At 47.5% G+C, this 144,179-nt stretch overlaps 2 protein-coding genes and 1 non-coding gene across 3 annotated transcripts; 1 reads left to right on the forward strand and 2 right to left on the reverse strand.

The window, feature by feature from the left end:
* Positions 1-5,425: 5,425 nt before the first annotated feature.
* Positions 5,426-84,632, forward strand: LOC119457682 (uncharacterized). The gene is made up of 29 exons (XM_049670938.1): positions 5,426-5,500; positions 6,256-6,418; positions 8,493-8,565; positions 9,916-10,096; positions 10,612-10,714; positions 12,653-12,852; positions 15,329-15,389; positions 19,889-20,049; positions 26,054-26,105; positions 28,349-28,483; positions 30,466-30,538; positions 31,308-31,416; positions 31,498-31,660; positions 38,033-38,326; positions 44,077-44,295; positions 44,935-45,007; positions 46,063-46,171; positions 46,802-46,964; positions 48,558-48,630; positions 48,966-49,146; positions 51,470-51,614; positions 53,158-53,300; positions 55,226-55,349; positions 58,047-58,172; positions 61,099-61,290; positions 62,034-62,230; positions 65,172-65,232; positions 65,718-65,890; positions 84,274-84,632. The coding sequence occupies exons 1-29, from the start codon at positions 5,426-5,428 to the stop codon at positions 84,547-84,549; spliced, it is 4,098 nt and encodes a 1,365-aa protein (XP_049526895.1). The 3' UTR covers positions 84,550-84,632.
* Positions 84,633-100,396: 15,764 nt separating this feature from the next.
* Positions 100,397-118,400, reverse strand: LOC119458709 (AF4/FMR2 family member lilli). The gene is made up of 6 exons (XM_037720567.2): positions 118,175-118,400; positions 114,835-115,108; positions 108,125-108,347; positions 105,878-106,275; positions 103,731-103,979; positions 100,397-102,525 (listed from the first exon to the last, which is right to left on the reverse strand). The coding sequence occupies exons 1-6, from the start codon at positions 118,398-118,400 to the stop codon at positions 102,021-102,023; spliced, it is 1,875 nt and encodes a 624-aa protein (XP_037576495.1). The 3' UTR covers positions 100,397-102,020.
* A 6,145-nt stretch (positions 118,401-124,545) lies between these two features.
* On the reverse strand, positions 124,546-124,668 carry LOC119459816 (U6atac minor spliceosomal RNA). The gene has a single exon (XR_005193817.1). It is a non-coding gene; the product is annotated as a U6atac minor spliceosomal RNA (small nuclear RNA).
* Between the last annotated feature and the right edge of the window lie 19,511 nt (positions 124,669-144,179).

Consider the following 144,179-nt stretch of genomic DNA (forward strand, 5'->3'; position numbering starts at 1 on the left):
ATGTATATGTAGGTCCTCTCCAAATTTGTGTTAGCATTTAGCTACCTAATGCTTCACTTTGAATATTTGCCTTTACCCCTTTTGGTATTTTGTTGGGTGCACTTTTCAATCAACCTAGTATGGCCAATCCCCCCTGTGGGTATGAGCCATGTTTTGAGGCAACAACAACAACAACGGCCACTGCCATGGCTGTCCTGACACCGATGATCCTACTTCTCGGCGTCTTCGCACGCGTTTGTCGAGGTAGGTGGGTCACCTTCTTTCATGCGACGTTCGCAGCATATTGTCACACCGTCTCGATAGTGCGGTCGATTCGCAACGACCCCGTTGGCTTCTTGATTCGTGTTGCCGGCGCAAAGTTAGACAGGACTCAGAGAGGAGACGCAGACTCCCCAAACGTGTCTGCGTCTCCCTCTCTGTGTCCAGTCTAATTTTGAATTGAATCCGTGGTTCATTATCAAAACCACGATTTGATTTCGAGACACGCCGTAGTGGAGGACTCCGGATTCATTTTAACCACCAGGGGATCTTTAACGTGCCCCCAATGCATGGGACACGGGCGTTCTTGCATTTCGCCCCCATCGAAATGCGGCCGCCGTGGCCGGGATTTTAACCCCCCGACCTCTTACTTATAGCAGCGCAAAACCATAGCCGCTAAGCCACCACGGCGGGTACAACCTAATTTAAATCGAGAATAAAACAACCGACTAGCCCTTCTAAGAGAAGTATACTTACGGTACCGTCGGCCCATTATTGCGATTGTAATCGTACGGAAGTTCGAGGAGCACTCGCACCGTTGCCGTTCGAGCCGCCATATATATAGCGTTGTCGAGCCGTCCAGCCATCGACGGCGCATGCGCCGCTCAAAGCGCAAAGGGGTCTTCAGAGAGGAGGAGTGCGTTTGGCTGCAAAAACGACGAAGCAAAGCGGACAGCGCTCCGCTCGGTCGGCTCGGTGGCGGCGGACTCCGTGATCGACGTGATCCCCACGTAATCCTGGATCACGTGACCCCACGTGATCCCGGACAGCGTTCTGCCTTACGCTGCTGGCATAGGCGTTAAGCGCGCACGGACGCTGTACCTATCAGCATACTGTAGCGTTCCTTCTGAGCTGCTTTGTGTGTGCAGTGGTCCGAGGGGAATGGACAGTATACTAAGCATGAAGCCGACGTTAGACAGTTTTAGAATAGCATTTGCAACCAAACGTAAACGCATTACCTACGTAAAGAAATAGCGTTGTCATCACTGCGCATGCTCCAAACGTTACTGGGTTTCTGTCGTTTACGTGCGCTATGATAACGTACGCTATTTGTCCAGTTTAACTTGCGTAATGTTAATGCACGCTAAGGAATACCGTTGTCCAACATAGCGGCAACCATGGCTCCCGTTTCAGCGTGAATTCTCGTCATGGTTACGCTCTCGCTGATCGCCTGTATAACTATTGAAATGAGCTTTCGCTTCCTCTAAACACACCTGAAACGTTAGTTACGCGTGCATATCGCGTCCAATTTCTGAGATCATTCGGCGATTCCGGTGTCCGTATGCCTAAACGAGACTCGTCCACATGTAGGAAGAAAAAAGAGCCTTGAGCGGCCAGTCGCGCGGCAATCTTGCGTGCATTCGCGGGCTTCTTTCACGCTCGGAAAGGCACTTTTATGTAGCACGTACGTATTGAGCAACAGAAAGCTGTGTCGGGAGATTTTCATGTTTCTCTACAATTTTCTCACTGACACTTTTAATCTAATTATAATATTTAAGAAGTTGATTAATTAATTAAAACTAATGATGTAATTAGGTGGTATGCAAAATATAAGCTGAGTATCTCCAAGCGACGGCAAACATCATTACCTTGGTTCTTTCCAGCTACGTGGTATATGCATATTTTTAAACTTTGGAGCATGATAGCTGGGACTCCCTGTATAGATTGTGTTAAGTTTTGATTAACCTCTCGTCAGTCGCAGCGTATCAAAGTACGCGTAAAGCCGGTAGTGACGTCAGGTGTACCACAAGGGCTGCTTCACTGCGTGCCGCTGCATACAGGCGTCGGATCCTATAGACGCTTATTGGAACACACCCAGTTTATCAGTACACTAAATAGCCAGAGGAGGGCACATAATATGTGGCCGGCCCAGCCACCCACTTCCCGTCCTAGCCCACCCCGTCCTCGATGAAGGGCGTGGGTCCTCGCGGAAAAGAAAAAAAAAAAAAAATCTGGCAACGCCACTGCATGCACACGATAGTTCCTCACTCAAGCTCTGGCAACTCTCGCCTGCATTTTTATTTTTGTCTCGCGGTTCGCACCCAGCAGCTGCACACAGCGCTAATCTTCAGCCGTTGGATGTTTGGTACCTGGGCAACCTGGACTCCTGCTTGCACGGCATTCGAGGGACGGTCTACGCTGCCTCTGCGGATACTCTGGTACTGCGGGGATTCAGCTACGACGGACGAGCGCCGGGTACGGGCCGAAAAACGTGTCGACCAAGTCTCGAATATCTCTTGCATGTCTAGACGCACATCCAACTGCAGGAGGGGAAGCGGTGTACGTGGAATCCTTGACAGTTTACTGAGCGTATTGGTTCCACAACCACGTGGCTCGCTGCGATTAATGCAGCCAGCTATTTGCACGAAATTGCACTGATGACACACTCATTGATGTAAGTCGCCCTGCAGGACCATTCAGTCAACACGCCGGCGTTGAAAGTTATTCAGGAAACTGGCCCTTTATCGAAAAAAAAAGACACCAACACGATATTGGTTGTAGAAGACAGGTGTATATTATACGCATACGGCAGATATTGTGGTGATGTACTAGGACAACTGCGATTATGGATGGGGCCAATTACACTTCAGAGACGTGCTTTTCGAAAAAAAATATGAAAGCAGATATGGGGCATTCGGTAATTCCGCTTCGTCAGTTACGCCTTTCTTCGCAGGTCGTTTTCACGCGAAAATTGATAATTGTCTTCTTGATACTTGTCTTCTTGTCGTGTTTTTTCGCGCTGTTTCCCTCTCGGATAATTTCTGTATATACACATTGTTCGAATTTCGCACACGTTACAGGAAAGCAGTGCCGCTTCACGTACGTTTCACGTGAGAATACGAATAGACTATGTTTTACACACGCCGTTTCTAATCCGTGGCCGCATTTTTTGAAAAGAATTAAAGAAGAGGCAAGCGCGCGGCAAACGTACACTGAGCGCTTACTTCTAAGCGGGTTTATAGATGGCTTGCACTGACGTCATCGCTGGTGGTGTCGTCGCTGACGTCATCCTGACGTCATCGCTATGCTGGTGCACCGGCACGGTGCTAAGCAGGGTCCATGACGTCACGTGAAAGCTATCAATTGACACCAGGTGACCGGTTTTTAAAACCTGCTCAACCAACAGTTCAACCGATGCAGCGCACACGTACAGTTCAATGTATTGCTTCTGCTATCTATATTTGTTTCCTTCGTACCAGTCGAGATGACAGCTCTAGCTGGGCTGTTTTAATCAAAACAGGAAGGCTTTCGAATAAATCTGGAAATTGTAAAAAAAAAACAGCAACAGATACAAAGAAAAAAAATATAACTGAAGCGGTAGATCGGATTATACACGGGAGCAGTGGATGAAATGTGCACAGCACAGGCGTTTGTGCTGTGCACATTTAACGATGCAGAGCAGAAGGGCGAATGTCAGCAGTATTGAAAAAAAAATGTCACAGTTTCGCCCTAAGGGCGAATCAATGAATGCGATAGCAACACAGCAATGTGACACGAAGTAAGGTGAGCGGCTTTGGTAGCAATATGAATTGTAGTAAACATGAGCTGATTAAGTAAGCAGGTGTGCTGCGGCGTAAGTAGACCGACATGAAGAGAGACTCGATGACCACGAGAAGGCGCGTGTGAAACGGTGGTGTTGATGAGAAGCGCTTCCCGTGGGCAGCGCGTGCGAAGGGACACACCTGTAGCGCTGCACTGCCGATCCGGGCAGCATTGCATGTGTAGCGTGCGTTGGAAAATGTGGCCAGACTATTACTAACTGAATGAACAAGCGTGGTGTGAGCGCGCACAAGCAAACATAAATAGATCACACTGAATGACCGCAGACAACGACTGTCAAAACGCTGGCAGCAAGCGCATATACGTCGCAGCGGGCGAAGGTACGTGCGGTCTATCGCTTCAACGGAAACTGAGCGGCGAATGCACAGCGCATAGAAAAGGTCAGAGCCGTGTGGAGATAAGAGACAGTGCGGCCGGTGAGCGACGAGCGCGGTTGTTGGCAGAGTAGAAATGCGCCCCCCACCCCCCCGCTCCCTCCGGCGCTGCCGTCCCGCTTCCTTGCTTGCGCGTGGGAGATTGAGTGGGAAGTTCCCCTTGCGCCCGGTTGCAAGATAGGCCTTTGGTGCCGGAGCGCAGCGTCGCCCCGCCTCCCTCCCTCCCAAAACCCCACGCGCGACGGTCGCGTTTGCTTTCCGCCGTGCGTTCGCTCTCCGTGATAGCGCGCGTCCCCCGTACGCTACCGCTCGGGCATACGGCGCGCGGCGATGATGTTATCTATACGGAACCTCACGGCGACGGCGACGGCGACGCCGACGGCAGAAATCCAGTTTAAGTGTTCATATAATTGCTATCGCAATAAAACGGCTCGGAGTTTATTGAAGGCAAGTCAAAGCCAACGAGACGAAGTTATTCGCAGCCAGTGGAAGCGGGTGTCTCGCACACCGAAGAACGCGAGGCCATATAGTGCGTGAACGTCTCGGAACGCCTTTGACCTAACCATTCCCAAAGTGCGTTGGTGCAAGACATCCGCGGTTGTTTTTGTTTGATTTCGCTTCATAAATTGTTTTAAATATTTCGTTCCTTGTATGTTTGCTATGTTTGCTTGCTGCTGTATCCCCCCCTCTCATATCTGGTTTTAAGATTCGGGCGTCGCTAGATAAGCTTATTGTATCCTTGGAAGTCGTGACGTCTGTGCTCTTGTTTCATGTCGGAATAACGGTATGCTGATATTACATGAACGAAAGAAGTCTGCTGTCGCTTTTCACACACGCTAACCTGTATCGACTTCATTTGCGTGAGCTCAACATTTCGCTGTCCACTTAGCTGAGGATGACCGAACGACAAAGTAAAAACAAAGCACTTGCCAGGTAACCCCCCTCCCCCCCCCATTCTTCTATTCGTTCTTCGTTTTCAGCGTTTACTCTGCTCTACATTTCAGGCGTCCGCTTCATCGTTGGTGGAGGGGACAAGCCTGACGGGAACGGCATCGTCGTGAATGATGAATTGGGCAGGTAAACGCCGCGTTCCGTTTTCTTGTGCGACGTGCAGAGGTTTTCCATGCTTACACGATGAGCATACTTCGAAACCTCTACCGGCGTGTCATCTCTCCGAAATGGCTTTCGTTCACTCAAGGTCTACAGCACTCAAGGCATACAGCAGCCGGACGATGTTACTCAAGCTGCCAGCTGGTAATAAGATCACCGACTTCAAGTGGTTCAGCGTGTACGACCTAAATGCCAAGGTAACGCGTGCAAGTCCATTGTGGCAGCTGTCACGACCAAATGCTCTCGAAAAGGAAAAAAAAAAAAACAGTATTGAAAAGGTGACTGCAGGGCGTTTCAGCTAACTCGTGCCAAGTCTTGAAAAAAGCTACGTGTGCGTTACAATACTGCAACCAACTTAGTATTTTTCATTGTCCTCTGGACAACACCCATTATTTTTTGCTATGGACCTAAGCAATTATTTAAGAATGATTGATTGACCAGCATTTAAAGTTTTGCTTTAAACGCATAATCTTCATTGAAGAGGTCGTAGTGGCCTGTTCACAAGTATCCAAGTAATTTATTTCCGTTATGATGGCTGCTGTGCTTGTAATGATTCCAAGTTGCAAAGAAATTGAGCGCGCGAGGTTTGAAAACGTACTATGTGTTTAGGTACTTGCGCGCAGTGACAGTGGTGCCCTCAAACATGATACCAACGAATGATCGATGCATTCGCGCTGTCCTGTCCGGCTCTTCTTCGCGTCCTGTTTTTTGACGCTGTTCCTAGGGTGCACTAATTATATCACTATTGAAATTTGCCTATAATGTATTTTTATGAACTAATAATTCGCCCTAAGGTATCTTGGTCGGTCTCGCAAGCAGTGAAATTCGCTGGCTCCGACCACAAAGACAGGGATCACACGCAGAGAGAGTCGACACAACTGTATGCGAATAAATGCTACGTATTTGAGAATTCTCAAAGGTAGGCTGCTGTGAATGCCATCTTTGCACGTAGAAGAGCTTCGCGCACGTGGACATTCCAGCCGACTTGCACCTTCCAAGGCCGATGACGGTGGCGAAGTACCTCGTTGGCGACCACGCCAACGCTTCTGCCGTCGTCATCGAAGACCAGAAGACACTGCTGCTGAAGAACTTCTACTACGATGGCTCGGTACCAGGTGCGCCGCGCTTTGTGGACGTGAACTAGAAACTTCGAATCGCAACGCTGTCAGGATATCACGTGACCAATAGAATCGATGGACCACGTGGAAACACGACAAAATTGCACTTGGAGTTAGAGAACGTGCTAGAACTTGCAAGGCCACAGTAGATATAAGACGGTTGTTCCGGAGCACATGCACTCGCGCTTATAATTGTAGTTATACCGTTGATGATAGTGACGGGCGCGTTGGTGATATTGGACTACTACTCATATGTTCACGCACTACAGCCTCGATGCTGCCGTAGCTTGTTCGTCCAGTATATAGGGTGTCCCAAGCAACGTGAGCCAACCTTTAAAAATGTGCAAATGCCACGTAGCTGGACAGAACCAAGGTAATGTTGTTTGCCGTCGCTTGGAGGTACACAATATTTTTTGCATTCCACCTAATTGCATAATTAGTCTTAATTATTGAATCAACTTCTCGAATATTATAATTAGATGAAAAGAGTCAGGGAGAAAATTGTATAGCACCATGAAAATAACTCTGATACAGCTTGATACGTGCTATATAAAAGCTTTTCCAAGCATGAAAATGTCGCAATTTCGCCCGAAAGGCGAAGCATCCGATGATTACGATAGCAAATTTGTAGACAACTATTCGAACTAAGGATAGTAGTTTTATCGGCCGTGTAAACTTGTAAACATTTCTCTTACTAACTACATTAAGAAGAATGGTGTCACGCGTGCACAGGTAAACATGAACACGTATCACTCGATGGCCGCAGGAAACTCGCTGTCAAAACGCTGGAGTGAGGAGGCGCGGCAGCAGCAGCGAGCAAATTGACCTTCGTGCCGTCTCTCGCTTCAACGCGAACTAAACGTCGAAAGCGCAGCACATACAAAGCTACCGACACTAGTTGCACTGTATCCACACGCACATCACTGTGAAGATGAGGCCCGCGCGGGCCCGCACATTTTCCATATCGCATATCGCTTTCACGATACGGCGCCGCAAGCAGCCGCCGACGGAGTAGAACGCCCTCCTTCCGCCCGCCGTCCCTCCCCTACCCCCCTCCCCCCGTGCCTCAAGCTGCGATAGAAGAAGCGCCTTTCCCCGCCTTTCTCCCTCGCGGGCGCGAGATTGAGCCGCAATCGTCGGCTGACCCTCGCAGGCTTTCACTCGGACATACAGCGTGCGGTGCGCGGCGACGATGTTACCGTGTTTGGACTTTATACGGAACCTCACGGCGACGTCTACGACCACGGCGACGGCAGAAATCCGCTAGGAGTGTCCGTTATATTGCAGTCGCAATAAAACAAGCCCGCGATTACGCGACAAATTGCCACGCGATGGGCGCTCGAGGAACTTCTCGTGTATGTGCGGGCTTTTAGGTCCCAATACAGACTGACTATGGCACCTCCTTTTGTATTTCATATCTATCAAAACTTGTAACCACGCTAAAGCAATAAACTTGCTTACTTTAGACATACCTCCGTGCATACATACATACATACATACATACATACATACATACATACATACATACATACATACATACATACATACATACATACATACATACATACATACATACATACATACATACATACATACAAGGAAAGAGACACACACAAACAAGCAAGCAAACAAACACCTTTATGCGAGCTTAGTTACCATTTAGTCCGTTGAGAACTGCGATTCCCTACAGTACCCGCGACAGTTGAAACTGATGGTGAAATCGGCCTCTTAAAACAGCTCAGCCAGGCGTTGCTGTAATAAACGACGTCACGGTTGGGTAGCCGCCTCATAAGTTCGAACGGTGTGCTGCTGTTCTGGTCTCTTTCTTTCATTGTCTTATTAAATGTCAAGCTTTCTCTCTCCTCGTGAAAGGAACCTTGCGCTGTCAATGCTGTTGTAGAGGGAGTGTGGCAGCGCCAACTGGCGGGACAAACGGAAAAGAGCACAAAGTGTGCATGTGATTGGTGCAATGCTTTCTACTTAAAGGTCATATAGCTATTTGCGATTTATGAAGCGTAATCTATCAGTCTAACTTAAAATTATTCTTTATTTTTTTCCTCTGTCGCTGCAGGTACATACTTCCTTGTCGGAAAGGGCCACAAGCCGGGACCCAAAGGAACCAAGGTTCTGGACGAAAAAGGAAGGTGCGTTTTAGAGGCTTTTGTCACTGGGCAGATTGAGCGCGCGATTTCCCGCACGCTATCACATTCTTTTTCTCACTGGTCTCATATCCTTGGCTTACAGGCCTGAGACGTGTCTCTAGAATGTTTTTTTTTTAATGACCGACGAGATCAACAAAAATCAGTTTTCAGAAAGACGTCAATAGGTGGGAACATTTATACTAACCTTTCTCTACAGCACCCGAAGGAGTGAATTCGACGTGCCATAGCAGCAAGCCGAACATGAGGACACGGCGTATACGAACGTTACTGGCTTATGCGCGGTAGTATGCTGAAAACACATAATACAAATTGCAGAAGTATCTGCAACACTTCTGTAAATGTCTCACTTACATTACTTTATATATGGTGCGCAGTAATCAACGATCGATTGTTTAGACATAATAAAGGATGTGCATGAACTATGCGTATGAAAGGAATGCGCTTTGAAGCACACTGCCGGTTGCTTCGCCGTCTATATGCCTTCCGACCGTGTGCGCTTTGGCGTTACCGCGAACTATTTAGTATACTGTGAATATGACTATTATACCTGGGCGTACGGGGAATACAACAGGTTCAATGCTATAGGCCTGCCCGAAAAGTGACAACGCATAAGGTCACAGTAGCGTAGTCTACTTAATTACACTAGAAGCTGAACATAGCGAAGCCAGATAAAGGAAGATATCCTCTATATCGAACACGTGAAATTCGCAGACCGATAATGATGTAAAATAACTCCCTAATAACGAACTGGACATTGTAGATATCGTACTCGAAGCGCCCGCTTGGGGTATCGAAGCGTCGTCCTATGCATCAGGGCAACTTTCTGCTGTACATGTGGCACGCCAGTACTACGCTGATACTTAATGAAGAGGGATTGTTGCTGGTATACACAGTGTAGCCCACCGAGAATGCCATTCTTAGTGACGCCGAAAAAAAAAGTTGAGGGTTCGGGCGAAAATGACTGCCTACTTCGCATAAGTTACGTTTTAAACGATTTCTTCGTTGTTTATTCTCCACCTAGAGATAGAAAATTCGCATGTAACGAAGGCATCACGAGAGTTCGCCTAAATTCGTTATAGCCGAGTTTGGGTATTTCGAAAACTCGATATATCGAAAATTTTTCAGCGCGATTCTATACATTATTATGACTGACTTAGAAAAAGAGCAAAATAGTTCTCAGTATGCACGCTGAAGAACTGGCGACATTTTATTAATAGAACAAACAACTGCTGAACATTTTAGATAGTGTCTCAGTATGCATTTTCCAGTTAAGGTTACCGGCATAACCGGGCTTGACTGCTCTACACGGCTTCTCTTCTGCTGAACGCACAGGATCCGCGCGCTCAGAAGACACGCAGGCGCAAACCTGCGATTCACGCTTCCCGGCAACCTGACCGTGGGCGACATCGACTGGTTCGCGGTCTACTGCACCAGATGCTCCAAGTCCCTGGTTCAGGGCTCCATTCCGAAGCGCCCGAACGTGCCCCACGATGTAAGGAGGACCAAGACAGTGGTGAGCGCTGCTTTTGCGTTACGTATGATGCCGTTCTTGTCCACCTGTATAGGCGAAGGCGAATGACAGCTGAATTTGAGAGCACCTTTCACCTGAGCAACGTCCGTCTTGCTCGTCTCATACGTCACGCCAGCCTGTATCCTATCAACCTATCAGTGCTTTCACTCACACTCCACGGTAGCTCTGTGGCTATGGAGCGCTGCTGAGTGCTAACAGCTGCTGAACCGAGGCGGCCGCACTCCGATTGGGGTGGAATGCACTCGTGTAAAACCGTGCATTGCGCGCACGTTAAACAACCCCAGGTGATCAAAATTGATCCGCAGTCCCTTGCTATATACGGTGTGCCTCATACTCAAGTCGTTGTTTCGTCACCACGTAAAAGCCCATCGCTTTCGAAGTGCCGTCACCGATGGCCACGCTGTCGCCGCAGCCACCGTTTCTCTGCAGTTGGACCGGCAACCCCGAACGCAAGTGTCCGCCGATGAAAACACGCAATGTCACCAATGGTTGGCAAGAAAAACGACCCAGTGTTCGGAGGCCGCGACATCCACGGCGTCAAGGAGTTCACCGCCACCATTGGACCCACAGCGGGCGATCACGGCTACGAGAAGATCACAGGTGCGAGTGCGGCGGGCTTCGCGTCGGACAGTTTCACATGCGTGCATAAGCTTTGTGCGTGCAAATGCGAGAATTATAAGTATACGTTATGCATCGCACGCCTCGGAATAACGCTTAACCCGCAGGCACACCTTTGTGCGCGGAGGTCTCAGAATTAGACGGTGGTTGCTTCCGCTTAAGTCCGTCGATGTGCTTGCTTTCTTTGACAAGTCTTCCCTCTGCATTGCGCCTCCTTCTTCACACAGCCAGTATCGTCTGCCATGTTCTTCCTTACTTGCTCGCTTGGAAGATGCGGAGCACACACCTCCTGGCTGTCCGTGGCCGTCGCCACATCACGATAGCCGTTTGTAATTGTAAAGAGGAGAGCAGAATAGAAAAAAAAAAAAATCTTCGCTCATGAATGCCAGTCTGGGAAACTTAAGCACCAAAGGCAGTATATCTGAATAAACGAGCTCGCACACCCTTCGTCGGAATTCGTGCTTAGGGTTCTGTTTGCTAAATTGCAGCTTACCGGATAAATGAATCTGCGCATTGAAGTTGTCGTCGTTTCTAGTGTCTATTAGAAATTCCTACAAGGGGTCTGTTTGCTAGATTAGAGCTTACCGCGGCTTAAGGAAACTTGCACATAGAAATTGTAAGAAATTGTAAGATAGGGTAAGATATACGCAATCGTTTACAATTACGCTTGCAATTACGCTAGATAATCGTTTACAATTACGCTTCAAACAAAACAAAAAAGTTGACATTCTGACGCAAGGTTTGGTCTCTGGCTATTCTTTTGATTTACATTTGACGCCGAGCACGTTGCCGCAAGCCATCGCAGTACGAAAAAAAAAAAAAAAAGATTGTGGTAGTCTCCTTGGCAGCTTCGCTGATAACGGAAGCCGAAATATAATCCGAAGATAAAGCTAAAGAAGCGCAGCGTTGTGCCCCTAAGCGCTAAAACCGATGTCTGTCTTGTGCGGGGGATAGCGAAGTGCACGGTTCCTGTATAGGGTTGCCAACCATTCCGAATTTAGCGGGACAGTCTCGACTTTCGAGTAAATATCCGGCCACGATGATATTCGCCTATAGTAGAGATGGTCTTTTTTAGTACAGTGATGGAATTGCGTGCCAGAAACTTACCCGCTGTCAATGCAGAGCGCGTAGGGGGATTATCGTGGGGCGCCCCTCTTCCGACAAATTTGGTCGAACGCAGCGCACACGATCTTTCAGACTATTCAGGACCTCCAAGTAGACAGCTGCATTGATAGTTTGACCTTCAAGTAACAATTCTTGGTGCATTCCATGGTAACCAAAAAACGCCTTCAACATGACCTTGAGTTGAGCTTTCTTCTTCTCTTTCTTCCTCCCGCAAACGCTGGACCCTCTTGAACACAGCAAATGCGATCTCAATTTAGCAAAAGAAAAAAAAAAATGCGCACACAAAAAGTGCACGCATTGAATTTGTGCTGTGTGACACAGCAGTACGGCTCGCGCGAAAGGTAAACCGGGTCTTTCCAGAGGAGATGAGTGGCACCCCTACACCATCTTTCAATTTTTGTTGACTCGTTGCTCGAAATTTTGGGATAGACGTCGTGCAAAGGGTTTAAACCTCTTCGCGATAACACCAAACAATAGGCGCGCATATAAGGCGTGCCTATTGTTAGTGCATGGCCCGCTTACTATTAACAAACCGCTGAAGACCTGTTAGTGCATGCGAAAGTCAAACATACAGTGAATCCGCAGCAAAAAAAAAAAAAAAAAAAGGATCAGAAGAAAATGCACCAAATGTAATTGCGAGGAAACCCGGATGACGAGTCTCATTTTGAGTGAGCCCTAAAAAAAATATGTTTCAGTGAATCTGAGTTTTCTTTACTTTGCTGACATGTATGCGTGACAGCTCTGGAGACTTAGGCCAGCGCCTGCGCAATAACTGAAGCCGTTATGTGTGCCCAGGCCGGGTTGGCTGGGGAATCTCGTGGTGGATCAACGGGGAGCTCATTCCCGTGCTACACGTGAAACGCGGTGAGACATACACGTTCATCGTCGAAGGCGGCAACGACAAAAGTGTAGGCGCCCGGTACCACCCTTTCTACATCACCAGTAGCCAGTCCGGCGGCGGCTCCAAGGTGGATCGCAAGGTGCTCGGTCAAAAGGTACGCCCTCGCCCTTTGAGTTAGTCTACAAATATGAAATAACCCACTGACAACTTCCTAAACCTTCCGCGTCGGTACAGGACAACTGAGTGCTCGCAGCGACTGCTCCGGTTACATTTCACTCCGTCTCTTGACATGAGCCAGATAGAGTCAGGCCGAGTCAGCGGTTCGGGTCAAAATCAGACCGTTAGATTCCTGTAAACGCTAGCGGGGTGGGTTGAGCGAACGTCAAGGGGGTCATACTAGCGAACGTCAACCCACCTTCAAAGGGGGGTATAACTTGCCCAACCTTCTTGACAATATGCGTGTAAAACGCGGTTGGGTCGGGCTGGGTCAGCTCGACTTCAGACTCAACTCACTTGCCTCGACTCTAATGTGAACGAAGTTTGTAAGGCAGGCCTCTGCCTCGGCAGAGCACATGTTGTATCAACGAAACAAAAGGTGACCTCCTGCGTTTTCGGGCATTCACAAAAGGGCTGACGGTTTCGTTTGACATAGAGCATTGTTTCGTGTAACTTTTGTCGTCCGTTGGGAGAGCGTGACGTTCGCAACAAAGCCGACAGCTGAATTCGTGGCATATACGTTCCCCGTTATGGACCACCGGTAACAGACAGTGACACGCTCATTTCGGCCTTCCACCGTACTTGCGCGATTTATTTCCTAAATTAGGAGAGCGACACTGATGTCATCAATGTCATTGAGTGGTAAAAGGGTCGCGTAGCTTTTCTAATAGCACGAGCCAGTTGAGGAGCCTTCGTCATCCTGGACCCGCTGCGGTGGCTTAGCGGCTATGGTGTTGCGCTGCTAAGCACGATCTTGCGCGATCAAATCCCGGCCGCGGCGGCCACATTTCGATGGATTCGAAATGCAAGAACGCCCGTATCTCGTGCATTGGGGGACACGTTAAAGGTCAAAATTAATCCGGAGTCCCCCACTACGGTGCGCCTCATAATCAAATCGTGGTTTTGGCGCGTAAAACACGCAGTATTCAAACCAATTCAACTCTTTCGTTATCCTGGCGTCGCGCTCCTTTTTGGCAAAGCACGGTGCCCGTCAAATGAACATGTTCACGCGCCAACGGCCTTTTCCGAGTTCCCATGCAATCCACGTCGCCGCCTTCACAGGCCTTGCACGCGGTATTGTGAATATCCTAACGGTCGTGCCACAAACGGTGTCTGTCAGCGTGGTCATGGCCTCTGAGTTGTGCGCTCCGACGGGAATCAGCCGGCACGCGCTAATCTCTGAGGCCATGGCGCGGCGTTTCTTGCATGCTTGTGGATGCGCATGCGGCCAGAGTGACAAGGGGCCAACGTTCGCTCGAGCGTATTTTTTTTTTTCGATCTATTCATTTTTAGCGTTCTGCCGCAACTTGCCTGACGCATGGGGCCGTCTTCGCCGGGAACAGCGACCCATAGTATAAATGAAGGAAATGGATGGCAGTTATATGACATATACATGAATGACAGTATTGCATTCAGACATGATACTTAGCAAAAAGTGGAGGACGCATAAGCTTCGCCTTTAAGAGTGGAACGCGATAGCGTTATCGGGCCCCGTTCGCATCGCATATTTCTTTATGAGTAGGCTTCACTGCAACACACAACGTGGGAAAGCCAGCTTACGAAGACCAAGCTTACACTGATCCCCTTAAAGTCGGCTTTACTTTTGAACGCAAACGCATTGCTGGGAAGACATTTTTACATGAGCAATTTAGGTCCTCTTATATCAAAATGGGAAGGCCCTAGGACACTTTTTTATTATTTTATGGGTTGTTTGTTGTTGCCCCGAGGCGCGCGCGTGTCCAAAATTTAGAAAGGCTTGGTTTTCAACATTCCCTCAATGTTGCCTAGAACCAAAGTACAGTCAAACACCATCAGAATTGGAGGATTCTTAAGCTTCGCCTTTAAGAGTGTAACCCGATAGCATTCAAAGATACCTGGCTGCTTGTAAGGCTTGTTTCTAGTATATTCAAATTACAATCCGACGCTAGCACGCTTGTAGGTTGTGGTTAAGTCGTACTTTACCATTTTTCTGACGGATTTTACTTTGAGAAATTCAATTTTGTTCACTAACGCCTTGCGCCACGCGGCGGGCCTATGTGGTCGGGGTGGTTCGGGATGATGTGGTTCGGCATTATTATTTCCGCCAGATGCCGATGCTTACCGCCGACGCCGACACCAGATTTTCTGCGACACAAGGCCCTTAACGCTATCGCGTTAATACACACCACGAAGTCGAACGAGTCGGAGGTTTAGCTGGAGCAATAATTTATACCGGGGCTCACTTATCAACGCAACATGATGAATTAGATCGTGTTCAATACAGGAAAGCTTGAAATCGAATACGTCATGTATAATTAGCGCTGCACTTATAAGCGGGACGCACATTTTAGTGCTGTAATAGTACCCATTACATGCTTAACTCAGTTGTGGGAATGGCAGCATTTTTTTTCTCATGAACTAATGCTGTCTTGCAGAACCATACCCTGTTGGCTGGGGTAGTTCTCGACGCTCAGGGCAACGTTGACGTGTCGAAAGGTGAGCACAGCAACGTATTGAGTGCAGCTGAGGCGTCGTGACTGCTCGCACTTCTCCTGATATCGGCCACATACTTGCGGCTATTTGGTATCTGCGATAGAGCTTCTTTGTAACGTTTCTTAGATCTTCGTTTAACTATTGTATTCCCTTTCAACGCTAAATACTTTGGTGTCGTCTGGCAGGTATACATCAAATCACTTTCACTGCTCTGTGTAGGCCTTAACAGCATAGTGTTATGGAGAAATACTTAGACTGGAGTTCACATACAAGCGAATTTACAAACAGATGCAGTGCACCGTCCAAAAGGCAACAGCTCAATATCGTCGGCATCCTTTAATAACGACTGCCATCTTCGTCCTGAATGGTGCTTGCCCGTATAGCACTACATTCGGCAGGAGAAGCACCGTCCTGGAGCTCGGGGGCAGAAACAGAGTGTTTGACCGTATAATATTGACGTGAACGACGCTGCTGCACGCCAATGCAGAGGGCGAGGTAGTATTGATGAGAGAAATCTCGTACGCCACTGACGTCACATGGGGCGTCACGTGTCGGTGCCTTGTGTATCCGGAAAGAAGCTTCTACAAAATCATCAAACGACGGGTGGATCCAGAGAAGCGCGAGCACACCAGGCGATAGCTGTGCATCGTGGTATCAGATATCGTAGAGATGCCTCTGGGTGTTTTTCGATGAAGTCAGCCGCATATGGGCAACGCCTCCTAGATAGCACAAGGCCGGTGCACTTCGATCCGTGACGTCTCGCTACCTTGCCCGACTGCAATAGAATCTAACGGTGATGCTCCCGAGTAAGCCGCGGTGATTGTGACGTCACCGCTTTCGTCACGCCGGGCTTGGCAATAGAAATTTCGGTTCAAGCAGCATGATGTCATAAAGCAGAGTGCACGGGCCTGCTATATAGGAGGCGCTGGTACGGGCAAACTAGAGCGTGAGGGCGATGTCGTTTTGCGCGTGCTCGCGCGTTCAGGTGGCTGCGGCAGGAAGGACAGTGTCAAGAGGTGAGGTAGGTTCGCGACTATACGGTTGACAAACGGGAGAATATTTGACTGTAGCGTGACGAGAATAATTTATACGCAAACGCGACATAAAAGGAGGACGACCTCCCAATAGTCCTTCGAAACGCACGTGGAAAGCACCTATGTGAGTACATGGTTCAACCGTTCCGTCAGCGCATCGGTTTGAGTATGGTGGGAGGTGGTGAGCTTGTGTGTAGTTGAGCAAGAACGCAGGATGTCGGCGATAACTATGGACAAAAAGTTGCTACAATGGTCAGTGAGCAGTTCTCGAGGAGCGCCATGAGGATAACATAATGTGTTGAAAGAGAAGGTCGGCGGCATCATGCGCCGTAGCAATTGGTCGGGAGAGCCCGCGTAATGGTGTACACTGTCGAACTCTCATGGATCGCATTAGTGGGTTCGCCGAACCACCCAACAGACTTCGACAATTCCGCCTGCAAGGTGGCGTACTACACCGCTACGTTTATCACCCAACAGGTCACCGGTGGGTCCCAGTTCTACCTCGCTGCCTTCGCCTGCGAGTATATTAGAGGCACTTCACGACGGCGCATCGGCTGGCCACTTAGGCTTCCACAAGGCTTACGACCGCATCAAGACCCGCTGCTTCTGGCCTGGCCTATCCACAACGGTGGCCAAATACATTGCCTCTTGTGCGTCATGTCAGCACCGAAAACGCTCGACATCCCCTCCTGCCGGTTTACTACAACCTCTCCCTTGCCCGGACGCACCTTTTGAATTTGTTGGCATTGATTTATATGGTCCCTTGCCTTTGACACCCTCCGGTCACCGTTGAATTGTCACTTCGGTCGACCATTTAACAAGATATGCCGAGACTGCCCCTCTGCGATCCGGTACCGCGTCTGAGGTCGCTGACTTTTTCTTGCGCTCCATCGTCTTGCGCCACGGGGCTCCTCGCGTTCTTCTGAGTGACCGTGGCAAGGCGTTTATTTCCCAAGTTCTCGAGGAAGCTCTTCGGGTCGCTGATACCGTGCACAAATCTACTTCTACCTATCATCCGCATACCAATGGCCTCACTGAACGCTTCCACCGTACGCTGTCTGACATGATTTCCATGTACATCCGTCCTGACCACACTGACTGGGATAAAATTCTTCTTTTTGGGGCATTCGCATATAATACTGCTATTCAACGGACTACCGGTTACAGCCCTTTCTTCCTTGTATATGGAAGATATCCTTCCACCATATTCGACAGAGAATTATTTTTAGCACCTTCTTCGCCTAACGCGTCCCTTCCAGAAGATTTTGCTGCCAGAGTTGAACATTGCCGTCAAATCGCCCGGCAAAGCACGGAAGCTACCCAAGCTGAGCGCAAACTTCGCTGCGACAACGAACGCCGTGACCTCCGTTTTCACCCTGGAGACCCAAGTCCTGCTTTGGACTCCAGTCCGAACTCCAGGACTCTGTCAGAAGTTCCTTCAACTCTACATTGGCCCATACACCGTTGTGCAGCAAACATCTGCAGTGAACTATCTAGTGCACCCAGTACACTCCGTCACTGACCGCCGCCGCCGGAATGCCGAAATTGTTCACGTCTCTCGGATGAAGCCCTTCACTCCCCGTTTAGATAATCTCTAATCTGCGGCCAGGCTGGCCGCTTCCGTGACGGGGGGAAGTTATTGTAAGCACTATTCACGTACTTCGTCGTTTTCATTTGTACATAGTCATCATCATCTTCCCTGTTCTTCGACTTCTTCGCGCATGAGCTGGGGCGTTTCCTTTTTGGAATAAAAAGCGCTTGACAGCTTGGTCGGTCTCGGTCTTTATATATATATGGTGCTTTCAATAAATAAAAGCTTAGTTTGAATTACGCGCTTGTTCTCGTTCACGTTCTTCTCGTCCTTGCCTTGTTTCCGCGTGGGGAGTTTGCATCATGGATCACCAACTGGCCCGCGGCCACACACCTTACTACTTTTCTACTTCTAAAATTGCATATGTATACATGTATATACACCATCTCTGACGCCTGATGAAGTCATTATTGTTGCGTTGTTCATGTTTCCATGTTTGCCAATCACGATTAGTTCCAGGATAGCAATTCTGTGTTATTTTAGACGGGACAGAAATCTGCTTGTGTGTCCAATCTATAGTGATGCCATAAACAGATGATCTATAGTTTACCGCTCGCGCCATAAAGGTATCTAACGTATGAAAATGTTGCAACTGCAGTAATTTGCTTTCTAACTTGTGCGCGTAGCTCACATTCAGAAAACCACCGACCGTGATCAGTGAATCCCCTCCAGAATGGAACATGTGAGGGCCACCGGTCTCGAAGGCCCTGCTATTCCTGTCTTCAGCATATTGAAAGCGAAGCTTTTTATGTCTCACTGATTCGTCCGTGAGTGCCGAAAACGCACTGCAGGAAAGTCAACTTGCACAATGAAACTATCTGCGCGTCTGCGCACAGAATAGAACGGCTGCGCATCTGCGCATACAATACAACAACGGCGCACGACATACGTATCGTATAGAACACCACAGTTTACATTCGCAGTTGTACCGATAAGAACAATGGGAACTGCAACGCCACGCTACCCAGACGAACTGCATATATCTGCATTGCATTACGTGCGTCACGCAATGCATTCCCGGCCGTCACCATGGGTAGGCCGCGGGTGCAGCGCACGGCAGAAGAGGCTGCAGTACGCAGTACGTAAGCGCGAGCGCGATCGTTCCCGTAAGGCCGATCCCGTGTATCGGCAACGGCAGAGCCTCTGCCCGTCTACCACACCGATCCCAAGACAATACTGTGCAAGTGTAGAGGCGTCCGTGAAAGTGTGAGTGTGTGTGTGTGTGTGTGTGTGTGTGTGTGTGTGTGTGTGTGTGTGTGTGTGTGTGTGTGTGTGTGTGTGTGTAATCGCGGCTGCATGATCTAAAATAAAGGCTATGCAACTTAACGAAAAGTGTCTTCACTAAACTTCAACGTTAAAAAAATACAATCCTAAACAAGCAATCAAATCACATATGCATCGCATCGGGTCGCTCAGCATTTCTTGGGTTCGTTGCATGGTCGTTGGCTTTGGTCTTCAGTAGCGCACCCAGGATCTCTGCCAGGGGGGGGGGGGGGGGGGGGGTTGACAGTTCGCCTTAGTTTGCCAATACCATCTAAACAGCACTAATTTCAATTTCTTCCCGGGGGGTTACAACCCCCAAAACGCCCCCCCCCCCCCCCCCTTCGGTGTGCCACTGTTGGTCTGTGATTCAGTTTGCATGGGAGATAGCTTGGCGTTCAACCATCTCTCTTTAAGAAAGGGGGGCTTTGATCTTTTCAAAAATCTTTGCTGTAATGGCGGGGTGTACAACTGCACGTGGTCGGAGCATTGGGACCAGCGTCATACATTACCTCTTAATGAAAGCATTCGTTATCCTATAACCGGTAAGAGGTCAGTTGAAGGGAGCAGAAATTGAATCTAATGCAAGGATGCTTTCTGTGCGATTGGAACCGCAGGCATAGGACGCTTCTGCGAGTACACGGAGACAGTCGCAAGCGACGAGGCCAAGACTATGGAGGACTACAAGAAGAGCGTGAAGAAGCGGTGCTCATCCGGCCACCCGGGGAAGTTCACCTGGACACCCGATAGCAACACGCCCGACATGGTCTTTTACCAGGTGTGTGTGTGTGTGCATCGGGAGTGCTTGCATTTGTAACGACCGTGCTGTCAGCCGAGCTACGGTGATCTCTGGAAACGCAGCTGCAAATACGGAGTCATTTGATTATAAGCAGTTTCGATCTTCACAACGGAGTTGCAAGCCGAAGCACGCTGGAAGCCGTCGACGATCGCTTTCGACGATCGCATAATCGCTTAATTAAAAGAATCACTAATTAAGTTTTTTACTAATTACCTTACGGCCCATATTGCCATTTACAAATTCTAGCCGTTGAGTTCGCGAGGCGGATCCACTTGGAACGAATTCTCAGGATGACACCAGTTTCGAGATATTAATTCCCGAACTTTGCGGAGAATTGCGTTGGCGTTCCAGTCACATTTCTGCTTCAATGATGTTCCAGTTACTTTCTTGTTAAGAAAGTAACTGGAACGCCAACGAATTTCTCCGCAAAGTTCGGGAATTATATATCGAAACTGGTGTCATCCTGAGAATTTGTTCTAAGTTGATCCGGCCTTGCGAACTCCACGGCTAGAATTTGTAAATTGCAATAAGGGCCATAAAGTAAATAGCTTAAAAATAATTTGTGATTTTTTGTTCATTAGTGGATTATGCATTTCATTTCTTGTGCAAGTAATGTCCCCCTCTTCGAGTAGACCAGCTCATGAACTAGAATTGTGCTATCTACCAGAGACAGCCTTTAAACGTTTTTGGAAGTTTTCGCTGAAACACCCGGTATGTTTACGGGCTCCTTGATTTACTTTATTTTCTTTCATTTAGCCACTCAGTGTGTGCCACTGGGTTCTTGGCCAATCCTCCGGAATGGGCATGCCTCATTTACATAAAACATGATGATATATAATGTCGTCTGACAGACATCTCCAAAGCTCACCGATCTGTTAATAGAATGCTTCATTTATATCTCACGAATCACTTCATTTTCTTTACTTCCTTTGATTTAACCATTCGGCATGTGCCACTGGGGGTGCGACCGTTCTTGGTCAGTCATCCTCCAGAATGGGCATGTGGCACTGTGACAGAAGTTGTACAAAATCCCCTAAATGTTGCTTCATACGTGTCGTACTTTTATCTGCATACACTTGTCATCACCCAATTGTAAACATCGGCGTTTGCTGTAAAGCGCTCTGATTCTGATTAACCGCTTTACATGAGCTTCGGTTCGCATAGATTCAAACATGCGCGTTGGTCCTGCTTGATTTTTTGTTTTTAAGCGAAGCTTTTATTTGCGAACCTCGTCGGGTTTTCGTGACGTGGGTGCTGCGCCTGGCTGCTCTCTTGTCGAATAGGCCAACCAATCACAGCTGAGAACGCACGCGCGCGACGTCACCGCCGCTGGGTTCGTTGCACCACCACCAGATGGTGCTCGCCTCAGCACATCCGCGTTGGTGGCGCAACCCACCTCCCCGTTCCAAAGGCGACTCTCCGTCCGTCCGTCCGTCCGTCCGTCCGTCTGTCCGTCCTGCTATCTGCGTAATTGTAACTAGATGAGGCATGTGTACGCTGCAGCAAAAATTCAGAGACCAACTCAGTACATCCTAATGTAATGCGAAGGGATTCACCCAATGAGACCCGTAGGTAACGTACACCTTCCAGAAGCGCTTGGATTTAAAGTGGATGGAATCATCAACCGGTCAGCAGTCGAGATAAGCAAGAGACGTTTAGAGTATTGGTGAAAAAAAAAAAAAAAAAAAAAAAAGCAGCGAAGAGATTCATAAGACCGGATCCATTACAGGCATGGGTAGCGGTACAAGGTAGATAAGTTTTGAGAAAGAGAAAGAAAGATTAAAACGATGTATGCAAAAATGCAGGAAATTTGCAGGCGCAAGTTGGAATCAGCTAGCGCAAGACAGGGGTAATTGGAGATGGCAGGAAGAGGCCCTCGTCCTGCAGTGGACATAAGTATAGGCTGATAAGGATACTGATGCAAAAATGCTAGAATTAAAAGCATGCATAGCTTAACTGAGTAACTGAAGTAGGCTAGGCGATTATTTGTCACCGCCCCATTTCAAAGGGGAGGCTAATAAATCATCATCATCGCCGCGGTAGCGGCGGCCGTGCGAGGGGAAGGAAAAAATAAGAACCAGAAAAACACAAACTCGTGTTTCGACTCCTTATGCACTCACACAAAGCTTCTATGTATGTAGATTCAAACTCGCTGAATCTGCAGCTTTTTTTTTTTTTTTTTTTTGATGCCACTTCTTGCAGTGCTTCACTCACTTCTACATCGGCTGGAAGATAATGGTGACCGGCGACGCACATTCCTCAGAGGAAAGCACCGGGTCTGGCCAGGCCGTTCGACCAGGACTACCACCGCTATTGTTTGGCTGCGTTGTCATCCTCCCGACACTTCTCATCCGACGGGAAGCGAGGGATCGCCGTCTCTGACGCTTCCGGCAGTAGAGCGCCTAGCCGCACGCGTGTCAGTGCTCCCTCGTGCAAATGCTTTGAAGCCTTAGTCCATGCCTCATTGCTTCAATAACAAAGCCACGCGACAGGTTTAGTGCTGCGAGAGCTTTCGCGGAAGGGTCACAGTTACGATTTCGGTGATTTAAAGTTTAATCGCGGAAAATTTGGCGAGTACGTATGAAAGAAAATGCTGCCATTCGCCCGAATCGCACCCTAATGCTATAAGCAACCGGGGCTCTCCTCTTAAGACTCATTGTACAGTGCTCGGCGACTGAAACACGATACTCGGAGCGCATGCCTGCTGGCATTTATTGCGCCAGCGGTGGGCGCTGGGGACACAGAGTTGATGGATTGCGGTATACAATGGACGCGAGAGCCTTTATGGCGCACTATATGACTGCATATGACCCCCTATAGCGATCACCAACCGCTCGCCGGTACCGCAAAATGCACCGGCTGCCATGCGGTTCAATTATCGCGTTTAATCGCTGAGCAGTGTACATCACAATACATAATGCCTTGCTACGTGCTCTCGGGAAGGAGGCAGCCGTTCATCGGAAGGAGGCAGCCGTCCATAGAGCGTCGCTGCTCGTGCGTCTTTGCTTAATTCACGTTTTTCAGAGTGAAATATAAGCAGTGCACGTCACATGTGTGTGTTGGGCGAAGCTTCAATGCAAGTTGAAAAACAATTGTTCAATGGTGGGGTGCTCAAAATACCTATAAAAACTCGCCAGTGATGCGGTTCTCGTTCCCGAGGCCTCATGAGCGGGATGGACAACAGCAATGAATCACCGCCGTTCGGCGCAAAACTTCTTGTTCCCGCGGTTTCTTTCTGTCATCTCGGTGTTTGTTGTACTCGATGACGGTTACACAGTTGATAATGGCGCACCCATGTTTCGGTTTGGCTTTCTCGCCATGCAGCATACGGGTTGAAGGCATTTCGCTTAGGTTCTGAATGCCGCTTCCCGCTTCTTTACCGTGTTGCTCTATATAGCTAGAAGAAAGGGAACCAAGAGGCCCAATTTATTAATCGTAACATAAGAAGCCGACAAACAATGACATCAAGGACAACACAGGGGAAATTACTTGTACTTATTAGATAAATTAATGGAAATGAAAATGGATGAAAAAACAACTGGCCGCAGGTGGGGAACGATCCCACGTCTTCGCATTACGCGTGCGATGCTCTTACCACAGAGCTACCGCGGCGCTGTTTTCCCATCCACATTATGGGGTATTTATGTTTTTACAACTAGAACTAACCCTGGGAGTGTTAGCCAGCGCCACCACTCACAAACCTAGGCGGCGAATGTGGAACATCCTTTCTGCCGCAGGCGTCACGAGAACGTGATCTTTTTGAGTGAAGGCAAAACTGGTCAATAAACGCACATATGCTACCTGAAGGCATCAATGTTGCCAGACTCGAGCCCTCGTTTTGTAATGAACGAGAAGAAATGGAACCGAGATGCCCGATTTATTAGCTAGGGTGCACGAATGCACGAATGCACCGTGTTGTGTGCTAAAGCTGCTGCGGCTTGCAAGCATCAACAGCTGATTTTGTTAGTTTTATGCGGCCCGTTAAATCGTCGGACCAACCGCGGCGCAGTTCATGTTTTTGGGTATGTTTTATGCCTCGCTTCGCGGATGTTGAACTGTTATTGCTAGTTGCTTCACGCAGAACTGTTGTGGATTTTTTTTTTAAGTACGAAAATTTTCGCCTCGCTTCGTTTGAAGGGGGGTGAAATCACACTATTTTATCAGAATGATTTCCGGCAAGTGTTTTCTTTTTTTTTTCTTTTTTTTCTTTTTTTTTCTTGCTTTCTTTTTTTTTTGCAGCTTAATTCTTCTTGCCCAAGGCCATCTCCGATATTGTGGTTACTTGCAAGATGTTTTATAAAAGAGGCACGGGGAAGGCTGTGCAGATTGAGCGTAATTTGGTCCTTAATCGGCTGTATCTCCTGTCCATTCAATGGGTGCCAGCCAGCGTCCACGAAGTTAATCTCCGTGATTATGGAGAAGCCTCGGCGTTTAAAAATCGCCGTGTGAAGCAATATTCGAACCCGGGACAAAACGACACCTTTGAAAAGAAATAGAAACTGCATTGAAGTGCCGTTATTACAGCGATACTGTTAAAAGCACGGAGGTCGAAGACAGCTTGGCGTGGTACAATCATCATGCCGTTTTCGCATTGAATAATCGTATGCTATCCATGAACACCTATTCCGAGCTATTGAAATCTCTTACGAAGGTGTGTCAGTACAAAAATATCTTCTAAGCGTCTGTCGGGGCAGCCTGTTCCTACATAGTGGCCATATATAGAGGCATGCTATTGACACAGTGGTGGGGCTTCCGCACCGCGGGACGGCGCGCGCAAAGGTCGGCGCCATGAAAGACGTTACACTATTGACAACGCCCGGCTTATATATATACTGCCGACGGATTTACGGAATAAACTGTCTTCTTTCGCTTTTTGGGTGGCCCTTCGTGCGGCTCTGAGGCCTGCTAGTCGCGCTTCTTTGTTAGCCTGGTAGGCCTCGCTGTCACCCACGTCGACAACACCACAACTTTCCTAAGATAAAATGACTTTCGGAGACGCTTATAGACATATGTGCAACTGCGTGCGTGAAATCTCTCTCTCCTTTTCCCTTCTCCACCTTTCTTCATATTCCTCGTCATCTTTCCCTCACGCCGGGTATCCAACAGCTAGGACGTCCACTTGGTTAACCTCCCGGCCATGTTTCCACTCTATCTTCCGATGGTCACTTTTCTCATCCGCTCCTGTAAACTTGTACTAAGCTGTTTGTCACCGCCACCGACGCCTCGCATTCCTTCGGCACCCATCGTCACCGGAATGATCGTCACCAACTACAAGCATCGAATGGGGGAATTGGACACTGTGATAGGGAGGTCTACACAGCCGCTGGGAAATTTATATTTGATTCAAGAAAATTTCCTTGCTAATTTTTTAGAACGCTACGTTATCATTGGCTTTTTCGTTTGATCTTCACAAAATTTGTTTTCTTTTTTTCACTCGGATATTTTTCTAATCTATGCTTATTACCTTAATAATATTTTCCCATTTACCATGATTGACTTATATCTCCTTCAATGAATTGTAAATTTGAAAAATTCTAAAAGTAAGAAAACAATGTTGCAGTTATAATATTATTAATATTATTATTCAAAATTTACCTTACACATGTTTACGTCTATCCTTCACTGTATTTATTTTATTATTAAGTTCATATTACTATTCCTTTCTAGGCAAGACTGACTACCTTAGTATAGACAATTTCTTTTATTATCGGTTTAGTTCTCATCATCAATTATTCACTTATTTTCCTTTTACTTATTTACTTATTAACTAATTTATTTTAAATTTCAATCGTATTGTCATCCGGTTCGTGGCCTATCCCCCACAGTGGGGCTTGTGCCATTAATTGAGGCTTCATCATCATCATCACCATCATCTTGGCCAAGATCTCCCATAGAGGGTATCAGCCATATTTAGAGGAAGCCCAACCAATTAACCCGCGAGCGGCTACGTCATACTGTATCGCTGGGAACCATGTTTCGACAGCACAGACTGCTTCCACTGCTGATGTTGACCGTCTGCCTAAGCTTCCGCAAAGGTAAGCGCAGTTCAGTGCGGTTACCCGAGGAGTCGAGCGTGCATAGCTTTGTGGGACCGGCGCGCTTATCGACTTGCTTCCACAGTCCGCGTAGCCATTGGAGGTCTACAATCGCGTATATTTCATTATTTAGTTGTTAATTTGTTGATAACTTACTCTGGCAGCGCCTAAGCATTAAAGCAAGGGAGTGGGAATGCAAGCAGAGTCAAAATTTTCCGGGATGATTATCGTGGTCTCGGGACGCGCACCGAGCCGGCAGGGCTTTATAGGCCTAAGCGTCCAGACTCCAGCATGGACCCGAGCTGTAACAGTTCAGTTTCAGCTCAGTTTATGAACTTGTAGAAGGAGACGGCGAACGAGGAAGAGCAGTGAGGCTCTTAGTGTGGTCCTTTTTTATTTTCTTCAGCACCAATCAGGAGACGGTATGTGCTGTTGCACAGGGTACTAGACTAGTTTCGCAAGCTTCCGCTAAATTTAGCAGATACATTTTCCAACCGACATAATGAATTGAGCACGCGCATCTGCATCGCAGCGCAACACGGGTTTGGCGATAAAGTCAAATGGCAGCCCAGTTTTAACTGGCAGCCATTGAATCCGTACAACACTGTTGCTCGCGTACACTGTAGTACACGTTGCACTTGTGAAATCTGTAGACTGCGTGTTCATGCTGATAAAATATGATGAAATATGATGAAAAAAGTTAGGACCCAAGGTCTTGCACATGTTTAGACAGAAGGTTATAGTGCAGAAGTAGACATGTAGAAGAATATGTCACTTGAATATGCAAACGTGAGTTCAACGGGGAAAAAATATATTTAGCGACATTAGCATGCCTGCCCGTCAAAAAACTAAATACATAAAAGTAAATATTACGAGGAAAGAAATATGCAGGTCCAACGCACGTGTTGGTATCTATGTGAAGTGAAGCTTAAGTGAAGCTGTAGTTAAGCGGCCAATGAAATAATTCGATACAATAAACAGCGATGCGGAAAATTTTGTTTACTTTGAAACTCTGCAACATGTAATCTCATAGGATGTATATATATATATATATATATATATATATATATATATATATAATATCTATGGATTTTGCAGCTCTTGTGTCACAGTAGTGCTGCTTATTCTGAAGAATTGGCCAAGAACGGGCACACTCCCAGAGGCACATACGACATAGCTAAAAAAAAAAAATGTAGGTGTTAAGTTACCATCGTATCTCCAAATCCGTGTTCTTTATAGGTTCCTGTGAGCCAACATTAAATGTACAGCTTTTGCGTAGGAATCGCACTGGGACATGCACATTGTGTACGACTGGCCAGGAACGGGCACGCACTCATGGGCAAATACTGAGTGCCTAAATAAAAGAAATAAAGGAAATACAAGAATCCGCTAAGTATAATTCACTATTCCATTAACAGATGGGTGTGCTTCAGAGATGCCTGTCATTATATGTTCAGGTTTTATGTTTCATATTACTATAATAATTAATATAATTATTATCCGCCTACTGTGTCAGCATGCAATAATTGTATGATCCATGCACTTCGCTGGTTGTCTCATATAACCATCGTAGGTATACATATGCACTAATATCAGGGTAGATAGCGACCGGGCCAGTCAGTGGCCACGCGAAACCCGGGAAATACAGCCAATAAAGCTTCGCTTTAATAACCACCGGGAAATTTTCGCCAGTTGCAAGTTAAACACCGCTGAAAGTGTCTGGTCGCAGCTCAGTGACCTTGGCAACTAAGGATGTCACAAGTGTCTTCTACTATATTTAATGGCAGTGAATTTTACTCGGATATTAACGCAATAGCGTTAAGGGTCCTATGTCGCAGAAAATCCGGCGTCGGTGTCGGCGTGGGCGCGGGCTCGCCGGCGTCGTTGGCGAAAATTATCATCCAGAACCACTCCGACCGCGCAGGCCCTCCGCGTGGCGCAAGGCGTTAGTGAACAAAATTGAATTTTCAAAGAAAATTCCACCAGAAAAATCGTAAAGTACGACTTAACCACAACCTACAGACGTGATAGCGTCGGATTGTAATTTGAATATACGAGAAAACATAATTCAGTTGCCGGGAAGCCTGATAAGCAGCCAGGGATCTTTGCATGCTATCGCGTTTGAAGCTTAAGCGCCCACCATATTTTGTTTGCGTTGCCGCCGTGTTATAATTGCACCGAAGGCGTTCTTGTAACGCGGTCCAGAATTTCATCATTTAGTGACGCCTATCGCTTGGTTCCAGGTGTGTCGGCCGAGTACTACGGCAAGTTCATCGGGTCCTTCAAGATGCTCGAGCACAATGTTTCGGGTGCGGTGTACGCGGCCAGTGGCGGCGCCTTCTACCTGGTCGACTTCACCTACGATGGAGAAGGACCGGGTGTGTTCCCATCAATCAATCAATCAATCAATCAATCAATCAATCAATCAATCAATCAATCGCAATCAATTGCTACATACTGCATGCGACCCTAGCTGTCTGCACTATAGAGATCTACAGCCAAACAAGGTAAAATATTCTGTTTGCCACTTGTGTACCGTAACATAGACGAAAAATGAAACTAACCGCTATCAGCAACTGCAGTACACTTTTTTTTTTTCGAAAGTGACAGTCTCATCAAGGTACCGGTCAAAAACAATAAAATGAGCGGCAAGTAAAATGAGCAAGCTTGACCGCGGTGTGTACCGTTAATCGACGCACAAACAAAGGCATAAAACCCATTATCTAGCTTTCTGCTTTGGTTTAGCAGAGCTTTCGTGACGAGATGAAAATCTTTCCAAACTTCAAATCCCTGCCGCTAATTGTTACATACATACAATACATACACATATATACACACATATACATACACACATATATACACACACACATATATACACATATACATACACATACCATAAACAAACTATAAATAGCATAGAGAAAAGTGCGCCAATATCGCGAATGAATATCTCTTTAACGTGCTTCTACTACTGACGGCATCGCTGTAAGGCTACCTGAGAGTAGCCTCGGTGATCAATGTGGTGAAGTCATCAGCAGCTACATATAGCGAAGTAAAAGATAGCGCGAGGACAACTGGGAATCTTGGCTTTGCTTATAGCCTTCGTCCGATGAGGACGGTTATGACGTTGATGCCCAGAAAACAAAGAATACTGCGACCACTCGGTGATGTTGACGTCGGTAAAATGGAAAGTGAGAGGAGTCTACTCTAAGGTGACATTCATACCTTTGAGTCGCGGAGGTCACGCGACCGAATTGGTCCCATATAGTCGCTACGGTTGAAAAGTGGACATTTAGGCTCACTCGCTCGCTGCTTGACGTTTTCATTACCGCGACATGGAGCGCAAAGCTGCTGAACCAATCAGCGCCGCAGGAGCTGGACGTCGGTATACGCGGACGATTATTCGACCTCACAATGACTGGGCGAGCAGCCCTTGAAATAGACGCTAACGCGAAACGCTAAACAAGTGTAGACTGATAAAACATTCTTTAAAAGTCATATTTTTCATGTAATTTCGCGGTAAAAGGTGGATTATTAGAAGAGAAACTGAAGGTCAAAGTTTTGGTTTTGTTTTGGTTTCGCGCCGGAACACCAGCGCCGGTATGCCTACGTGACGTCACAGATTTTAAAGTATTTGTTAATACCTTCATTGGCTGTTGTGCACGCTCAGTGAAGGTTTCCAAAACTTGCTGAGTTCTTTGTAAATGTTCTCGAAGCTTGCCGAGTTCATTCCTTGGCCCATTTAGAATACAATGCGGTCCATCTTTACTGTTGAAAAGTTAACTATAAGCCCTAGCGGACGCCCTCGGAAGCCATGACGTCACGGCGAGGTAGTGCGGTAAGTTCAAGGCGACGTCGCCACCCGCCTTTCTTTATTGCGTCTTTTCAATAGCTTATACGAAGCCGCTTCTCCCGAAAAGAGTGGCTTTCTTGACATTGTAGAAGGGTAGCTTACTAATAAAGCTCAAATTATCTTTTTATATTTTATGTCCCTATAACGTCACTAAATGCGAGACATTTCGGTGTGCCTGTGTACAGGCAGATCGCGGTTGACGGTGTAAATAAACATTGGTCACCGTGAGTCGTTCCTATAAGTCGCCTGTCGCGTTCTGTCACGTGACCTCTGCAAATCAGTGGTGTGAATGCGCCACAAGTGTTGAAAGCGGCGCTATTCTACGCAATTATCGTTGGAAACTTGTGCTAAAACGTATATATACACGGTTAAATGACACGATACTACGATCGACAGGCACCGAGTGTCTTATTTGGCGTAACATCTCCTATAACGTGAACTCTGAATGATCTTCCCCGAGAACTGCGGAGGTCTATCTTCGCCTTCTCTGTGCTCCTCTCGGTGCAGATGCCTTCTTCTGGGCCGGCGCCAACGCCACACCCGACAACCACGGCGAGCCTCTGCCGAACGAGAACGGCGCGTGAGTGAAGCGCCATGTTTCAGTACGTTTTTACGCGATACAGCACAGGTCTGCAGGACATACGTTTCACGGGAACTTTAGGCTGTGTTCCAATACACGCCGTAGATGGCAAAGTAGACAGCTATAAGCGTGCAGCGGCCATCTTAAGCCTCGTTCAAAATCTGACGAAGCCGTCAAGGAGAACAGTTCCGCGAAGGCAGCATCAAAGTGAAGAACGATGCAGGCTACGTTTGCTGTCTGAACAAGATGGCGGTTAAGTTAGACCGCTTGAAGTTTCAACGGGAGGTCGTATGCGCATGCACAAGAAAACCTAGTCACGCTTTGCTGTGCGCTTAATGTCGTAAGTTGTGTTTTTCGTAGGTCGGTACAAAAAAAAAACATACAGGGATGATATGTGCTTTTCTTAGCTTTTTCTTGTCGCCGCGAGATGACGTCATGTCGTAGAGGCATCGTCCAAATGAATGCAGAGGCGTCCAGTTAAGTTCGAAGATGTCCTTTTAGCTGTCTGCGTAGACAGCTAAGACAGCAGGACGAGTCTTCTTGCGTTCTTGTCCAGTGTTGAGCTGTTATAACTTCGACGTGATCAACCAAACAGCCCAGATTCCAACGTTATACTGGTATATATATATAAAAAGGTGACACAATATGGCTTGAAGCGGATTTTATAAATTTTCCCTTTTGTCACCGCGCAATATAAAGATCATTCGTGCTCTACATTGCGTAGTATTATCCCGGGTAAATGCTTCGTACTGTCGCCGCTTGTTTTCAGAATGCGACCTCTGGGCGTCTACGACCGTGCGACGATCCTCGTCAGGCTGAACAATAATAGGCGCATACGCGATTACCGCTACCTGTCGGTGTTCTCCCAGCGTTCCTCGGTAAGTGTGTTTGTATTGGAATATCTTATTTATCAATGGTGCGGAAACATTTTTGTATCTTACAACGAGCGCGTTTTGCAGACAAATTTCGGTTGGGTGGCGATCCCGGACGGCTTCGAGCAGCCTCGCCCCCAGTATCTGGGTGTCCTGAACGGCATTGACGAGGTCATCTCTGACGGGGTCGTTTTGCTCGACTCCAGAACCATCTTTCTGTCGAACTTCGGCTTCGTCGGACGACGCTCTGGTGAGTGCACCTTCTAGCCTCTGAGTGAGAATAACGTGGAGATCACATAGAAAATAACAAAGGATGGAGACTGCCGCGCGACTGCCGCCCGAGGAACATTGCTCGTATTCGCGGGCTTCTTTCACGCGCGGAAAAATACTTTTATGTAGCACGTATTAACCAACAGAAAGCTGTATCGGGAGTTTATCTTGCTGCTCTACAATTTTCGCATTGGTACTTTTCGTCGAATTATAATATTTGAGAAGCTGATTAATTAATTAAGATTGATTTGTAAGCAGGCGGAATGGTAAAGATAATCTGAGTATATCCAAGCGACGGCAAACAACATTACCTTGGTTCTGTCCAGCTACGCGGTATTTGCGTATTTTTATATTTTGGTGCATGATAGGACACCCTGCGTGTGTATATATATGAACGAGAAGAAAGGGAACCGAGGGGCCCGATTTTTATCAGTCATCTCATAAGAAGGCAACAAACAATGGCACGAAGGACAGCATAGAAAAATTGTAGTTCTTAATCGAATTCAATAATAACTACAATGTCCCTTATGCTGTCCTTGGTGTAATTTGTTGGGTTCTGATGCGTTGACTATTTATATATACATGTATATATACAGGGTGTCCCAGCTATCACGCTGCACGATTAAAAAAATGTGGTTGATCCCTCTTATATAGGAATCGGTATAGAACACGAAAGTGAAACGTGTCTTCACAGAAGTAGTGTAATGTTTATTGCACATTGATATATAATGTCTATTGGTGTTTTGTGGCTAAAGCGCCCTTAGGCGTTGATGCACCCACGCTGACGCCTGGTGGCACGTCTCCTCCATCACGACTACCAACGTCGATGACCATGAGCAACCGTCGTGCATATGGAAGCTGCACTACGCTGCACACGCTAGCACAACGCGAAAGACGAAGCACGTAACTGACACACTAATACAACGCGCAAGACAAAGCACGTAACTGAATCGTCACCGAGTCAAATCAGCGCGTACAGCGCGTCGTAATTGCAGCCTCCGCGATCAACTTCAGAAACATTTTCAGAGCTAATTGCGGAGGCCACGCTCCGCTGTGCTGAGTACGGTGAACGCCACCTAGTAGTGAACGCCACGTTGGTAGTGCTTCTTGATGCCAGCGTCCCTTCGAATGCTGGCATCGAGGCGTCGTAGTGCTATAGTGCCTAGAATATACTTACTAGTGTGCCGACCGCGGGCTTTCCGGTGGCACGGAGAATGATGCCTTCCGCCGGCGGCCACCAGACGGCGATAGCCGTACGGACCGTGCTATGCCGAGCGGCGTCTCTAGCCAACGCGCGCGTGTGCGACAGACGCCAATGGGCTGTCCCAGCCCGTTTCGTTCTGCGGAGCGTTGGTTGAGGTGCAAAGCGTAATCGAAAGAATATGATTTGGTTGCACTTACAAACGATCGTAGGCACAGTTATCATTATAACGCTACACGATACGGGGTTTTTCTGCGAAAAATACCAATAAATAAATACGTGGTTTCCGAAGAAGTGTAGCTTTTTTCGACAGTAAACTATTATATGCGAGACATGTCCACAAATGCTAAATTCGCACCAAGTTGTATCTAATTACCATAAATTAAATTAATTAACATAAATGACGGTAATTAAACAGGGCACATTTTCATGGGTGACACGCTGTCGACTAATTTAGAAGGAGCGCTCAATGTAGCAATTATTAAAGTGTTTCTCACAAGCGACAGCCGCCAGAGTTAGCCTTCGATCAGCCCTCTTATATTCTTCTCCCACTCGGCAAAACGTTCTGGCCAGTCAACAGGCGCGCTGAATAATTATTGAGACTTGCTCGTTGTTTGAGCGGTATCCAGTTGTACAATATGGGACAAAACAGGTGCTGTGTTTACGCCTCGTTTTCTGCGACGACATCTCGGTTCCGTCCGTGAACAGACACAAGTGCGAACCACGCGCACAGAAAGAAACCCAGCAATGACATGCGGAGGCACCACATGCTACTTGCTCGAAAGCTACAACGCGCCGCAACCGACTGCGCTTACGAACGCGCATCCGAAGTGCACCCGAAGCGCAAGTGACGCGTGATGCGCCGCTCGGTTAGCACGGTCCCAAACAGTGTCGCCGTCTGGGGGCCTCCGGTGGAAGGCATCACCGGCGGTGCCAGCGTCTCCCATTGGAAACGCCCGGCGGTCGGCACACTAGTAAGTATATTCTAGGCACTATAGTAGTGCTGAGACCACCGAAGCGTTCACTGTCGGTGCGCGTTAGTGTCATAATGCAGTACTTCTCTTTTCTGCTCGTAGGCGGCGGCACCGCCCCGAGCAAGAGCGCGGGTACACGGAGGAGTGTTAGATATATAAGGCGCGTCTGTGTAGCTTTGCAAATGCGTTTGTGGCGCAATGGGTTAAACGCTCGGCGATCTATCGTCGCGGACCGAGAGGTCGTGGGTTCGATTTCCAAATTTTGCATGTTTGTGGAACTTTTTCTTCTGGTTTCTTTCTTTGTATTATGTTCTATGACGTATTTCCGTGACGGAAATACGTCAGTGAAGTCTTGGTGGACCCCGGCATAAAACACTTTCGTGTTAAAAAAAGAGGAACGGAAGCAAACCCAGTGCGTATTGTTTCCAGTGCAGTGAAGTAGCCGCCAGTAATTTTTTCGTTGCTGAGATTGAATTAGCTAATTGTAATTATTTATTTAACTCGAGAAGTACTGTCCTAATTATCAAAGTGTCAATGAGAAAATTGTAGAGCGACATGAAAAACTACCGATATAGCTATCTGTTGCTCCGTACGTGCCACATAAAAGTGTTTTTCCGAGCGTGAAAGAAGCCCGCGAATACACGCAAAGTGCCTCTAGCGACCAGTCGCGCGGCAAAAGTATATATATATACATACCTTTTGTCGTTCAGGAGAGGTTCATTTCATGGCGGGAACTGGCCAGGTCATCGCTGGCAACGGTCACCTGATTGACGACGAGAACAGAAGGTAAGAGGGCTCTCGGTTGCTGGGGAAGCTCTAAAGCCGGAGCAACCAATCCCACTATACGCTTCTCGAGAGCGGCGCGTATACTAACGTTTAGCCGCGTTTACATGAATACGGCAGTAGCGTATCCGATTTCTTAGAGCATCACGGTAATATGCGACGGCGTTTGCACGTGGCGCAGGCCCCTTTCTCCGAAACAAGTTATGGAACCCGTTTCCCGCGAGTGCGCTTACACACGTCGTCTCACTCTTTCGATGCGATACGTCAGCGTTTTCACGCTGGCTGAGAGACTATAGAGTGCCTCGATGCGCGCGCTTACCTATGTGAAACGACTTACCCCGTCTCAAACAGCTTTCTCCTGGAGTTTTACTGCGACTCGCTTTCCTAGCCTATAGCCGCCTATTCAATGGATGCCATGTGCTTGACATGCGTTGCGGTGTGCCACGTGTCGCATTCGTGTAAACGTGGATTTTAGCTGCGTTTACACGAATGCGAGTCGCGAGTCGGATTGTGAGATGCTTCTTCAGGTCAGCAGCTCATTGTTGGGTTGATGTAAACCTCATACAGTAGAACCCGGATATAACGAATTATCCTGTATGACGAGCAGCTGTAAAATTCCCTTGCAAATTGATGTATAACATTTTTATTTTATATATCGAATTATTGATATATCGAACTATTTTGTGATCCCCCTTCGAAGTTGGATATATCCGTGTTCGACTGTCGTGCGTCGGAGCGAACGATCATCTTGGAGGGTCGAGTCGACCAAACCGCAGCAAGTGGGCTAACTATTTTATAAAAGTGTGGCGGCGTCGGTTGACTGAAGCGAGAGACGCGAACAGTGGTCTCCGAAAACGCGGCAGCACATCGGGATTTGTGCTGCCGCCTCAGTATGAAAGAGAGTATGCCATTCTGAAAAAAATAATAATAAATGGTTGTATTTAAGGCACGAGGCGGCAGGTGAAAACGACATTGCCGAGACAGACAGATGACTCGACCTCAAGACAATTTTAAGCATCGGTGCTGAACCTCAGCCGCTGGTGGCAGCACTCTTTCGCCGCTTGGATTGCTGCTCTATAGCTGTGACGGCACCAGCTGCAGTCGTACGCGACCGCAGTTTGACAGGGAAATGAGAACTATGGGGAGCGAACCACCGGGCAACCAAAAGAGGTCGCTGCTAAGCCTTTTGTCTTAAGAACCCTGAATAAAACTAAAGGTAGAAACATTCTTTTTTTTTTTTTTTCGCCCGAGCCGGTGAGAGAGGGCAGGCGAGAAGTTCCCTGGCCTATCCGCGCCTTTCTATTGGTAGAACGGAGTCACATGCTTGCGATCGCGCCGTTTTCTTCGAAAAACAAGCGCGCCCGCGCCTTTCGTTTTCTCGGTTTTTCGTTTTGACTTGGGCCTGTGCCATGACAGTTCCTCTTGATCGCGGTTCTGCGCAGTGCGATCAAAAAGAGCAAACTGAGAGGGCGAGCGGCGAGAGAAGGCGCCTGCGGTGAGAGGGAGAGACCAGGAAAATAGGAGCACCTTTAGTTTATTCAGGGTACTCATTTTGTCTCGCGTCAACGTTGTAGAAGTACAGGAACGTATAGCGATAAACGTTCAGCGTGGTTCAGCGAAGCTTAGCGGCTTAGTTATGAGCACTCACGACATGGGAGAGCACAAGGGCAGCTATTACCATGACTAGAACGATCGCGATGTGTGCTTCCTCTGTATTCGGCTGCTGAAGACGCTGTGAGCGTATAGACCGAATTTATCGAGGGCGACGCCATTTTGCGATCACAGCGCCGTCTATCGTCCGACGCCAGCTGGTATGCAGCGGGCGCCGGACGAGTGTGTACACCGAACATGCCGTTGACGACAAGTGGCGAGTTTTCGCGTTTTCCTGAGAGGTCACAAGCTTTTGCGATTGGGAAACTTCTTAGCGTGTCGTTATTAAGCTTTGAGATTCGGCATAGCCGCAATATTGGAACGGCGACCGGCCTATAGAGGCGCTGCCACAGCTCTGCCTGAGATCGAAATAGGAGGCGAGTCAAGTCCCAATGAACATTGTCGATACGTAACACGTATACACGTGTAACCTGTTATTTGTCTAGCCTTTTGAACTTTATTAAGGTATCGCTCAGGTGACAACAATCAGAGTTGTCTCCGTGTGACATGCGGTGTGCCACACTAACGTACATCCCAATCTATATAGGTAACTAGTGAAACCCCGAGGAAACGCGTTTCGCCAGCTTTCGGGCTCTAAAAATTTTCGCGGTACCATTTTCTAAGCATTGTTTACCTGGTACCCGGGCATCAAGCTTTACAAAATAAAGAACTGTAAGATAACTCGACTGAAAGGTGCGGTAACATGGAGTACTCGATAGAACGACCTGGTGACATGCCGCGGCCAACCAGATGCACGCGACGCGTTGGAAGAATATGAGCACTCTTAGGTCTCGAGTGGTGCCTGTGCAAGGGCACCTCGCCGACTCGAGAAAGATGAAAAACGATCAACTATATATACTCTCTGCAACAGCAACTTTATTTTCTGAAGTAATACAGCGCGTGATGTGCGGCGTCGGCCAGAGAGTTTGCCGGCGAGATTCTGAAGCACGGTAGAGCCGATGTGAACTAGGGGTGGCTGGCTCTGGTTGTATAACGAAAAATAACACGCCTTCATTTTCTTCGTTGGAACCGTACCGCTTTTATAATACGTTCCCAGTCAACTTTCACCAGAACGTCCGGTTGCCAAGCATGATAATCTTAAAACACGTTTTAAGTGCACACAATAACGTTAATGTGCATGCACGAATAGTTGACTTCGTCATTGGCACTATAGTTCATCGACTCAAGTACGCACCTTTAGTTCATGTCCTAGTTTGATCATATAGATGGCTTGCACTGACGTCATTGTAGCCGCCATGTTGGCGCACCGACACGACGATAAGCTGGGTCCGTAACGTCACGTGAAAGCTTTCAATAAGATGGATTGGACTGAAGTGCTCATAGTCGCTATGTTGGTGCACCGACACGGTGATAAGGTGGGTGCGTGAGGTCACGTGAAAGCTATCAATATGCCGAGTTCGTCGCTGTACGCTCACTGGAAACCGAATCTTCTGAGCATAAAGAAGCTGATGGCGTCAAGTGTTTCTTGTTTATGCTGGCCGCCCAAAAGGCCGACGCTTGTCTGCAACCATAGCGGCGGAGCCCACATAGTCGCCACGGCTGAAGATGCACTTTACGTTCACTTCCGAAAGTTAAATTTGCTGCCGAATACAGCACAGCGGCAGTCTGTTGACCTTGAGTCATCTGACATCACAGAAATCGCAGAGGAAACGCGTTAGAATTTCACTAATTCGCAATGCCATCGCTACCGTTCCAAGCTACCGCTGAAACGGCGATTCGCACATATACCAGTGCAAGGAGGCGAGCGGTGCGGCCGGCTGCTTCGAGGCTACTTTCCTCCTCGCCAATAAAGCATTACGGCATGCTCACACGCCGGTGGTATCTTTCGGTATGTTCAACAGAATCAGCGGCTACTTCGGCAAGAACGTGACGCTGACGCTGAGTGAGGGCCGCAGCTGGGACCAGTACGAGTGGTTCGCCGTCTGCTGCCTCAATTCCTCTCGGGACTTGGCCCACGTCTGGCTGCCATCATTGGAAAGCCTCACTGTGCCCGTCTACAAGGCCGTCTCGTCACAAGGTGAGCGGTTCCTGCTGGTCAGGTGGAGAAGGGAGTAAGTGCTCGTTCACACCGGCGAATGGCAGAGGTGGCGCGACCGAGTTGGTCGCAGAAGCAACCGGTCGCAAAGAGTTGCCTTGGTCAAAAAACGGCTGTGTTGGGTCAGTCGCCCGCTGCTCGATTTTTAATTCAGTCACGCCACTGCAATCGCAACGATGCTGAGTCAATCAGCGGCACTGCAAGAGCACGGTGTCTGCATACAATGACCCTTGTTTTACGTGGCGATGGTGGGAAGGCGGTGTCATTCGCTCCGCGGCAGGAGAAGGTTGCCGCTCGCTATAGTTGTCGCGGCGGGCGGCGAGCCGCAAGGGTCAGAACGCGCGTCACGAAAACGGGCTAGCGGCAACTTTCCTGCCGCAGAGCGAATGTGCCTCGGAGCTATTTTTCGCGGCATGCCGCACGCCACCGATTGCGGAGACCAATGAGGAGCGGCCGATTCATTCGCGTGGACGAACGCTGCAAGGAAATAGTACACCCCCATCTCCCAGCATCGCTGATCACAGCCGCGGTGAATCCAGCTGATAGCGAATCACTTGCTTATTCATTGGAAGACGGAAGCATGCAAGATACGGGTGAATAACAGTCACGTTTAATATCCCAGTTGTTTTCCGCGTAGCTAGTACTTCTCTCTGCCATGCACTTCTCGTCATCATTCTCCTCTCAACGAGCACGAAACTTCGCTTTCGTCCACGTGACGTCACCGCGTCGATCGAAGCCTCGCCGAGTCCGTTCGCACGAACTGCGCTGTTTACATTTCGGCGTAGCTTGTGGACTGTATAGCGCATAGACTTAAACATTGAGTGGCATTTTAGCGCGATAGCGTTGACCCCGTGTCGCAGAAAATCCAGTGTCGGCGTCGGCGGAGTTACCGTGATTGAAAATTTCCGCATGTATTTGGGTATATGCCACGCCTTGCTCTATGACATGCGGTATATGCGGGTTATATTGCCACACCATTCTATCACTAAAGCTGCCTGTACCTTGTCTTACATTCTCGACAGAGTTATTCCTCGGGATTTTTAGAATGACAGCCCACAAGGAAATGCCATGAAACGTAGCACCGACAACGCATGCCTTTTGTGTTCAATCTTCTCAGACTGAAATATTAAAAGTGCGAAGCAATAACAGAAACCTGAAGATGATGTAATGTTTTTGGCGCGGCTATGCACTATACATCCGGGATCGGCCCATCCGGATCGGCCGGATCGGCCCACGGATCCCGATATACATCCGGATCGGCTCACGCAAAAGGCCTCGTTTCTACCAGAAAGCACGCCTTCGTGCATAGCGTTCGCCGCCAGCGTTTCCCGGTAAACATTACGGTTATACATAAGCTGCAGTTGCCGGGAAGCGTGAGAAGCAGTCAGGGATCTTTCAATGCTGTCGCGTTCCATTCTTAAAGGCCATTCTTAAGCGTCCTCCAAATGTTTAATGAGAAGCAGTCAGGGATCTTGCAATGCTGTCGCGTTCCATTCTTAAAGGCGAATCTTAAGCGTCCTCCAAATGTTTAATGTCGTGATCTGCACAGTGCATATCCATTCAGAAAAAAAAAGATCAGTTTTATTGGAACAATGAGAAAGATTACAAGACATTTGTATGCAGCTTTCGCCTGCTTTCCGCATTTAGATAACTTTGAGCATCGGATGCGCACCTTTCCGGTTTTCTTCACCGTTTATGACGCCCTCCAAGGGCATGACCCTGCTCCCATGGTAGTGAGAACTTCCCAGCTGCGTTCTTATGCTTCCTTGTAGACATATTTAAAGGAATACTGAAGATAATAATCATTTTAGCTGTAAGATATGACCCTTCTACAATATCAAATAGCAACTCTTACCATAAGAACAGGCTTGGCAAGACAGAATAGACTCTAAAACGAAGGATTGGTGACTGTACGCCACTTTGAAACTTTTCCAGCTCCAGCTCTAGCCGTGACGTCATGAATTTTGACAGTGCCTGCTCGAGCCTAGTTATATTTTTATCGGCGAAGGCGAATTTTATTTTATTCTAGCTGAAAGAACTAAATACTGAACTTAGCAAGCATAAAGGATTTTTTTTTATTGAGGGACAACGACCCATACATGAAAAATTTGAAAATCCGTTGCGCCATGCTCACGTATAGGTGAGGCGTAAACTCGTAAAGGCTCATGGGAAACGTTGTCTGCTCGGCGCTTCCGGTTCAACCGCTGACGGTTCCGGCGCGCGATCTCCCGTTCGCGGGGCCGGTCGCGCTTGCTCTCTGTGCACTTTCATCACAAGGTATCGCCCACGCTGCAAATATCTAGAGCCCGTGACGGTAGCATCGATGACTGACAATTATATCTGAGCATAGGCAGTCATTTAAAATATTTTTTCCTAGCCGAATCGACCGAACATGTGAATTAGGTATGCGTGCTGTCACAGTCGCGGGCTTACTTGAATGACGAGTCGCACTTTCTTGTTCTCAAGTGAATTCTGTTCGGATCAACAATGTGAGCGATCTTGTAACATTTCAATCGTGAATGAGCTAGAGTGATTTGTGCTAGAGCCCGTCCTATACACTAACGTGTTTGCCTTTCGTAGTCCTTGATAAATCGCGTTGGGCAAGCGCCGCACAGCTAAGAACCTTGACTTTCCTTTAAAAAAAAAAAAAAAACCTTCCACACGTTTAGCTATTCGAACTTTTATACCACTGATAACGTAGATGCTTGGACAAGTTTGTATGACATACTATGAATTTTATATCATTTTACAGCTAACCTTTATAGGTTTTGCGACGTTTATCATGATTGTGTTGTTTTCTAAAATAACTTGCTGTCCACGTTACTGATAAAATTCATGGAACATGCTTAATAACCACACGTTCACCATGCGGTCGGCATGGTTTAACGATGTTTTAAAGTAGTATCTCTTCCTGCAACCTCACCAAAACATTTGTTATAAAAGCCTAGAGAAATTTATAACACATTTTAATGCGATTAAAGCTGCAGTATACCCCTTATGTTTGGGACACTTTGTGATAGTTATGTAAGATATGGAACGTGAGGTATGCTAGAAGCGTTCGTCGACTGCAGTTCACTTCCGCGCACGTTTGAGTCTGTCTTTATTTGCTTTCAACGTCTCTTTATAAGTAATATTGCAGCTTTGTGATCGTTAGGATAGTGTTTCTCGTCTTGTGCACCTTTAACAAAATATACGAGAAGAATTACGGTCTACGCCTTTTAAATCCTCCCACTACACCTTGCTCATCTTGCATCGAGCATTAAATTAAGGTCGCTATACTATATATGCCAGGTATTCACTTAAATGTTGTTCCAAGACATTCGTACCAAGAAAAAGTTATGGATTGGAACCTCCTGCCCGCCTGTAACGCCTCCACTACTAAACCATGCATGTTTGATCAAATCAGCCTAGTGAAACTTAGATTTAATAAGTAAAAAAATCATATCACTATTCCACTACTGTGCAGATGGAAGCTAGCGAAGCTGTGGTGAGTTCTGTCGTTGGCACGAACAGAATTCACTTGAGAACAAGAAAGTGCGATTCGTCATACCTAATAACGTATACCTAATTCACGTGTACAGTCGATTCGGCTAGAAAAAATATATAGGCTAGAAACTGCCTATGCTCAGATATAATGGTCAGTCATCGACGCGACCGTCACGGGCTCTAGATATTTACAGCGAGGGCGATACCTTGTGATGAAAGTGCACAGAGAGCAAGCGCGACCGGCCCCGCGAACGGAGAATCGTGTGCCTGAACCGTCAGCGGTTGAACCGGAAGCGCTGAGCAGACGGCGTTTCCCATGAGCCTTTACGAGTTTACGCCTCACCTATAACGGCGCTGGGATTTCGGTGCGAAATTCACGAAGCGAGGCTCTGACCTTTATTTTCTCTGCTATAATCAAGCCTATTTTATTTCGAAGTTAAAGAAAAAAAAAAAAAAAAAAAACGTCCTGAAAGAATATACTTTATCAGTCCAAAGAGAAACCATAAATCAGTTTATGTCCCTGCAACGGGCGGACGCGGCCGAATTCCGCCGCTAATGCGGGACATTGTGTACGCGAGACGTCATGGTAGACAAATTTGAATCTCTGCTAAAAAAAAAAAAAGAAACAGAAGAAATTCACCAAGTTTACCAAGTTTTGTCTTTTTTGTATACTAATGAAATCCTAATTGATCAGCTACATTTCGTGCCGAAATTAGATCTCTTTTTAAACTGCAATGTCCGTTCAGTTACACAGCGTCGTGAAGACGACCACCCAGAGGGGATTACCTTTGACGTAATTAGACTACCCAGCTGAGTCCTGAGCCACCCGCTGGGGTGGCTCAGTCAGCTAAGGCGTTGCGCTGCTGAGCATGAGGTCGTGGGATCGAATCCCGGCCCCGGCGGCCGCATTTCGATGGAGGCGAAATGCAAAAACGCCTGTGTGCTTGTGTTGTAGTGCACGTTAAAGAACCCCAGGTGGTCAAAGTTATTCCGGAGCCCTCCACTACGGCGTGCCTCATAATCAGAACTGGTTTTGGCACGTAAAACCCCAGAAAGAAGACGAAGAGTCCTGAAGTTTTATTGCGATAGCAATTATATGGACACTCAAAAGCAGATTTCTGCCGTCGGCGTCGCCGTCGCCGTCGCCGTCGCCGTGAGGTTCCGTATGACGTCATTTGGAGATGAAATCGTCGCCGCGCGCCGAACGCTGTATGTGCGAGTGAAAGGGCGCGAGGGGCGCGTCTTTCACGGGGAGTGAACGCACGGCGGAGAACAAACGCGCGTTCTGCGCCGTGCTCGCTTAAGCGCTGCAGAATTAGGCGTCTCGTTTCTCCTTTACAATCACCATATATGTAGAGCAAACGCGCCTTCTTCAGACGCGCGAGAGGCCGTGGGGGAGGGGGAAGGAAGGGACGCGACGTTTAGCTGCGGCACCAAGTGCCTATTTATATGAGAGGCTCCAGCAACAGTCACCAACGCCGCACGCATTTAGAGCTAACGCGGGCAAAACGCCGATGGCGTCGACAACAGTTCTGCGTGTTGTTGCTACCAAAGCCGCTCACCTTACTTCGTATGAGATTGCTGTGTTGCTATCGCATTCATTGCTTCGCCCTTAGGGCGAAACTGTGACATTTTTTATTACCACCTAGCTGAAATTCGCCGATAATGTTACCAGTTTTGTCGTTTTTGTATACAAATGAAATCCTAATCGATCACTACCTTTCGTGGTGATCTTAGATATATTTAAACTCCAATGTCCGTTCAATTACGCAGCGTCGAGCAGACGACCACTCAGAGAGGGCGCCATGGGCGAGTCGCGCTCCTTGTGTGCCGAGTTTATAATAATAATAATAATAATAATAATAATAATAATAATAATAATAATAATAATAATAATAATATATTTGCACAAAGATATGAACCTCCCAGTGACGTGCGAGGCTAGACAGAAAGGATAGACGCGCGCCTGCTAGCCCGCCACCGAAGAGTTCAGAGTAGCACTCCCGGGGGAACCGAGGGTGATACTCTGAACGGCGAACGCCGCCATATTGTCGAATTCGCCATCTTGTAAGCTCCGATTGGTCCAGCGGGCTGCTGCGACCTCTCGTATTGGCTCGAAATGCCGCCATTACAGAATTTGACGATATGCCGATATCCAGAATGGCACCTCGAACAACAGCCAGTGCAGCTTCTTTCTCTCAACCTCAGCTGCAATATCACCTCGTATACGCTCGTTTGCTTTCTAGAATCTGTAACGCCGTCTTACTGGGCTGCTGCGAATGCTGCCACTCCTCCCTCGCCCACACGTGGTGAAAACACCGTGGGGAACGGGTCGGGCGTTCGGTACCTTGGCCGACCGCTGGGCAACCTCGACATCGGTTTGCACGGCGTCCGAGGGACGGTGTACGCTGCCTCTCCAGACACGCTGGTGCTGCAGGACTTCAGCTACGACGGACAAGCGCCGGGTACGCGCACGACGAACGCACGTTCGATGATCGTGAGCTGATCTGTTAATTGTACTCTGCAATTATCGGATACTCATCGTTAGTATCGGTGTATACAAAGAAAGTCTCGGCCTGGACGCTAAATCGCAGGCCCTAAAGGGACCGATGGCCATCCAGAACGCATCGTAAGATGTTGGTGCAAATGAAGATGCCATCATTTGTAGTGATAGAATCGAGCATTCTGTTCGCGATTCAAGTAGGGATCATTATCTTTAGTTAGCACAGAAAGACGCGAAGAACAGTACATGGCGCGAACTGGCAGTCAAACCTTGGCACTAGAGATGGATTCAATCCAATTTCTGCACCTAAGTCGGTTGTCACAAATTACTCCATACTTATTATTTAGAACCGCAGTCCTTATATTACATAGGCATTTGGGCTTTATTCTGTGCACATTACAAGATATAAAAAGTTCGTGCTAATAGTTAGCGAACGACGCGGCAGCGACTGCAACGGCAGACTTGGGGAAGAGGGGGGGGGGGGGGGGGGTACTCGGGCAGGTTTTCTTTGCACAGAGTCGTGCTTCACCCTCTTTTGCAGGTCTGCGTAAGAGGCACTTCCAAAGATTTCTTACGTTTTTTTTTTCTTTTTACCATGCAGAATCCAACTTTTTCGTCGGTACCGCGGACAAGCCAGACGGATCAGGCTCGATTGTGAGAAATGAATTTAACAGGTAGACACCGCTTCGTTATATCGACGTTCAAGTTTTGCTAGGGTTTTCCATAATTTAAGACTTTAAAGAAAGCATTTTCGACGCAAGACTGTGTTGACTGTGCATTTTCGCCTACGCCGATAAACACACATACACAGCTTCTCATCAGCGCTGTCGCAATGCAGAGGCTGTGGCCTTTGTTTCTAACTTCGAACTTATTTGCAAGAATTTTGAGGCCTTGAGGTGGTGCTGCACTTGTGGCCCTCAGAACCTCAAGCACTGCTGCGAGCTTTTTGAACACTTGAACTCCTGCGACCAAAAATGTATACGGACCAGTGATGCCGCGATAAAGCCAGTTTTCTTCCCAGCCCATGAATGAACTTGAAATTGAGGAAGAACCCACCGTTGTTGATTAGTGGCTATATGGTGTTGGGGGCTGCTAAGCATGAGGTCGCGGGATTGAATCCCGGCCACGGCGGCCGCATTTCGATAGGGGCGAAAGAGAAGAACACCCGTGTACTTAGATTTAGGTGCACGTTAAAGAACCCCAAGGTGGTCCAGATTATTCCGGAGTCCCCAACTACGGCCTGCCCCATAATCAAATCGTGGTTTTTGTGGCACGTAAAACCCCATAATTTATTTATTAAATTGAGAACTGCAATCCAATCATGGCATCGCGAACTATCCAGTGCACTCGTCGATTTCAATTTCTTCGTCTCAATTATACGAAGCAATTCAGTTTCTTTCGGCGAGCCTGTGGTCCATATACTTTTGCTCATAGGTGTACATTCCGAATTGCAGTAGATGAAGCGTTGACGGATGTGTCTGTATACGGGCAGGGGAGGGATTCAGAAACCTGCGTCTCATTACCGAAGCATGCCTTTCTTATTTTTATTCTCTTTCTCTTCTTACTCATGTTCTTTCCAACTCGTTATGCTCTAAACAAACTTCAGTTGGTAATCTGTTTTTCACTCATTCGGTATCCGGCATTCTTCGTGCCAGCTATACTATGGCAACCGAGGACTTACAGGCCCCAGAATAAGCTTTTTTGTTTCTCTTTCTCTCTCTTTATCTAGCGAGGGTCGTCTCCAGGCATATCATAACCAGACGATATTGCTTCGCTTGCCCGCTGGCAAATTGATAACGGATTTCAAGTGGTTCGGCGTGTATTCTGCAGGAGCCAAGGTGAGGCATCTGAACCTACGTATAAGTGGCATCTTGCGATTTGTGCAAGTCCTGTATTTCTTTGTCCTGACGTGGATGCTTGACTTTAGGTACATTTAGTTACCGTACGTTATTGTGAGATTATGAATTCAATTATCATTAGATTCATAATGGATTCAATTCAATTGCGATTTCCTCTCTCAAAGCTGCACACTGTGGGTCAGAGAAGTATAGCATCCCTGATACCATACAAAAGTTATAGCAGTGATCATCCGCTTAAACGTCCTTCAGTTTAGAGCTGCTCGCGATGTACGCATAAGCAGGGGACCGGATGATACGTCGTGTAATGAAACTGATAATGTGCATTACGCCAAATAATGAACCCTACAGCGGCCGCTGTGCAATATTATTTTGAGTTCGTATACGTAATTGTGTCTCTTCTTTTTGCGATAACTAAAAATGAAAATAATTATTCGGACCAATACATATTGCTCTTTGTTGTGTTATGAGCACCAGCCTGACCTTGTACTTGGGCTGGTGCTCGCTTTATATTCTGCCATTTCCTGCGCATCATAGACTTAGTTGCTTTTGCGCCATAAAACCTTGCGTAACTTGTACGCTAAATTTGATGTTGTGGGCGCTGCGTCACAGACAACCCTCGGACGCGTGGACATACCAGCCGACTTCGACTACCCGAAACCAGTGAAAGTGGCGGCACGCATCGGCGGTGAGCACGTCTTCGCCGAGGCCGTAGTCGTGGAGGACCGGAAGACGATAGGCCTTAACCACTTTTTCTACGACGCCTCGGCGCCAGGTTAGTGTGTGTCGAACGCCCAAAATTTGAATCGCGAGATTTGCATCGCGAGGTTCACGAGAGCTCAGAGAATCGCTCGTCTTTACTGCGACTGTATGCAGTATATTCGTCTAAGTTCCAGTTTGCCTGCCTGTGCGTGTGTGTGTGTGTGTGAGGGGGGGGGGGGGGGGGGCTGTTAGTCGTGGAGGAGGGGAAAGCATGAGGAGAGTGCATTCAACCTCCTCTGAAGCCGCCCCTCCCTTCCTTTGTGGCATATCTGTGCGTTGGCCCTTGGCAAGTCGGCCCTGCAAGGCGGTAGCTCTTAGTGATGCCATCGTCACGATTGGCCCTTGCCACCTGCTCTACTTTTTCTCCACCGTTCAGCCTTCTCGGCGGCTAGAAATTTACGTTTGCCTATCACGGGGCGAGGACCTATTTCCCATGCTTCTTTCCTTTATACTTTTTTTTTTATGACTAGGCTTCAAAATTATCCTGTCACGCTATTTCGTAGTTTCGTTTTTCCTTACTGCATGCCATCAACTGCTCCTCCTCCTATATCGCGTGCGCCCTCTCCACTTGCGCGCAGACTCGCCTCTTCTGGGATCTGCCCTCACGGGGCCAAACGCTTCCCTGGTGTCTTTTGCAACCTTTGGTCTCGGTTCGCGCTCCGAGTCGTAGCCGCATTGCAAAGCACCACTTTCGTGACATCGCCGTGTGCAGTTTCGAGTATTCCCGCGTTCCTCAGTGACGTCACCCCGACGAGGTATAACTTCCGCGGATAGCCGGGCACCGGTGGTGTTCGTGACTACCGCGATGTCATAGCAAGCTAAGCTTCCTTAGCTTGCTAAGAAGATTAACGTGTGTCAGAGTCATCGCTTGTCAGAGTAACGCGTGTCAGAATCCTTCCTCGGGCTTTCTTTTTACAACCATTCTGGTCTTTTTTCGTCAACAATTTCATTAGAGATTTTTCGAAATTTAGGCACACGGCATTCTTTCTGGGAAAGCTTGTTTGCGACCAGACTCTAATGTTGTTGAGAGGCTACTTGTGCAGTTTTTTTAATGGCGATAATGATCTCGTATTTAAACTCGCTCCTTTGCCCCTGATAGTTAGCTGTTCATTTTTTTTTTTTTGCACTAGTCAGTGCAGGCGTGGTACCTAATTTTACGAATATAGGTATTTCTGCGGCAAATCTATGTCATCTCCGTTTGACCATTCCATGTTCAATTTGATATTCGATATTTACCGTCCGTATTCGATTCGTATACAAGAAAGTTGATATTCGCCCACCTCTAGACTGAAAACAAAGCTACGGTAAGAATAAGATTTCGTTTTGAAGTTGTCTAAGTGATAGCGCAGGTCACTGACTCTCGTATTGCCCTGCAGTTTTTCGTGGAAAGCAACCAATCGAATAAGCGCCGTTTATGACGGCTCGACGCTGTTAAACTTTGTGCATTGGCTGCGTGGTATGGGGGTTACACTAGGAGCGTGTTTGCTATCAAATAATATTCGCTAATTTTGGCGTCTGTGCGTACATTTCGGTCACACCTGTATCACGATTATCGCCGCAACTTCGTCGCCCTTTATGCGAAAACCCGGTAGCTTTTTTTTTTCAGACGCATTTTTCATTGCTGGCAAGGAAAGTGAACCTGTCTCTCAAGGGACCCTGATTCAACACGAGGGGGAGAGGTACCGTTGTGAGACTCTTCTTCACTTTCTGTACGCAGCTGAAGCCATTGAAGCCATTTCGGTGAAAGTATTTGAATTTGAATTACGCCCGCACAGAGGACAAGTGAGCTCTGTTTTCCAGATATATGAAAACTTAGCGTGGACGTGTATTTAAAGCTGCAGCGTTACTCTTCAGAAAGTTTGACTGAACGAAATTTTCGAACCCTTTTCAACCGCTCAGGAAGCGGCGCAACATAGTCGACGCGAATTCAGGGAGGTTCCTATGACTAGGAGGCTTTGAAGACCGGATGTATACGTCGTCGCTATAGTTTCGTTTTCCTTCGCTTTCGCCACAGAACCCGAAGGCTGAGAGAGCACGTGGACGAAAACTTGCGTCTCACGCTACCCGGAAACTTGTCCGTGGACGACATTGACTGGTTTTCCGTCTACTGCATCAGCTGTTCCAAGCCCCTCATAGCGGTCAGGATACCCAAGGGTCTCAACGTCCCCGCCGACACTGAATGGCTGAAGGAAAGAGTGAGTATCGGTTACGTCACCATTTTCTCAAATGTGCCATATACGAGCGGCTGTTTCAGCTGTTTCAGCGCGTAGCGGCAAAACTGAGCCAGTAACATATGCTTTGAACAATGTTACGTCTTCAGTGCATGCGAAGAGAAGGAAGTCGAGGTTCCACTCTATACTGGTATATACGGATGAAGGATAAGAAAAAAAATTTTTTTTTGTGCGGCAGAATGAAATTAGGACTTTATATGCATCATCGAGATGGAAGCACGTGACTTCCCCCTAGGCTATGACGTTCTGCTGCTTAGCACGAAGTGATCCTGAAGTATAGCTGCTTATCCGGTCACGGGGTGGGGCGGTGTTCACATTTCGACGAGGTTGGAATGCTGAATCGCTCGTGTACGGATCTTTGGGTACAAGGTAGAGAGTCCAAAGTGCTTAAAAATAATCCGGAGCCTTCCACTACTGCGTGTTTTATAACCAGTGCGTTGCTTTGACCGAATGAACACAATGAGTCAAGCACGTGACGGCTGTGAAGGAAATTCTTGTTTTAGCGATTGGTTAAAGAATGGAGCAAGGAAATAAACCAGGATTGAGCATTACGTCGCGCCTTGTCAAGCGAACTCTCCGTGGAGGCCCCATTCCCTTCGCTTTCTCCCTCGCAGTATTGGCCCAACACGTGACCTCTGAGCCTCCGCGACTCAGCGTAACTGGCCGGGAATGTTTGGTTCCCGGTAGTTTTTAAGCGATGCAGCACTCGGTCGGCTGCCCTGCCGTAGCTCTGCTTGCGGAGCAGGAGCATTAAAACCTACCGCGCGTTCTGGCGTGATGTAACTGCCGATCATGCCAGAACGCCCGGTATTTGGCCAATTGACCAAATACCGCTGGCTAGCGTAACTATAGCTGAATCACAAGTTAAGCGTGTAAGTGTTATTATGCGTTAATAAGTGTCATTTGTGTACCCTAGTGCCCATACATCCTAAGCAGCACGCACAAGATTCTTCACGTACCCCACTGTGGCTGTTTCCTCGGTACAGCCTACGCAATTTCTTTTAATTTCTGTTGGATTTTTTTATATAGCTTGCTGTACCTTGGCTGAAACATTCATTGTGTGTTTCCACTTTTAGTGACACTTCATCATGAATATTTGCCATCATGAATATTTTCCAGTTAATCTGGTGCTTCAATGCATAAAGCGACATTTTGTTAAGAAGCTAACTGGAACGCCAATGCATTTCTCCGCAAAGTTCGGGAATTAATATCTCGAAACTGGTGTCATCCTGAGAATTAATTCTAAGTGTATCCGCCTTGCGAACTGCACGGCTACAATTTGTAAATTGCAATGTGGGCCATCAAGTAATTAGTTAAACACTTAATTAGTGAATTTTGTTAATTCGTCGATTATGCATTTCAATTGTTTGTGCAAGTAATGTCCGCCTCTTCGAGTAGACCACCTCATTAACTATAATTGGGTTATCTGCTACAGGCAACCTCAAATCAATTTTGAAAGTGTTCGCTGAAACACCCTGTATAGCCGCAAGCACGCGCGTTGCCCCTCTTACACATTGAGCCATAATTTCCTAATCATTAAGGAATCATATAGCAGTGCAAAATCCAGTTTTTCTCGCCTCATCCAAGCCTCAGCAACAGTACCGAAGCGCGCGAAAGCCTCCTCGACTCATGAAAAGCCCTCGGGTGCGAGCACCGCGGTCACGGAGAAAAAGCCGGCCACGCCCACCACTGAAATGACGCTCTCTCTGTGCGAATGGGACCGGCCGGAGGAAAACCTGCCAGCATAGAGTTAGTGTACTAAAGCTTGCGTTTGCAGGCGCCTTAACTAGATGGCGCTACCATACTGACGGAGGCTCGGGATCGCGTTGCTTGCGCGCCTCGTCTGAATCGCATCTCGTCGTCTGCGCATGCGCGCCTGCATAGGGTAGCAACATGGCAGAGCCCTTGCCGTTCCCGTTTTCAATACTGGGGCTTTTCCTCTGGAGTTGGTTATATTAGCTCTATGCCTGCCAGTTCGCGCGAATCTCGGAGGCCATTGGGAGGAGACGTGACCTGTAGCACTGGGCGGCGTGTAACCACCATTGTTCTCGACTCACCCTCGCAAGCTTTCCCTCGCCCCCACTGCACACGGCGCGCGGGGCGCGATCTGATCTTATCGCGCTTGGACTTTACACGGAGCATCACACGATGACGACGACGACGGCGAAAATTCGCCTTCAGTGTGCCTATAACTGCTATCGCAATAATAATAAAAAAATAACGTGTAGTACTTCGTTCCCTGCGCTCACCATAGGTTCCGTTTATCGTACTTTCAACTTCATTCCAGTCGCGACAAGCCCAGGTAAGGCTTCAGCAAGCACCCAGCGACCCGTTGCAGTTCGCCAACTGCGAGACCATCATCGCCGACGCGATACAAGTCGCCTGGCATCTCGAGACGAACGCCATCACCTTCCACGTGCACGCCCATGCGAGTAAGTAAGGTGCTGGTACTCGAGTTCGCATAGATGGTTCGCTTTGGCATCATCGTGACAGGAAATGGGGAGAAGGGAGCTCTTTTAATGCGTCCGCATACTTCGCCGACTTTCCGATGGCTATGTATCTACCGGGTGTCCCAGTTCACTTGGACCAATATTTAAAAAAAAAAAAAAAAAAAAAACCAAGACCTCTAGAGAAATCGTACCGACTGCATAGTAGCCGTAGTCGGGTGTACTTACAGCCAGCATATTTCTTTCATCACGAAGTATGAATTAATTGCTTTTAATTAGTGAACTTCTTAATTATTGCTTGAATCGCAAACAAGTCAATTACAAAGTCGTAGGGCACCTCAAGTAACCTCCGAATCAAGCATTTGTTTCGTGCTCAACTTTGCCTCGTTGGTTTTTCCGAGAAAAGAGAAAAAAAAAAAAAAAGAAGAAGAAGGGTGCGCGACACATCCAGAATACGAAATAGATGTGAGGGTCGCGGCATCATGAGAACAGTGGAGCCGTAGGGGGGGATTTTGAAGCCGGGATACCGTGACGGCGGCGCACTTGGGACTAATTTTGCGCACTCATCATGTTCTGTAGATAGGCGCGCCCGGAACGTATGTTCCTTTCGTTCCCTTTAGCAATAGAAACCAACACACTAGTTAGGTCGCGAAACCTCTCGAGCCTTCCTAGATGACGAAACGTTGTACGATGCGGCGATGAACGAATGCATACGTATGTCTTTCAACGGTTGCTTGGGGGCGCTTGAGTAGCGGCGCGCGAGCGCGCACATATTTCATATTTCGCGTATCTCACGGGCTTTCTTTCTTTTTCTTTTTTTTTTTTTGCGGAAAAAAACAACCAGGCACACTACAGTACGAAATAAATGCTTGATTCGGAGGTTATTTAAGGTGCCCTACAACTTTGTAATTGATATGTTTGCGATTCAAGAAATAATTAAAACGTTCACTAACTAAAAGCAAGTAATTCATACTTCGTGATTAAAAAATACTGGCTTAATTAAGTACACCCGACTACGGCTACTATGTAGTTGGTACGATTTCTCTAGAGCTCTTAGTTTTTTTTTTTTTTTTAATCTTGGTGCAAGTTAACTGGGACAGCCGGTATATGTGCCGCTATTCAACGAACCTATTTTATGCCTACTGGGTAACTGGGTAACTGGGTAACTGGTTTTATGCCTGGGTAACTGTAGATGCGGGACTGGGTATGTACAAATGAACTCTCCATGGTTAGAATTGAAGATGAACAAGTTGCCCCAATTTACATTGAGGTGGAACAGTGTTCGGGCATTACAGAGTAATAGTAGGGCATTACAGGGTATTGCAGGGCATTACAGGGTAAGGGTAGTAATAAACAAGACGTCTACGAATAATGAAGGCATAAAAAGCCAAAATTTTGAACAATATCATCATCATCCCTTAGCCCTTTCCCTCTGAAATTAGACCTCGACATAGATACTTGGTCCAAAGAAACGTAACCAACGCAGGATACGCTTGCTTTGAAATGTCGTATCAACGGTCTTTTTTAGTGCCCGGCATGTGGACTGCATTTGGCGTCAGCGGCAAAGCCGACGGCAGCATGATGGTGGGCGCAGACGTCGCCGTGATCTTCATCTCGAAGGCGAACAGCAAGGTCTCCGTCGTGGACTACTACATGACGGGCAAGGCGCAGGTACGGATCTGCTGGCGGCAGAAACTCTCGGAGCCGTCGACACGGCTGCCGACGCAACCGACGTCATTTGGTTAGAGGCTCGTGGTGATATTGTGGAACACCTTCAAACGCTCCGCCATTTATTGCCAAATTCCGCAATGGCGGCATTTTGAGCCAATCAGGGAGGCCGTAGCAGCCCCGTGGGCCAATCAGAGCTGACAGCATGGTGTATATGACAACATGACGGAATTTAAGTGCGTCTAGTATAGCGCCCTCGGTCTCGCGACGAGGCACCTCGAGTTGTTGTCGTAGCTGTCACTGCTGCAACCTACTGCAACCCATAGACTTTCCTTAGAAAAAATTACTACAAAGTACTTTGGCGCTCGTGTGTACGGCAGCTCCAAGTATGGCCGGTCAGCCAGAATGTGAATGATCATGGAGGGAGAAAAAACTAGGAGAGATCGTCACGCGACAGTATTGAAGCCTAGTCATAAAGAAGTATAGAGGAGATGTAGGCACTCGTCACGTGATAGGCGAGCGGCCTCTAGTCGCCTCGCTGTGGTTGCGTTTGTTGCGGTTGTTTCATCTCGCTTTCAAGGTGTGAAAGAGGCTGGATGAAAGTTAGCACGAAAATTCTGGTAGGCTGTATCGAGGACGCAGCCGCACTCTGGGTTTACGTGAAAAGTATTTTGCGTGCTGCTGAGGATGTATGAGCACAAGGGTAGAAGGGTAACCCCAGCAGCACGCACAAGACATTTCGCGTATACCTCGCTGTGGCTACGTGCCCGGTAACGCTGCCCGTTACAGGCTACGCAATTTCTTTTAATTTCTGTTGCATTTTCTGTATGTTCACTACAGGAAAGTCCGATAACCTGCTGATTCACATAGGCGCATCCTTGAATACCTTTGATGATTGCAAAAAGTCTCAGTTCCGCCCGAAAGGTGAAGCATCGATTGTGATAGCCAATTAGTGGACAGCTATACGAAGTAAGGATACTAGTTTTATCCGCTGCGTTAACTTGTAAACATAGGCATACTAACTAAATGAACAACCATGGTGCCACGCGCGCGAAAGCAAGCATGAACACATCTCACTCGATGACCGCGGAACTCGCTGTCAAAACGCTGTAGCGAGTAAGCGCGCCAGCAGCAGCAAGCGAATTGACCTTCGTGCTGCGTCTGGCATCAACGCGAACTAAGCCGAGCAAATACAGCAGTGTGCCGTGGCCTGGCGAATTGGCCCCCTGACGCAGATGGCTTTCAAGATACAGCGGCCCGGCCGGGTAGAATGCCCCCCCCCCCCTCTTCTACTCACTCTCCCCTACCCTGCCCTCGGAGCGTTGTGCGCGATGGAAGACGGCGCGCCTCCTTCCCGATATCCTCCCTTGCGTGCGCGAGATTGAGCCGCCACCGTCGGCTCGCACGTTTTCACTCGCACATGCAGCATACGGCGCGCGGCGATTTTATCACCCTTGGACTTTATACGGAACCTCACGGCGATGGCAAGAGCGACGGCAAAAATGCGGCTGGAGTGTGCATATATATAATTGATATCGCAATAATATATTACTTGTAATTTGCGACAAATTGAAGTTTGAACGTAGTCTGTGCGCAAGTATGACGATCAATACTGTGTGGCTACTGGCTGAAACAAAACTGCTAACAGAAACAAAGCTCAATTGTTGGCGTGGCATCGAGTACAAGTATATACTCTCTTAACAAACTCGGCCCGGATTTCGATTTCTGTTAGGGGCTAGGTTTAAAAAAAAATCTTTTTACTTGCTCATCGTATCGGAACTAGATAACCATACCAAAGTTGGGCACGGTAGCCAAAAAAAAGTGATCTCGAATTTAAACTTGACCATAGACTGACACATAACCTCAAAACTAGAGCTTTGATAACGTGTGCATTTAAAGTGTGGCGAACGCGGCTTTTGTGATCACAGTGTTCCGGTACCGATGGCGTTTGTCCAGACGATAAGCAGGGTGGCACGGAAGATCTGACAGTCATATCGTCGAGCTACGCCAACGGAATTGTCGATGTCGTATACTCCCGCAAGTTCAACACGGGTAAGCTACACCATCAATCAATCAATCAATCAATCAATCAATCAGTCAATGAATTGTACATTACGGTCAACTAGTCGATCAGTGAAACAGCTTATGATCTATTTCACTTACAGAACTAGTCTGCTGTACTAGAAAACACAATTTACTGCCCCGTTGCAGTGACGGTGAATAACCCAACACTGCCAAAACTGTGAGCTCCAAATCAAACACTTTATTGGAGATTGGGTTAACATTTGCCCAGGGTCCCGGCACAATCACTGATTTAGTGACGCACTCTTCTGTATGCTCCCCCGTACGTTTAGCTTTCTCTGTGTTTTCTCTTTATTTGGCGAACTTGTGCCCGGGATTCCGGCTCAATCTCTGATTTTGGGACATTCTTCTGTATATTTCCCCGAATGTTTAGCTTTCTGTCTGTTTTTATTATTTAAGAATACTATTACCATTTCTTGAAGGTCATTACACTGAGAGAGAACATTTTGCATTCAGAGAGAGATATAAAACTTTTATTGGGCCCGGATGGGGTTAGGGAGGAGGTGTGCGAGGGAAAGTCGCCCCCTCCTCCTCCTCAGGAGGCGACCAGTCAGAGATTTAAAATACACACTTATAGTATATAGACATATAAAACAAGTATTACAGCCAAACAATAAGATCCGTTTGAATCAATAACCATATCTGAAGCTCAGGCTGTCCATCGCATCAAATCACATAAATATACATCAAGTAAACGTATGAACTCATTAACATCATTTGTATTTACCACAAAACTCGGAAGCCCATTCCCTGCCTCACTTACATCAGGAAGAAAAGAATACCTATTTTCGAGCAAAGTAGGGCTGAAGCCCTCTGACTTCGTTTCCCAGACAATTGTAAGTCGTCTTTTTTGTTAATATCAAACTCTCCTTTCAGTAATTGAAAAGGGAACTTTGATATGCTTTTAAGTCTGCGTTGATGTGGCGATTCAAGATCACACAATTTTAACATCGCTGTAACTGGATCGTCCCTTCTGTATTTTGAATATATAAACCGGGCCGCGAGCCGCTAGATTCTTCCTACTTTATTTTTCAGTATTTTCTGGTGAGGACTCCAGACAACACTGGCATATTCAAATACAATGCAAGAAATTTGATTTGAAAAAAAAAGAGCAATGCAACGCTCAAATTACAACGATTGCGGGGAGCACAGTTGTCGGTCGTCGAATCTGATCTGACGGGTCAAGCGCGTTCACTATTTATTCATGACTCGCCGTAAATGCAAGAGTGATGGCTGCCTCTTGTGAAGATTTGGAAATGTAGAACACTGTTCGTGACGACCGCTAATTCTCTTCAGACAAGACTGCTTTCGCTATCGCGGCAATGTTCAGGGAATGTCGAATGCTGTGTATAGGCGCGTTCTGGCGCCGAGCGACCACGACGCGCGGCATTATTATAGCTACACTCGCGGACAACTTTCTGTGGCAATGGAGTGAAAGCTACGGGCGCGTGGATGCTGCACATGTGTTACCGCGACAAGTAGTCCGGCAGCGTTTCACAGTGCTTTTGGTTGCTCGGAACAGACGCTGAATTGACGCAGCTTCCACGTGTGACGGTGTCGCGTTTGCCCAGACGCGGAAGGGGGTACAGGCATAGACCTGCTCCTGGCCATGACGTCATACATATGGCGTCATACAGGCCATGACATATCATATCGTTGCCTACCGCGCACCTGCTGGTTCTGGTAGGCGAACGCGATTCTAACGGTCTTGACCATTTTGTAGTCGTATACAAAAAAAAAAAAAAAACACACAAATTGACGAATTCAAGTGACTCGACGAGAAAAAGTACAAAGTGCTATATTTTTTTTTTTGTCCATGCACCTGAGCGCCAGCAACGTCATATCTTCCTTGTTTGCAAGCATGTAGCGTTGTTGTTTACAAACATCCGCTCACTCACTTAGCCAATTTATTAGTGCGTCTATTGAACGATGTCACTGACCTGGCCACTCACTAAATCAATTCATTAGCTCATCTATTGAGCAATCACCCTGTAACGCGCTCATCTTAACTATACGTAATGTACGTAATATACGTAATACGTCACCTGCAGTAGTGGGGACATATATTAGCAGTCAGTTGACCGCACAGAAAGCAAGCAACACCAGTCTAAAGATATATCGGTCAATCTCTAGATCAGTCGATTATTCGCACAATTAATTTATCAACCATTCAAATGATATACAGGCTTAAGCGAGCTTAGAGCATTGGAGTTTATAAAAGTTTCAACGAGCCCGACGAAACGTCCGGGTGTTGCACGTTCTCATTTCTGGGGCCAAAAAGCTTCGAGGTCTGGGTTTTCGGTATATGCACTGTCTATGGCTGCCTTTATCGACTATGAATCCTGGCCATATTGCGACTGTCTTTTATCTCTAATCCGCACGAAGAAAAAAGTATATGGATCAGAGAGCAAGGACTTGTCCCTTGTGTTAGGTGCGAGTAGAATGAGCAACGTAGACGTCATCATAGTGGGCGTAATATAACTACCCCAACTCTTACGATTCGTAATAGGCATTCCGTTGCGCTGTAAGAAGACTTCACAGCGTAATCCTCCCCGTGCCTTTGTTTGTCATAAATTTGGAACTTCCATTTTGCGGCCACGCCTTCGTTTGCACAACAGCTGCACCGATCACGCAAGCCTTGTTTCGTAACTTGACGGCTTGTTGCAGGCGACGCCAAAGACAAGGTGATACCGGCTACGGGCCCACAAGCGATGGTAGCAGCGCAGGGTCCCACGGACGAGAAAGCTCCGGACACCGTACTCTACCACACGAAGATATACACTGGTGCAACAAGTAAGCAAACGACCTCGGAATGCTTGACTCACATCGGCCTCTAATTAAATTTGACGACCTCGCTCAACTTCAACCTCATCCAGTGAGGTTGAGGTGCAATTAGGAGACCTCGCCTCAGCTTTTCAGGGGCGGCCATCAACCTCACCTTGAGCTCACCTCAACCTCATTACTTAGGTTGAGGTCGGGTCCTCAACCTCATTTCTTGAGTTCGTGGTCGGGTGTTCTAAGCGGAATGGGTTACTCGTGCGTCAACCTACATACGTATGTTCTGACGCATGGGGCAGAGTAGACCGAAAGCAGGTGAAATACGTATAACACTTCACGAAAACGTTTGTTCTCTAGGAGGTTCGAGCTGTCGAACATGGCATGTTAAGCTGTCCTGTGGCTCGGGTAAGGTATTGGTCTTTTGCGCAAGCGATGGTTGCATCTGGGAATGGCATTGCGGTGACGTCAGCCGGGGGAATCGTCTTTGTCGTCTGATGCGCTCCGGCCAGAATGACTAAGTTCTCATTAGTCTTCCCCCCCCCCTCCGTTTTTTTGTGTAAATTGTATAATTGTCAGTATTACGAAGGTAGCAAAAGCTGTATTTTTATGCGCCATCCACGAACCTACAGCCATTGCGGTGCAGTACGCGATCACGTAACTCAGTCGCAAAACTTCAATGTATGTAAATAATATAGCGTTAGCGCAGCTTTATATGACACGTCAACTAAGCGATGGTGTAGTTAAGCTTTGCAATTCGTTAATAATTCCACTCATGTGTTTCCTCACAATAAAATTTATTACTGAATTTTTTTAATCTTACATTTTCTCCGACAAGCTGTTAATCTCAAACAGTAGTTGCGGCATGCTTTTACCATATTTTGGAATGGTCAAACATGCTTTGCGCTCTCTTCCTGCGAGGAATCGCATGATCACTTTTCAGCCCGAGTGTTTTAATGCTAAATTTGGTTAGCATGATAAAACTAGTTCTCCCCAAAGCACTTTTACAAAACATGACGCCAGTCACAAACATCACTTAGTGTAAAAATGAAAATATTCTATTGATTGAAAAACGTAAGCATGAAAACATATTAAGGCTGCACCTGCCGTGGTGGCGTAGTAGCTTTGGCGTAGTAGTTTTGGCTGCTAAACTCGAAGGCGTGCGATCAATTATCCCGGCCGCGGTGACCGAAGTTCGATGTGGGCGAAATGCAAAAAACGCCCATGTACCGTGCATTGGTTGCACGTTAAAACCCCAGGTGGACGAAATTAATTCGGAGTTCCCCACTACGATAATCATATCGTGGTTCTGGCACGTAAAAAAATTAAATAACAAGCCTGCCATGGTGCGTACTACATTTATTGGGCCTGTGTACGCGTTTCCTCGCTTGTCTTTGCAGGTCTAGCTTATTTATAACTTACAAGCTCAAAATTCTTTTTCTAAATATGAGTAACTTAGTTTAAAAATAAATAACACGCGCTTATGAAAAAAAAGTCAGTCTCGCCCGAAAGGCGAAGCATCGATTGCGATAGCAAATTATTTGAGGATAATAGGTTTATCGGCCGTATAAGCTCGTAAACATTCGCTTCCTAACTAAATTAACAATCATGGTGTCACGCTGCACACAGGCAAACATGAACACATCTCACTCGATGACCGCAGACACTCGCTGTCGGAATGGCGGCGCGGCGAAGAGCAACAGCAGCAGCGAGCGAATCGCCCTTCGTGCTGCAACTCGCTGCAGTGCGAACACGAAGCCACCAGCCGGCGATTATTACATGGCTGCGTATTGAGCGGCCGCGCCGTACGCAGCCGCCCCTAGAGTAGAACGTCGCCCTCTCTCCCCCTCCGGTACCTTGCGCGAGATGGAAGACGGCGCGCTTCCTCCCCGCTTTCCTCGCTCGCCCGCGCGAGGCTGAGCCGCCGTCGTTGGCTCACGCTCGGACCGTTTCACTCGCACACCTAGCGTACGGCGCCAACCTTTCCCTTTCCCTCAAGAACCACTTATCGGCGACGATGTTATCGCACTTGGACTTTATACGGAACATCACGGCGACGCCGACGGCGGGAATGCGACTGGAGTGTCCATATAAATTGCTATCGCAATAAAGATTTAGGGCGCTGTGAGCCTTGCCTTTATTTTTAGGGGCGAAGCTCCTTATAGCGGCACCCGTTCCGTCCCCGTCGTAGTAGTAGTAGTAGTGTGTAACCAGTCTGAGAAAAATGAGAAAAAAATTCCGAAGTTGTGTCCGTAGCGCGGAATCGAACCAGGGACCCCTCGCTTCCGAGCGCACGGCGTTAGCCCACTACGCCACGAAGCGGACATGGACAAACGCACCACGATGGCTATAAATACCCAACATTAACGAAAGGCCGCGTTTATAGCGCGTTTCTAACGCGTTTGTGCTAGCGCGTTACGGCCCGTGTAAGAAGCTGGTGTAAGACGCTGTGGCCTCTCCACCTTACCTTCAACGCGTTTCGAACGCGCTGCCCAAAGCGGTGGCAAGTCAAATTCAAGTCGAGGAGCGTTTATGAATACGGGGGGGGGTATACTCTCTCAGAAGTCATGTGATGGCGTCGGCAAACGCGGTGCACGTTCCGGCATGTGTAAATGGCTGCGTAAGACGCTGTGGCCGCTCCCCCTTATACTAGAGAGTACTGCACGTTTCTAACGCGTTTGTGCTAGCGTCAAGCGGGAGATCCGATGATTCCCTCCGGAGCTTCGCCCACTCATCATCATTCACCTCGTGGATCTGCTGTCATTTTTTTTTTTTTTAGGATTGTGAGGTCTTTGAGAATAATGTGAAGCAAGAAAAAGAAGTTTTCGAGAATATTATATGAGCATTCCTTTAAGATATGCTGTGCAGACAGATTGTATACAGGCAAATTTTTAATCTGCTTTCACGATTCCCTGCCGCATCTATTGCTGTTTCTGCGGCGCAGTGCCCGTCATCCTGCAGTTCGACCGGGTGCCGAAGCGCAACTGCCCGCGGTTATCCCAACACCAGGTGCCACCCCCCGACACACACCGCAAGTTGTTTGGAGGGCGCGACCTGTTCAAGAAGTACAACATAGACACGTTCACCGCCCAAATCGGTCCGACAGGAGGAGATCGCGGCTACGCAGCCATCACTGGTGAGAACGCCCCTGTCATTTCGCTAGCTAGGGCCACAAGCCCTCGAATAGAATCGTGTACTCTATACTGGATTTCATTTTCCATCTGGTGCATCTTGAACGTGTCAAAGTAAATAAATTACCCAGACTGCTTCATTTATTTCACGACGCCGGCACTGATATCAACATAACACGCTCAGAACTGTTTTCACTTATCCGATCCTTCTCCTAATCAATGAATCAAGCATAATTTCTTTTTCGCCTGTATTCACATATACGTATTCTTAAGTGTTTTTAGTGAAATAATTTTCGCTCATCTATTATTTCTCCTAATCATTCCAATATTAATCTAGCACTATTTCTTTTCATCTTTAATTACGCATTGTCAAGTGCACGTAATTTTCAATTTTATTTACTTACTGCCGTGTGTATGTGATGCGATGGTGTTTACTGTCTGAATTGTTCTTACTTGCCATTGTTACATTTCGTTGTTGCACTATTGAAAACTCTCTTGCACTGGATAATCATTGTACCGCAACAATCATATGTAATCATGTTTCTGTATAATGTTGACTGCGCGACTCACTGCCACCATGTAAAAACTAAAGGGTACCTCAAGCGGCACCTCAAGCGCTGCCTCAGTGCGCCTTTTATCCTAGCCGCCGCCATTGCTTGATTTTCGCAATGGAAACAAATAAAGAAAGAGAGAAAGTCCGGAAACGCGAGAACAACGAGGCATATATCACCCGCGTTGTTGTCTGCAGGCCAGTCTGGCTGGGGGATCTCGTGGTGGATCAACCGCGAGCTGATTCCGGTGCTCCACGTGGAACGCGGCAAGACGTACAAGTTCATCGTGGAAGGCGGGGACGACGACTCGACGTCGACCAACTACCACCCCTTCTACATAACCGACAGTGCCAAGGGTGGCGGCTCCAAGGAGATTGCGTCTCTCGGCAAGCCGGTACGTATACGCGCTCTCGCAGATTCACGCGTGAGGCAACGCTGTAGACGTGAGAGGCTCCCTTGCGCAGCAGCTTCCTCTTCTCGCCCGACTCCCTATAAGATGCGCGCGGCGGTCTTACATTTTGCATACTGCAGGTCATAGGCAGAAAAAGAGCTACAGTCGAACCCGGATATATCGAACCCGCATATAACGAATGATTGTGTATAACGAACAGCAGTAAAATCCCCTTAAAATTTTTATATTATAGATCCAAATACCTATATATCGAACTTTCTTGTGATCCTCTTCAGGTTCGATATATCCGGGTTTGACTGTATATACCGGGTGTTCTTTTTTTTTAGGTATACAGATTTTTTTTTTTTTGATTGCTTTTTTTAGGTATAAACAGATTTTTTTTTGATTGCCTGTGTAAAATAAATAAGCTCGTCTTTGAAACTGGTTATCGAAGAAGCGGACATTACTTGCACGAGCAATCGATATCCATGATCGACTGATCAAAATTTCACTAATTAATTTTCGATTTACTTCACGGCACACACTGCATTTCATGAACTGTAGCCGGTGAGATTGCAAAACGCCGTTTTATGCATTGAAGCCGCAGTAGCTTAGCGCCAATGGTGTTTCACTGCTAAGCACGAGGACGCCGGATCAAATCCTGGCCGTGGCGGCCGCATTTCGATGGGGGGCGAAATGCAAGAACGCCCGTGTCCCGTGCATTAATTGGGGCCACGTTAAACATCCCCCGGTGGTCAAAATTAATCCGCAGTTCCCCCACTACGGCGTGCCTCATAATCAAATCGCGGTTTTGGCACGTAAAACCCCAGAATTCAATTCAGTTATGCATTGATGCATAAAAATGATAGGGTCGCCCGTGTATTTTTCGTCGCACACTTTCCGAGTGACTATCACGAAACTGGTGTGGTCCTGAAAATTATTCCAACTGGATGCGCCTTGCGAACGCACTGGCTACAACGCGTGAGCTGCAATATGTGCCGTAAAGAAAGTTGTTAAAATGTTAATTAAGTGAACTTTTCTTAATTATAGTCGATTATGCATTTAATTTCGCATGAAAGTAATGCACGCTTCTAAATTTGAGTAATCCAGCTCAAGAACTAGACTAAAGCCATCTGCCACAGGCGATTCTTCTTTTAAATTCTGTGTAGTCTAAAAAAGCATTCGCAATACACCATATAGACGATGATTGTTAATTAATGTTTCGAGATATGCGCCATCAATATTGCGGTAAAAATGCAGTGTTCTTCCACTTACTTTATTATGAAAACGCCGTTTCATGCACGAAGCCGCGGTGGCTTAGCGGTTGTGGTGTTCCGCTGCTCATTACGAGGTCACGGGATCAAATCCAGGCCGCGGCGGCCGCGTTTCAATGGGGGCGAGATGCGAGAACACCCTTGTCCAAGATAAAGAGAGAGAGAGAGATCCAGATATAGATATATCTATGGAGAGAGAGAGAGATAGAGATCTAGATAGAGATGTATCTAGAGAGAGAAAAAGAAAGATAGCTAGCTAGAGTGAGTGAAGGTTTTCCATGCCGAGTCCATGCCGAGACCGACCACCTACCAACCACGAAAACGGCCGAAAGGGCCGAAAAAAAGCCATTCGCTTTAGAAACACCCAGCATACTTGAGCTCCCTCCCTCCTTTCCACTCTTGAGACAACCGCTGAGCCGATGCGAATGAAATTTGTTGCATTTTGAGAAAGTTAAACACTGGCAACTATAGCGTTAGGCAGAATTTTGATTTAGGACCTCGATCGTATACGTTTAATGCAATAGAAATTACACGGACGCGCTTTCACCGTCGCCGTTATCGCGGTCGCGCTGTCCTGCGTATAGTCAAGTGCGATGAGAATGAGCGGCCCGCGCGCGATGTGGTGGTGGTCAGGTGATCTGCTGCGCGGTCGATGCGCCCGAGCCAAGAAAAGGCCTGGTGGCCTCGTGATGCGCGCCGTCTTCCAGCGCGCCGAGTATCGGTCTGTATGTCGCGTCATCTTAGTTTTGGAGACGCGACACCGCTGAAATCACTGCCGTTGAATTGGTGAAATGTGCGTCCTCTCCTCTAGCCCTGTCTTGCGTATCGGGTAATCTTGTATGTAGGTAACCTCCGGAGGGTGCAATGGCGTGGGCCAACACGTCTGATGACTGAATGTGCGCTGTCTTTCCGCGTACTTAGTGCCTGGAGGTCGTGTAATCTCATCTTTTTATTTATTAAAGTGTATCATCATCGTCATCATCAATTTTCGGAGACGCGTTGAAAAGAGAGGCAGAAGCGTTCTCTCCGCTTCGCTTACGCTCGTCATCACACCAACGTTGTAACAGCGAGTGTTCGCGCTCATCTAATGAGATCTCTTCATACTGGCCGATGCGCGTGCCACACCTTGCTTGTTAATTTAGTTAGTAATCGAATGTCTACAACAGTTTATACGGCCGATAAAGCTAACGTCTTAAATATTTCGTACAGCTTTCCAATAAATTACTATCGCGATCAGTGATTCGTCTTTCGGGCGAAACTGGGACTTTTTTTTTTTTTCGTCCTGTCTGCGTTTCGGCTTTGTAGCGGTAAGCAGAAGATGACTAACATTTATTGAGGTAAAAGAGAAGGGTTTAGGAGAGATGGGTGGGGCCCCAAATCCAGGGCTCCACTGGCTTCTGCCGCAAGCCGGACGTGGCCCAGAAGCGCTAGTTGCACTTCCGGGTCCGAGCTAGCGAAGAGGTCCTCCCATTGCAAACGTGCGCTTTAGAATGATCGATAGTTCGATCCGACGTTCGGCCTATCTCCTATAGATCGTAATATGCTGCTCGCATTAGTATATGTCTCAATATAAGCGACGGATAAACAAATTCGCGAACTAAGACACGTGACTGAGACACCTGCGCGCACTTTGAATCCAACTTCCATTTCCTTTTTTCTTCCTTTCTCAGGGACATCTCCTGTTCGCTGGCGTATCCCTTGACGCTCAGGGTAAACCAGTCGTGACTAAGGGTGAGTGTGACATTTTTGCATGACATATACCGGAAGTATCGGCGAACACTTTCAAAAAAAAATTAAAGGTTGCCTGTGGCAGATAGGACAATTCTAGTTCATAAGCTGGTCTACTCGAAGAGGCGGACATTACTTGAAGAAAAAAGGGCGTGGCTACGCCCAGGGCGTGGCTACGCCAGGAATTTCGCACTGACCGATGCAAGTCCTGTCGTAGAGACGTCGACTTCGGGCTGAGGCATTCCTTGTTCATCTCCACCGTTGATCAACAGAATGGCTCCATCTTCATTTGTTTCGTAACAAAATGAAGGTGAGACCATGACCTCCGATCTCGGAGGCTCCTACTCTCTTCTGTGCCATTCTCTCTCTCTCTTTTTTTTTTTTTTTTAGTTAATCGCTGACAACGGGAGCAGAAAACCTCCATTATCTCTGGTCCATAATTTCGGCTCTGTCACTCATGTTTTGAGCTCCGAGGTCTCAACCTGCAGGCGCAGCCTCGGGTCGCCTGTGCGAGTGGAAAGAAGATCCGAACGGCGCGAGCACCAAGGCCGCCACATTTCAGGAATACCGCAAGACGCTGACGCTCGATTGTAAGCAAGGTCAGCCGGGACATTTCAGCTGGACGCCGGACAAGAACACGCCGAACGTCGTCTACTACCAGGTATTCGGTGCCATGCGTTTCCACAAAGTGCTTGCACCAAACGCTTCTTGTTCCGAATGAACTGCGCGCGCGCACTTAGCATGCTCACACGACCGTAAAGATGAGAGCATTATATACGTCATCTATATATACTCTACTCTCGGGGACATTTCCTGGCCATGAAAAAGGACGCGTGGCCTCGAATCTGACGTGTTGATATGTAACAAGTAGCTTTCCCGCCGAACATATGTCGTTGGACGCTTTTTGCGCTAAACATATGTGTCAAGCCACTACGGCTTCTTGAAGGCAATTTCCTTGTTCCCTTTCATATGTTTCTCGAGGGGATAGACCATCTGCTATACTCGCGCCCAATGAAAGTAGTGCGTGGGATCAAAAGCAGAAGTACCACGCTCTGGCGCATGCGCAAGACGCCCGACATCGCGTGCCCGGAGATTACTGACGCCGTGGCGAGACGACCAAGCGTTGTAACATCGGCAGTCCGTCCTTATTAGGCTTACGATTCTAACGGTGCGATCCAAACAAGATGGAAGGTTACAAAAATACGGAGGATTGAATTGAATTGAATCCAACGTTTCGGCAAGGCATCTTCTCTTGATCCTGCAGGGCAGTTTCTGCCCTTGCGAGGAAAAGTCCGCTTGTCTAAATATGGCTCCGGTGACATGTCTTTTTCGAACCACAGGTGTTATTCAGTTTATAACGGTGCGATTGGACGTTTTCTCCCGTGTTTGTGGTCACATGCTTTTTATGTCGTCTCTTTAAGTCCTTGCGGACCGCGCTACTGTATTTGTGAGCCGAAAACACAGGTGCACTTGGCGTCGATCGCCTAAATCATGCATCTCATGTACCGTCACACACCATAGGCAGCTGATGCATCTCTCACCTCGCCATGGCGCCCGTCCTGCCGATGTGTTTTTTGTCCTCGTTCTTTTTTTTCTGTGTTTTTTCTGGCGCCGTAATACTTGCATCGCGATGTCCAACCAGCTAGCTCAAGCAAAAACCTCTGCAGCAGCTTCCCACATGGCAATATAGGACGCTATACAAGATGAAGTAAGAACAGCTAGTACATGAGATGTTTAAAGCGAATAGCTTTCCTTGGTTTTCTGAATCGCCGTTTTCGTACTCGGAAGCCGGACTCTTTTCTCTGATAAAATGGTGAGAGGGTGGCGTCGTGGGGAAAGAGGAGTAGGGCTGGCTAGGTGACTTTTTGTCACCGCCCCGCTTCAAAGGGGATGCCATTAAATCGTCGTCATCATCATCAGGGGGTCTTGCCACGGAGCGGAGTCAACGGACAGAAAGTAGGTCACCGTGGGAGAGAGAAAGGGGCTACTGTGTCCGGACCTCGCTGGTTGGTCGGAGAGGCGCTGACGTCAAGCCAGACTGTAGTGAAGAACAGGGAGCAAGCAGTAGTGGGGCGCTCTCATAGATGTAGGACGTGAGCGCAGACCACGAGCTCTTGGCGCCGAGACCGTTGCTCTATTGCGACTGTACTGGTTTTTCGCCTGCCGCTTGCCGTCAGTAAATCTCCTTATCAAAGTGGTGGAGGTGCTGGGTACCTTCTTCAAACCTGGAACTCCGAAGCCGGACGTTGCCCACTACTGCTTGCTCCCTGTTCTTCTTCTTCTTCACTACAAGACCTTTATTAATTTTGGAGGTCGGCGAAGCTGCGGCGGCGGCGGCCCACTGTGCGGCTGTGACGACTGTGGCAGAAAATGTATGGAAGTTGGAAAAAAGCAAACCGATCGGCTCGGCCTCAATGGGAGGCCGCCGTGACCACAGTGGAACGGGGACAAACGTTGCGCCAGAAAATTTCACAGATAATTCAGCGGTTTCAGAAAGCTAGATCGATTACTTTGACTAATCGTCTTCGACGGTTTCTGCACAGCGTTTTTTTTTCTTTTCTTCTTTCGTGTGCATTCGTGATGCAATGATAACGTCGGCATCGCTCTGCCGCCGCCGCGTGTGCAGTGTTTCACGCACTACTTCCTTGGCTGGAAGATCTCGGTGACCAATGCTGGCGAGGAGGACAAGCCTCTCGGTGAAGTCGTCGAGGACGAAGCGGGCCGAGCGACCAGGCCTGACCTTTTGTCGCCGCTGCTGCTTTTCGTCGGCTGCGTACTATCGCGGGTTCCCTGACACCCGCCGCCTCCCTTGTTAACGCTGTTGCGTTTTTCTTTGTGTGTTCTTTTTGTAATTTGTTTGTGTTACGTTTTTGCCTTATACCTTCGGCGATATATTTCCTGCCTGGACACAACGCCATACGCAAATTACCCTGTTTACCGTTTTAGCCAAGGCTAAGGATAAATTATTCGCAATTGTGCGACCTGCTTCTTGTTTTACCCTAAGCGTCAACAAGGATGTGCACATAAGCTTGCATTGTCGCCCGCCTCAGCCATGCTTGGAGGATTATACAGCAAAGCAATCGCGCGCAAGTAGCGCTCGAGCTTTGGCGAGCTGAAAGGACAAACCACGCAACAAAATTCTTTTTTTTTTTTTGTCGAAAGCTGATGTAGGGACACGAAAGAAAAAAATATTTTAAAATGCATTATAGTTACTCCCACGCTAGCGCAAGACAGGGGTAATTGGAGATCGCAGGGAAAGGCCTTCGTCCTGCAGTGGACATAAAAATGTCACAGTTTCGCCCTAAGGGCGAAGCAATGAATGCGATAGCAACACAGCAATGTCATACGAAGTAAGGTGAGCGGCTTTGGTATAGCAATATGAATTGTAGTAAACATGAGCTGATTAAGTAAGCAGGTGTGCTGCGGCGTAAGTAGACTGACATGAAGAGAGACTCGATGACCACGAGAAGGCGCGTGTGAAACGATAGTGCATGTGAAGGGACACACCTGTAGTGCTGCACTGCCGATCCGGGCAGCATTGCATGTGTAGCGTGCGTTGGAAAATGTGGCCCGACTATTACTAACTGAATGAATAAGCGTGGTGTGAGCGCGCACAAACGAACATGGATATATCACACTGAATGACTGCAGACAACGACTGTGAAAACGCTGGCAGCGAGCGCGTACGCCGCAGCGGGCGAAGGTACGTGCGGTCTATCGCTTCAACGGAAACTGAGCGGCGAATGCATGGCGCATAAAGGTCAGAGCCGTGTGGAGATAAGAGACGGTGCGGGCGAGCGACGAGCGCGGTTGTTGGCAGAGTAGAAGTGCGCCCCCCCCCCCCCCCCCCGCGCGCTCCCTCCGGCGCTGGCTTCCCACTTCCTTGCTTGCGCGTGGGTGATTGAGTGCGTTCGCTCTCCGTGATAGCGCGCGTCCCCGCACGCTTCCGCTCGGGCATACGGCGCGCGGCGAAGATTTTATCTATAGGGAACCTCACGGCGACGGCGACGGCAGAAATCCGGTTGAAGTGTCCATATAATTGCTATCGCAATAAAATATAGGCTGATGATGATTATAGTTACTCCCGTATTCCCAAACGATCCTCGATTGGAAGCTCTTCGTTCACGATACCGTGTCGAGCATGGCGCCGCCCCTCGGCTGACGAAGATGATACGCCTAGTGAGACATGGCCTCTGAGATTTACGCGCGCCGGCTGGTCTTGAAAAAAGAAACTACCGGTGCGCGCAAATGTCGGAGGCCATAAATCAGAATTGCCGTGGTGTCATTGAAGCTTAGGGACTACTCGAGGAGCAGCGCTACTATCCACTCTCTCGCAATATAAAACATGTGTAGCATACCTGATTAAATCAAGCAGGCTAGGTGACTATTTGTCACAGCCCCGTTTCTAAGGGGTGCCGTTAGATAATCATCATCGAGTCGAGGTGGCGCGCTGAGTGCAAGTACGTTCTGGAATACGCGATGGTTATCCTTATAACAGTACAAAGAAATTCATTCTTGCCGTGAGAAAAGGTTTGGCAAAGAAAAGACGCAAAAACGAAATACTGGTAGTGAAGCCGCCGTAATGTTCCCGCACCAGGTCGCCGTGACGTGACGAATTTTGCCGGCTTCCGCTCTAGCCTAACTATACTTTTGATCGGTTAAACTCGACTATGTTGCGATATGGAGGAGCCGAACACCCAACTTGGAAAGTTTCGAGAACGTTTGCTATAACCACAACGGCTCGAATACAAAAAAGGAAAAGAAACGAAAGGAGAAAAAAAATGTCACAGTTTCGCCCTAAGGGCGAAGCAATGAATGCGATAGCAACGCAGCAATGTCATACGAAGTAAGGTGAGCGGCTTTGGTAGCAATATGAATTGTAGTAAACATGAGCTGATTAAGTAAGCAGGTGTGCTGCGGCGTAAGTAGACCGACATGAAGAGAGACTCGATGACCAGGAGAAGGCGCGTGTGAAACGGTGGTGTTGATGAGAAGCGCTTCCCGTGGGCAGCGCGTGCGAAGGGACACACCTGTAGCGCTGCACTGCCAACCCGGGCAGCATTGCATGATAGCGTGCGTTGGAAAATGTGGCCCGACTATTACTAACTGATTGAACTAGCGTGGTGTGAGCGCGCACAAACGAACATGCATAGATCACACTGAATGACTGCAGACAACGACTGTCAAAACACTGGCAGCGAGCGCATACGCCGCAGCAACGGGCGAAGGTACGTGCGGTCTATCGCTTCAACGGAAACTGAGCGGCGAATGCACGGCGCATAAAGGTCAGAGCCGTGTGGAGATAAGCGACGGTGCGAGCGAGCGACGAGCGCGGTTGTTGGCAGAGTAGAAGTGCCCCCCCCCCCCCCCCCCCCCCCCGCTCCCTCCGGCGCTGGCTTCCCGCTTCTCTTGCTTGAGTGAGATTGAGTGCGTTCGCTCTCCGTGATAGCGCGCGTCCCCGCATGCTTCCGCTCGGGCATACGGCGCGCGGCGAAGATTTTATCAATAAGGAACCTCACGGCGACGGCGACGCCGACGGCAGAAATCCGGTTGAAGTGTCCATATAATTGCTATCGCAATAAAACAAAGAAAAGCTTTTGAAATCGGTGACATCACACCGACGTACCAGCGATGGTGTTTCGACCCCCCCCCCCCTCCCAGAAAAAAAAAGTAACTTTGAATTTCATTTTCTCTTCTAATAACCGACAAAATACTGAGAACCTGATTAAAGTATTTTTAAATGCATAATTGTTGCATAGTTAAAATTAAATAATAATAATAATAATAATAATAAATATTTAAATGCATAATTAGATAATTGTTGCAGTTATTGCCCGTGCGGTTACCTTTGTTTCATTGACTGACGAAGACGCTGAAATGAAAATTCTACTTACGAACAAAATTATTTCATTTAAGAGAGAGAAAACCGTCGCACGAAAAACGTGCCTACGAAAGCGACGACGTGGGGCATATTCATCAATATGCATGGGCACGTCTCCAGAGAGTCTGGGGAACCGTTTATTTACTCGTCTGTTCGTTGGCTCGCCGGTTGCGGAACGCGTACCGTCCTTCAAGAGGAGCCGCGTTCGTGCAGCTTCGCGTCCCACTTATCTGCAACGCTCTCTCACTCTCTCGGGTCGTGCCGTTCATTCTCCAATTATTCACGCTCCAGCAGCGTCGCGGCAGGCCGCTCATTGTTCGGCGGATCACGCCGACGTCGTTCTGACGTGCCGCGGCACACCGTTTGTTATTCTCTCTCGCACGCTGTCGGCCATTGTGGCGCTGCGCTTGCGTCTGTCGATATACCGCGGATATCGAGGAGTCAGGTCGATGCTCTTTGTTATGGGCTCTTGAGGCATATAACTGCGGCGTGTTGTCGGGCGCTCCGATGTGGCCACGCGGTCCCTCTCGCGCGGCGCAGGCGGCCCACGAAACGCCGTGCGACTTCCTCGAGCAGTGCCTATCGCCACCCAGCTGCACGCGTTATCTAATGGTGCAGGTGTGCCTTGTATCAAAACGTCTCTCGAGCAAGTCGCTTCACGACCGAAGTACAGGGCAACTTTGATTTAGTCGCGCTGTTGTATAAAAAGTGAATATTTCTCCTCTTCGCTCTGTCCTCTCTGCTATCCTCTCTCCCGGTCCTTTCGTTATGGAGCGTGCTGTTAGTGCATTACGTATAACGGGACGGTCCGTTCACATGTGCGTCGTGATGGAGGAATTCGACCACAGCTGGAGCTTGATAATTCGAAAGGTAATCTCGTATACTCTGTCATGGAAGTGTGGGACAAAAAAAAAAAAAAAAAAAAACTGCATTCGCGCATATAACCAGCCGTCGCTTTACAAACCAGAGAACAAAGTATTTCAAAATTCCATTCCTACAATTCGGTATTCATTTAAATGATCAGAATATTCTGTCCTCCGTGGCGCATCTGCAAAGCGCTTTAGCAATAGGCATGACAATCTGCGAATACCTCTGCGACACAAGAATATCTGGTTAGTTTTCTGAATTAGTCATAAGATCCTTCACGAAACTGCCGATTGAATTCGAATTCATTTGAATGCCTCCAAGTTTGTTACTTCTTTATGAATTGCACCTTTTCCTCTAGCAAAAAAAAAAAAAAAAGTAATACTACGTTAAGTTTGTCAATTTTAATAAACTTCCACCGTACTCATGACTCTCTATAACTGCGGGCTTCTTTGCCCATCAATCCCCCGCATATAATGGCTAAGCGCCATGGTATTAGAAGCAAGCAAGCAATATTTCGCGTTTTCTTGGAATTCTGCATTCAAATTCCTAGTTTTATTTCATTCATCGTCAAGCAAGTCCACGTGATGTCTCTTCTGTTTGCCTTTGTTTGCCTCTTTTGCTGACATTTTATTTATTTATTTATTTATTTATTTATTTATTTATTTATTTATTTATTTATTTATTTATTTATTTATTTATTTATTTATTTATTTATTTATTTATTTATTTATTTATTTATTAAATGTACCACCCGCTTCATGGCTGATTTCCCACTGTAAATATGTGCCATAGTCTGAAAATCGTCTTCTTGTACTTCTCTGTTTCATCTTTAGAAACTCTCATCAAAATTCTTTAGGAGCTCCGATATGTTAGAAACTCGTTCGTCGGTTAAGGCATTGAGGGGTCATATATCGTCGGCTGTACTTGAGTGCCATTTCGCGTAACAACACAATATTCAAATCAGTGCACACTGCAGGGGGCGTGTTGCATTTTATTCCAATGTCTCATTCTCATGCGTGAGGCCTATATACGAGAAACAAACAATAAACTGGTGATGATATGTTTGCAAAGAGGGCTTTATGAAGGTGAAGAATGAAGAATGCGTTATATTTTTTAATCAAATATGTAATACTTCAAAACATTAAGTAAAAGTTTAAGCACACAATTCTTAGCCAATCCCCAAGTGTGGGTATAAGCCATAGTATGAGGCGCCATCATCATAATCATCATCTTCTTACTATAGCGCTGTTTCGATGGCTATAGTTAGCGTGCCATTTTGTCCAATCCCGCATCCAACGTTACTAGACAAGCTAGTCTAGTAAAGTTGCCCGCATCCCCGTGCTCTTATTTCGCTGAACATGCGTGCGGGTGTCAGCAGTTGTGCACTGCGAGCTTGTAGTATAGTAGAACATTTTCTTGGGTGAGCTGCTTCATAATGGAGAAGTTGAAAGTAATCGCCAGTCCTGTGTGAACTCGTCTCGTCCTTGGTTCTTTCACGCTTCTGTTTTCCTTCTCAATTGCAGTATAGCTGTGACCCGTGGCCTCTGAGATTGCAGAGGCACAAATTTTCTGCCGACGCAATCACGGAGGCCACGCTGTGGCTGTTTAGTTTTTTACGCGAATTACCAGAAGGAACTGTAACGCTGGTGTCTGTGGGAACTCCAAAAGATGGCGGCTTTGCCAGCAGAGGAACAACAGGTAGTTTACGCGGATTTGCCCTAACTTCGGCCTTCTGGCTTCAATGGTATCTATAAATTGATCAATTTACGCAATATACTGCGAGAACGCTCGAAGCCGCACGCACGAAAATTAGACAAATCCGTATTCTAGCATCATTAATTTGCCATGGTAGTGGAACGATCTCATCGGCTTAAGTGTTGCCTCGAGCAATTCTTCTAGGAAACTGGGACAGTGACTTATACTAGAGGTGCAGCCAACACTTGTTGTAGCGCCATATCTTGTTTTGCGTGCGTCCAGACACACGAAACCAATACACGAAGTCAACCCCTCCCGCACCCATGGGGGTGAGAAGTGCAGGCCGTGTTGGAAACGCCACCGAATTAACGGCTCAACGCCCCTTTTATTCTTCGCCTTTTCCTGCCGTATAGTCACCGCAGTTATGTTTACATGAACCAGTATAATCTAATCGGTTTTGGTGCTTTAGGTTTATATAAACACAAGCAGGTCGGGCCTCGGGGCAAGCGTTGAGGCAAGTTCAGTCAACCAGCCTGAAAGGAGTGGGTTGATGCGCCCAACCCGCTTGGCAATATTCATATAAAGTCGAGTCGGGACAGGTCAGCCCGGATTTCTTACTCGACCCGGTTGGCGTGCAGTTCGGGTAAAATGAGCCAAAGACGCGCAGCACTTTTCAGAATTATGCCACCACTTTCTTCAGTCATCTTCGTGTTAACGGTGAAACAATGCGTGAGGTCCCGGACGAAGCACAGAACTTAACGCACTCATTTGATGCACAGAACTTAACAAACGCTATTGTTATTCATATGTACTTGCGTGCTGTTTCAAGATGAACATGTAGCAACTCGCCCGTCTTACTGTGCTACCATGTATCAACAAGTTCTACAGGAGTCATCAGGATGCTCTATACCGTGACATAGCCAGAAATGTTTCTCTTGGGGGGGGAACAGGCAGCTGGGCAGGCCGCATGCTAACACAACCATTTCGCCCTTAAAGGCCTCCTAAACATCTCAAAGGAGTACCAACGTGACATTTTCGACTTTTCATTGCGTTAAGTGAATGGCTTGGACATTGAAGTCCCAGAAAAAATACTGGCAAGCCTCAAAGCGCCATAAATAACTTACTATATGTTAGCTTTCTTACGGACAAGTTACGGTTTCGTTTCCCAGGAGAGGTACCGTATGTGTCGTGATGAGAAGTCAGGAATGTCAGGTCAACACCCCGTTAGCCTGCCCGTCCCCCTCACTATTGTGTAGCGCCCCTAGCCGTGTGTGCAGTGCTATATCAGCGGACTCTCTCTGACCACGGTCGAGTACCTCGGCGGCTGCTCGCCGAAGCGAGCCGACTCGGGGTCAAACTCTATGTGCCGGAAGCCGTGGCTGGCTGGTCTGGTCGGTTCTTTGGTGCTGTGCTGGTACCGGCAGGCTTCGTGCAACTCCGCGGCGAGACTGTTGGTGCTGGCGTACTTCTGTGGCACGCTCTTCAGATGGTACGACGGCTTCAGCGGCGGCGGCGGCGGCGGCGGCGGCTTGTGCAGGCCCTGGAGGCTGCTGCTGCTGCAGCTGATGGAGCTGACTCGGGTGTAGCCCGATGAGTCGTCCCTCATCGACTCCTTGGGCTCGAACGCGGGATTCACGTAGGCGGCGGAGTACCGGGATCCGTAGGTTGGTCGGGAATCGCGGGCGATGTTGCGCTGCCTCTCCTTTTTACTGCAACGACAGAGGGCGCCACTTACTCTCAGCAAGATTGATACGACCGGATCTGCTACAGTCATAGGTAGCGAGCGGTACAAGGTAGATATTGAACGAAAAAAAAAAGGTTAAGGAGATGTATACACAAATGCTAGATAAAGAACATGTATATAGCATACCTGATTAAATCGAGCAGGCTAGGTGACTATTTGTCACCGCCCCGTTTCTAAGGGGATGTCATTAAATCATCAAGTGCACAAATATGTGTGCCTCAAAAGCGTGGACACAAAATGAGGAAGAAGTCGATAAACTTGGCAACCAGTACAGGGCAATTGAAAGTGTAAATAGACAACCAGGAGTCATCAAAAAAAGTGAGAGAAACAGAGACAGTAAATTGGATGCTAAGGATGGTGACAAAGATGACCATGGCGATTTACAAGAATGGCGATAAAGAAATTGAAAGGGGAAATCGGTACCGTAATACAAAGGGCAGTGCCTTGCTATTTGGGGCCCTAGTTGGTTGCTAAAGATCAGAAACATACTGGAGCAAATATTCGCAACACGATAAGGTGTGCGTCTGCTGCGGAAAAAAAAAAAAAAAAACTGGAGACAGCACAGCACAACCTAATGGAATGCGAAGGTATTCACCCAGTGAGACCCGTAGGTAACGTGCACCTTCCAGAAGCGCTGGGAAGGTTTGAGTACTTGTGGGGAAAAAATCAAGGAGGATATCGAAAGCACCGGATCTGTTACAGGGACAGGTAACTGTAAAATGTAGATATAGTGGTTTTAAGAAAGAGAGAGAAGATTAAGGAGATTTAGACTAAACACTAGACTGATAAACATGTATAACATACCTGATTAGCTCAAGCAGACTAGGTGGCCGTTTGTCACCACCCTTTTCAAAGGGGATGCGCATAGATCGTCATCCTCATCATACGTAACACATAATAACCGGACAATTGCAAAACATTTAACTACAAATTCAAGGAAATGGACGCAAGTTGAAAAATCTGGCGTGCTTACAGTGAAATAAATTGCGTTACCCTACGAATCACGGGGAGCCCTGGGTTGTTCGTACGCCTCGTCCTAATTCCACCAAACAATCTCTCCATTGCACTGCATTCGCTTCTTGGCAAATTTCATGTTAGCAACCCTGATATTTCTTATAACTTTGACCATTACATGATAACAATGAATGTTTAAGCCTGAATTTTATGTTTTGCGTAGCGTTCTTGTTTGCGAAAGGCGTTGATTACAAGAGGACAAATGTAGGCCAAATTTCTGTTTTGGATTTCGCGTCAGAACTCGAGACGACAGTGCGACGTCACAAGTGTCAAATTACTTTTAAGGCGAAAGCTTTAGATCTCTGTTTCAAGGGGGCGTGGTGAGGTACACAAAGTCACGCGACCCAAAAACTACCAGAAGCGAACCAAAGCATGTACAGCCGTGTATAAGAGATGATTAGTGACTAGCAAAGTTAATTAATGATTAATTAGTGATTGGATAAGGGTGGATTAAGGTGAATTGAGGTCGAATATGGTGTATTCAGGAGGATTAGGGTGGGTTAAAGAGGATTAAGGTGGATTAAGGTGAATTACAGTAGGCTTCACAAGGCTTTCGCCTTCGCGTCTATTAGGCGATAGCTAAGGACACCTGGGAATGTTTTCATGTCTGGGTTGTTTTGGTTCAGTTAGAGTTCTTCAAACATCCTAAGTTCAGTTTCTCGCTCTTCTAGAATGCAATATAATCCAACCTCGCCAATAAAAATTTAACTAGGCTCGAGCAAACGCCATTAAAATCCATGTCTTCACGGCGAGCTAATACGGTAACATTGTTTCGGTTTCACCACTGGTCTTTTGTTCTTGTGTTCCTTCGTTACCAAGCCTCTTCAAGAGTAGATTTCTTGGTATCGTACAAGAATAATTTACTATCACACAGCTAAAAATATTTTTCTCTGCACACCAAATTATGCATGTTGATTTTATTCCACGTTTGCATACTATAGAACTTGGCGATGCCTCCGGCAATTCTGCACTTGTTTTTGAGCGTGATCACGCGACAAACGCCGACGCCGAGAGCCCGGGCCCCTAAAGTGCTTCACACTTAGAACGTATTTTATGCTTTATAAAACTACAAATAGGACCCACATTTGTGCAATACAAATTCGTTTCATTTGCAACGGAGACTAGGTGCACTGTCCAACCGTCTATATAATGCAAAAACAAGTAGTTTACGCTCAGCACGTAGGTATGAACAGTGTGTAAAGTTAATTCTGCATGTATATTTTTTGACAAACATTCGATGGCTATTTATATAATTTACGGTGCGTGAAAAGGTAATATTGCAGGCGCCTTAACTAGCTGGCGCCACCATATTAATATGTCCCCACTGTCCCCAACCGAGGCTACAAGGGGAAGGCCACAATGAGAAGAAACTCTCGGGGAATGTAAGCCGCGTTTCGACTGGAAGCAACATAAGCTCTCGCTGGGTGAGCAGCGAAATGCGAAAAGGTATGACTGTTTCTGTCGTCTGCTTTTATTTTGAATTAGTAAGGTGAATAACTCTCGTTTGGCCGCGTCAATTTTGGTCATTCTTTTTGCGTTCACCGCCGGATAACACAGGGAACACGTTATGATGCAGAACTTGGCGGGTATAAAATAGGCGCAGAGTCCTTTAGTGTCCCTTTAGGCAGGAGAAGCGAAGTGCGATTTCACATGTTATCCGACATGCGAATTCACTTTTTCAACAAGTTCCAACAGTTGCAGCGGCCATATTTCCGATGCGCCTCTCGTCGATCCAAACGTCGCGTCAATTACCGTGTGTATCCTGCTTTTAGGTTTCTTTTTCTATAGCGGCTATCTCAAGTAAGAAAATTTGACCTCACCGAGGGGAAGCGGAGGCTCCGAATCATGTGAGAGTCAGATCCGCAGCCTGTGTCGACCCAGTGACGTTGCTCTAAAAAGAGTTTCGAAAAACACAACGGGAGCGACAGGTGAACAAGGATAAGCAGCCTAAGGGAAGGAAGCAAGGAAGGATTTGTGCTCGATGGGAACGCGAACGCTGGAAGATGAATGTTTGCTAGCGATGAATTTGTTTGCTTGCTTCTATTTGGGACAGCACCCCCACGTGGACATAGGATAAAGACATATAGGATTCAGCGAGAGTCTATGGAAGGCAGACCTGGTTCCATGTTCGGGGCTCTCCTGACCAGGCAGCGACTTGAGTATGCGGCAGACAGCCGCCGGCAGCAGGAGCAGGAAGGCGCCGAAAGCGACGAGCGAGACGCCCACGAGGAACGCGTAGAAGGCGCACACTGTGCCGGCGATCAGGAAGAGCAGGCCCGGCACCACCAGACCCAGCACCGCCTGCCGTAGCACCGGGTCCGCCACCGTCGCAACGCCGGCCGCGACGTCGTCAACCGGCGACGACGTCCAGAGAGGCCGCGACGTCCGACGGTCGTCTTTTCAGGACGCCTCTCCCGCTCCAGACTCCTGCGGAGGACCGGATGAAGGAGCAGGTCGAGGCATCAGGAGAACAGAATAATTGGTATTACTAGTTGCAACTAGTCCGGCCAACTAGTCTGCTCCTACAAGAGCAGACTAGTTGTTCCGACACTAGGAAGGACAGACACAGGTGCTGTGTTCTCGCGAAGCATGGTTACACAGCCTCAAATTAAATGTTCCAGCATGTATAGTAGGCTTCGCCACCGACACAATGATTCGTTAAATTAGAAGTGCCATATATCTTAACAGTGCAGTAATTCACATTTGTAGGGGAATCCGCATCCCTTAAACTTTTGCGGTTGACTGTACATGAGCTCTACAACGCAAACAGCATATGGTGTTGCAAGAAAAGTCGCAGTTTCGCCCGAAAGGCGAAGCATCAATTGCGATAGCAAATAGTGGAGAGCTATACGGAGTAAGGATAGTAGTTCTATCGGCTGTATAAACTTGGACACATTCGCTTACTAACTGAATTAACAAGCATGGTGCCAGCGCGCATAAGCAAACACTCGACGATCCCACACGACGACCGCAGACAACGGCTGTCAAAACGCAGGCGTGAGCAAGCGTAGCAGCAGCAGCGAGCGAAGGTTCGTGGGGTCTATCGCTTCAACGGAAACTGAGCGGTGAAAGCACAGCGCATACAAAGCTATGAGCCGTCTGCAGATCGCTTTCAAGATACAGTACGGGCGACCGGCCGCAGCCGCTCAAAGTGCAAGTGCGCAGCTAGTTGCGGGCAGAGTAGGAGACGCAACCCCTTCCTCCCGCGTTGCCTTCCCACTTTCCTCCCTTTTTCGCGTGTGAGACTGTGTCGCCAGTTCGCCTTGCGCCGTTGGTGCCGAAGCACGACGTCGCCCCCCTCCCTCCCTCTCATTCCCCCACGGCCTTGCGCGCGACGGTCGCGTTTGTGCTCCGCTGTGCGTTCGCTCTCTGTGAAAGCGCGCGTCCCTCGCGCGCTTTCACTCGCACATACGGTGCGCGGCGACGATTTTATTGCACTTGGACTTTATGCGGAACCTCACGGCGACGACGACGGCAAAAATCCGCTTTCAGTGTCCATATAATTGCTATCGCAATAATAGGTTCCAGAGTCGCACGGTTAGCGCTGGCCCAGAGGCCTGGAGCTTGACCATGGTCGATCAGAGGAGAGGGCCCCAGTAGAGGCGAGGCGATATAGGACGAAAACGAAAGTTTCTAATTACTTTGCTACGGAAAGAGCGGTCAGCTTAACAAAATGCTCGTAACGAAAATCGACGACGAATACGGCGTGTGTCGATTCACAGAAACGTTCTCGCCCTAGAGGTAGAGCGAATCGTCGATGTAAACAAGCGTGATCGGCATGTCCAGGCGGGAATATGCCATAGAGTTTCCTACAATTACTAGAGGCAACTCTGGCTCTGCAATCGTTCAGCCACCATGGGAATGATTCGTAGCACGTACATGGATTTGTCTGATCTTCGTGCTTGGGACTTCAGACGTTCTTGTGGCTTCGTTTATTACGCTTGATCTGGGCCTACATTGGACCAAATTTCAAAGCAATTTGTGTTGTTTTTTCTTAATGCAAAAGGTAATAAGACTCTGCAAGCACGCATAATTGCTGCCAATTGCAGTGGTTCCGCTTGTCCATGCGTCCGTCACGTAATGGCTTCAATGTCGCGCTTCTGTGCTAGAGGCCCTGTGTTCGAATCCTGCCTTCGAAGAATTTTAATAGCGTTTATTTCATTATTTATAGCGCAGTACTTCCTTAAAAACGATCACTTTGCGAATTCACGAAGCCATTTAAAGCCAGAAGAACGAAGTTTAGGCAAATCCATGTACTATAGCCATCATTCCCAGGCTGGTAGAACTTCGCTGATTGCAGCTCCTGTAGACACCAGCGCCGCAGTTCCCTCGAGTAATTGTATCCTCCTAACACCCCTTGTACAATACATTGCACATTGCCTTCAACTAACTTGAGAAATCCACTCGGAAGGTGATTGCGCAAAATATTCATTCTGGGTATGAAGTACGGCGCATGCGTAACCGTAAAGAAGGGGTTTACTCATATTCTTATCGTGTGCGCTTTCGAGAAATTTGACGCTGAATTGATCTATAGTCGCGTATACAACTTAAGTCTGCAGTGAAGCCCCGCCCACGCCCTCATAATCACCAGCCACTGTTCCTCCGCGAGGCTGCAAACAGTTCGTTCTTCAAACTTTCCCTGTTACCTAAATAAGGCGGTAACCACAAAAATAAAATCATGAGCGTGTAATTGTATACATTTTTATCATAATTTTTACCATAGCAAACATGAGTAGATGATGTAGATAGTGGTTACATGGAGGCGCAGATTTTGGTATCTATAACCGTGGTATTTAAATTTAAAAACGTTCATAGCATAACAGTACACAATAAAAACCACCTTGAAGAGCGATTATGTCCCATACTTGTGTTCGGGTCTCGGGAGGGTATAACACTCCATGGAATATGCGGGAATCATTTCGCGTGGACACACTGGTGTCGGTTGTCGCTCGTTTTCCCACACTCAACGTGATTCAGAAGGTAAGGCACGGTGCACAAACACACCGACGCGCGCGGACACGCCTGTTCATGCTCCACGCTCACTGTAAGCACTGTGATCTCGGCGCTTTTAACATTTCTATCAATCACAGTCGAAGGGCTATCAATTACAGTCGAAGCAAAATATAATGAACCCGGATGAGGCCAATCATTCCCTATAATGAACACGTGAAACTTACCGACGAATACTCGAGTGCACTGACTCGCCCATAGCGAACTAGACATTGGATATAACGAGCTCGCGGGGTGTCCGCTGCCAGCGCTGTAAGACCGTTTGCATGCCGCGAACAGGGAAGTTATTTTCTCTTCTTTTTTTTTTCATGCTTTTCTTTTGACCATGCATGCCAGAAGCGTATCGGAAGGGTATAAGAATCGCACTGCAAGCGTATCGAAGCGAGACCCTCTCATGTAGCCATTTTTAGTGCCACTGAGGAACAGTTCAAACATACAAAAAATTGCTGCTTATACTACGCGCAAGTCTTGTATACCTGGAGATAACAAATCCGTATGTTATGAACGCATCACAGAGGCTCGTTTAGGTTTAATCGTTATAGACAAGCAGAGTATATGTTGAGTTACCTGATATATCGAACTATATTTAGCGCATAAGCCTGTTCGTTACAACCGGATTCAACTATATACACAGAGCACTCTTTGCGAATGTCACCCAGCTTTGCACCAGTTAATTATTGCATGTACACAAGCACCACCACTCCGAGACCTCTCGACCCATGCACAAGGCTTGGAAACGCGATGTTGTCTTATGCCTGGCGAACCACGCTGCTTGCCTAGAGAACGGTGGGTGGTGAGTTCTACACTAGGGCTCGCCAGGGGCTGTGCAAGTCTTTTCGCACTGCTCGAAGCTCTCCAGTTCAGCCTAGTTGTCGCAGAGTGGTTGCGGAGCATGTACCCAAGTGGGCAAGGATTTCCATTTAAGGATTTTATTTTTTTTAGAGTTCTTGAAAACTGGCCTACACGAACATCATCGCGAGCCGCTACAAAGGCGCTGCTGCGTTATTTAAAAGGCACCGGACTGTGTGACAAGTTGTGACGGTACACTATGTGACGTAGAATGCATTAGTGGGACGTTGACATTGTGTATGACTACGTAGCGCCTTCACAGACTGTATGACAGCGCCCAAAGAAACAGTTCTGTATTGTGTTTTTGTTTTTCCTTTGTTTTCTCTCATCTTTCGCATCGCTCTCCCGCTTTCCCGGTACAAGGTAGCCAACCTAAGATATAATCTGGTTAGCCTCCCTCTCTTTCCTTTGCCTCTCTCTCTCTCTCTCTCTCTCTATCTCTCCACTTTAGGGGTTGAGGGTAGTGGTGTTGAAAGCAAGAAAAAAATTATCAGAACAAACTCGTCATTAATTCTGTCCTTCCGTAGCGATCTGCTCCTCACAAGCAGCTCAAACATGCGATTAGTCGTGGGTGTTTACATTTCAATGCCACCAAGCCACCAACCATGGGGCAATGCAATATTTTTAAGTCTAGAGCTTCCTTCCAAAAAAACTTCGCCTGCACGTTTAAACAACTTAAATGTGCGCTCGTTTCACATTCATTTGGCGTAAATGGCGTGAATCTGAAAACATCGTTCCTTTCGCTTTTCACAACCCCGCAAGCTGTCGGAGGCAGGAAAATGTATAACATGGTGACCTATATAGAGGCCATTCATAGCTGCGCGCAAGAACTGTAGCGTGTCCAAGCCCTGCACGTCTTCCCTCGCTAGATTTATATATGGGATTTTTCTTGCTAGCGCGCAGCGGGCCGCTCCCACGTCGGGACAGAAAGGCCGAGCCTCTCCGCCGCGTCGCGGGCCCGTTGGACAGCCCATAACTGTTCTTCGAGGTTGGGGCTGCGTAGAACCGCATCCCAACGTGAAGAATTGTTGCTTTCATCGCCGCGTAACGCGGGACACCGCCAGAGCATGTGAGGTAAGCTCGCTAAGTCATTGCATAGTGCACATGTGTTTGTTGTCTGAATTTCGGGGTACATTTTGTGAAGAAGTAGGGGGTTTGGGTATGCCCCCGTCTGTGGAAGCCTTAGTGTTAAAGCCTGAGGTCTATTGAGTTTACAATGCGGGAGGGGGTAGATCCTACGAGCCAAGTAAAAATGCTTAGTAATTTCGTTGTACGAGGAAGGAGAGTCCCGATAGTCAGTACCCCCAACGTCACGCTGCGCGGTGGTACTCGTAGCTACGCGGTTGATAATCCCTCGCGCAGCATTGTGTGCCGACTCATTGAGGTTGGGCGGGGCACCCTCGATCTGTCCCATGTGTGTGCACTTGTGTGTTTTTGAATTTATTTATAGAAGTGTTGCAGGTCACGTGGACCAAGAAGGAAGAGCAATATACGTAGCACGATACAACAATAAACAATGATAGCGGAAATAGTATATGATAACGGAAGTCAAAATGACAAATTGACACAAGCGCCAAAAAAAAACAATACAACAATAAAATATTAAATATGTGATTGATACTACCTGTAAGTGAAAACCAATAAATAATTTACACAATACCATCATATTCCTGTACCTATTCCCGGCAAATGTTTGGCAGTACGTGCGCGCATATATTTTCATTGTCGTAGGCGCGGCGTTAAAAAAAAAAAAAACACGTTTAATGTCCCCTTCAGTCGTCTCGTACAAAGCGGAGGGCGCCACTATTCTGCTTGACCACAAAATATTTGTACGAAGCGATAATTCGAATAAAGCGGCATAGCGCCAATCGGACCGCGATGCCACGCGTGTCCACCATGGTCGCACGCACGCGCACATAGAAAGTCAACTCCCTCTCTTTCTCTCCCTCCCTCCTCCCCCATGCGGGCGTGTGCGCGCGCACAGGTGAGCGCCCCAGCTGCCATTCGTCAGAGAACGATAACAGCACCTCTCATCACGGCTTTGTTGGCGGGCCCCGCGCGAAAGGCCGTCGACCTGCTGCTACTATACTATGCGGACAAACCCGGACCACGCACTTCATTTGAATGTGTGTATGTGTGTGCGAGAGATGTATGCATCTGTGCGAGAGATGTATGCGTCCCGCTCGCTTGTGTTCGCATAGAAAGGATGCGCCCCTGGTGTTTTGACGACGCGCACAATAGTCGTGGTGGTTGTTGTTGAGCGATGCAGCTACCGAGAGCGCGCGCGCGAGTTGCTTTTGTATACGCGCCAAGCGATCTACGTTTTGCATGGTTGTTTTTGTTTGTACGGTGGTGGCCTTTGTGTTCTCTTGAGGTTGAACAAAGAATTCATAGAGACAAGGCTCGTACGCCTCTGCTGCTAGATCTTTTAATGAGCGGCGCGTGCTACCAAAATACAAAGTCGTTATAAGGGTTCTGTTGCATTTCGAATCAGTTTCTGGAGCATTCAGGGGATTTTCTGTTGCAATGCAGTTGTATATGTGCATTGCAACGATTTCCGTCTACTTGATCTTGGAAAACGCGAATCGGCATTGTTAGAGATTCCTGTCTTGATTATAACCAATTCACTGGTGCACTCATTAGTGACTTATAGCGTGGAACACACAAGAAGGTTTCATTGAATCGAGTTGAAAATTGCATATACATGACAACCTTTGCTATCATTGCTATCCATGACAACCTCTGAGTTCTGCTTAATTGTAGTCTGTCATTTAGTATTTCTGGCAGTGTAGTCATGTAGCATATTTATCCTTTACACTACGACCAGTGATGTTTTTCTTGCATTGGGTCATTTTACGTGTGTTTACGACATATAATTCCATCACCAGGTTCATTTTCTTACACAACTTTTGATCGTATTTCGGCAACCATTTATTTAGCGTTTTTGTAAAGCTCTATTCCATACAGCAGAAATTCATTCTTGCAAAGCTTGTTTGACACCAGGTTCTAAACATGTCTAGATGCTATTCTTGTAGTTTTTAATGGCAATTAGCGATTGTCTGTTTAAAACGTGCTCTTTGTACCTGATAGTTGACCGTCTTTTTTGCACTAGTAAGTACAGGCGTGTCACCTAATTATACAGAAATAATTATTTCTGCTGTCAATACGTACATGCGTCTGCGTATGATTGTTCGATATTCGATCCGTATTAAAAAATGTGATATTCGCCCCCGCTCTAGTTAAAACCCCATGAATCCTGAATAAATCGCATCCACTAGCCGCAGCCATTACCATTTGAGGTCGAGTAACTTGATTCATTTCGTTAGGTACCCTAACCCTGATATAGCCTTTCTTCAAATTCAAGCAAATCCCTTACAAGATGTTTATAGAAATTCTGTTGCGTTTGTATGGCGTTTTTGTTGCTGCCAGTTGAGATACAATTGTGACTTTCAGTTGAGATGCAATTGAATCTGAACTGATCTCTGAGTATTATTTTGTTATTATACGACGTCCTTATCCTGCATGTAAGGTGAGAAAAGTGCTAAATTTGCGCGCTTTTCGCAGCGCTTGTTACCAGTGGCTCAAAGAAAGACATCCTCCTCGAGCCTCAGCACATTTTTGTTTTGCATTGACCACAAGTTCAACATACAAGTTTTTAGCTAATATATAGTACGAACGTCGATTCTAAGGGACCGCTGAACAAGAACGATTTGTAAACTCGATCGCGTATATAGATAGCTCAGAGTGGGACCTGCTCGACCGTTGAAAGTCACAATATTATGAAATATAGATATAGCTTGCGCCCGCTCATGCATTAAGCTTTCAAACGTTTGTCACTGGCTTGCCCCGCGTGCTTTCTCGGTGCACTGTCTCAGGAAGATTGGCTTGTCGGTTCGCGTAATATTGCAATATTGCTAATACACGTAATATTGCTGTGCGACTGGCCGCTCGAGGCACTTTGCGGGTACTCGCGGGCTTCTTTCACGCTAGAAAAAAAAATCTTTTATGTAGCACACATTGAACAACAGGAACCTGTATCAGGAGTTTTTCATGTTGCTTTACAATTTTCTCATTGACTCTTTTCATCTAATTATAATATTTGAGATGTTGAATTATTAATACTAATTATGTAATTAAGCGGAATGCAAAAAGAAGTATCTGAGTATCTCCAAGCGAAGCCAAACAACATTACCTTGGTTCTGTCCGGCTACGTGGCATCTGCATATTTTTAAATCTTGGTGCGTGATAGTTGGGACACCCTAGCTGTATATTATGAAAGCGCCGTGCATGCTCACACGGTTACTATATACACACTAACAAAAGATTCGCTCGCATTTTTCGGCCTCCGCGAATCACGATACTCATATCAGTACGCGTGAGGTAGCAGACCTCGCTATCCGTATATCGTCTCCTTTAATATTCACGTCCCCGCCGCCGCCTCGGCGGCCGGGTCGCTCTCTGCCAAGGACGCGTGCGGCGCTTCAGAAACCGTTGCCTTAATTGTCCACGGCGGGAACCACGTGCTCGACGCCATCCGGGGAAAATGCCGCTATAGCTCGCCGACCGACTCGTCTTGCATAACGTATACGCCCGCAACACCGGATGCAAGCTCGCTCTGCCGAGCCGTTTATGTCATCTACCTGCTGGCTGTATCGCGCCCGCTATGCACAGCGCACTCGTTCACGACAGGCGCGGCCATGCCGCAAAGCACAGACGTGTGCGGAGCCTGCACCGCGCCCACCGCGCGCCAGCCGTTCGTCGTCGGTTGCGGCCAGTGTCTGAGGCAGTTCCACTGCAAGTGCGTCGGCATCAAGGACGAGGACCACGACCTGGTCGTCGGCACCTTCAAGTGCTTCACTTGCACGAGGCGCCACGACCCGGAGCGCGCCGCTGTCCTGGGCGGCTCCGGCACGGCGGTTGCCCGCGGGCCGCCTCGGCCCGAAGCCGTGCCGCCGCCGCCGGCGGCCGGCGACTCCGAGTTGCTCCAAGTGGTACGTCTTCTGTGTCGAAAAATTGACGCGATAGCAGCTGACGTGCGTTCGCTGAAGGATGACAACGCATTTCTTCGTGCGCAGCTTGTCGAGAAGAATGCCCAAGACCAGCTGCCCCTTTCTGTCCAAAGCAAGAAGGGCCTGCTCTGCCGAAAAATTGACTCGGCAGCCGCGGAACTGCGTTCGTTCAGTGGCGGGAACGAAGTCCTTTGTTGCCCGCTCGATAGAAAGAACGTCGAAGACCGGCAACTACCCGTTCCACGCGCCGGCAAGGGCGTGGTCTGCGTGGGCCAAGGAGAGAGCGCGCCACGGGACGATCGTGAACTGCATCGACAAGTAGCTCTTCTCCGCCGGGACGTTGACGCACTAACGAGCGACGTGCGCCTGCTCAACAGCGAAAGTGAGTTATTCCGGTTGCACCTCGCCAGAACCACCGAAGTGCTGGGAAAGATCGCACTCGGCTTGGAGGAAAAACGGCCGCCTTCGCTTCCAATCGCTGCGGTGAGCCCGAAAACTTACGCGGCCGCTTTGCGAGGCGACGCCCGCCATTGTGTCGGAGGAACGGTTACCGAGAGGCCTTCGTCAGCCAGAGAGCTCTCGCCCATACGTAGCGAACCGGAACCTTCGCACGAAGAGAGCCGCCACGATTCTCCCGCCTTGCGAAAGGCTTCTCGTCGCTCGTCAGCCGCGCAGAACTTCAGGAAGCCCGGTGGTCTTGCAGCAGCTCGACGAGGCCGCAAGTTGCAGTCTTCTGTGGGAACGTGCCCCAACAGCAAGCTGCTGTCCGCAGCTCCCAAGCGTACCGCTCGTCGAGCGCTCTTCGTCTCCCGTCTTCACCCGTCGACGACGTCCAAGAGCGTCTCCGACTTCGTCAACGGCGTGACGGGCGGTGCGCGATCGTGCGTGTGCACGAAGTTGCCGTCCAAGCACGACACCTACTCCTCGTTCCACGTGGCCGTGGACGAGACCGACTTCGACGGTCTCCTGAGGGCCGAGTTGTGGCCCGCGGGTTGCCTGTTCCGACCGTTCTACGGCGCTCTAAAGGAAGGCGGCGGCTCTGCCACCGACATCGCGATGACGGAGAAGTCACCTTGAGCTTATGCCTTCTCGGATCCTGAGCTGAAGTGCGCTCAGCGAACCATCGGCGCAATGAACTATTGCTTGTATGTGCGAGTGTCGAGGCTGTGTTTGATACCGAGTAAGCCGTTTCTTTTGCTTTGACTTAGATATGGTTTCCTGACTGGCTTCATTTTGGATTTTTGTGCTCATTACAGCAGTTGTAAGAACTGTCTATTATTTGTAAAGTGTCCTATCAGAAGACATTGAAGGGTTTCTGCCTTTGATTAATATACATGCGCGTAGTTTTAAATATAGTCGTGAATATAGTATATAGAGAAGATTTGTTTCGAGTACATGTATAGAAAATACCTGATATATTCGGACACTTGTTTTTTGTTCCCATTACAAGGAGTTGTATGTAAGTCCTACCTACTGTTAGTAAAGCATCCTGTCAGAAAACGTCGATGTGTTCCGATAATGACTTTTTTTTTAATCACACGGTTTGCCATTCGGCATGGTACTGTATAAATAAATGCGCGCAGTCCTTCTTTGAGCACAAGCTACATAAATAGCCCGCAGAACTATCACCGATAATGAGCCGTTCGTAGTCTTTGGGGCTTGCTGTTTGTATCCAAGGCACTTCTACGCACTTCTTTTTTTCCTCTTGTGGTGTTTAATTGTCACTGGACACAGGGTGGGGGATATTCTGTAAGTGTCCACCTAGTGGACATGTCCATTTCGTCTGCTGCTTATGTGCTGATTGGCCGGGGGTGCCTGTCTCCTTCTGACGCGTACCCCAGCCCAGCCAATCGGAACTTCAGCAGCAGACGAAATGGACATGTCCACTAGGTGGACACTTACAGAATGCCCTCCCAGATGTCGAACATCCGTTGCAGACGAAAGGGCAGAGCAGTTCGGGCATTCCACAGGATCTTCAGGTTCTGTGCCCCATGCCCCCAGGTTACGGAAGGGATATGGGCCGCCCCAGCCCGAAGCCCGACGAGGCTTCCTCCGCCAGAGTTAGATTACGAGAAAGGGAGCAGAGGCATTCGGGGGGCTTAGAGTTCGTGTGTCCCGTCGGTGAAGAGATTTTCGGGCTATAAATATGAAGCGGGGACCGAAGGGAATGGAAGGGAAGTAGGTGGGTTCTCCGGCGAAGAAGGAGAGTGGCTGATCTTGTTGCCTCTATTATTTTAGTGGTTGTGACAGTGACCCGGCACTCAGTGGACTTCAATGGTAAAATACGATGACATGCGAAGTCCGTGAATCTCTTCACATATACACATAAAAAAAGGAAAACTAGTTTCGACTACTTCAAAGCAGTGAGCAAGTCGCCACAGATCTCGACGACGTCAATTTTTATGAAAGTTATGAACAGTTATGATGTCATCGTGGATAGGCTGCAGCTCAAGTAATTAAAGATATGTTGTTTCGGCCACGGTAACTGCGAGCGTCCTGAAACCGGGGAGTGTCCAACTGATCGCTGTTTACTTCATCATTCCTATGGATACGCGTAGCTTTAAATATACAGGGTGTTCAAAATTAAGCTTTACAAAATTTTTAAAAATCACCTGTGGCAGGTGATTTTAGCAGGTGACAAAAATTCACTAATTAACTTCTTAGTTATTTACTTTACGACACATATTGCAATTTACGCATTGTAGCCGGTGAGCTTGTCAGGCGTATCCACTTGGAATGAATTTCCAGAATTACACCAGTTTGGAGATATGCGCCATCAAACTCGCCATAAAAATGCACTGTTGTTCCACTTACTTTCTATGCATCCTTTCTCTCTCTCTCTTACCAAAATGCTTTTTTATACATTGAAGCACAAAAGTAACTGGAACGCCCACGTATTTCGTCCCACACATTGGGAAATATCTTCAAACTGGTGTCATCCTGGAAATTCATTTCAAGTGGATGCGTCTTGCAAACTCACCGGCTACAATTCGTAAATTGCAATATGTGTCGTAAAGTAATTAACTAAGAAGTTCATTAGTCAATTTTTGGTAATTAGTTGAATATGCGTTTCGTCTTCTCGTGCTACTAATGTTCGCCTCTTTGAATAGACCAGCTCAACGATAAGAATTACACTACCTGCCACGGGCGATTTTTTTTAAATTCCGTATAACTTAATTTTGAACACCTGGTATATAGGATGCGCATCTAGGACCGTATTCTGAAACGATCCACTTCAGTTATACTATCGCCTTGGCTAACGGCGCGCGCTGGTTGGGTGATTTAGCAAAATTTGATGAGTTGGGGCTGGCTGGTTGAGCACGACGTCATTCAATTTTGCTCAACCAGCCAATCAGCGCGCGCCTGACGGAGATATTGTCGCCGCGGCGATACTATCGCCGAAGTAGATCGTTTCAGAATACGGCCCCTAGTATGCGGCATTTGTTTGCAGCGCCTGTATCAGAAGGGAAGTAATAATAGGACAGGAAGACAACGTTTTGCGTTATTTATTGCCTCTCGTTTACGTAGCCAACATATTTGTGACTTTGTCGTCACAGTCCCGACGTGAAGTGGTCATGACCGCAATGATGCTATATATATATATATATATATATATATATGTGTGTGTGTGTGTGTGTGTGTGTGTGTGTGTGTGTGTGTGTGTGTGTGTGTGTGTGTGTGTGTGTGTGTGTGTGTGTGTGTGTGTGTGTGTGTGTGTGTGTGTGTGTGTGGCGTTCCAACGCTTTGAACACAGTTTTTAATTACCGCAGTAACATTCAAGGCTTGGCCTCGTACGGAAATGGATGGGCAGGTTGTTAACTAAATGCCCGCGCAATTTAAAAAACATAACGAACAGTCCTTCGGGTGAACGAAACCAACTGCGCATGGTTAGCGCTTGTCTGTTCCGCCAGAATTTTGTTCGTCGCGAACATTAATTTCAGTGTGTGTAAACAAAGAGAACACGCGCAAAGAAAAGAAAAACATAAATTGCAGGACCAAACAATATAGTCATCCCAATTGAAAAGTTCGCTACGTTGAAGTAGGAACTACACAAAGGCGTTTGTTAAAAACGCGGCTTTGCTGTTATTCAGCACCCATTAAAACTTTCTATTCAGCACGTCATTTACAAGATGCACATAGCTCCAAAATTGATCAATAAGTATTACATGGTTAAATATGCTAGGGTAATAAATGTTTTGACTAAACAGAGGTGGTAATTAATCTATAGTAATTTGGTTGCATTTGCGTATAGCTGTCCTTTATTCTCAAAATCACGTGAACGTCAAGATGGTATAACCTGTATATACAATTTCGTTGAATACGGACAGACAAATTAGCATGTGGCAATCTAAAGTAGATAGATACCAGTGCGGGCCGACAGCTTACGATCTGGTGTATTTAGCGTAATGCTAAATGAGAAAAAAAAAATCCTCCACAGCGCCTCTTTAATATTGATACGGAAGAGCCGGCAAAGTGTGAATGCACTGTATAGGAGGAAGACGACGTGTTCACTTTTCCTTAATGACTTGCGCAATTCTGGTCGATTCCAAGACATCACGCATTAGGGAAGATGTTGTCATTGTTCTTTAACAGCTGTAATTACGACTTAGTCACTGTGATCCGCTTGACGAAACGTGAAGCAGAAAAATTTAACATCTTACTGAATTTATATTTGCGAATATAATCGTTTTAACGAAACATAGATATGAGATGGGAACAAACTGTTCTTATATGTTGATAACTACGAACCATACTTATGTTAAACATGCTGTAGTACAATTTTAATTTCCAATGAAGCACCTATACAGCGCTGTTTCTTCTGCCATTTAATATTTTCTGACCTTAACTTACGTGTAGCGCAAATGGTCGCGGTCTGCTTTGTGGAAGACTGTCGCCACCACCATTTCCTTTATCACATATAATCTATCATTTGCAGACGTACAGGTATCGCTAGGTGCTGAAGATTTCATAACTGCCAACAATCCCGAATTTTTTGTGAGATTTACAAACTGGGGCTCGTTGAACTTTTTTTTTTCAGAAATGTTTCAAGTTTGTTGAAAAATGGGGTTGGACAAGAGTGCAGAAAAACGCGTACAAAATAAATTATGATGCTGCCTGCGCCAGCCACTTCTGGCAGCACAAGAAGCCATACGCCAGAGGAGTATTTGCTGCCAACAAACTTATTAAGACAAGGGCCTGAAGTAGGCGAAACCGGCAAGAGCAAAGTCGTTGAAAAGTCATCATGATAAAAAAAAAACTACGTGTTTCTTTCTCCGCTGTTCCAAGTCTGCTGCTGCTTCTGCGAGGCGTCTAGAAAGGTAAATGATCGTGACTAATGTGCGTATGTATCCCTCAGAAAGTCTGTTTTCAGGTAAAACTTTTTAAAAATGCGTGCCATATTTCCCTTCTCCTTGTCAAGTCCGCGGGGTTTTTTTTTTTTTTTTCCCGAATTTTAGAGTTCACACGTTGGCAGGTGCGAGCTTTAGGCGTGGTAGGCATGTTTTTCATTTAGGCTGCTGCAGCCTTAACGAGGACACGTGTGCGAATAGCCTTGATGTGATCTCAAGCAAGACGACAGCGGTCGAGCATGCAGAAGACCAGTGCGCCGTTACAATAGCAGAGAGTCGTGACGCCACAATGCAGTGCGAATAACCATGCGTGAATTTTATGCAACTGCTTACTCTCAGTGTTTTTTTTTTTTTTCGCGGGATTAATAGAAGGCGGTGGCTAAGGTCATTTGTGGGCGCTGCAGGGTTCTTTAACGGATGACACAAAGCTCTATTTACAACAGCTGCCGGAGACTTCCGAAAGCATCGCTAAACGCGCACCCGTGATTGTAATGAACGAATCTCTTTTGAATGGTCTCTTCCAATGGTCCATGTCTCTCTCTGCCTTACACGCGGGGATTACTATAGCGTTCATTTAGTAAGCCTTTAAAAAAATGTTCTGCACAGCATACGTACATTTCTCTAATCTTCTGGTTTCAGGAGTTCTTGTGACGTTAATTATTGCCCTTTCATTTTCTAAGTGTTCAAGAAATAAATCGGATTTTTTCTAAACACAAAGATAAGTCTCTGCGCACGTGCATATGCATTACGACTTGTGACATTTATAAAGCAACACTGTTGAAACCGATGGATTCGCTAAGTCACAAAGCCGTTTGAAGCCAGAAGGGCGCAGTTTAGGCAAATCCAATGTACTTGCCCAACGCTGCCATTCAGGCTGAACCGCCACACTCGCAGCTCCCGTGAACACTAGCGCTGGAGTTACCGCTGGTAACTTTTGGAGCAAACTTTATGCATGTGCATCGTGGCCTCTGAGATGCAATGTTCGCAAGGTACACCCGCGTAATCTCAGAGGCCACGATGCGTATACGTTGCCTCGAGGAATGTTATACCGGCACCCTCTCTACGAGCCTACACCGGCAGCTGGTACGAAGCAAAGCAGAAGTGAGTTCGGCTAGTCCCTGTTGTTGAGAACACTCGGAGACGCATAGTGCAGTGGCCATCTTTTGGGTTGACCACTTTTGAGGGATATCGCTTTCAGATAACGTTGACTGGCTAAGCGTGTCGTCCGAATGGCCCGTCGCTCCAGTGAGTCGTCAGGCCGGACACCGTGCCACGCGAAAGTGAAAGTATCCCGGAATATGCGTGAGTGTTCAATAATGACAGGCTCCGATGGCTCCTCGAGTGTCACGAAATAGTTCAGGCGACAAAGCTCTAAGCGACAAAGCTACGGTTTCCGCTGAAGGCAATCCTCACCTTCCGACTTTGTGGCGGCTGGGTCCCTACGGCGTATATTCCTGTAAATATTATAATGTAAACTTTTCTGCAGAGGAAGTCACACTAAGTCTTGTCTGTTCAGTGTGCATATTTGTTTCCTGTGTGCCGTCTGTTTTCTCAGTGGTTAAATCGCTGAAACATATCGTACCTAACTATATATAGTCAAGTATTCTTGTCTGAATAGGGTTCGTCTTGGATAGCGAGCGCTCATCAAGCACCGAAGAGCTCGAGGAGGGCTGTTGAAGGTGCTCATCGTGAGGGTGAGCAACCTTCAGTCTTTATTATGCAAATATTCGGAGTTATCGAAAGTTCCGTTGCATGGCCCAGCAGCCGCTGAAGTCAAGCGTGCTATGGCATTGAAACTTTTGATAGTTACTGACCGGGGAATGTTTGTCAGAGGTTGTTACTGAAACTTAATGCGCACAGATCATGTGAAACGGCCGAACCAGTTGACGAGCCTTAAGTGCGCCAGTAAGTAACGTTAATGTGTCGAGTGACACAGGTCATCGCCGACGAATTTTGGACGGCCGAAGCACTTCGGATCGTCATCGCGGCTGTGAAATGTTATTTCGTTGAACTTTAGCTTGTGTTGCTTGCTCGCGCCGCATAAGGCAGCTAATAGAAGCCGACTCACCTGTGCAGTCCGATCGTCCGCCCCAGTCTTTCATCACCGGCGCATCGCGAAGAACGTCACAAGCACGAAGGCACAGCAGAGCGAGCTCCGTTTCATCACCCCGGAGTCATCCAGTGGTCTTTTCACCGACACATGCTCTGAATCCTCTGACTGACCCTATCCTGAGCAACGACGCGTCCCTGTGTATATGTTCGCGCAAGATGCTCGCAGGTTGCTTGCTCTGCGGATGACGTCTGAATGCCGCCGAGTCAACCAAGGAAGCTTCGAAGTTCGGGGGTTCACCGCCCTGCAGAAGTCGTGAATGTGGGGGTCCGTGAGTCCGAAGACAGGCGCACTGCTCGAGCGATATTCCCGACACGCTCCTCGCACGCGACGTGTAGTATCCGTCGACGTCGTAGTTTAACTGGCAGCACCGTATAGAAGGCTGATGCGCAATTGAATGAGGCGTTCGCCGTCGGACGCTCGAGAAGTGGGACCCCGCCTTCTTTTCGCTTCGCTCGGCCTGGTACACACACACGCGCACAGCCGCAGGCTTCTCCCAGCCGAGCGTGACGAGGAGTCGCGGGGCCGTGCTCCTCTCGTCGACTCGTGCATTCATCCTCCACTCGGGCCCTCTCTTTACAGTTTCTGTGTCGTCCGCCAGGGGGAGGGAAGATGCATTGTCGCTCCCATTCTCTCTTAACGTCCAGCTGTAGCGCTGCCTAGCGACGCCACCGGATATCCTCCCTCCGTTGGTGTGCCGCCACGCGTTTCGCCTGCCGTACAAGTTTTGCCGCCTATGAAGGGGGGAGGAGGGGGGCGGTGACTCTCCTTTGTTTAGACTGCGTGTCCGCGTTCGCCCAGATCGCCGTCTTGATTCTGGGAGGGCTCCTCTCTCCTTTTCTGCAGTGGCAACCTCCTCCCGAGGACCATTGTTCGTCCCGGTGTAACGCTCGAGTCTTGCGCGGGGGCACAGCGAGAGCGCAACGGAAGGACAATTTGCTGTTAGCGTCGTACGTGCCTGCTCCGGTTTTTTAAAATGATCTCTCGCTCCTCTCTTCTTTTCCTCTAACGCCGTCTACCCGATCGCGTGTCTTTCTCACCCTCTTTCGTCGACACCATGTTCTCTGTCGCGTCTGTTGTTTTGGCGAAGCGGGGTAGATAACTTGTGCCGGGGATGCTTCTTTTTGCTTGCCCAGCCTGTCCGCGTTCTTCGCAAGCACGTAGCCGTGACGACGTTGCCATTCGTTTCCGAAAGGCGGTGGCGCTTCCTTACACATTGCCTCTGCAAAACCGTGCAGTTCCACGGAAGGCAAAGCTGGCTTCTGCTTCACCGTGGACGCGCTTTCATGGCCTGGGGCTGACGTTAGAATGATCCATCTCAGCTTGGCGCACGCGATGATGGACGACCGCTTAATATGATCGACAGTTTATGATCGATCATATCGACAGATATGATCGACAGTTTGATGCACCGGCAAATCGCGGCTTGTACCTAAGCGTGATCAGCTTCTCAAGTTCTGTTCCGGTGGTTCTATACTGGAAACTATCGAAATTCCGCCATTTTGACAGACCATTGTCAGAACTAGTCATTTTGGAATACCGAACTCACAAGCCGTTACAGCAGAACGCTAAAATACTGCATTGGTGCAATTCTCGCGGACAACAAACCTGCATGAACGACTGCCACTGCACTGACAGTCGTTAACTGATATCCAGTGTTGTAAGGGGTAATTGGAGATCGCAGGCGAGCCTTCGTCCTGCAGTGGACATACATATAGGCTGATGATGACGATGACGATCTAGTGTTGTGAACAGCAGTGATTATGGGTGTGTGTACTCTGTTTCCATCTATTTCCATCTTACATTTCTACGTCCCCCTCCCCCAAACCCCAGTGTAGGTAGCAAAACCGTTTTTTTTTTTCTTCCTGGTTAGCCTCCCTGCCTTTCCTTTCTTTCATCTGTCTCTCTCTCTCTCTCTTGTCAAATTCGCCATCGTGTCAGGTCCGATTGGCTCGGAAGGCTACGACGGCCCTCTGTGATAGGCTCAAAACGCCAACACAGCGGAATTCGACAATATGCATGGCGCTATGTGACAGGGTCCAGGCACGGCCACTTCGTCGCGAGCGGCCGTGGTCCAGGACAGCGGCTCCATGCTTTCTGCCTCGTTGAACGGTTTTAGCCGGCCAAACTAGAACTCGCTCCTATCCCCGTTGTTAGTAGCTCTTTCACCCTTCTCTCTCGTGGTGCTTTTCAGCCACTTAAGACGCTGCGCGAGCACTTCCAGTGAAGTTAATGCGCTTGCGCTTTGCCCAGGCGTTGCTCTCAATCTGCAGGGCGTTCCAAGTCGCCAACGAGCGCATTCATGTTCGGCTCGAAGTAAACGAAAAGGCAGGTTTATTTTTAGCGCAGGACGAATTACGTCCTTCGCCTTGTGAGCTTCCTTCTTCGTTACTGCGGATACACCACGACGACTTGTCGCTATGCTGCCGCTTGGCTGCGCGAAAGAAAATAAAGACAAAAAAGAACAAAAAGCAGTCCTGTGAACAAGTTAACGCGCGATCTTGCAGACACTACCGCAGATATAGTACATTTCTTCTTTTTTTTTAATGAGTTTGTTGAAGACAAAACAGAGTTTACATTATGGACGTAGCTAGCTGAATATAGCCGTAGGCAGGCTTGTGCTAGCACTCAATAGACTCGTCTTGCTTCTCTCGCCATTTTGTTTTTTGTTCTTTCTATGCCTCTGAGTAGATCCGTCTTTGATTGCGCTATCTTAATTTTAAACGACGACAACAGCAACAAATAACTCTGGGAGGAAGAGGAAGAAGAGTTTCTCTTGGCTAGCGTCAAGCATTACAATAATTCGCATAAAAGGAAGCGCTCTAAAGGGCCAGGCCTAGGTACAGAGGCTATCAATTTGTCAATCGGGGAAGAACATCATAAAATCTTCAATAAGAAACTTGCACTATACTCGCGAACAACTCTCTGTGACAATAAGCGGCAAGCTACAGGGGTGAATCCGAGCTTATGGGCGTGTCAGTTACTGCGCCAAGTATATATATAGACCGGGAAATTTTGGCAGTGCTCTCGCTTTTTGGAATAGATACTGAATCAGCGTAGCTTCCACGTGAGGCGGTCTCGCAATTCGCACAAACACGGATTGAATTCTGGGGTTTAACTTGCCAAAACCACGATTTGATTACGAGGCACGCCGTAGTGAGCGACTCCGGATTAATTTTGACCACCAGGGAATCTTTAACGTGCACCCCCAATGCACGGTACACAAACGCGGAAGAGAAAAGCGGGAAAATAAAAGGCAAATTTAACGCTAAGTAAATATTTTACCTATTTTTTGTCTTCGCCGGCTGAAATTAACGCGAATGAGGATGTGAAACTTTTTGTTTTTTTATGAGTGTTCTTACTTGTACGCGCTCTCATTTGATTGTGATTTGTCATTTCCGGTTTCTAATTTACTGCTCTGTTTCTGGCTGCCTACATTTGTATGTTCTTTGTAACCTAACAGGAAGTCCCCCTGACAGCGTGACTCTGGGGCTTCTGTATATAGTAACGTATGGGAAGCGATATTTGTAGAAAAAGAAAAGAAAGCTTCAATAAACCTTAAACCTGAAAAAAAGAAAAAAGATCATAAACATTCCTTAGCGGTTTCGCTCCCAATTTGATACAAACTTTTTTTCTCTCTCTCTCTCTATTTCTCCCCCAGGGCAGCTTTCCGAAAACACTCCGTAACACTGGAAAACCACAGCACCGTTTAGGGGGCAGTGCGGGACCTGCAGGGGCGTGATACTTTTCTTTTTGAGCTCGGTCACGCTCGGCTAACGGACCAGCATCGAGATACGCGTGTTTTTCCGTGGGGATTGTGTGCGTTTGGGGCACGATCTTACCTTTACGCAAGCGTTTATGGTCGGCTGATCGGGGTCGCTGGACGGCCCAGAATGCTCACTCGAAAGGATTATCACCACAGTGACCCATAATACGGGGTTCTTGCGCGCTCCACGAAGTGAAATAAGCCGGGAGAAAAATGCAAACGTTGCTGTGCTAACGTTCAGTAAAGCGATGCGACGGACCGTAGCATAGGTACCCCCGCAACCGCAAACCAGGAATAAACCATTCAGTATTATCCTTGATTGCCCTGTAAAACACGCCTTTTCTCGGCAGTGGTCCACAAGCGTCGTGATGCGTTCGGCGAGGCGAGCGATGTTCTGTGAGAGAGACCATTTTTTGCCCCCCTTACTACATTTAATATAGGTCACGTACACCACAGAGTTAACTTATAGCCTCCTGAGACCCCTTGTACAATATATTGCACATGGCCTTCAACGTTTTCTTTTTTTTAGAAATTCACTCGGAAGTGATTACACAAAATGTTAATTCTGAGTATGAAGTATGGTGCAAGTGTGACTGTAAAGAAGTGGTTTACTCATATTCTTGTCATCCGCTTTCGAGAAATTTGACACTCAACTGATCTAGACCTCTGCGTCGTCCCAGACGGCCGAAAGCAGCCTTGTGGTGTGTTTCGAAATCACTGAGATCGCGGGAAAATACCAGACGCGGCAGCAACATGGCAATGTACTACACCTAGTTCCGTCTTCAGCTCTGCGTTTAAGCAATGAAATGCACTTTTTACCATAGCAAACATGATGAGATTGAGACATGGACACATACATGGAGACGCAGCTTTTGGCATCTAACCGTGGCATATAAAAGTTAAAAATTGTTTTTCAAGTTCGTAACATAACAGTTGGCAGTAAAAACCACCTTGAAGAGCGATTGTGTTCCATAGTTGTGTTCCGGACTCGGGCGGATAGGAATGTGCTTGCCAGACGGACTTGTTCAGCGAATCTTTAATCCACAAGCGTTGACTGGAACCACCTTCCTATACTTTCATCGCTTGCATCCCGGACTGTAACAACTTCAAATCTGCTGTTTGCCATTGCTTTCTGTTAAATATGAAATCTTTACATGAGAAGTGGGATGAACAGTGTTGGTGGTGTCATGTAGGGCTGCCCTTAGAATTTGTGCTATACGAGCATTTCGAAAAGTGAAGTTCCGAGCTGTGTATTATCACGTTGAATTTCTGGGGTTCTTCTGTTAGGTTGAACGCTCCGCTTTTAGGAAATGGTGACATTAGGCATCAGTTAGGCGAAACAACTCATCAGTGCGGGCACTTATAGCTTTTGTCAAACACTTCAGTGCAGAATCCTGAATGGGGCAAGAACAGGCATCGATTTATCCATATTGAACGAAGGAGATTCCTGGATTCCTGGTTTTGTCGCTGGCTATTTATTTATTTTATTTATTTTTTTCAATTTCTCAGTGTCTCTTATTTTGGACAGCACCAAGTGACTTCTGTTGTCATCTCACTTTTTTTTTTTCGCTAGCATTTCGGCCTTGTACCAGCGTTTTGTTTTTGTCATATTCTCATTCCTAGAGCGAATAATTAACCTTCAATTATGCTGTCCTACGTGTGGTATAGGTTTTTGTAACAAATGAACAAGGACGACGTTTTTTGCTAAATTTATCGTAACATATAGTACGTATTGTGTAAATTGAACTCTGGGCAGCCCTTGACAGATATATTGGCAATTATATTGGCAATTGGAGATTAAATATTGGCAATTAAATTTGCTAACAGCCACATTGGCAGCTTTGCTCTGAAGGCTCCAATACAGGTAGTATAAAGTGACAGCAATATAGCCAGAAATGCGGTACATATAGGCTTGCAAAGAAATACTAGAAATCAATAAAAAACAAACACCGATACATCAAGCTAGGAAATAATAGTTTATCTTGGCACGATTTCAAATGGTCTTTACAGGACAAGAGCCTATAGAGAGCGCTGCAAACCATGCCACATCTTGCACGATCTTTCTTTTCTTCTGTGCAAGAGGGCGTAATCGGCGGCTCGGAAGTCCGAGACCTGCAAGAGAAAGCACCTTCTAAATCGACTCGCGAAGCCGAAGATCGATAAAGGTAGAAACTAGCTGCTATCATCGATCGCCCTGCTGTCCTTCACGGACTTTTCCATCGAACACTCTGTCGAAATCCTCAAATTTCTCTTACCAGATCTCCGGGCATTCGTTCCTAACGAAATAAACCGTAGTGATCGTTATTGCTCGTGCTTCTACCAAGATTGGCTTCCCCGGAGGGAACACATTTTTCACAACCTACCCTTTCCCACCTTGACAACCCTGCATTGCGCCGCATACACCGTCATTGCCGTATTGAATCAATGGCAGTACTTTAAGCTTGTATACATTCCAACTAAAGTCCCGCATATTGATCCCGCTTAAAGCGATCTTTCGGCTACTACGAACATTGCTCGTTGTGCTCGTTCGAGCACCCTACGAAGGTGCTCGTTGTATCCGGGCTCTAATGTCTTCCTGCCTGTGGGCTTACTGAACCAGTTAGCACGAGCCTAAATAGTTGCTGAAATGACGTATGTCAGTCCTCTGGTTCCTTTTTGTGATAGGCATCGAAACAGCCTGTGTCACTTGCTTGACACACTATAGCAAACAATCTGAATTTCTTGAAACCTTTACTTAAGGGTGTTCCTATATGCCTTGAAATCGCATCTTGGTTACGACGCCATAAAGGCATCGCTGCGTTTCTTGAGATCCCCCAGCCTGTATGACCGCTTCAGCGTTTGTTTTCGTGCATGCTCGCTGTGAAGGTTTTACTCTCCTTCTCATTTTTATTCACGTTCCCCCATTCCCTAGAGCAGAGTAGTCAACCGGACTCAATCTGGTTAACAACCCTGCCTTTCCCTTATTGCATCTCTCTCTATCTCTTTCTCCATCTGGATATTACGCTGCCCCTTAGCGATGAGGCGCTGAGCCATACTCCCTCAAGGATTGCTGAAAATAGCGCCTCTTCCTCTTCCTCTTCACAATCACTCTCTCTCTCTCTCTCAGCGATGTAGCGGACTAGCGGATCCTTCGTGTATCCATTTCAACACCACATGCCGCACTGAAAGTAGTAGCCTGTAACCTTCCACGGTTTACCGCTAAGCCTGTTCTTATAACAGTGCTCCAAGCTACTGCAGGCGCTCGGTACCGATGTCGCTTGCTTACAACTTGACTCTCGCACGTATAGACAGTCTCGAAGTGACTAGCGGGTGTCCTGGCGTGGACACTGGTGCCCTGCACCAACGAGTGCACCAAGGTGGTGACATCTATATCGACAACCCGACGGAGACCGCGTTCCGTGCACAGTGCACCCACATGCAGTGCCAGCAACCCTATTTGAGCGGCATCGGCTGGGCCACCACCTCCTTTCGTATTTTTTCAACGACTGACCCCCCCAACTACGAAGAAGGTTGAGCAAGACTAGAAGAGGAGTCCCGTTGTCCGGACGACGCACTGTCCTCGCGGTCCGCGCTCGAGTCCTCGTCGCTGACGCTCACTTTGACGAGGCGCGGCACCCTGGTCTCGCGGACCGGCGGCGCGCCCAGCTTCGCCTGCAGCGGCTTTGACGGCAGCAGGCTCACGGATTCGCCGCCCTCTTGCGGCTTGCACAGAAGCGCGATCACGCCGGCGGCTGTCTGAACAGCCAGCGAGGTCCACGGCACCGGCTCCTTCGCTGTCCGGGCTGGTCTCCTGGACGGTCCCGATGACGTCCTTCGGAGCTTTGGCGTCGCTTCCACCGCGAGTCTTTGACTGGCGTCGGTTGATGAAGCGGCTCCTTTCGCGTCCTGGCTAGCAGCGGGCGCGTTTTTCTCCCTGCTCGACTTGCCTGTCGTCTTCGCGCTCTCTTGCTGCTGCGGCTGAGTGAGGTTTGTCGAGGATCGGGAAGTAGTCATCGACCTTGTCCTGCGTGTAGAGAGAGAGAGAGATAAGGGAGGAAGGAAAGGCATGGAGGTTAACCAGACTTAGTCCAGTTTGCTACCCTATACGTGGGGAGGGGGAAGGGGGAGTGAAAGAAAGAGAGAGAGAGAACACACGAGTCTTGATCGCACTTCCACATGCACTAAGCTAGGTTCTGCATGTCTACAGCCTGGCACACAAGTCTGTCGCCTTCAGGTACTGAATAATGGCTCGAATGGCTTTCTGGGCTAATGAGCTGTGAGGCCAGGCCCCCCAAGACCTTTGCTTCCGCAAATTGTCTTTCGTCCAGTCTGTTCAAGGCACACTGAAGAGTCTGGCGTTGATTATCGAAGCGATAACAGTGACACAGAAGATGCTCGATGGTCGCTTCACACTTCCACTTAGCGCACACAATTGAGTCCGCCATTCCAGTACGATATAGTAATGACAAATATCGCTGACGTGGTAAAAGTACGAGTCTTCCTGTCCTTATCGCGCCAAAACTTGTTAAGGCGTCAGCCATCAGGTGACCTTACTGCGGAGCGATTGCGTGCAATCATGATTCGCATAGTGTGGAAGGTTGGGCTTGTTCGTGGTTCATGACTATAGGTACAGCGCGAGGAAGACGTGGACGGACACGGGTAGACGCATATAGCGCTGCATGCGTGTCTAGTTTTGTCCGTCCTGTCATCGTATTCGTATTATTCGTATTCATGTCTTCGTAATATTCACCAAGTAACTTTAAAAATAGAAAACAAAGGTAGTTTTTACGTTCTTCTTTGACAGCGTAAAATCTATCGCACAAATTTTCAAAACATGTCTGCGACTGCATGGTGTTGGGGAAGTTATACCCTCCCATTCAGATTCCGTCCTCCGGCACTCTATTTTCAGGTAAAACTGAGCACAAAATCCGTACTCGGCTGCAAGTAAACGAGTACAAATAAATAAAAATAAAGTACGCGATAAAAAAGATAACTCTCTCGCACGTTAATCATTCGCCCCTTGTCTCAAGAGCAATATATATATATATATATATATATATATATATATATATATATATATATATATATAGGGAGAGGCGAAAGAAAAGAGAAAGGCAAGACGGTTTTAACAAGAACAAAAATTACGGTTCGCTACCCTTCACAGGGGCACGGAGGGCGGGGGATGTAATGAGGTAAGAAGGAAATAGAGAGACAGAGAGCACAAGTTACCTCACGAGCAAGTTCTGCGACGTTGTCGCCTCTTTCCTGCGAGCCGTGAGCCCCGGAGCACTGGTGGCGGCTGCCTGCTGTTGCTGCTGCTGCTGTTGCTGCTGCTGTTGCACAGCCCGAATACGGTGGAACCGCGTGTAATTCTCGTTGCTGAGATCCGAGATTGGTGGCCTCGCAAAGGGCGGTTCGTACAGCTGCACCGCCATCGTTGGCACTCGAGGGTCGCTTCCCGCTGCGGCACTCTTGGAGCTGAAAGCACGGGTCGGCAAAGACGAAAACATGAACCGAAAGAAACGTATGCACGGTAACATTCGCCCGTAAGCGGTCGTGCATATGTGGAGGAAAAAAAAAAGAAAAAAAAAAACTGGCTCTCCCGCAATCGAGAGTAGATGTAAGCATGAAATGGCTACCATATGGCGTCTTTTGCTGCCTGTTGGTGCCGTCGCGTTCAACCGCCAAGTAACCTTAAATATAGAAAACTAAGGTAGTTTTTGCGTTCTTCTTTTTTGACAGCGTAATAAAAATTGCACAAATTTTCAAATTCTTCCAACAGTGCACCGCGCTCAGCCTCTGTCGCTCAGCGTCTGTCGCACCACGCTCAGCGTCTGACCGCTGGTGTTCAAAAGAGAACAAGCAACCATGTATCAGAGCCAAAAGATGTATGGTGCCCTCTATCTGCCTTTTGAACGTCGCTATTGGAAATGACAAATAAAACTTCAGCGTACTAGTATTTTTTGTAACTTGTTTGGGAAGTAACTAGTGCATGTAATGCGGTCCTGTACAAAGGGTTCGGGGCCATGCAGAGACCGCGTTTTCTTAAGTTTTCACTGGTTGCCCGGATGATCCCGTTTTGTTCTTGCAACAATGCCCGGTTGTTCTCGTTTGAGTGCCCGGATAACGACTGCGGCTTTTGGCTGAAGGTCGTCGACAACGGAAGCAAAAAGCATTTCATGCTTAATATACCTTTCGAAGCATCTCGGAAGTTTACGTGCATCAAAAAGGGCCTCCTTGCAGGTCAGATCTTGTACGAAAATGAAACTAACTGGTGAAGGCTTTATAGTTAAAATCGCAAGTTCAACGGACTAGACTATTTAACTAGTCTAAGATCTTGCAGCAACGCGTGATGTTAAAGAAATTAGGAGGCGCATGCTGCTCACGGCAAGCCGCAGGACACACATATCCACGAGAGCAACATGTCCAATGAGTCCTTTAAAGCATTTTATCAAAGCAACTTAATTTCTGTATGGAATTTCTCGTTGAATATGTTCAGTATCGTATCCTGTTAAAAGGGGCCCCTAATTAGTATCCCTCCATCAATTACGGCTGAGGTATGCGATGAAAGCCCGTAGATTATTTTAGTACGCATGGATGTCTGCCTAATACACCATGTGGGCCAATTTTCTTATGAAGTGGTCGACAAGATATCGTAGTTTTAAAGAATTTATTACCACTTAGATGTTCCTTCTAAGAGTGGACCATCGCTCAGAAATGTACCGCTTCATTGGTGCCCACTGTGTCAACACATTTAACACGCACTACGTCATTGTGTGCATAAATTAAGTTATCACGTAAACCCATACAAACGAACGTGATTCATTCCGATGTCATTCAAACGAGGTTAAAAAGCGCGACGTGTAGCCTGCCGCTCATGGCATCTTATTTTTGGTCATTTTTCCCTGGCACGTCACGCGCGCATGGTTCAATTAAGATGGCGCAGTACGCTCTTTCATTGGATGACGGTCAACTATCAATTACGAATAACAAAGTCTCGCTTAAACGTTCAACGTATCATATATGTCCAAAATATCATAAATATCATAAATGTCCAACATATCGTATATGCTACGCTGAGTTTGATGGCTCAATATGCTGATTTCAGCACGAAAAACAATTCATAGTTATGTTTTCATATGCTGAAGTAATGTTTCTGCTGTGTATTGTTCAACAAACCAATTGCTGATTATTTATCACTATACTGATCGAGTTATAACTGAAGTAACACTTCACTGTTCTTTTGCACAAATGAACTCTTCATGGGTATAAATGAAGATGAACGAGTTGTTCCAATTTTCACTGAGGTGGAACAGTGTTCGGGCATTACAGGGTTAAAATCAATATAAAAGACGTAGATGAAACGCCGTCCGGACCTCTGACTTCGTGCCGCGGACATCTGCTGCAACTGCTGAACCCTGGCCACCGCGGCAGCCAGTGGGCGTTCCTTGAACGGCGAGGTGTTGGCACCCTGACCCCTCAGTGACCTGGTCGGCGAAGACTTGGCCGACGAGGACGGCGACGACAAGGACGCGGCGGTCGTCGCCTCGTCTCCCGACAGGCTGCCCCGGTGCATGACGGCGGACTTGCTCCTGTGGAACGTCGTCTGCTCGAAGCTCACGCCTCTGACAAGAGCGCCTCTCGCGCTGGGCGACAGGCCCGCACCCCCCCTGGCACGTCCTCCGCCGGACAGGGTTCTCGAGGCGGTGGCGCCGCTGATGGCAGCGGCAGCAGCAGGGTCGTCGATGTCGGCGCCGATGTTGAAGCGTACGACCTGCGTGTGACGCACACAACCGAAGGGCATCCAACATTGGTCTCGCGGCCATCTGCAATAGTATACACAGACCTGCCCTGTTCCTTTAAAATCGTGTTTTAACACGACAGCGTTAAAGGCTCCGTGTCGCAGAAAATCTTTTCCAGCATTTCTACAATTCATACCGCGGCGCGCAGCGGTCTCTTCCTTGCAAAAACACCATCCAGATGGCGCTCGCCTCCTCGACAGCCTAGGGAGCATGTAGGCTCTCTACGACAGCCTAGTGAACCTACATGCTTGCATGTAGGCTCCCTACGACAGCTGTGCGCGGAGGCGAAGTTGGACAAAAAAAAAAAAAAAGCTGCTGATAAGCAGCCAGAGAGCTTTGAATTCTATCGCGTTCCACTCTTAAATGCGAAGCTTAAGCGTCCTCCAAATTTTTACGCGTGTCGCTGCTGTGCTGTTGTTCACATTTAGCAGAAAAATCGCATTTTATGATCCGGATTGTTCAATATAACACATCAAACTGTCACTTGCCTTTTTGTCGATAAAAAAGCTACTGCCCATTTGCCTTCGTCTAAGCCTACCTCGCACCCCCTCCTCCCCCAGCCTGGTGATGAATGAAAACCAATATTGAAGTCCAGGCTTTTCCGTACTACAGACGCCGGAAGGGACGTGTATCCGTGATGTTTTAAACATCACTCACTGCGATGCATGGACGCAGACGAAAGCAAATTTGCATTTTTGGCAATACAGGCAAATAATAGTGCCAAGTGCAACAATGAACGATCCGGATCATAAAATACAATGTTTGTGTGTGTGTGTGTGTGTGTGTGTGTGTGTGTGTGTGTGTGTGTGTGTGTGTGCGTGTGTGTGTGTGTGTGTGTGTGTGTGCGTGTGCGTGTGCGTGTGCGTGTGTGTGTGTGTGTGTGTGTGTGTGTGTGTGTGTGTGTGTGTGTGCTATTTTAAGATAAATACTCGGGTATATTGATCGATAAAAAGCCTTCGGCCGCATTCCGCCCCCGCCTTCAGTGTCAGCCGTCATGTAACTGATGCTGCGATATGGCAGCTGACTTTGAACCCCACCTGCGCGCCTGCGCGCCAAGTAGCTGGTTCGATGTTTACCACGAAGGTGGCGACGACGTCCCGATATAGGGGTCAAAGGCTAGAGTGTCCCGCGACTGAGATTCCCGCGCGTTAGCAAACCCTAGGTTATTGAACCTTCATAGCACGTTCCTCATAGCACTGGGAATAAAAACAAAATTGACCAAATCATTTTCCATGCACGCGTTGTCGTGGTGGTCGTGAAGATTACGATGACGATGATCAAATTATGGCGCAAGAAGAAATGCATTACTTCAACGGACATCTAAAGCTCAACAAAGGAACGAAGAAGATCAGGGAATAGGGAGCGTGATTTGACAGTAATACGGGGACGTTATAACTTCTGTTCCAATCAAAAGGGACGACAACAACAACAACATCGTGAAACTTGCCAAAACGAGCAAGACAAGGAAACAAATAAAAGGGCATTCATGGACATTCGTCAAAAGTGTATTTTCATTCACTCCGCGGCCTGAACAAGACCCGTTCACTCCGGTCGATGACGTCATGCTACCGGCCCGAAATTCACATTGCCAAGCCCGACGTGACGAAAGCGGTGACGTCGAAATCACCGCAGCGTACTCTGGAGCATCCTCATTAGATTCTATGGAAGTCAAGCCAGGTACCATGACGTCATGAATCGGAGTGAAAAGGCCTTGTGCTATCTAGCTGGCGTTGGCCTGGACCAGCTAGTGTCAAAGCAGTACGCCAGCTTCCTCTTCAAAATTCATTCTGTTTAAGGAAAAATGCCGCAACGCCGTCTGACCTGTGGCGATGCGTTCTTGGGCAGGTCCTCAGCTCGAAGCACCGCCGACCGCGTGCGGTGGAACTTGCAAGTCGGAGACGGCGTCGCCTCCGCCTTGGGGGCCACGTTCTGCATCCCGTCTGCGGCCAGTAACTGCGAGGCTTCGACCTCGCTCCTGACGTCCACGGCCGATCCGGGTCCCGCCCTGAGGACGTCGCTTCGTGTCCGGTGCAGCTGCACTGCCCTAGGGCGACGACGAGAAGGCGGCTTGTACAGTATACGATAGCCGCGTGCAGAAATGTAGCACATAGCATGTTCGCCCAAAGCTACCGCACGTAAGGTTGAACCGTTTTTTTCCTTATCTACACGTGACACCATAGGGAGATTTTGACGCTATATGCCAAGTGCGCAAGAGAACACGAAAAAGACTGCAAATGAAGTCAAAAGGCGCATGCAAAGAAGTTTGGACTTTCGGGTACACAAAGCCACTTGGAGACGCTAATTCTAAATTTCCATACTGACTCGAAATAAGAAAAACGAATCATGAGAACTTGACAAGTATGAAACCAAAGGACGAAAATACCTTCTGTCGTCTTTTGTTGTATTCGTTTCGTTTCCCTGCTGTGTTTGTTTCCTACTTATAGGCGTGTACATCCGGTTACAAAATTTCACGGGACAAGTACCACCACAAATGAGATTTTCTCCTTTATTAAGGTATGGTGCTCGTGAATATGTCACTGCGTAGGTCGCAAAGGCTACGCTACTATCCCATGCTATGTGCCTGCAGGTTTCACGAGAGATCGGCTTTTTCGCAAATCCCAGGTCCCGTAAATATTTGTGGCCGACGGTACCGACTGGCCCGACAGCTTAGTTTCCTACTAATACTGTCCACAAATAAGTATGCACTTAAATAAAAGCACTTAATTAAATTTGCACTGTTCTTTTTTTTATGTGACAGAAGGCTCCTCAAATGGTGGACAAGAGTGTACACAAGCGAGACAAGATCTAGACGTTAATTCATTCATTTATTAATTCACATGTTGGTTTAATATAACTTTTGCTGTGAGAATATTCGAAATGTCTCGAATCCCGGCCATGGTGGCCGCATTATTAAAATAAATAACAGAAAAAAGGCCTTACGCAGTAATCGTTCAACCAAGTGGCACAGCACCTTGCTGTTCGCAGTTTTGCAGGCGCTCGTAATAGAGCGAAGGCAGTTTCCTCGCACTAGAGAATACATACACTATCACAACTGCAAGATTAACGAAAACAAAACGGCGGGGAGTCAGCTGGCTAGCGCCGCGCTGTGCCAACTGCCTGGCCTGAGCACATCGCTGCCGCCGATGATACAAACATCAACTACAGTTTTCCACACAAAACAACGGGGGCGAAATGCAGAAAACACCCGTGTACATTGAATTAGGTGCACATTAAAGAACCTCAGGTGGTCCAAATGAATCTGGAGTCCCCCACTACGGCATGCCTCATAATCAGATGGTGGTTTTGGCACGTACAACCCCATAATTTAATATTCGAGATGTCAAATACGTCAAAATGTCGAAATGCTATTCGATTCGTAATCGATTCGAGAATTTCCTGTTTGACGTTGTCGAATATTCTTTTCCTTCAAATACTGTACGGGACAGCAACAATTGTCGTAGTCTACAGGTAGAGAGGCTGATGCAAGCGTAAGCTCTTGCAACCCGCCGTAACGGTGTAGGGGCTTTGGCGTTGCGCTGCGAAGTCCAAGGTTGCGGGATCGAATCCCGGCCGCGACGGCCGCGACGGCCGCATTTCGATGGGGGCGAAATGCATAAACGCCCTTGTATACCGTGCGTTGGGGGCACGTTAAAGAACACCAAGTGGTCAAATAAGGCCAACCTCATTGGCTTAACACATGTATTCGTGGTGTCACGACGAGCCGACAGCTATATAGACGGTGCATTATAACAATAACAAGGAGAACCGTGATTGTCGTCCCTACGCAGCGGTCCCTGAGCGAATGCATGGACATATTTCCTCCTCCTGCGCAGTAGTCTCCAGTCGTTAAGAAATTCGTCGGCCCTTCCACTCCGTGAAGATGGTTAACCAGCACAACTGAAACGTGCGGCCCGGGTGTTTATAATTGGGTTAATACCGACCGTTCATTAAAGTATCTCTCAATTATGAGGTTACACACACGGTCGGCTGCGACGGAGAGAACGACGTCACTGACGGTATGCCCGCAGTCCGCCGTTGTCGCTTGCGTTCGATGTCTCGAGTTTGCTCGGCGGCGTGGTTAGCAGCATTCGCCCGTCATTGCCGCTTGCGATTCTTCGAAATTAAATTGCCTCAAAATTAAATCTGTCCGTTACGTAAGACCATGAATCGCTCATACACCCTTAAGCAATTGATCATACCCCCGTAAACGCGGCCTCCCCATTACGACGACAGAAGAGAAGTGAAATTCTACGCTGGAATTCTGAGCGGCAACGCAGCCAGCTGTGGAAGAAGACGAAGACGGCGACGAACTCGGGAGCAGTGGCACGAGCGCGTGCCGAGCACGAGCACGAGCCAGCTGCGGAAGAAGACAACACGCTCGAACCAATGCTGATGATGATAATTTTCTGTGGACAGGAAGTCAGAGCCCTTTCCCTGCCGAGAAAATGGGGGTAAGCGAAGCTTGTGGCACGGCCGCTGGATAAAAAAAGGTGCCTTTTTTTTTATCCAGCGGCCGTGCTTGTGGCAAGACGACACTGTCGCAGGCGTTCCGCTTCGTCTATCGCCCTTTCTATCAAGGAGCTATCTTTCTTGCGTAAAGACAGGCATTTTCTGATGGCGGCGCACACGTCATGTGTCACAGTTCTTGCTATATATGTGGTTGCTTGCCTCAAATAAAGCACTGTTGTAAGTCTGCGCTCGTGTGTCTTAGCCTCTTCTCTGTCCTCGTCTTGTGCGCATAAAGTTCTTTCATGTCTTATACCAACATGCCTTAGTTCACCTTAGTTCCGCTTCGTTTGCCCTAAACTCAGGGTCGGTGGCTCTCTGACTCAGGGTCGCCTGGGCTTCGGAAGCCCTCACGCTAGAATCGGACCACAAGCTTCGCTTACTCCCATTTTCTCGACAGGGGAAGGGCTGGCGATTTTGTCTCTTTGGGTCCCACGTGTGACAAGGGTAGGGTAGTTCAAGGGCGCGTTACAAGTCCCCGAGCCCACAGGGGTATGTATGTGCCATTGAGCTTGGACCCTTCTTGCACTATCGCCAGGATCGGCCCACTTTTCAGCGTGACACCACCACCACCGCCGCCGACACTTGTGAGCCTACAAAGCTTTGCTTAAAAACTGACAGGCGCCTGACAATGACGTGATGAGAAGCGTCATCAGTGACGTTGCAGGCGTCGCACCGCGATTGTGGCACGAGGTGAGACCAAGCTGAAATTGCAGCCTTCGCAGTTTCTCACCAGCAGAGGTGAAGCCTGAGCTTGCCTATGCTTCACCTCTGAAAGAGGACCGCGACACCTAAAGTCTTCTCACAGCTCGATTGTTTTCAGTCCTTGTAAATGCTAGGCCAATTGGAAAATAAAAGTTCGTTTTTTTTTTTTTTTGCTAAAACAATTGCCTTTGACTGTATAATGATCTACCTTAAAAAATTTTGCAGTTCCGCCCGAAAGGCGAAGCATCAATTGCGGTAGCAAATTATTAGAGTGCTGTTCGGAGTAGGGACAGTAGTTTTATCAGCTGTATAGACTTGGACATGCAGCAGCACCAGCAACGCGCAGAACTGTTGTCGACGCCGTCGCCGTTTTGCCCGCGTTCGCACCGAACGCGCGCGGCGTTGGTGACTGTTGCCTGGGCCTCTGGGGGCGGCTGGGAGGTTTTCGACGACATCAGAGCGGGAAACTCGTCGAGCAGCGTCCGAAGTCTTTACCACCTTCTCGCCTCGCAACGTTTTTATATAAATACGCATTTGGTGCCGCATCTAAACGTCGCCTCCCCCCCCCCCACGGCCTTTCGCGCGACGGAAGAAGTCGCGTTTGCTCTCTCTCTCTCTCTCTCTCTCTCTCTATATATATATATATATATATATATATATATATATATATATATATATATATATATATATATATATATATATAGTGAATGTAAAGGAGGAAAGAGACGCTTAATTCTCTAGCCCTTCAGGGAGCACGGCGCAGAACGCGCGTTTGCTCTCCGACGTGCGTTCGCTCCCCGTGAAAGCGCGCGTCCCTCGATTCCTTTCACTCGCACATACAGCGTCCGCGGCAACTATTTCACTGCCGTTGACGTCATACTGAACCTCACGGCGACGGCGACGACGACGCCGACGGCAGAAATCCTCCTTGAGTGTCCATATAATTGCTATCGCAATAACATGACAAGACCTTTAGGCTTATATATACTCCTCAAACCAGTGACGGAAGGAAAGACGTAATACCTGTGCGGCAAATTTAACCATCCTAAACCTGAACGGAGTTCGCGGTAAGAGAGCACTTAGCGTTTTTTTTTTTTTTTCGTGCCTATAGTAAGATGGCGGTGCTCCAACTTCACTTTAGATTACTCCAGTCCAGCTTTTGGTACTCCAGTCCAGCTATATATATATATATATATATATATATATATATATATATATATATATATATATATTTAAGCACTGGTATTACTCCTACTTCAGTGAAAAATATGCGACTGGAAGTTTCCATGGAGTCGTGAACACACTCCTGTCATCTCACCATTTTACCGTTAACAGTACACGATAGCTGCTCACGAGGTGAGACTGTTAATAACACACCAGAGCGCCGTCGCAGTGCTTCCCGACCACATTCAACTATATTTGAGACGTCATAACGGTGCAGCTACCCTATCGTATGCGTACCTCATTATAGCGTCTATTGATGAACTTGGCGTCTCCAGATGCAAGCACCACTTTCGGACGCGGATGCAGCTCGACCCTTTTATGCCGGCAAACACCGAGAAACAAGTTTCCGAAACATTTTCGGCGTGAACACCTGTCGAACCTTTATTTGCGTCGCTTGTCTCCTTCTGTTTATCTCCGTCGCCTGTCACCATAGCCCAGCCAATCAGAACTTCAGCAGCAGACTAAACGGACATGTCCACTAGGTGGACACTTACAGAATACCCACCCCCTGATGACGCTCACTCGGCGACGAAATCTGGCCGTGCCTGCGTAATGTCAGCTACAGGAACGCGGCATTGTTGTGGTGCACTAAATGCGATCATGGTGCCATTTGTTTCTCATTTTCAGGTTGATCAGTTGGCCTGTTGTCCAGTAGATGGCATTAGACGTATCACCTAACGTAAATAGGGCTTTTGCACCTTGGCCAACAGACTGCACATCTCTCACTTTGTTTAGAAATAGGAAATATTCGGTACTCGATTCAAAAGTTCAAGGTATTCTTTCTCGGATTTTGTATAACGATTCGGATTCGGAAACTTCGCTATTCGAACTAGAGCTTTACACAGGCCGCATTTCTGAGCCCGGGCCCGCTGCTTGTGCCAAAAGCCCGGCCGAGCCCGACGCTAAAGAACAATGAGCCCGACCCCGGCCCGCCACTGTCAGGGCATTACTGTGGTGTCACAATGTTATTTGGCAGATTATATGACATTTCGTTTACCATGTTGAATTAAAGGCTGGTTAAACATACTAAGCCTACGGTATTAGCGAAACACACACATCATAAATTATCACGCAAGAACAACCACTTAAGACTTAGAGATTGACTCCAACCAAATAAGGAATTTACTAGCCCGACGTTTCGGAACCAATTCGGCTCCTTCTTCAGGGGGTATTCTTCGGAGGTGGCGGTGTGCCGCTTTTAAAAGGTCCGTCGTAACAAAGGACAGGAAGGGTCTTACGCTCTCTCCCCCTTCCTCTCCTTTGTTACGACGAACCTTTTAAAAGCGGCACACCGCCACCTCCGAAGAATACCCCCTGAAGAAGGAGCCGAATTGGTTCCGAAACGTCGGGCTAGTAAATTTCCTTATTTGGTTGGAGTCTTAATCAATTTTCCCAACCAGACAGGTAATTCTGTCGAAATGTTTAGCTTCAAGAACAACCACTTGTCCGATGACTGGGGCTTTAAACAAGTATTTCAAATTCTTCAAACAAATTCTGCATGTCACGTTCGAGGACCACTCCGCCTCAACGTCCATGTAATGAATACTGTGCGTGGCCCCGGCCCGCCCGACAGAAAAAGACAGTGGCCCAGCCCTGGCCCTAGTCAATATGACGCCGGGCTTTCGGGTCACCCTTGCACCATTTCAGATTCGAACACCCCTATTTCTTGCTAAAAATCGAGTCCCTCTGCATTCGTGATTCCTATCGCTTTTGTGTACAGAGGAGGAAGAGGAAAATAAGGAAGGAAAGGCAGGGAGGTCAACCAGACGCACGTCCGGTTTGCTACCCCACACGGGGGAAGGGGTTTAAAGGGCTGAAAAGAAGGAGAGAGAGAGGGAAGAAGGTACTCTCCAACCCTTCACAATCGGTCACTGAGGCCAGTCGATTTCATGAATCGTAGCAATGTCCCGCGTCGCTTTGTAAGCCGGCTGCGACGCGTGGAGCCGTGGCCCAAGAATATTCGTCTCTGAAAACTGGTCTGGCTGTCTAATCGGTTTAGCACGGGAATTTCGTTTAAGCTTTACTGGCTCACGTGGGTCAAGATCACGCGGAGACAGAGTGAGCTCAGGGTGTGACGATAACGGAGCAGCGCGTACATGTCCGGCGGCGAGTTCTTTCCTGGGCACGTGCAGCGGGGTGAGGATGTCCGTCGGCTGTCGCCGCCGGGCGAGCTCCCGTTGACCTGCGACGAGCCGGCGTCCCCGCTTCCGGCCTCTTGCCGGACCCCTTCCGGCGGAAGTGTGGAAGCGTTGTCGCCGGAAACGGAGAGCGCGGCGCCGTTTCCACCGTCGTCCTCGACCACCACTTCCGTGGGCCGATAGTCGGACTTGGTGCTGCCGGACCGCGAACACCTGGCGTCCTCCTTGTGACCTGCGTGGAGGTATATACCAGTCACGAACCATGCGTTTATCGTCGGTACCTTATACACCTCTGATTGTCAGCTACGCCGCAACGCAACGTTGCAAGCTATATTTCTGTTATGACGTGGTAGGACGCGAAAGAAGATTAAGCGAGATATAGGACATTAAAAAAAAAAAAAGGCCGGCAGATCCCACGCCCTGTGGGAATCGATGTTATGCGAAGCAGTGTGCGGGGAGCCTACCAAGTTGCCGAAACGACCATGAGAGCACCAAGACGTAGGCGGCTGTTTCATGACCTACATGACACGCCTGTCATGATATTCATGTCACGACCTATCAGTTATGTTCGTCATGAACTCTTATCAAGATATTATGCCAATTTTGGTACCTACCAAGTTAACGAAACGACCATGAGGGCACCTAGACGTAGGCGGATAGATAGATAGATAGATAGATAGATAGATAGATAGATAGATAGATAGATAGATAGATAGATAGATAGATAGATAGATAGATAGATAGATAGATAGATAGATAGATAGATAGATAGATAGATAGATAGATAGATAGCAGCTTGCGTGGGAGCCCTAAGGCGGTCGTATGACCAGAGCCCAGCAAGCAGACCCCTATAGCTTCCGACGAATTAAAGGTGCGGGATTCGCTTATGCAGCTTCACTGTCTATGGTGCATCAGTTGTTGAGATAGGCATACATCTGCAAATACTTTTTTTTAATCAAAGCTTTTCTTTGCGAAGCTCGCCGGGTTTTCGTGACCGTGGATGCTGCCTGGTTGTTCTCCAGCCGAATATGCCAACCAATCACAGCGGGGGACGCGCGCGACATCGACGCTGGGTTCCTTGCACCACCGCCAGATGGCGCTCGTCTCCGCGCATGCGCGGTGGCGGCGGCATTGGGTTAGCCTCTCTACAATGCCTGAATAAAGCCTCCCGTGCTTTGTGAGGACATTCAATAGACACAAACTTGTTTCGACTCTTTATGCACTCTCACAAAAGTTCGCTTTATATTGATTGCGTTAAATCCGCTGCATCTTTTTTTTATAGGTGTGAACTAAGGAGCCTGAATAGTGCTTCACTGATGGCGTAGAGTGTCATACAAAGTAATTATTGTTTGGAACTCTAAAGGCCCAACCGCATGCACGCGACATTCAAGCGACAGCGACAAGCGACGCGACAGGCACACCCTGTCGCGCTGTCGTGTCGCGGAGTGGAGCAACCACATGAACGCGACATCGCGAAAAAGAGTAGCGACGGATTTACATTGTTGTGCGAATAAATGTTATCTTGCGCGCGTAAAGAAATCTCAATTTTATCAAAAGGTCAATGTTTTATCTAGACCTAGCTAAAATATGCTATCATCCCCAGAGAAAATCTGTCCCATGCATCCCCAGTGGAACTCTGTCCCATGCCGCCAGCGTAAGGTGCCGTGGCGCCATCTGTTGAGTAAAACTTAAAACACTTTCTCGGCTCTCGGTGGCGTCTCAGGCCTAACGGCGTCAAAACAAAACAACCGATCTCAATAATAACGACAAGAGAGCGCCGATACTCAGTCTTCAGCTAGCGATGAGGTGAAGCGATGACTGATTGTACTATTTATTTTTCGCTGTCACAGCAGAGAGCAAGTTGCAAGAGCGAATTCAGATCGAAGCAGGCTCATTCACACCGGCGACTGGCAGTGGTCGCGCGACCAAGTTGGTCGCAAAGCGATCATTTTGGGCCAGTCGCTCGCTGCTCGATTTTTCAGTCGCGTGACCGTGGTCGCAAAGCTGCTCAACTAATCAGCGCCGCGCCGAAAGTGATGTATACGTGTTTATCCGGCGTCCTCCACGCCAAATGCAATGTCCACGCCACCATATACAGACTACAGGCCGGTATTGGTGTCTTGTCTTGTGATGCTGGGACGCAGCAGTTGCAGCAACGTGTCGAATGTACGCGGGCGCATTCGCTGGAAGGTAAACAGCAGGAAAAGAAAGCACAACATGCACAACACACCCTTAGTCCAGCTGCCGTTCGTTGGATGAGCACGCCGCCCAAAGGTGATACAGCGGGTGAACAGCTTCGCTTTAACATTATACACCGAATCTCACGCAATGCGAACTAGAAATTACAAGTTGCTCTCGATAATACTCGTTGTTATCAAAGGTCGGGCAGGAGGCGGCTTGCGTGGCCGGCCACTTTAAGCGAGCGGAGGCACGGGCGCACACCCACCAGCGTCGCGTTTTCTTCGGATGCTTCCGCGCTGCCACAGCTGACACCACGGCAGAGCACATCAGCACAGGGACGACGTCTTCCTGTTCGCTCGAATCAAAATCCAGCCATCGCTCGAATCAAAATCCATGGCTGTTGCCGGGACGCGAAAGCAATTTACACAGTGTCAGCGAAGTGCGCGCATACTGCGTAGATTCCTAGAGTTCTCGCTGAGAACGATAATCTCCCGGGATTGCGACTTGCCGGTCGCGCTCAGCCGGGCTTGCCGGTGTGATCATCAGTCGCCTTCGGTCGCGAGTCGCAAATGGTCGCGCGACCTCCTCAAGTCGCCAGTATGAATGAGTCTTATGACTGATACAAGTGAATGACCACTCGTTGCGAGCGATAGTTGATTCGTGCTGATGACAAGCTGAAGTTATACCACTACATAAATGATCATTTTATTTTTATGACCACTTTACCACCTGTTACGGTTTTACCACACCAGCCATACAAAATTATTAGCCTCCTAAGTGGAGCCGGTAAAGTGCGACATGAGAAACAATAATTTCAATTACTGGATAAAAAAAATCGATTAATGAAGTTGTTGTCTATTCGCGTGTTGTATACTCGAGGCAACTTTTATATTACAATTATTTATCATTACTTTTCAAGGCAAAAAGTCGGGACTCCGACGCAGGCTGCGTTGCTGGCTGTTCTTTGATTGGCGTTTGAAACCGAGCACGCCGCCGCATGCCAAAAGGCAGCGCACGTTGTTATTCACTGCAGTGCTTGCATTTGCAAGGCTAAGATTCGTTCCTCCGCTAGTTCATTTCTATGCGTGCTTGTATGTATGTATACGATAGCGGCCACCTTTGAAGTCGATGCATAGGCCGAAGAGGAATTCGGCGGGCACGAAGACGAGCACGAGGCCGACGCCGGCCAGGGACAGTCCCAGCCGGTGATTCACGTACAGGCTGCTCATTCCGGCAAAGAACAGCACGATGCCCAGCACCATCTTGATGGTGATGGCGTTGCGGAGCACTCGGGAGAAGCCGCCGCCCAGCAGACGGCTGGGACGCGTCTGTAGCACAAGCATGGCCGGGGCTGCGGCAAGCAGACGACAAACAGACGACAAACAGTCAGCGACCGATGCTCATCTCGTTTGGCCACGTCTAGTTAAACGGTGTCACCAACAAAACCAGGACGCCTTGCTAAACACACACAAAAAAAGTCACCAGTGTCGAGAAAATGAGGGTAAGCGAAGCTTGTGGCAAGACGACACTGCCGCAGGCGTTCCGTTTCGTTTGCCCTAAACTCAGGGTCGGCGGCTCTTCGCTGACGATTCGTCTGGGCTTCGGAAGCCCTCGCGCTAGAATCGGACCGCAAGCTTCGCTTACCCACCATTTTCTCGACAGGGGAAGGGCTGGCGATTTTGTCTCTTTGGGTCCCACGTGTGACAAGGGTAGGGTAGTTCAAGGGCGCGTTACAGGTCCCCGAGCCCACGGGGGTCTGTATGTGCCGTTGAGATTGGACCCTTTCTGTACTATCACCAGGATCGGCCCACTTTTCAGCGTGACACCACCGCCGACACTTGTGAGCCTGTAAAACTTCGCTTAAAAAGAAATCGTGGCAGGCGTTTATTTCCAGCACTGCATTTCGCAGGAGGTACTTGATAGCAAATTCAATAACCATGCTCCAACTGGGAACTTTACTTCGGAGGAAAACTGGCTGCATCTGTAAGCTCAGCGTGCCTACGATAGCTGCAAAAGAAAAACGTTTATTAAATTCTTTTTTTATAATGGCAGCGCAAAAGTAAAGAATGCAACACACAAAGGAAGAAACGAAATAGACGGGGCAAACTCTACCATTATGAACGCGGACTTCAGCATATAGCTCGCCTTCCCGCCTTGACAGCTGTTCATTTTTTTTTTCCACATCTTTTTTTTTTTTTTTTCAAATCTGTTCATTTCGTTTCTGTAAATATTTGCGGTCTACTCTACTCAAGCTCGAAACAACTGTCCATTGCAGAATTACTCTCGACTGCGATATTAGGCTAATTACCAACCGTGCGAAGTCACAGCTAGCTTGAGAAGAGCCACTTGACTTGAACAAATACGGGAACACGCTCGCGTGCATAAGATATGCGAGAGTTATTGCATTATAGTAACACGTGACCACGCCGTCTGTGCACCACAAGGAAAAAAAAAAGACATTCTCCGTCTGAAAACTAAATAACCATGTTAATGTGCGACTGCTGCTGAATTTATTCTTTTCGTATTCGAGCGCCAATATTGTTACTCTTATCAGACAGCACCGGTGTCGTCTGCCTGGTTATTCGTTCCGCTTTCGGTCGAGTTTACACTAACCTCCGATGACCTGAATTCTTTTATGCGAATAAAATTACTTCAGTTGGACTTTAAACTGTTTATGTGTACGGTGAGAATGTCCAAACTTGCTTTCATACTATTTTCAGCCTCACAGTGAAAATAGTACGCCCAGCTTGTGACTTGAAGATAAACAAAAAACCGACGTGTGGTACAAAACATATCTTATATCTTCAATATTTCTTGCTCCGTGCCTTTTGTCTAAGAGACGATTTTAAAACGCTCAGTATTGCGGAGAGGAAGTACGCGATGTGTGCACCAGAACGTATGCATCAATGTGCAAGACATGCACATCCCTGCAAGATGGAATCTACGTGGGCGGAGCAAGGTTTTCCAATCGTGAGACGGCTCAACAGTGATATAAGTCGTTGCAAAAAAACTACGCATGAATTTGAGAATCCAGGTTAACCCCCTCAAGCGTTACTCATCGATTTAGTAGCTTATAATCAGTAGATCAGAGAACAAACGGGGATAGCCGATATTCTAGTTGACATTAAGCGGAAGAAATGGAGCTGGGCAGGTCATGTAATGCGTAGGATGGATAACCGGTGGACCATTAGGGTTACAGAATGGATACCAAGAGAAGGGAAGCGCAGTCGAGGTCGGCAGAAAACCAGATGGGATGATGAAGTTAGGAAATTTGCAGGTGCAAGTTGGAATACGCTAGCGCAAGACAGGGGTAATTGGAGGTCGCAGGGAGAGGCCTTCGTCCTGCAGTGGACATAAAATATAGGCTGATGATGATGATGATGAATCAGTAGATAGCGAAGTCATGATAAGCGGCTGAAGAGTAACTGTTTAGTTGCAATGTCTTCCAGTGGCTAGGCAAAGGCTCACTATATTCGGCGGCCGCCATTAGAGTTGGCACTAATAAATGGGTGGAACAGGGAAAGGTACTGTAGGTTTCAAGAATTTAATGAAAGTTGGGAGGCGATTCAACGTCTAGTTGAAGTCAATGAAAGACAATGTCTTCCTGGGGGAGTTTGGCGGGAGAAGGGTGTGCATGAGCCGAAAGATTTATTGTGAGACCCGCGCTGGAGCATGAGCATTTGATCGACATCGACTATATGAAGTTCAATAGCTTCCCAAGTTTTTGTCATCAGTTATCATCATCACAATCATCATCCTCGTCATAATCATCATCGCCATAACGATCATCATCGTCATCATTGTTATCACATACTCAATGACCACAGTTGCACAGACTCGGTAACCCTAGGAGTACATAGCGAGTGGCACATTATCCCAGTAGCCCCAGGGACAATTATAATTGGACTGCACTATATTCGGGATCGGCCCGCGAATGAGGCTAGAAAATGGTTAGAAACGGCAAATATCTGATGGGTTAAAGTGGTGATACTAGCCAAGGAAGGCATTGTCTAGAAGAAAAACAAAATGAACAGAAACGTTGTTCTTACTCGGTAGTTTCGCACTGCCTACACAACGAGCAGTGATGCGTGCCAGTTTCGAGTAAAGCTTTAAAATAAAAAACGGGTCTTTATGCCTCTCAAAACGAGAGAGGCGATCAACCTTCGGCGTTCAGCATGCTTACGTGCGGATAGCCGAAGGACAGCGCATACCAATGCGGCAACGTTTGTTCGGCATTCTATTTTACCTCCATTGTGTTGCATGCAGACCTGCATGCTCCGATGGACGCAGCAACAAAGGCAGTCAACTGGTCCTGCGTCCCTTGACGAGAAGACAAAGGGCACATGGATTATTATCAGGCTGATTTATGCCTGTCAACTAGTCGAAGATCATTATCCGTCCTATCTTGTATGCACGCGCACTCAATGCCCTTCGAGGAGAATAATTAACGAGCACAATTGATTACTGTTTCAGTTACTTTGTTTACATAATTTATTTGCAGACCTTTTTGTTTCAATCGTCCGCAACAGAGAGTGCAGCTTGTAGGGCTATCTGTCGCAGACGAATGACGAAAACACTGTGCCAACGCGAGTGTTCTCCTTTACGTGTGTGCAAACGATCAACGGACACGATCGAGTTTTCACTGCTGCAATGTAAACGGCGGAAAAGTGCTTGCACGACTATCAGAATGGTCTCGGATATAGGGATAAAACATTTAGATCTTAGCACACAATTACGTTCAGGCCTTCTCGCTCACATGGTTGTCTTGATGCCAGCGCCACCGTCAAGGACAGTGGCAGCCATAGGTGACAACCTTTGACAAGACCTGCACCGGCTTGGCGCCATGGCTAAGCCACAGAAGTGCTGAGATTGCGTTGCATGACTCAAACTGCGAAATGAAACGTCGGCTATGCATAGTGTGACGTGCGCTCGCGCGCGGAAACTCTCACTCACTCATCGCCCACTCACCCTCCCACCCACCTACCCAACACACACACACACACACACACACACACACACACACACACACACACACACACACAAACACACACACAATCACTCACTCACTCACTCACTCACTCACTCACTCACTCACTCACGCACACACACACACACACACACACACACACACCACACACACACCACACACCCACACACACACCCACACACACACGCACGCACGCACGCACGCACGCACTCATCACTCACTCAACCCTCACTCACTCACTCACTCACTCACCTCACTCCACTCACTCACTCACTCACTCACTCACTCACTCCCTCACTCACTCACTCACTCACTCACTCACTCACTCACTCACTCAACTCACTCACTCACTCACTCACTCAATCACTCACTCACTCACTCACTCACTCACTCACTCCACTCACTCACTCACTCACTCACTCACCCACCCACCCACTCACTCATCAGGCTGATCGATGCAAGGGACATTTGCGGAAATGCTGGCATTTTAAATAAGCGACGCTTTGTCGGTCAAACCACAGTGGTAGCATCTTGATAAGATGCAGGTGTCGAGGCAACTCTAATTTGCAACTCTAATTCCCCTACCCATAACTACGCGAAAGTTAACGGTATACAAGCCAGCTACACCTTGTGTTCTTCAAGAAAACGCCGATTACGGCATCTGGTCAAGAGCTGTGCAACCGGTTATTAGGAAACTTCAGGTCGAAGCTTAACCTCGAGTCGCTACTCGTTGAAACACGCGTGATACGCGTTAATGTTCTCATGAAGCAACCGCTAGTTTGAATAATATATGTTGCACTGAACAGAAAAAGCTCAAATTCTAGTGGCACATTGGAAAATATATACTTCTTAATTAGGCCGTCAAATGGTAAAACAAATAAAGAGGTTTAACCTCGTAACACCCCAACACAGATTAATACAACTTCGCAACGCGTGGCTATTATATAGAACGTGTAAATCGGAAGAAATCAGCGATTTAATTTGCAGCCCTACAGGTAATTTTCGTATTCAATCACGTGAGCTTTGCAAACATTCTGTTCACAAAATTGCACATTGTCTAATCATGCACGTCTAATGTAACATTTCACTTTTAAACGTTGCTTAAGTTGTGCAGTTTACAGAATTTCGGTAACAACTTTCATTCAAGTCGATAAAGCGGTTGCCAATAATGGTTGCCAATAATGGAGTCAATAATGGAATTCTGGAGTTTCGCTTGTATTTTAACAGGGCGGACACTAGCTTGAAACGGGCGGGCAAAATTTTCTGCAGTTGATGAGATTTATAGGCTCCTGTTTCCTTGGGACATTTCAGTTCCTGCCCGAAGAATTCGCCACCTTTGAATTATCGCGAAGACGCGCACGCCGCGCACATTGGGTCATCAAAACGTGTACGCTTCCTGTAGGTATTTTTTCTGTTTTGAAGGGAGCAAGTCTATATCCAAGTTTGAGCGCCATCAAAACATGACTGCCATAGTGCTTATACACGTGCGAAATCATTCACGACGATACTACCATTGCCTAAACTCGCTGAGGCTGTGGCTCGTAATTCTCCCTTCGTTCATAATTCGAGAAATGCATAATGACGTCATTACAAACGTGAATGTTTGTCTGCTTCCATTCTTGTACATATTACACTTTTTTTTTTTTTCGTCTTTGTTTTCGTTTTTTTTTTTTAATCAACTGCTACCATATACCATGTATGGTCTGTTTTATGAATTCGAGTGTTTCTTTATGAATTAGAGGCTAGAAAATTGATCGCCGAAGTGTTAGACCACTGAATAAATTATCATTCTACCTGTTTTATGTCACTGACACTTCATCGATGTAATTTGTTGTAATACTCAATTTCGATTTTGTTAACTACTGTTCAAATTATGTGTTTACCCGTTTTTTATGACTGACACTTCATTGATCTAAATTTACTGTTGTAACACCCAGTTTGTATTTTTGATAACCTATTGTTGTAACACCCAGATTGTACTTGTGACGCCTTAAAATCCACCCTGTAACGGCCTTATGGCCAACAGTATCGTTAAAAAGAAAAAAAAAACATTATCGGCAACACAGCCATGCAAGCTGAAGAGTGGAGCGTGCGTGGCGGAAGAAAAGAGACTAAGAGGGAGCGTCGTGTGACAATTTTGGTAAAGCGCAAACATGCAAAACGTGAATTAAAGGCTCGTGGGAAATAAGCCCTCACTACGTGACAGGTGAGCGGTAATTTCTAACAACCGACCGCGCCGAGAGACTGCGTCAGTAAGAGGTACCACGAGCCCCACAATGCCTTGGAAGATTCAGCAACCATTGAGGGTCAATTTCCCAAGAGTCAATGTGCGCAAGGGCCTCCAAAGAAAGACGGGGTGGCGTCAGATGAAGCTGCATGCCTCACCGAGGCTAGATGTCTGACGTCACTCTCTATTGTCGTCTTCCTTCCTCCGTGGGAGCGGGCATTTTGCGCAGATCGCTTGAGCGATTCGCGCACGCATTTCGGCGGAAACAGTTGCCAAAAAAATGTGGTTAAGTGCCGCGAAGTAGGCGGCTGTGCCTTAACCGTATGTGTGTTGAGGCCCAGAGGCCATTCCGTCCTTATCAAGGGGAGTGCTAACCGTCTCTCCTTTTATACAACACGGTACAAGTGCGTCGTGTGCAGCCTTATATAGCCCTCGTATTGCGACCGCCACATATTCGACTGTCCGGTCGTTGCGGCGAAATTGAAGATAGGTTACGTAATCTACGCAGGGTATACGATGATGGGCCCACTATCGCAGGTTCTGTGCGTCGATCTGTTTATTGGAAACTTTATTTTCTGAAAGTTTAATTCCAGAATACAAACAAACTTGTGCTGGAAGGAGGCCCGTCCGCGTGAAATATCAAAACTTGACTCAATGTGTATTGTCAGCATTTCAAGAACACTTAAATTATTTTCTGCACGGGCCTCGGTCAAAGTAGTTTGTTGCAGCTGTTTATTTCGCGTAGTAAATAAATAAATAAATAAATAAATAAACCTCAATGGACGGTTGCCCCCAACAACAGACGTAATATAAGTCCCACTTTTCCCCTGCACAATCACCAGAGCAGTGACGATGGGGTCGAAAGTCCATGACATGGGATGGACCCTCTTCGTCGCTGATATGGAAGGCTTGGTGGGTTCGAATCCGGACGGCGGGCGCGTCGTACCGCCCAATGATGCTACAAACCCGCCGCCGATGGAGTCGGTGTGAGCACCCGCGCTGTCTGAAGTTACTGCGGATGATGGACCGGGGTCAGAGGAGCGGTCACGTGACGGCCACGATGGCTGCTCGCTTTGAATGCCAGCCACTCGAGCCGGAAACCGTCTGACAGGTGTTTCAGCGCGCATTCGCCGAGTCGGACCCAACCGGGGCCGTAGCACCCCTGCCTCGTTGACCGTCGCGTCGGCGCCCGCTTGCCCGGACGCAGTGCGGCGGGACCTGCAGGGGGCGAGTCTCCACACCGCTCTTCAGTTACGCCCCGCTACGCCAAACGCACGGCGTCGCTGGCGTTGACCCACACTGGCGTTGGCCCAATCACAGCGGTGGCGTGCGCCGCTCGCTTTCTTGCAGCACCACCAGATGACGATCGCCTCCGCGGAAGCGGTGGCGCCGACCGTGCTGGGGAAAGTCGTTCTTTGCAATTTTTTGACGCCTTATACTTTGAGAAATTCAATTAGTTCAATAACGCAACTCCGCTTGGCGGAGGTCCTACAAGGACTGATGGTTGTATGCTGTGCTAACTGTACCGCCACCTAGCTATCGCGTCCACTCAGACAGGCCTCAAACTTGTCATTCGTACCTTGATTGTTATTCGTATGTTCGAATAACAATCCGAAACTATCCGGTCTGCAGCTAGTGTGTAAGCAGCACTTTACGCATTTGCTGACGCAATTTACTTTTAAAGGGACACTAATGCAAAACAACATATCAATTTAGACTGATAAAGTATTCTTCGAAAACTCTGCTGTCGTTAATTACACTGCAATAGGTCGATTATTCAAAGAGAAAATGGAACTCAAAGTTAATTTTTTTGAATTTCGCGTGGTAACCCCGACGTCAGCAGTTCAGTGTGACATCACGACTTCTAAAGTAATTTTTCGTATTTGGGCCACGTTGGCTCAGTAAAAGTTCGCGAAACTTGCCATATTCAGTCTTGGGCTCCTTTATAGAACACAATGTAGTCAATCTCTACCGCTAAAGGATTAACTGGAACCCAGAAGACGCTGTCAAAATCCATGACGTCATATTGAGCTGGTGCGGGAACTTCAAAGTGGCGTCGCCGCTCGCCTCTGTGTTTTTCGTTTCTTTCTGGCTTACCAAGCGACTTCTCGCGCTAAGAGTAGTGTTTTCGGTATTGTGGAAGGGTAATCTACTGATACATAAGAAATCACTTTGCCCTTTAGTGTCCCTTTAAACATTGATTTAGTTCAATAAGGCACTTGCGCTTGGCAGACGGCCTACAAGAATGAGGGTGTATGCTGCACTTCCGCACACGTGCGTGCGCGCTTGAGGTACGTCGCTTGTGGTGGTGGTGCTTGTCTATAACGTCGTATAACGTCCGCGCGTTGTCCTTATTAGCACTAAAGGTCGTGGGTTCGATGATCAATGGTGGCGCCATCAATCTTGGTGCCATAACGCCGGTAGTAAATTTTTCGACACATAGAGCCATCTAAGCCTTTCGCATTAATATCCGCCTCAGTTCCACCAGGGGATGATGGATGCGTCGAAAAATTGACCAGTCCGGCGTTATAACACCAAAATTCAATGGCACCAAAATTGATGGTGCCACCACTGATGGTCAAACCCACGACCTTTGTGTCAATTAAGGCACTCGAACCCTCGACCTTTGGTGAGAGTCGAACCCACGACCTTTGGTGGGAGGCGTACTCCACGACCTTTAGTGTTAATTATGGCGAAGGTAATTAGGACACAGTTTATTACAGTTAATTAAGGTAGAAGTAATTAGGACACTCGAAACCACCACGTTTGGTGGGAGAAAGCAAGTAATTGGAAGTAACAACGCATTTGAATCAGAATGTCAAGTAATTTAATGAATGTCTCGTGAGCGCATACACACACGCACACGCACACACACACGCACGGACACACATACACGCACGCACACACAGAGTGAACGTTTCGCGCGTCACTGGGCCACTATAGATCACCACACTTTGGCGGCGACATGGGAACGTGGCCATTGGCTAATATAGCAAAAAAACATCGCGCTGATTAACGAGTTTATTAGACTAAGGTAGCGCGAAAATTGGTAAGCGGCCACAATTTCTTACAGTCGTTTTACACAGCGGGATGTCATGTACCTTGTGCACCTTCGACACATGCAATGATGGAAAACGTTTCTTTATAGCCTGCAGTCGTGACATTGCTGGCTCTTCAGTATACAGGGTGTTTCAGCGAACACCTTTAACATTTTTTAATGGTTGCCTATGGCAGATAGCACAATTCTACTTCATGAGATGATCTACTCGAAGAGGCGGACATTGCTTGCACAATAAAATTAAAATGCATTATCGACTAATTAACAAACATTCACTAATTAAGTTTTTAACTAGTTACCTTATTGCCAATATTGCAATAAAAAATTCTAACCGTGGAGTTCACAACATTACGAATCCACTTGAATTCTTGGGATGACACCACAGTTTCGATATATTAATTCCCGAACTTTGCGGAGAAATGCATCAGCCTTTCCAGTGTTCGCTCAAACACCCGGTGTATGCGCGTGCACTCTAGAATGCCCGCTGCGACCAAATGAGTGGTGTGGACTGGCCGCCTGCACGCACAGCTTCAGTGACCATCATCGCGACGCCCGCTAAGGTGAACCCACAGCACAATTAATGCAGATATATCGTTTACAGTGCCTATAATATACTATATCGATGCATTCGTCGGATTTACGCCCGACTGAAACAGTCTATACATGCATATTACCTGTGTCGACTAACAGTTATCGGCGGTAGCTATAGCTAAGTCAGAACAGGTGGTTATGTTTTGTAGGCCATGCGTCACGATCCAAAGACATTAGGCGTGGAAAGATTGGATGGCTTGTAAGTCCGTTTGTCTTAAACGCATCTCCAGTTCCTGGTACCCTGGCCATACCCATGCATGAGAGAACTTGGCGAAACATCCAGGTAGTAAGGCGTTTTGGAAACTCCCCTTTCGTATCGGTGTGCTGACAATGTGCCACTTTGCCATAAAGGGAAATTTATATCACCTACATTTCCATCGCGTCTTGACGGAACCCTTCTTCACGAATTCTTCAGCCTGTTTCTTACGTATCCCGTTATACCTTCTGCATATCGGAAACTTCCCGCTGAAAGCTGGCGTGTCCGCGTTGGTTCACTGGCTCAGTAAGTCAAAAGAGTATTCATAAAAGAGTGACAACACAGGGGAAGTAAAAGGACAGACAGAGAGAGGATAATAGCGATGAATTTTTTCCCGCTTCTTACACCTCTTGCGCCGTTTTCCTACCTTCAATTCAAGCGTGGAGCCCTCTGCGCGCTCCATGAACAACGTATGTTTTCTAGATGTAACCTAGCCATCGAGTATGTCTCATTCCTATCCTCTGAAGTTTTTTTTTTTAATCACATGGATAAATTGCATCATAACTAAAGAACTAATTAACAACTTGCTCCGAGACTGCCGATATTATCCGAGATGCAGCAAACGAGTACGGTAAATTGGATAAGACTGACAAAAAACAATGCGAGTATTGAAGATCATTTCATCTACCACATAAATAATTTGTTCAAGACAGAAATTGACAGGAAAATAGAGACCTTAAGTGATTAACAGGGGCAGAACGAGGAATGTCGCTGCAGACAAACGTTTCGACCAGGGGACTTGTCTGAAACGTATAGTAGCCTTATCGAAATGTAGCAGGGACACCCATTATGTGACGAGTGTTGATCACATAAACATTATACGCAAAGCTCAGACCACCATTCCCATCTTTATCGCGTTGATCTATGGCTTGGCTGATTATGCATTCGCTTACGATTGCGATTTTCGATCACTTCGTTGAGTTCCTGATTTCAGCAGAGCCCTTGCGCTCTCTTGGGCTGATTTGCAATCATACGTTGCGTAGTTATGCTTTATCAAGTTGATTCGATTTGATTGTTTTTCTTCGGGAGTTCGACACAACGACGTCTCTCCAAGATTTAAAAAGAAATACGTTCGCCCGAGAGATCCTAAAAGAAAGTGCCACTTTCGTTCGTTTACCTCCGTCCCTGCAATCCGATTTGTGCCTATATGGTTGTCTATTTCTTTGCCCTTACTGTCGGCGCAAGCTTCCCGTTCACTCTGATTCCGGTTTTATTATACCAGCCTCAACTAGACCGCGGTCCAAACCCCGCGCCCACGTGGCCACCGGCCGCCCTATAGACAACAACACGGATGTCGGCAGATCGCGCAGTCTTTTTTCTTGCAGCGGCTCTGGTCGGACATTATTGCCCCCAGGCAGAAGGGGGCGTTGTTAGTACAACGCCACTTCTATCTAGCAGAGAAACGAGCAGTGGCAAAAGGGAAAGGCATCGTCGTTGGGACGCGGGTTTTGTGACAGCTTTACGACCTCTTCCCGGGTGCCGCATCGCGTAAAAGGGGGCGCTAGCGCCCCCTAATTGCGCGCAGCGTCGTCGTGCGCAAACTGCAACTCTCGATACAGTTGGCCACGAAAGTTTTCGGGACGTGGGATTTGAAGCGCCGGGCCCAAGGCACATAACCTCGAATTCAAAGGGCTGGTGGGTCGTAGGTTTGGCAGAGGCATGCGGCAATGGTCCATTAAGTTAGAAGCACCAGGGTTCGGACACCTCCCTGAAATCCTTGAATACCATTGAATTTAGATAAAGAGATTCAAGGTCCTTTAAAACTCCTTGAGGATACATGCGCGCTCCTTGAATGTCTTGAAACTGGGGTTCGGGGCGGCTTTTGAACAATTAAAGCAACAAACTCCAGGGTTCGTACACCTCCCAGAAATCCTTGAAAACCCTTGAATGTAGAAAAAAGAGATTCAAGGGTTCTTAAAGCTCCTTGAAAACGCATGTGCTCTTTGAATGTCTTGAAACTACGGTTCGGGGCTTGCCTTTTGAACAATTAAAGCAACAAACTTCAGAGGGCTATGTCATGGGCACTGTCTATCGGCAAACAATTCTAGATATTTTCTTTTGAGATTGCCGCTTAACGAGTGCAATGTGATGTGCCCGCATGCCACCAGTGACAAGCTTTTTTTTTCTAATCACCATTGTCATCGTGAAGCTAGACAAAGCCAGATCAAGCAACCAAACCGTGCCACCATTTTGCTGTTTTCTTAGTTGGTTCACACCCCAGCCATTTGTCTCCGTTTTCAAGCCCTAGGCTCTAGAAATGCCTGGCGGAAAGTTTCAGCCATTTGGCTTTAACACGATGAGTATATTTGTCCTGAAGTTATACACTACTAACCAACATGCCAGGCAGTAGAAGTCATTACAATGGTAAAGTCAATTTAGAAAAGCGACCTGAAGAGCTTGAAGCGTGTGCCAAACTCAGCAGCTTCTTATCTGCAATAAATTGCTGCTATGAACAAGGCCATTTCATTACTTTTCAGTCTATGTTTACGAATAAGATTCGTTTCTCTCTATCCCCCCCCCCCCCCCCCTACTTGAATTTTGGCCTTCGGAATCCTTGAAACCCTTGAATTGTCCTTGAATTTTGCGTCACATGTTCTGTACGAACCTTGAGAAGCACAATGTTTTAACAGAGCGGAAATTCGTATTTGTCCAGCCCCGTTTGTGGTGTTTTTTCTGCTGAGCTTATTTAGTTTGACATGCAAGTCGCTCGCCGTGAGTTGCTGCTTAGCTTTTGGGAATGTAGATGGGGGTGACCGGGCTCCCCAGACGCCCCTCTGGATCCGCTAGCGGTGTCAACTGATTTTATTGTATATAAATGATGTTTAACACCACGAAGCCCAGCGTATCAAATTTGTTACGTGCAGCTTGTTATCTCAAAAAGACTGGTTTTAAGAGCGGGATATTTAAAGCAATGACATACTGGAGCTATGTTTCATTTGTGGATGGGTTTGTATACCAGTTACTAATTAATTATTGTAATGATTGTATAATTATTAACTCAAATAATTTCTTGTTCTTCTCGTAACGAATAAACTCTCCACGGCCAGACATAATGGTGATCACCTTGTTCTAATTTTCCTGACGTGAAATGGTGTATAAGCTTAATGTGAATAAAAGGGGCTCGCGCCCACATGATTTGTTCGCGCTGTATACCGCGTTCCAAATGCTTCGCATTGTACGTGATAAAACAGGCAGTATTCATATGACGTCACGTACGCCACGTTGTTAATTACCCCTATTCGCAGCTTCACCTGTGCTGCCGGCCGGAGACAAGGGAATCGACGTCGATCGTAGCTGTTTACCGTGGGTATTGTTCTGGACATCGTCAAATTCCGCCATATTAGCAAAATCTGTCACGGCGTCATTTTGAGCCAATCAGAGACGCCGTAGCGGCTACTGTAGGGCCAATCAGTGCTGACAAGATGGCGGAATTCGTCGAAGTCCAGAATAGCACCCCTTGCTCACTGCACGGCACTGTGGCGGTCTCGATGACGTCAGTCCATCGTCTAGTCGTCAGTCCATCGTCCAGAGCAAGAAGTCCAGACCCTCTCTACTCGTACAAGCGAAGCGTTGCAAGATCTCAGAGGCTGCGTCCATCCGGGGTGGTATAAAGTCGCGAAGCTGTGCAGCAGTTTCAACGTGCACTGCACGCAACTGCGACAAGACGGGGTGTGCGTCTCTTGCTCGTCTCGCGCTGTCGATTGGGTCGTTGCACGGCGCCCACGGAGCGTCGCCGACATATCCGCCCACGTGGGTGCTATAGTCTGTCCGCCCACCGCAAACCAGAGGCGTGCGTTTACTTATGTGCACATTGCGTATCGTGGTCGGTAGGCCTGTGCGGTATCTGGCGTAGGTTTAGCTAACCTGCAGGTTAAAAAAAGCAACAAAGGAAGCGCCCCGTGGCACAAAAAGAAAGAAAGGAAGAAGGAAAGGAAGAAAGAAAGAAAGAAAGTCCGTGAAGAAACATGTCTGTAAAATCGATGTAAGAATTTCCTTTTTTTTTTTTTTACCCACCTCGGCACCATGAACAAAAACGTAATTAAAGGTCTTCCCGAGTCATGGATTTATTTAGATTAAATTAAATGTTTCACTGACCAAAGGAAGCTAACTCGAAATGATATGAAAAGCGTTTCGGCAGTAAAGCATATTTCGGAAACGTGCTTAAACATGCAGTCAATACAGAAATTGAACACTTAACAACAACAAAACGTTGCACGTTCTGTCCCTTTCTCTCTCTCTCTCTCCTTCTCTCATATCAGAGTGCTTATAATGCCGCCGCGAGATCTAATTTGTCTTGCTCATCTATACGCTACACTCGATACCTTTTGTGTCCACTTCGTTAGCCGAACAGAACAATTAGCGTGCCTAAGTTGGTTCATTCTTAGGGACTGGTACTTATCGCGCTAGACGGGGAACAGCCAGCGCAAATAGAAGGAGTATGAATAAAGCTTGAGCGCAATCTCTTGAGCGAAAGAATGTTTTGCGCTCACGCTGTCTTCTTTTTCTTTATCTATATGTTGTCTGTTTCCCGTCCCGCGCAATTAGTGTCAGTCCTTAGATGGCCCAGCATGTACAGCCGCTCAAATCGCCACGAGGCTCTCGAGCAGAAAGGACACGTCGCCCAGCCAGAGGCATAGAGTTTAATTTCGACAAAAATCACTAGAGTGAACCCTGGGGCTGCAGTCGTTCAGTTACGCCGTGGGAACGGTGAGAAATAGAATAGCCTTCATGGATTTGTTTGATCTTTGTGCCTGTGGCTTCAAGCGGTTCTTCTGGCGTCATTTCTCACACTGTATCTTTTAAATTTTTAAATCAGTCGTAGGTTTCTAGGCTTGGCAAGGCAATAATTAAATTAAGCTTCTGCGCTGATCCACAACCATTGCGAATTGTTGTATTTATAACCCAATATTTTGTTGAAAATGACCAGTTTGCAAAGTCGGTTAAAGCCATAAAGACGAATTTTAGGCAAATGCACGTACTTTCCATCATCCTCATGCAGGCTGGACGGCAATACTTGCAACATCCGTAAACGCTATATAGAGCGCCAAAGTTCTTTCTAGTTATTTTTGTAAGAAACTCTACGGCCAGATCACCGCTGCTACGACTGCTTCATATATACTACCACATTAGCCAACACATAATCTACGGGACAACAAGATCTGGTGTCACACTCAGTCTAGTCTTTTCTACAGGGTGTTTCTTCTTCTTTTTGAGCTGCACCAAATTTTCAAAAAAATTGGAGGACGCTTAAGCTTCGTCTTTAAGAGTGGAACGCGACAGCGTTATCGGACCCCGTTCGCATCGCATTTTTCTTTCAGTGGAAGCGCTTCACTGCAACACAGAACGTGGGAAAGCCAGTTTACAGAGACCGAGCTTACACCGATCCCCTTAAAGTCGGCTTCACTTTTAATTAGAAATGCATTGCTGGGAAGACGTTTCTCCAAGGACAATATAAGGGGTCTTATATTAAAATGTGAAGGCCCTAGCACCTTTTTTTATTATTTTATTAATTATTTGCTATTGCCTCGACGAGTGCGCATGTCCAAAACGCTTTAGGCAGGCGAAGTCCCAATTTGGGCTGCCTTAGGGTGCTAGGGTGCCTACATGCAACGCCGTTTTAGGGTGGTGACAGCCTTTGTAAGGGTACTTGCCGCCGCCAGCTAAATTGGCGGATTAATTGTGGGGACAAAAATGGCGAAAGACCAGCCGACAGACCACACTTCCCGCAACCCTTGGTGACGTGAAATTAATTAACTTCTTTTAATAAACTTTGGCCTCAATAGCCAGAGACAAACGGCGCGTCTGAGCGCCGTACACGGCACGTCTACGTTTTAGTTAAGCAGATTAGTAAATACAGTCTTTATTACAGCACACTTCGAAAAGCACCCTTTATATATTATGTAAAACTGGAAGGCAACGACAATGCTTAATGCAGTTCACATTCTTGGCGTGAGATAATCCTACCACGAGCACGCCATCGTGCCTTATAACTTCTTGCTTTATATGTGTCACATGACATGCAAAGGCAACTAGTATATTAAAGATGTATGCAGGTTTCTTGTGCACACTGGTGGAAAACTAAATTAAAGAAATTTAATAAATCACGTGCCAACATGAGTACATCAGAGCGTGACAAAAAAAGGCAGAAAGACTGGGGACAAAAATGGCTTCCCACCAAATTTGGCGGTAAAAAGCAGACAAAATTTTGGTGTTGTCACCACCCTGATTCAAATTACAATCCGACACCGAATGGTAAACAATCCGACGCTGAATCCGACGCCGAATGGTAAAGTCGTGCTTTACCATTTTTCTGATGGACTTCACTGTGAGAAATTTAATTTTTGTTCACCAATACCTTGCACCACATGGAGGGCCTGCGCGGTCGGGGTGGTTGGGGATTATTTTCTTCGCCACGGGGGACGCCGACATCCACGCTGACGCCAGATTTTCTGCGACGCGTTAAAACTGCTTGTGGAAGATAGCACATTTCTAACCCTTGAGCTAAATTACTTGGTGAGGCGGCCATTACTTCTACGAGAAATCAAAATGCTTGATTGAATCATTAACATACTTACGCTAGTTAACTTTTTTTCAATTAATTACTTTATGGCACATATTTCAATTTACGAATTGTAGCTAGCGAGTTTGCAAGGCATACCGACCTGGTACGAAATCTGAAGATGTCACCGGTTTCGAGATATGCGCCATCAAACTGTTGTTCCACTTACTTTTTTTTTTATGAGAGCGCTGTTTTATGCGATGAAGCACAAAAGTAACCGGGGCGCCAATGCATTTCGTTGGACACGCTGAAGATTAGTACTTCGAAAGTGGTCTAGTCCTGAGAATTTGTTCCAAGTGGATACATCGCCCTGCGAACTCATCGGCTACAATTCGTAGATTGAAATATGTGCCGCAAAGTAGTTAATTAAAGAGCTAATTATTTTTAAATTTTAATTCGTGTAATTTTGTTAGGCCCACGTTCTCATTGTCGTGAAACAACGCCTGGCCTCTTGATAGAAGTGGTACAGGGATCCTTGATAAAACATTCTAAGATCGTCCGTCACCAAACAACGCCGGATATTGGATGCTTCCTGGGGATGTATTCTGTGACGATCATTTTCGGCGACAGTATCGCCCCAGTGACATTCTCGCCGTCAGGCGCGCGCTGATTGGCTGGTTGAGCGAAATCAAATGAGCTGATTGGCTGATTGAGCACTACGTCACGCGAAGGCGATAGAACAGTAACCGAATTCCGGGTATGAGTGTGACTGCCGCACGGGCACTTGATATGATGGAACTGCTTGACGTGTACGATAGAATTATCCAGTGTAGCGACACCTACGTCGTGCAGCACAGCCGTGGAACTGTGTAGCTGTCTTCACGTGAACCCGACAGGAGCAGGTGGAGTCAGAAGTGGGCCCGACTCAACAGTTAGGTACATGAGCTTGTACCTGACGTGTTGAGGTTGTTGTGACAGCCTGCGTCGAGGCCAGTGATAAGGCGACGCGTCCGGTTAATCGCTGCTGGCTGCGAACTCGCGACCCGACCCGTCCGCGTTTATATATACGCACTTCAAACGGGTCGGGTGGGGCCGACCTACCCCGTGCAGTCGAGTCGGGCTGGCTCGACCCGACTCGACTCACCCCGATTCGACGCCCTCTCAGCCCTGTACAGGCTAGCGTTTACATGAGCACGACAGGCAAATCTCAGCCCGCCAAGTGGACTCGATCCGTTCTTGTCGGATTCATGTATACGCGCCTTGTATGTTTATGTGGGTTATACTACATCGTGTGTCCCAGCAAACGTTAGCCAAGCTCTTCAATTAAGAAGAAAAAAAAGGTTAATAAAGCACGATGCAAGATACAATCGTAAGACCTGCTATGTTCGGTCGTCAGACATATGACAACCGAGCACTGTAGGTCTTACGATTATACCTTGCATCGTGCATTCTTAATCCTTTTTGGGGGTTTGAACAGCTTGGCTAACGTTAGCTGGGACACCGTGCGTGTGCGTGCGTGCGTGCGTGCGCGTGCGTGTGTGTGTGTGTGTGTGTGTGTGTGTGTGTGTGTGGTGTGTGGTGTGTGGTGTGTGTGTGTGTGTGTGTGTGTGTGTGTGTGTGTGTGTGTGTGTGTGTGTGTGTGTGTGTGTGTGTGTGTGTGTGTGTGTGTGTGTGTGTGTGTGTGTGTGTGTCTTGCCAAAAGAAAAAATAAGAGATCCAAGCAGCACAGCGCCACGTTCTCCCTTTCCCTCCTTCGGAGGTGGAAGTTGGCGAGAAAAGAAATTGGGATATATTTTTTTTTCTTTTTTTTCTGTAACAGCGGCATGTCGGGTTTCGAGATTGCAGATTGGTCGTCTTTCCCCTGTAGCTGCCTGACCCATTTCGCTCAGCCTCCCAGAGCATGGACTGCGCCAGAAGAGCTGCAGTGCAACCGCTGCTGGTCGTATGAAGGTCTTTTCTTTTTTTTAGCGACAAGTCATTTAACAACGCAGAAAGGCGACGAAAGAAAGAGCACTGCGCTATCGGGAACAGCTCGATAGACGGAGAGAATGGAAACAAGAGACGAAGCGGTTGCTACCCAAGAGTGGTTGAGCAGCGTCCCGAATAAATGGACGGTAAGGTGACCCGAACGCGAAAGCTACATGTCGTTCGAGGAGGGCGCCAAATATAAGGCGGGCATTCACTTCGAGCGGACACTCACGAACACTTTAATTCAGTGCTGTGTTGCTACCGACAGCGACGGTGTTCATTTTTGTTGTGCGGCGAATGACAAGAAGTTCTTTTTACGACGGCATCCAATCTGGCTTCTTTAGGCTCTCGATGTCTAAAATTACAACTCATCTGAGTGGTCGGCTGTCCAGGTTCTCTGGCGGGATGCGGAGTGATTTTTGAACTGTCACCATAAATTCAAATACGAACAAGTCGGAAACAACTCTAATGCGTTGTTCCATTTCCAGGCTCCCCTTCATTTGAAAACAGTGACTTGATTCAGAATCGAAAACGTATACTTTGGGCTATACGCCATGGTTAGAAACCGATTACATAGTGATTATACGTCGCATTTCCATGTCATTACGCGTCACAGGCAGTCTGATCAGTTATCTCAGTTATCTCCTTTTCGCGTTTAAATGTATGCCGATAATACAGTAAAACGAGATTGCCGAAGCTATCGCTGCAACTGCAGACGTCATTGAGCGAGCTGTCGTCACTTCTGACGTGAAAGGAGTATTCCTGGTATGCCCTCGAAGATGCTACTACGCCATTTCGGAGACGATACAAAAAAAAATTTGTCGCAGTTTCACCCGAAAGGCGAAGCACCAATTGCGATAGCAAATTAGTAGAGAGCTATACTGAGTAAGGATAGTAGTTTTATCAGCTGTATAAACTTGGACATGCAGCAGCACCAGCAACGCGCAGAACTGTTGTCGACGCCGTCGGCGTTTTGCCCGCGTTCGCACCGAACGCCCGCGACGTTTTTATATAAATACGTATTTGGTGCCGCTGCTAAACGTCGCCTCCCCTCCCTCCCTCCCGTCCCCCCACAGTCTTTCGCGCGACGGAAAAAGATGCGTTTGCTCTCTATATATGGAAAGGAGGAAAGAGACGCTTAATTCTGCAGCCCTGAACGCGCGTTTGCTCTCCGACGTGCGTTCGCTCTCCGTGAAAGCGCGCGTCCTTCGCCCCCTTTCACTCGCACATGCAACGTCCGGAGCGCGGCGACGATTTCATCGCCGTTGACGTCATACGGAACCTCACGGCGACGGCGACGGGCGGGGGGGGGGGGGGGCGATAGCGTAGAAACGTATTGAGCATGGGTTTGTTAACATTTCGGCGTATCCATATATAGGTAAATCACTACGTAGGATACGTTATTCAGCCTGAGTGGAGGCAAGTAAAACACGACGGAAAGATTCGTTTTAACGTAGGATTCATTTTAACGAAAACAAAAAGGGACACAATAGGAATAAACGACAACGCGACGCTTGTTGTTGTTTTTGTCCCTGTAGTGGCCCAAGTTGTCTATATAGACACATAACCAGTGGCATATACTTAGTGGTCCAAGCTGTTGTCTACTTGGCAAGATAGCCGCAGCCAGCACCCACAAAGCAGGAGGAAGAGGTAAAGAAAACTTCGCTTTGATAATTTAGTAAGCAAGAGTTATAAATAGAAACTGCATGTGATCTTACCAGCATATGAGAGTTGTCAGCAACACAAACAAGCAGCTATCAATAACAATCCCACGCGGACCACAGTAGCTATAGCTGGCACCCCAGACACGCAACATCTTACTATACCATCTTTTAAAGCCTCTGAAGAAGCAGGTCTATAAACCAGCGTTACTAGAACCAGCGACGTGTGTTGGAATAAAATTGTACGGCCATACATATTAGTACAACTGACTCAGTTGCCCCGGAAGCTTTTACATTTACATCGGAGCGCCTCGATTGAGAAGAACCGAGTGGAAATAGTATAACAATATACCGCCACCTTTCATGAAAAGGATCGCAGCTCTTCTCGCCGTTTCCAACTGCACTCGGTGATCGCAGGCCCCAACTTGGAAGCGCGCACGCACAAATAAAAACGCCGGCGCCTTCAGTCGAGTCCCTATTTCTATACGACTTTCGCGCGTTTTTCGCAGCGGCCCGCGGCGGCCTCAATCTAGTTACTACGCCTACCGCAGCACGGCTCATTGTGTCTGGCCATTTTGTTCGCACAAGCCAAAGTTCCTTTCCTCTCTCTTCTCCTCTCTCTCTGCGCACTCTATTCCATCAGATTCGATGCTACGAAAACGAAGTAAGCACATTGAATGAGACGTAAATGCGAAAGGACGAACAACATCTGCTTGAACTCCTCCCAGAAGACGGAAATGCGGCGAACTCTTTTTCGCTCTGTTTTCTGATTCGCCGTGTGTGTTGTTGATTCCTCGATACGTATTACTTCTGGCTGTCGTGTTCTTACACTACGTTCTCTCTCTCTCTCTTCTTTTTCTTCTGTTGTGTCTTGCAGACGTTCAAAGGAAGCGTGCAGCGCATAGTTGAGAGACACGCTTGGAACGCCACTTATTGAGTACGCACACATGCGCAGTTACTGAGCTCTGACGTGGATCTTCTCACGAGAACTCTCTTGCGGCCTGCTTTCATCCTGCTCCGATTTGGTGGCGCCTTGGACGTTTGACGCCATCCGTATCAGTCAAGCTACGCGGCAATAGAAAGGTCGTAGTTCTTTCGCGGCTGCAATTGATGTGTAGTCTAATAGACAGCATGGCTGCCCGTTCGAACCGACTGGAAGAACAACAGCTCCTGCAACCACTGCACTCTTTGATGTTTGGTGCTGCCGTTCTGTTTTATGCGTGGTATGGCTTCGTGAAGGAGTAGTGAGCAAGGTAGAGAAAGTGGATGAGTTGTCCTGAGGAAAAGCAGGGAATACCGCATCTATAACGTTCTCCTAGTCTGACGGCCCAATTTTATACGAACTGTTCTTGTAACTTTTCTGGCTTCTTTTCGTTTGCATACTTTGTCCCTCAGATTATCTTTCTTCCCTTACGAGTCCGCCCATTGCATTTCAGCAGAATGGGCACTGCTTCCCAAGAACCACTACAGATCTAGGAAGAGTACTACGTTCTATGCCTTCCCCTTCAAAGCAATCCCAAGCTTATTTTTTTTTTTCATATTCCCTCGAGACAATGGCTTAATTGACAAGCTCTGGTAGAGATAATGTAAAAAGGCTATACCCACGCTCTTATGCTCAGAAGGAAGTGGAAGACTGATTTATGACTTTTTGACGATTGCATTGTTTTTCCTTTTAGTGGGCGCCCGTTCCATCCTCTTCAAATAAGAATTCTCTTAAGGTACCTCCTGCCACCCTATTCTTGGCCCCTTATTGCGTACGCGCCAGAAAGAAGGAACATCATTGACGATTGACTCGTAACGTCCGGATAGTAACACAGGTGATATGAGAGACACGGTAGGGAGGCCCCAGAATGATCTTGACCACGTCTCGTGCTAATTAACGTGCACTCAATGCACGGCACGCGAGCGCTTTTGAATTCCGCGTCCATCCCGATGCCGCGGCTATAGGAGTCAAACCCTCGACCTCGGGCTCAGCAGCGCCACGCCATAACCACTGAGCCATATCGTGGCCGGTGGAAAGGGGAAGAGGAGGAAAGGAAGGACACGCCTGTGACTGAGAGGGGCAGGTTGTCTACTGGCTGCAGTGAGTGAATGACACAAAGGATACGTATAGTGCGAAACGAACGCACGGGTGAATGATGTCCCGTGATTCCATGTGTAACAATAAGCAATTTATGCGAACCTTTGGTTCCTATAGACTAATATATGTCATGCTGAAATTTGTGATGCGTCTTCGATCCATGACCGCATCGTCGCGCGTACTCTCTCTATGCAGTTTCTTAAAGCCACTCTTCCTGGTTGAAACAGCGTTTAAAAAAATAATAAGGTTTTATGTGCCAAAACCACGATATGATTATGGGGCACGCCGTAGTGGGGGACTCCGGAACAACTTTGAACATCTGCGGTTCGTTAACGTGCACATAAATTTAAGTACACGGGTGTTTTCGCATTTCGCCCCCATCGAAATGCAGCCGCCGTGGCCGGGACTTGATCCCGCGAGACAGCATTTTAGGAGATGCCAGCAACACATATGGCATCTTTTTTTTTTATACCCTATATCTGTAAATCTGTGGTGCAGGATGTAGAAGTGTTAGGTAAGGTAAAGTGCAGTGACCATACGTTAGTGAGGTCTAGGATTTCTCTAAATTTGAAGGAATAAAATTAGTCAAGAAAAAACAGGCCAACCTAGACGCAGTAATGGTAAAAGCAGACCAATTCAGGCTGGTGCTCGCAAACGAATATGCAGCTTTAGAACAGGAAGATGAAGACAGCATAGAGGTAATGAATGAAACCGTAACTAGGCTGATCTCAGAAGCAGCAATTGAAGTGGGAGGTAAGGCACCAAGGCAACCAGTAGGTAAGTTCTCCCAAGAAACAAAGGACCTAATAAATAAACGACAAAACATGAAAGTATCCAACTCAAGAAATCAGATAGAATTCGCTGAACTGTCAAAACTGATCAACAAGAAGAAAGTAAGGGATATTCGAAATTATAACGCGGGAAAGATTGAGGAAGCCGTAAAATATGGACGCAGCATGAAATCAGTAAGAAGAAAGCTTGGCATAGGACAAGGCAAGATGTATGCACTGAAAGATAAGCAGGGTAATATCATCAGCAATTTCGATGACATAGTAAAAGCAGCGGGAGAATTCTATACTGACCTGTACAGTATCCAGAGCAGTCAAGCTACTTTTATTCTAAGTAGTGATGAACAGGATACAAAGGCTCCTCCTATAACTAGCGATGAAGTTAGAAGGGCCTTGCAAGACATGACCAGGGGGAAAGCTGCTGGAGAAGACGGAATAACAGTCGATTTAATCAAAGATGGAGGAGATATCATGCTTGAAAAGCTTGCGGCCCTTTCTACGCAATGCATCACGACTTCAAGTGTACCAGAGAGCTGGAAGAACGCCAACATTACACTAGTCCATAAGAAGGTAGGCGTTAAATAATTGAAGAACTATAGACCGATTAGCTTGCTTTCAGTATTGTATAAAATTTACAGAAAAATAAAATTGGGGTGGAGTGCATACGGCAGGCATTGCCAAATTCTGACTGGGAGCTTACCACTGTCATTGAAAAGAAAAGTGTACAATCATTGCATTCTATCGGTGCTAACTTATGGGGCAGAAACTTGGAGGTTAACAAAGAAGCTCGAGAACAAGTTGAGGACCGCACAAAGAGCGACGGAACGAAAAATGTTAGGCCTAACGTTAAAAGACAGAAAGAGAGCGGTGTGGATCAGAGAGCAAACTGGGATAGCCGATATTCTAATGGACATTAAGAGAAAAAAAATGGAGCTGGGCAGGCCATGTAATGCGTAGGATGGATAACCGGTGGACCATTACGTCCGCACTTATATCGATGCTATAATGCGTCACCTTGTTTTCCGCAGGCCATATATAATCTCTGATGGCGATGTATGCTTTGATAGCGATGCTAGCTCCTCCTGGCTTCCCGTTTTGGCCGCGATTTACGTTCTTTATAATTTCCTTTCTATTTAAATCCCGTACTTCCTTCCTCCCTTTGCGCTTCACTAAGCCGTATCCATTCCCGATGAACCTTCTGTCTTTCCTTATTTCATTTCTTTAAACAAATTCAACACTCGATTCCTTCCTCTAGATCCCGTAATTCCTGGAGCCTATTATCGTGTGCCGTTTTTTATACAAAAAAATATGTATCTTCTCTTTTCACTTTTGATTTGCATAATACAACGAGAACGCGTGCTTAATATGCCTTCTCCCCAAGTGCTCTGTGGTCTCGCGGTGTCATTTTCCTTTTTTTTTCCCTTTCGTACAACCTTCTCTTCCTTTAACTCACATATAGCGACTTCTTCGGCATTGCATCACCGTAGGGAACTCTCTTCCATCTTTCTGTTCAGACACGCGTCGGAAAAGAACCCCCTCAGCCCACTTCCCATCTGTTCCTCATTATTCTTTGCGTCTAGCAACCAGTGCCGCTAACTCAATCCCTTATAATGGTCCCCATGATTCGAGACACTCTTAAGAACGTATCCCCATTTTCTTTTGCCGTTCTCGGCGCGTCGGAAACTTCGTCGTCGGGACCTTGCTTGAGGAACATTCGCTGTGCAATGTCTTTCGAGAGAGTCGTAGCTCATCGCCTTTTAAGAGGGACACTTGTCCCTCATTCGACTTCTTCCGCTCTCCTCTGCTCGCTTTGTATATTGTTTCTCTCGCTCTCTTTTTTTTTTTTTTCGAACATTTCTTTTTGTGTTTTTGATTATATCAGCTTGTCTCTCGCGGTGCGCCCTTCTCCGAGCGATGTTCGCGGGGAGACCGGAGCGGCGGGTGGGGAACCTGTTAACGGCGAATCTGGAAATGCAGCTTTCCTTTCTCTCTCTCTCTCTCTGTATATATCTCGCTGTCGTTTTGTCTTTATTTTATTTTTTAAAAATTTTTTTAGTCGTTTGAAGAGCTCAGCTACGGAGCAAAACTTTCTGCTTGAAGACAAATGTCTGTGCCGTGTGGCGTGAGCGCAACTTATCTGTACACGCGTACGCACACAGCAGACATGGTGTGGTGTGTGTGTGTGTGTGTGTGTGTGTGTGTGTGTGTTGTGTGTGTGTGTGTGTGTGTGTGTGTGTGTGTGTGTGTGTGTGTGTGTGTGTGTGTGTGTGTGTGTGTGTGTGTGTGTGTGTGTGTGTGTGTGTGTGTGTGTGTGTGTGTGTGTGTGTGTGTGGAGAGAGAGAGAGAGAAAGATAACACGTATGAAGTATACTTAAAGTGGAAGTATGTTGGCAACCGTGATTACTGGACGAAGAAAGCCACGTTGAAAAAGAAATAACATGGTTTATGCGACGTTTCGGCCGAGGACCGGCGTTTGTCAAAAATGATTTGACAAGCGCCGATGTACGCTGGTAAAATCTAATATTCGCGATTGCCAGGGTACTGTAGAGATTAAAACTGCGCCTAAACACTTTCCTTCGCCTAAACACTCTCCCTTATTCCATCTACGACGTGCCACGCTGATCGATCAGCTACTCGCATTGCTACGGTGTTTTTTTCTCTCCCCATTTCTCCTCTGTCTATCATGTTTTTTTTGTATTTATTGGTAATTAAATATCGATCAAGCAATCAATCACGACGTGGCTTGCTTGTCGTTTTATTCTGCCGCTTTTATTCTGTTTATAAAGGCCAGACAAGAGAACCAACCTTAATAAGTGTTTTTCCGAGTGTTAAAGAAGCCCGCGAATACACGCAGAATTGCCGCGCGACTGGCCGCTCGAGGCATTTTGCGTGTATTCGCGGGCTTCTTTCACGCTCGGAAAAACACTTTTATGTCGCACGTATTGAGCAACAGAAAGGTGTATCGGGAGTTTTTCATGTTGCTCTACAGTTTTGTAATTGACACTTT

Source organism: Dermacentor silvarum, chromosome 7, assembly GCF_013339745.2.
Source record: "Dermacentor silvarum isolate Dsil-2018 chromosome 7, BIME_Dsil_1.4, whole genome shotgun sequence".
Classification (NCBI taxonomy): domain Eukaryota; kingdom Metazoa; phylum Arthropoda; class Arachnida; order Ixodida; family Ixodidae; genus Dermacentor; species Dermacentor silvarum.

What these genes read in the sequence shown, in the direction of transcription:
- LOC119457682 (XM_049670938.1), top strand. Translation starts at nt 5,426, where the DNA reads ATGTTACTCAAGCTGCCAGCTGGTAATAAGATCACCGACTTCAAGTGG. An exon ending in CTACGATGGAGAAGGACCGG is followed by an intron (nt 28,484 to 30,465) that starts GTGTGTTCCCAT and finishes CTCTCGGTGCAG; the next exon opens with ATGCCTTCTTCTGGGCCGGC. An exon ending in CAAGGCCGTCTCGTCACAAG is followed by an intron (nt 38,327 to 44,076) that starts GTGAGCGGTTCC and finishes TTTGCTTTCTAG; the next exon opens with AATCTGTAACGCCGTCTTAC.
- LOC119458709 (XM_037720567.2), bottom strand. Translation starts at nt 118,400, where the DNA reads ATGCTTGTGCTACAGACGCGTCCCAGCCGTCTGCTGGGCGGCGGCTTC. An exon ending in TCCGCGGCACGAAGTCAGAG is followed by an intron (nt 103,980 to 105,877) that starts GTCCGGACGGCG and finishes CCGTGCTTTCAG; the next exon opens with CTCCAAGAGTGCCGCAGCGG. An exon ending in TCGCAGAACTTGCTCGTGAG is followed by an intron (nt 102,526 to 103,730) that starts GTAACTTGTGCT and finishes CTCTACACGCAG; the next exon opens with GACAAGGTCGATGACTACTT.